This window comes from Larus michahellis, chromosome 15, assembly GCF_964199755.1.
Source record: "Larus michahellis chromosome 15, bLarMic1.1, whole genome shotgun sequence".
In the NCBI taxonomy this organism is placed as follows: Eukaryota; Metazoa; Chordata; class Aves; order Charadriiformes; family Laridae; genus Larus; species Larus michahellis.
The window spans coordinates 6169897-6314075 of NC_133910.1; the positions used below are offsets into that span (position 1 = coordinate 6169897).

At 46.2% G+C, this 144179-nt stretch overlaps 1 protein-coding gene and 1 long non-coding RNA gene across 4 annotated transcripts in view; one reads left to right on the top strand and one right to left on the bottom strand.

The window, feature by feature from the left end:
- LOC141751484 (uncharacterized) overlaps positions 1-5722 on the top strand; it is a 15091-nt gene extending 9369 nt beyond the window's left edge. Inside the window, exon 4 of the long non-coding RNA XR_012590001.1 lies at positions 1-5722. This exon is cut by the window's left edge and continues 717 nt beyond it. This is a non-coding gene — a long non-coding RNA (uncharacterized LOC141751484).
- An 11611-nt stretch (positions 5723-17333) lies between these two features.
- BRINP1 (BMP/retinoic acid inducible neural specific 1) lies at positions 17334-107558 on the bottom strand. 3 transcript variants are annotated; one of them, XM_074608363.1, is made up of 9 exons: positions 107041-107411; positions 81380-81424; positions 77983-78250; positions 45322-45512; positions 39973-40142; positions 38547-38652; positions 31095-31331; positions 25348-25570; positions 17334-19020 (listed from the first exon to the last, which is right to left on the bottom strand). In XM_074608363.1, exons 3-9 carry the CDS (start codon positions 78198-78200, stop codon positions 17880-17882), a joined length of 2286 nt encoding a protein of 761 aa, XP_074464464.1. In that variant the 5' UTR covers positions 78201-78250; positions 81380-81424; positions 107041-107411; the 3' UTR covers positions 17334-17879. The 3 variants fall into 3 exon arrangements, with proteins under 3 accessions (XP_074464464.1, XP_074464463.1, XP_074464465.1); XM_074608362.1 differs by lacking the exon at positions 81380-81424 and having other exon boundaries at positions 107041-107558; XM_074608364.1 differs by lacking the exons at positions 77983-78250; positions 81380-81424; positions 107041-107411 and adding an exon at positions 57672-60663.
- Positions 107559-144179: the final 36621 nt, after the last annotated feature.

The following is a 144179-nucleotide window of genomic DNA, read 5'->3' on the forward strand; positions in this document are numbered from 1 at the left end:
GTTGCTGCTCCTGACCTCAAAGGGACGATCTCGATGCGGCCCCCTCAGAAAAACCGCCTTTTGTGTTCCCTCCTCCGCTTTCTTTTTTGTGGCTGATGTTATCTTGTGTTATCTTAATTACACGCTTTAAGGATGCCTGCTGCACAGATCATTGATGGAGTTTGATGTTTGTTAATATCACGTTGCGTTATGAAAATCTGGTACATTAAGACCTTGGTGTCTTTCCAAATTATTCTGAAGATATAAAAAACTTAATAAGCAATCCACTTTAACTAATGCAGACTAATAGGTTGAGAAGGGAGGGGGGGGGAGTTTGGGAACGTGTTTGTTTGAGGGGCTGTAAGTAAAACGATTTAAAGAGCCCTTGATCAGGACTTGCTATTCAAGGTCAAGATTTAGTGTCAAAATTCGGGTTAGTACTGGGGGGGGGGGGTAGTAGGTATCAATTTGTGGTCAAATCAAGTCAACCTACACGCTTGTATTTAATTTTTCCCCAACCAGCAATTTGTCTTTAAACGCAAACACTTAGCTAAATCAGGTGCAGATGGTTGTTTTTATCAAATGAATGCTGTTTTATCACTTTAAAAGCTTTTGTTTTTAGTCAAGTGAAGGAAGTGGGCAGCACTCCCTTGTTTTTGAAAGAAGAAGAGCATATGCTTTTTAATTTGAAATGTAGCACTAATAGCATTATCCACAGGAGGATAGGCTGTGCTATTGTGGATTGTGGATAATGCATTTATGCTCAAATATCCTTTATTCCCTCCTGAGTGAAAGAATTTAACAGCATATTGTATTACCATGCCATGGAGAATATCGTTTACTCCAAGAGTGACTTTTTTGATGGTATCAACTCTGGTTTTGTTTTTGTTTTGTTAATTTTTAGGGAAATTCTTGATGAATTTGCAATGTTCCTATAACACTGTGTTGAAAAAAAACAAACCCCAACCTACCATGAACAACGAAAAAGTACTGTCGAGGGGAGATCTGGAGATAATGCAGACAAGAGCCAGAGACAGTTTCAAAAATAGCTTTACTGACACGTCCTTTTTTTTTTTTTTTCCCCCCCCCCCTGCATTTCTCAGTCTCTGCTCTCTTCTCACCAGAAGTTGGTGCTCATGCTACAACGGTGCCAAGCTGGGGATGCAACGAGAGAGAAGCAGGCTTGAGACAAGCCAACTCAGTCCACTTGTGACTTTCTGTAGCAGACTCCTTTTCCCCAGGGCGGTAAGACAAATGGTTTAATAACCCAGAATGCTGTGCTCTTTGCTTCAGCAAAGTTGACTCTCTGCATTCAACCTTATTCACAGGTATCTCCAACAACCTCCTGGGAAAATGCTGAACAAACGGAGATCACGGCTTGGAGGCCCGGGGCTGGCCTTGCATTGTTTGCTTTTTATTGTGAGGCTTATCTTGCTGTGTCATATGGTTAAAAACTGGAGCCTTGGCTCCAAGATAGCGGTGAGAAGGCAAGAAAAGCTCGTGCGCATTTGTCTTCAGGTCAGTTTTATAAATGAATGTACTGATGCCGCCCTCAACAAAAATGCAAGGGAGAAACTATGAGCAAGAGAGAACAAGTCCTAACTTCTTTTCTGTCGTGTGTTTTTCTGGAAATGAAAAAATTTGAACACTGCTTGCAAGCTCTCTCACCAGAGAACTGGCTGCACTCCAACAACCGTGTGAAGTGCTGGACTTCCACTCCGGGACGGCGAGCACGGCTGTAGCTAGCCTAGCTGGAGGTACATTCGGAAAACGAAACCAGGTTTTATACTCAGTTCCCATCTGTCCCAGGATCTTGGGATGTCCTAGTAGTGTCAGGGACAGAAAGCCAAGTCTGTTAGAGATATCGAAATAGAATCAGGTGACGAAGGATGAGAAGCTCAGGAGGCTCCACAGGGTGCAATGTCCAAGTGGGGTGGCAAAGGAGAGGGAAGAGGTTTTTGAAAGCAAGCTGGACTCTAAGCGCTTACCCACCACTTAGTAGGAAGAAACACGAAAAGAATTCCTGCTGTTTCCCAGGAGAATTCACTGAGGCCACAGCTTGAACCTGAGCTGACTCACCGATGGGCAGCAATTACTTCAGACCTGTTTCGGACAAGACAGAAGGTCCATCCTGCAGCTCCACTCACAGGATCACAGAGCAGCGGTGGTGTGGTGTTCATCGCAGTGCTTTATTGTGAAGCGTGGTAATATCTGGGTCTTCTTCAGCAACATGAAGATTACTTTTACTCAGTTTTAGCCATGTAAAAGTGTAGATGTCTAAGCCAGTGATCTAACCCTTCTCTACAGGCTGTGAAGAGAACGGGAGACATCTCCAGAGAGTGAGTCACTTCTTCCTATGTACAGTGTCTAAAGTGGGTGGGATGATTCATCCTCCAAAGGTAACAGTCTCTCTTTCTATGGCTTACATGACTAGTTTCAACTGAAAGCCTAACTTTTTGGTGTCAGAAATTAGCCATCTTCACTGTTACCCACATTTGTCTCAAGTTATTTTCAAAATGCAGAGCGAGGTGAGAAGGCTTACTTCTCAGTAGATGGCCCCTTCAAAGGAGCGTTTTGTGCTTTCTCCTGGGATCTGCACATCTTGGTCCTTCGGAAATGGCACTGAAATGGTTTGCTCAAGTTTCATGGAGTCAGAGAAAATAAAGTCTGTTGGAAACATAAAGAGAAGCCACTTGACCCATCCCAAATCCACAGGCAGAAGGCTGCGGTTAAGTTTTGTTTTCCTTAATGTTTCCTCCTTTCAACAATATCTTCCAAGTCAGTAAGAAAATTTCAGTTGTCTTCAATGGGCTTTCATCCAAGCCTGCAGAGAGAGCAATAGAGAAAATTCAGTTGCAGAGGCAAATCAAAAGAGGGGAAAGGTAATGACACGAGAGAGCTAAAAGACGTAATCGTGAGAGGGGGGAGAGAGGGAAACAAAGAGAGGTGCTTTAAAGATTGAGAACTGCAGGAACACAGAGACATCGCTCGGTGGAGAGGAGATCTGGGCAAGGGGAGAGGGACAAACTCATACCCTTGAAATACGCATCTCTCCAACACTGCGGCATCACTTCCATTTGAAAATGCCTAACTGCTCTTCAGTTTAATCATTGCTGCACTTCTGGGTATAAGACGAATAATTAAGCCTGGGAGTAGAATACAGCAAGTGTTAATAGGGCAGAAGGTACTGCAAAGTCCTTATGAAAAGCTGCGCTTGCAGCACAAAGTGGCTGCTGTTCTCTGCATCCCCAATCACAAAGTGAGGAGCGTGAAAGTACTAAATTAAATGAAGTGCGTCTGTATCCATTCCGCTGGACTTTTTTTCCCCTGCGTTTGATAACTGTTGCTTGCTAAATAATACCCCATCTCTAGCGAAGGAGGAAAAATATAATTCTAAATCTCCCTTCCAAATCAAACCAAGGACGGACATCCTGCACGGCCTTCCGAGCCTACCCCTGCGGACTCCCACAAGCTTAGTCTTCTCCCTTACATAAGTCAATATTTAAAGAAAATGTCTGGTGCCTTAGAGACGATTCAGTCTGAAGCGGCACTGTTGTGGAGCTCGTCCTCTTTGATGAGTTCAAGATTGCTTCCTGTTGCTTTCAGACAAAAAAAAAATGAAGAAATAAATACCCACTTCAGACCACGAGAGGCAACAATTAAACAATGTCTGAGACAACACTGGGCCAGCTACGCTGCCCAGACACCTTGAAGTGCTGGAGTTTGCACATAGCTAGCTATGCGAGAGAAGACGCAGCAAGGAAATGCTGGAACTGGAACAAGATGCAGCCGTTTATCCACGTACGACGCAAGTTACTGCAGTTTGCTGCTCTGTCTGCTGTTTCCCCCTCGATCTTAAGTGTCTCTCCTCCCCAGAGCACACTTCTTCCTCCGACTGTGGACCACCAGGACAAAACAGAAGCGGCTCAAAAGGGAGCAGTTCGCATTTGAAGCATCCGAAACCTGTTTGTGGACGGCGTGCAAGGAGCGGTGTTCATTCCTGCGGGAGATCAGACTGGGCGTCACGCTAAACAGCGAATGCAGAGCTCCTCTTTCAGGGCTTCGTTTTCCGCGTGCACCCAATTAAACAGAGCCGTATAAACTAATCAAATTAGGCTGGGGAGGAAGAAAGACAGATTGTTATTTTTAAATACTTGGGAGACCTTTGGGAATGGGAGGTCATAAAGGTAAAGAGGGAGGTCAATAAATAGAAAGGAGGAAATTATTTTTAACCATTGCAGATAAGGTATTTTTAGAGCAATCACCTGAAGGCTCCCTGAACTACACAGAATGATAAGCACCGCTCACCACGGCAGCAGTGATGGGAGCTGAGCTGCAGCCTGGCTCAGACCCACGTTCCCTTGCTTCTTTCAAGTGAGTTTTCAATGTAGTGATTATTTTTTTTTTCCTTTTTCTCCCACCTCCTGTCTTTACTGCCATCACTGAGGGTACCTCAGAGAGTCTGGCTCTCCTATGGACATTTGAGGAGGTTTTCAGTTGCTGCTAAGTGGGTATTTTTCCCCCTCTGTGGTTTGTTTTTCATCCTTTTCTTTCGCCTGCCCTCCTCTCACCTCCGCACTCCGTGGAAGAGATGAAGAGCCGAGCCTCCACAGGCAAGCCGGTGTGAAGAGAAACCAGAGGTTGACTTCCAAAAGGGCTGGGGGACCTGGGGGCCGGGGGGAGACATCTCTGGCTCAAACACTGTCGAGGGATGCCACAGGCAGGGCACGGGCCAGGGGTGCTGCCCCATCCGAGTCCTTTGCAACAAGGAGGCAGCAGACGCAGGCAGACCTGCCCGAGGAGTCTCCGTGCGTCTGTCTGCGGTGGGAGGGAGGGACGCCGCTGGATTTCTAATTTCCCTTTAGGCCCTTTTTGCACACTATCCCACACAGTTTCACCAATTATCTATATCACACTTTGTCAGCAAGGAGACAGGATCAACACCTTCGTTTTTCATAGCCTGGCCAATGGTCCAGGAAAATTTAGGCGAAGGAAAACACCTTCGGACCAGGATAAATTTAGGATATGCCTCCCACGGACATTCCCCACTAATGCTGCAGACAAAAGCATGGGATGCACTGACCATACTGTGTAGAAAAAAAATCTCTACTCTTCTTAGAAAGGGCTAGATCTTCAAGATGATTCAGCATAAATAAGGCTGTGCCATAATGCGTAAGCTGTGAATTTAAAACAGATGTTTTCAATGGTAAGAGAAGATGTCTGAGTGTCTTCCTAAACCTGAATTAGTATTTTTCCCACCTGGATGCCAAGCTTTTGAATGTGTCAGTATGTTGACACGTTGCCACAATTTGGGGAAAACAGCCGTTTTGGAGCCATCTTCCTATCTGCTGTCTTAAGTCGGTCGTCTTACTGCACCTTCCCTGGCCACTCCTCTGCCTTCCTGTTTTTCCAGAGCGAGGGCAACGAGAAGGGATTTTTTCTTTCTTTCAAGGATCAAAGCAAAACAGAGACGATGCCAAATGATAAATATTTGACTTTGAAACATGAAAAAGAGGAGGAAGAGCAGCATCAAAGGAATAAATCTCTTGGGATGTCCTGTAGTCTGAATGTACATTTTGTATTGCTAAGACAGGAGTTGTGGATGCAGCGTGTGAAGATGTGGGTTTTACAAGAAAATAGAATCAGCCAGGAGACCTCTGGGAAATCACAGAATGTGTGTACGCTTTATGGTTTGTATAAAATTAAATGGTTTTTTTTCTTAGAGATATTGATCCTTGTTCTTTTATTATTATTATTATTATTATTATTATTATTATTATTATTATTATTATTATTTATTTTCCACCCTTATTTCATTGTCCATATCCCTGTCTTTCAGGTCCCTTGTTTGAACTGGTCCTATTTATGTGAAACAGGTTGATAACTCTCAGCTCTTCTGTCTTTTGCTCTCAATAATTATAGGTCTCCTAGGAAAGCTGGCCTTCAGTAGAAATTTTGTAAAGGTTTTGAAACATTTTATTAGAAAAGATTTGGATCCTGCACAATTATCAGTTCTGAAAGGTGCTTTGCCCACCTCCTCCAGTGGAAGTGCTATTGATCATCTCACAAAAGGAAGGCATGTACTTACAGAGAGAAAAGTTGAGGTCTGGTTACTTTTTCAACATCAATGACAAAATTGCATCTAATGTTCACCTCATTCACCTTAACTCCACTGGTCTGCACTAATTAAGGTGGAGCAAGCAGTGCCGGTTAATAAAGAACACTGTAATTCAGCTTATGCTGGCCAGTGATTGCAACAAGAGAAAAAAACCCAATAACTGATTCAAAAGATGGGCTTTGATTAACAGAAATATCTGGGGCTTTTGTTCACTGATTGTACAGCACACCCTGTAAAACCCTGCCACTAGAAATGGCTTAGATGTAAGACTCAAAATACCTTCTCTCCCTTTTAAGTGGGGCTCTAACTTGCAAAGTCCTGCTTTAAAATATTGCAGATGGTCACCACAATTCTGCCTTCTATTTTGTAAAAACACTGTTCTACTTGGCCATATGTACCGCCGTATTGCTCCAAGGTCTTATACCCAGGGCAATCACGTCCCACCCGACAGCTGACTCCTTTTGGAACAATCACCTTGTTCCCCTGTAAGTCAAACACCAGTGCAGTTTACAGAATATTTTGATCCTGGGACTATTTTAGATACCCACGTGTATAACAAGTTTGGTTCTCTCTATCCAGGACAGTTCTTCACCACTATCAGAACAGACTTTGCTCCTTCACATCACTACCTGCCGTCCTCACAGCGTGTCCTGCAGTAGAAGCCTGTTCTCTGTGCCGTGCTAACAGAGCTGCAACACAACTCCTTTGCTACCTCTGGCACTTTGAGGTGAAAAAAATATACACATGGAATAATTTTCTGGGGAGGTGGGTAGCCACACAAGGGCAAGAGACAACCTGGGTGCTGCGTGATGCCTTGCCGTCACGGCTGATTCCCTCTATGGAGGGAGCCGCGGTAAGTGGGAGAGACGCCAGCTTTCGCAGACTGGCCTGAAGATCAGGGTGGGAGCTGCGTCACATGGAGCAAACCCACGGGCTTCTCACAGCCCAGCCCCGTCTGAGTCCTCGCATTACAGCCGTGCAGGCAGGAGACAGTGTAATCAGGGATCACTCCTTCCTCCGGGGCCTCTCAGGAGCAGTAAGAAAGGTCTACGTGTACTCAGTGAGGCCAAGTTTTCACACCCCATTAGCCCAGATGTGATGAACTTGACTTCCCATAACTAGCTCTGCTGATAGAGCTGACCAATTTTTTTTCCCCCCAGCTGAACAGTTTTCTCTTACAGAAATGTGAATTCAGCAAAATATAATTTTTGTTGACATTTTTAATGGGAAATTATTGAAACACTTCATTTCCATTTTAGCATTTGGCCAGTTCTGTCTCATCTGGCATGAAATCCGGGAGAGAAGCCCTTGCCTCTTTCAATCATTTACCAGTTTCCCTTCAAGAAGGCTGTCCTGAGATTCCTGAGCTGGAATATGATGGGATGCTGCCTTTCACTCTAAACTTTGAGAATGGCACTTTCCATTTAACTTCATAACTTTCCTTCTCAGAATGAAAACATTGTTCCAGAAAGCTGCATTTCCAGGGGGGAAAGGTGTCTCACACCAGCTGAATCATAGAAAGGATGGTTTGACTCAAGACTTTTAAAGAATTAACAGTTGCCGCAACAGGACTCCCTCTTATGCAGCCAAGGCGGTGCAGAGAGGAGTTGGTACAGGGAGCCCTGCGTGGTTTAGGCTTTTTATAGTGACAGATTTCTTTGCATAATGCATTTTGGGTGAAGCTTCAGGTTTATTTTGTACTTATCTGATGTCAGGAAAGTATATATTAAGTCTTCAAAAAAAAAAAAAAGCAGGTTTTTTAATCAGCTTATTACAGCCTTCTATGTATAATAAAGGAGTTATATGGCAGTAAACCTGGAATCCTGCAGGAGTTTGTTGTAAAGTGACAGATTCAGGTCAGAGCTGTTAATGAACAGCCAGATTGATGTGTGATGCATAACGATGGGAGAAATGGCATTATTGTTTTATAGGAGAGTGCAGAAAGGTAGGATATGCCAGGTTCATTAGAACAACTGGGTACCCTGGAGTTTAATACCATGCCTCTGGCCAATCCCTGATATTTCAGAGAAACTACAGCTATTCTACAACCGGTGAATAAAGTAGGCACACGTTAGACGTGGTTTTGGCTCCTTAGCTTCCTTCACACCAGCAGGAAACCCTAAATTTCCCTGTTGACTCTTGCTTTGTAGGTACAGACTTTGAAGACCACTGAAATGAGCTGGGTATGACCCAAACAGTGCTGTAAGAAGCCCGTTTTCTTTCTTCCTTTGTTTCTGCCACTGACTAACTATGTGACCACAGGGAACTCGTTCAACATCTATTTCTAGCGTCTTCCTTGTTTTAAACAAATACTTTTTGGAGTATGAGTTTCTCATGCCCATGTCATCTAGTTGGCTTTTATACCATTTCTTGTTCTAAATTTGCTGGTCTTTATTTTCATTAAGTGGATCCTATAATAAATGCGCAAGTAATGCTGACCTGAAGGAAATGGTGTTCACCTTATAAAGAATATCGGAGAGATAAAAAAACACTTTATGAGTGGGAATATATGCAGAGTGGCAAAAGAATCATAGAATCATAGAGTAGTTTGGGTGGGAAGGAACCTTTAAAGGTCATCTAGTCCAAACCCCCTGCAATGAACTGGGGCATCTTCAAATAGATCAGGTTGCTCAGAGCCCAGTCCAACCTGACCGTGAATGTTTCCAGGGATGGGGCATCTCCCACCTCTCTGGGCAGCCTGGGGCAGTGTTGCACTATCTTCATTGTAAAAAATTTCTTCCTCGTATCTAGTCTAAATCTACCCTCTTTTAGTTTAAAATCATCACCCCTTGTCCTGTCGCAAAAGGCTCTGCTAAAGAGTTTGTCCCCATCTTTCCTGTAGGCCCCCTTTAGGTATTGAAAGGCCACCATTAGGCCTCCCCAGACCCTTCTCTTCTCCAGGCTGAAAAAGCAATGGCTCCTGTTCAACATTTCCTGGGAAGAGAGGGCAGCAAAAAACCACCCTAAAAAAACAGATGAAGGACTGGTCCACCTTCATGGGACTGACCCTTGAAAACCCCCTGGGAACTTCAGCGGGTGCCACATGCATCTTCCTCTTAATTAGTGCTCTTCTGAGAAGCTATTTGAAACCAGATCTCCTTTTTACTATGTCTCAGTAAAATGCCAGCTCCTCTGGGGTCTTGGTGCATGACTGAGGTCCCCCAGTGCTTCATCAGGGATATTAATTCTCATTAAGCAGTGATGCAATTGGTGTGCATGTGGACACACGTTGTGCACTTCACTGGCTGCTCCAGAGGGCAATGTAAGTGTTCATCTGGGTCTAAAAGGCTCCGCATGTGCTCCATCGCAGCTGCCTAGGCTTACCGAACCCAACCCAGCCACTGAGAGTAAAAAAGGAACTCAGGCTAAAAAGTTGGGTTTTGATCTTAGGACTCCTGGGCCTTGACAGTCCTGAGATCTGGGATTCCCCCAGAGCCCAACACGCATTACCAGTTATTGAGAACTCTCAAGTCGAGCCAGAAAAATATATGGACGTGATCTTAACTCATATGGTTTTGAATAGTCCCTTTGACTTTCATGCACCTGCCCGCACACATGCAGACACAGTATTGCGATCCACCGTGCTCAGCACCTTGCAGGACTGAGCCCTTCGCTAATCCTTCTAAACCCAAGTCTATTGACTTTCAAAGCAGCCCGCGAGGGTTTCTTATCTACATTCCCTGAACAAGCTGCTAGCTTAGGCTGAGCCTTTTTGCATTAGTCTTCAACCAGAGTTGATTTTGAGCAATGAACACGATTAGATTTTCATATCAAGAGAGACTGAAATTATGGAGATAGTTCCCATGTATCAGGAGTGAACTCCCTCCATGGAGTAGCTTGTAAAAACACAAAAAGATCAGAATTAGTGCCTAAATCCAGTCCAGCCAATATCCAGGTTTTGCTTTCTCATCCTGGAATGAATCTTAACAGAACCCTGAGTCTAAATGTCTTAGGGAAGTTTGAAAACCAGATCTCAGTAGTTAGATGCGTGACATTTGTATAATATGATCCTGTCATCACATTGCAGAACAAGATTCAGTCCTAAATTACACCACAGCCCAACTCAGGAAGATGCTGCACGCTGTCAAGAAGCCTGCCCCAGAAAACAGACTGAAATAAGAATTGCTTCATCTTTAGAAAATTTCTTTTACGGGCTTCTCTGCACCAAAACCAGGCAAAGGCAGTTCTTTCGGGCTTGACCTAAGCATTTGGGATGTCACAAGTCTGAAAGAAAATCCACATTGTGGTAGCACATCATTATACGTCTTTCTCAAAGTCCCTATCAATGCATGTAAGAGTGGGACACTCAGACACCAGGGACTGCCGGTGGGAATAAAAGCACACCTGGAATAACCCTTCCTGCCCTGTCATCTCTCCTCCTCTTCATAGAATGGTCAGTCTTAAGACCGAGACTTGAGACAGACTCTGGTCCCGGTTCGGTGCAGGTTTTGCCATAGCAAGCCAGTCTCCGACCGTCTTGGGCTTCCCTTTCCCACCTGTAAAAGTCAGGCCAGCCCTAAACTGCTCATGTCCATGGGAGTGACAAGCTTCTATCAGTTCTGTGTATGCCCAGGACCAAACACGACGAGACCTGGCTTGCAATCAAGACTTCAGAATATAGATTGATAGATATCTATTAAGGAGTTAAAAGATATCTAATATAAATGTATCAAAACTTAACTAAATACATACCCATACGTAGAAATACAAAAGGTATAAGTTGTGTTTCTCTCTTCCCGATGTCACATGAACTCTCCTGGCTTCCTCACTTGAATTTAGCAGCATCATAATCCAGGCGCTCTATCCTCTTCCTGGCAGCGGCTTTGAGAACTCTTGACCTTCAGCTCCCCTCGGCACACCCTGTTCAAGGAGATCTGTGAGCGCCTTGGAAAACCATCCCAGTTGAATTTCTTTTTCCTGTTTAGACACATCGATGTTCTCGACAACGTGACTGACTATTAAAAAACAGGGCCAGCTCAGATACTCAAAAACTACTATCTATCCCACGCGTTTCAATTGGAAAATCTAGACTTTAAATTTCTCTTTTTTAGACCTTTTCTTAGAATTTTAACCTTTTCTTAGAATTTTAGACCTAAATTTCAGTCAAAATAAGTCAGTTAGTTAGACATTTTCTACCGGAAGCTGTTATGTTGTTGAAAACTAAGGCATCTCACAGCAATTTATCACTGGCAAAAGCATCCCTAATAAACAGAACAAGTCTGCTTGCTTTTCCCGTTCCATTTTGCTTCTTTGGTTGGTTCAATTTGGTTGACTTTTTCTGTGGCATTAAAATATTATTTTAAGCTGCACTTACATGATGTGTGTTATGTATAATATCTAACAGGCTGGTTTTGTTCGTTACTGAGCCAAAACTGAAAAGAGGAGATGATGAGATACAAGGTGGGTTTGGGGAGAGAAGGGAGTCCTCCCTGAGCCGTGAGGTCAGTAATGCAATTTCTTTTGTGCCTGCCTATATCTGTTCAGGGTCACCTAAGCAGATCTCGCTCCTCCACAGGTTCTACTGCCGTGATTATTTTTTCTAGCAATACCTTTTGCAGTTCTCCTGGGGAGGGACCCATGGCTTGTTTTTTCGAGGTCTCTACGCAAGGTCAAATTTGCTTCTTGTCTGAAAAGCGAGTACTGGAGGCCAACAGGAACCACGCAGTGATTGCGCTGCTGTACAGATAAACAATAAGGACGCGGACACAAAATAGTGGACCTGGGGCTGTTCCTGTAGATGTCTTTAATAACCCTAAAAGCCATTAAGATGTTTAGCTAGCTACATCCCACCTCACGTGTCCTGCAAAACGTAATCTAGCTCAGACCGGGAAGATACTCCCCTTGGGAGACCCAGTCTCACCACAGTGTCCGGTGGTATCTGTTCGTGTTTATCCGAGCAGCCGCAGAGTCAGTAGGCTGGGGAGTACCGCTGCTCGCCTCTTTTCTTGTGGTCAGGATTCACATGGACAGTCCTGTATTTGGGAAGGTTTGTTTTGCAAGGGTTATAGACCGGTACCGTTTGTTTGTGTGTTTTTTTCTTGCTACACAAAAGGAAAGTCCTATTTGTACCAAGCACCCGTCTTTTGTCAGTTGAAAATTCAGGAGGAAGGACTGAAATTTCCAACAAGGTTTTTATAGAGCTATTAGTACTCGCTGTTTTCCATCGTTATTTCATTTACAGAAGAAGAATAATCCTGATGACGTTAAGAGAAGGTAGTTTTAGATTATGGAAAAAAAAGATTACTGGAAGAAGTCACAAAGAAAATATGAAGGGGTGTTAATTGAAATGTGGATTAGAAAAAGTATCTTGGACAAGAAGGTCTATAATCTGACTGGGTCCAGCATGTCTAATGTGCAATTTCAAACTTTCCAGGATAGAAAGAACATGGAAATATCTCCCTCGTGACCTCCTTATGCCTTATCTCATCTATATCCTTTCTGCCTCTCCCCTGACACACACCACTGGCCAACCTCCTCTTCTTCAGATAAGAAACCTAGTCCTTGGGCCATGTTTTCCTTTCAACAAGCACCTGGGTAGACTCGTCAAGGAAGGCCCTTTAGCTGGAGGCAGGAGCACACAGTCTGGATTGCCACTCAGCATTTCTCCTCCAGCACTGGAAAATGAGCAGCCAGGCTGAGGATCTTGCTACACCCTGGTGCAGGAGATGCCATCTGCCAAATGTCCTCCTGAGTGGTGTTTTAGCAAGTGGGCTAAAAAGAACATCCTGTACGTGGCAGCTGAAGTCCGTCACAGCTGTCACAGGAACATACGCACGCAGCCTGGGCTGGAGGTGGATTCTGGCTCTGGAGGGAGGCTGGGCAAGTGGCCAATAAGCCTCCCTTACTTGCCCATGTTTCCCTTTGGAGAAAGGGATTCCTGGCTTAGTGTGGTCAGCAATGGCTCTGGGGAGCAGGACAGCTCCAGAGAGCATTGGCATTCACTCATCCCAGGTGCAGCTCAGTCACAGAGATGCTAACTCCATTAATTGAGTTTGCCAGGGCCTTGTGGCCAGCGTTGATTTCTTTGAGGTCGCTGGCATGAGTCCCACTGGCTCAAAAAGCAGCAGATCTCTTGGGTTCTTTTATGCAAAAGCAAACAAGCTTCCTGGGAAGAGGGAAATAAGTGTGGAAATTGTCTCCATCCTTTATTTACTTCCCTGCCTTCTGCCCTTGTCGCCCCCTTCCCCTAACTTGGCCACGCACCGCCCATGCCTCCAAGAAGACATTTCAGCTCCAGGATGGTGGTGGTTGGAGCTGTGGAGGGGTCACTGGGCCTGTGCCCTTTGCCTCTGAGGAGGGCAAAGCTGCTGAGGTCCAGATTCTTCCTGATGATTTCATGTGATAGCTAATTAATGGCCTCCCCACGTTTCCATGGCAACTCCATGCTGTGCTCTTAGCCCTGATCCAAATGGGCATTCTGTACACTTCTGAAGCTGTAGCATCAGCATATTAATAAGACTTGCTGACGTCCTTTGCTTTCTGCCACATCGGCTGGTTAAGTCTAAATTAGAATAACTTAAAAAAAGCACATTTCTTAGTAAGCTCCCAGTGCATTCTCTCATGTGACTTGAAGTAACTGATCCCAGAAGTCTTCTGCATTTGAAGGGAAGAAGCAGGTAGATTCTGCTCTACCTGTCGCTTTTTGCCGTGCATTGCCTTTGGGACACCTGGCATCTGGTTTTTCTTTTTTTTTCTCTGGGTTATTTGGAAGCTCCAGCTTTCATGCAGTCCCCAGTTTAATTGCAACAAGTATCTACGATGCTTTGGTAGGACCTTCTCTGCGTTAGCTGAGCTGGGCAATCTTATGGATTGCTCCCTAACTCCTTCTTCTACAGGGGAAGATGAGCTTCATTCTCATACAGTTGGAGAATGATTACTTATATTTCAAAGTAGGAAGGTCCCTTTTATCATTAAACTCTATAACAATACCTACTGATCATGCAATTTAGTGAATGTAGTTTTATGGGTGAAAGGATTCTCTGGGCCCTGCCTAATTCTCCTCTATTAATTACCCTCCGTTCTACTCATTGTCTTGTTAAACAGCTTTTTCTGACCAAGTAGAAGACTTGGACTTAATTTCCTCAGAAGCCCATTAACACCACTGTAGGACTGGGGTGGCCTCTCTGGGGTGGTATGAACTACTTTCTCTTATCCAGACAGAAGTTTCCCAGATGCCTCCACATTTTCTATTGCCTGCAGAACAAATACCCTAAAACAAACCTGTGGGATTTGGTTCTGAATCTGGGTGTTTCAGGCTGACCCCTTACCTGCGGAAGGGCCTATGGGACTGAGCAGTGAAAGCAGAGCATGTGCCCTGTCTGTGGCAGACGTTTGTTTTCCAGCATCAACAGCAGAGTGTAGCACGGTCCAGGCCGCATTTGGTTGAGTTGTTTGGTTTGTTTTTTTCCTTTTTCTCTCTGACATAAACTTTGAGCCCAAAATGCTGTCTGAGCTGCCCAGATAGCTTCATTTTCCCCTACCCTGAAGGACAAGGAAATTTATTCTTCACATTTTGGCTTCATTCCATCACAAAATTTTACCTAGCCATGTTGCAACATGACGGCAGATGGTTGCGTCGATGTGCCATCATAGCCTGGTGCCACGTTGCACCACCAGGTACTCCCAAGGTAAGTTCCATACACTGACAGCATATCTATGCCAAACTTCCTTCCAGCTCCCTACGCTGGTTTTCTACATTCCAGCTTCACCGCTCCCAGCCACGGTGGAAATGCTAGCTCACGTTGGACAATGCCTCTCTAACTCCGTGGCCGTCTCCCATTGCTTGGGTCTGAACCGGACAGCAGTGATTTAATGTTCTCTTGGCGCCCAATGTCTTGCTTAAGGTTTGTGGTGTTGCCCCCCTTGCTGAAGCCCAGTAATACGGGGGGCTGACCATCCCAAGGCATCGTCGAAGATACATGAGAGCAATTGATTTGATCCCTAACAGTCCCACAAATACAGGTCAAGATTTGGCTAACGTGTTGCTAGTTACCCACGAGATCTGAGATCTAATTGCAGCTTCTTTGGCTTCTGGTCACTAGAGCTGGATACTTATCTCATAGGAAAGCAATTTATCGAATTAATTTCACTTTGTGTTAGCACATTCACTACTCCCGGCCATGAACAAATCCCACCATTGAATGCAGACTGCATCTCAGGCTGTAGGTTGCTCATAAGCAGTATTCAGTATTTTTAGAGCAATAACTATCGTTCTTTTCAGTGTCAGCTCTTTGGGTCATACATGTAAATTAAATAGTACATTTCTATTCCCTGCTTGGATGGATGTAACTGTCAGGAACATTATTTCTAGTCATAATTACAAATCTGACATTCATTTCCCATGAATACTCTCTACTATTTGCTTAAAACTAACTTCCATGCATACTATTGCTGGTGAATTTTCTCTTATCAGAAAGCTGACACAGGAATGTCACAACTGTAAAGAAACCTCTTTGAATGGTGGGGCCGGACCTCTACTACACAAAGCAAAGACCAATCAAATGAAAAATAAACACATGATCAAACTGGGAAAAGTAGGTAACCTTGCACCATCTTGCATGGGCTGACCAGTAAAGATAGAGAGAGATCTTAATGCAAGTTAAGGAAGACACAAAGTTACTACTAACAGAAATTGATGGACGTCCCTAGGAACATCTTTGTCATTTAATTTACCGAGCTCTTGTTCAGCTGCATGCACTTCCCCACCTTTTGGTAGGCAGACAGGAATGGACGCGTGTTTTTGTAGCTAGGACTCCTTTTTGTTTTCTTACTAACTCCCCAGAGAGTTTCTCTTAGGCCATCAATTGCCAGTTCAGCAGGAGAGTTCAGTGAATGCATATTTTCCTTAAGGTATCTAATTCCTTCTCAACCAAATCCACACAAATTAAGCTAAACCTGAAGCCAGGCTTAATTGTCTAAGTCCCTGGTGTCACATGAATAACACCACGATGCATTTAGCTCTTTCCAGCAGAACTGGTATTATTCTCAGAATCTGAGTCAAAGTCTCCCAATAAGAAATTCAAAATTTCTACAAGAACTATTTTGAACTTGATTGAATCAACACGTTAAATCTTGAGCCAGGTATGAGTCTCGGACTTTGGGTCAGGACTGTCCCTCCTGCTCAGGCCCATTTTTCCCCAGGATACTCCTCCAGCTCTAGAAGCCGGCAGGATTAGATTTATTTCTCCTATCTAGGAAGGCAGAAACTCTAGTTTCTCACTAGCACTTCTCACAATCAACTTCAGCTAAAAACCAACGAGATTAAGAGAAACACCCCAGTACTCACCTCCCGCTGTGTTCAGGCCTCATCACCCAGCTCAGCTGATCCTACCTCCACACATTCCATTCAATGTATTTTTTTTTAAATCCAGACACACATGAACACACACACACACACACGCTCCACAAAATTCTACCCACCTTTTAGTTATTTTTTTGATAATTCAAACTCAGGGCAGATTTCGTTACGGTGCTTTTCCCTCCCACCTCTCCCTTTTACTACTTTTGTGGGTATTTTAATAAAATTTTCTCATCTGTTTTCTGTAATTATTTTTTTTTTTGCGGACAAAGCAAGTGTAAGTGAAACAAGGATATTATTCACAGCCACAGAAACATACAAAAGTAAAAGGATTTTTTCCTTCCCCAAAGAACAAAATGGGCATGTGTACCCCTCAGTGTTTCGGGTTTCCTTGGAAACGTGTTTTCTTGCATCATGCTTTGGTTTTTGTGGTGACGAGGGTTCGCCAGTGTTACCGGGAAACCCAGAACCTGAGGCAAAAAGCCAAACTCAGGTTTGCCTTTAAGTCTAGGTTTATCAAAGTGGCATATGATTTTGGCTTTCTCTGTGTTAGGGACTCTGGTGAAGTACCTTAAAGATGAGCGACGCTGGATCTACAGGTGCTGATCCTCAAGGCGTTAACCTCTGACATGGCTGAAGGCAACAGCAGTCTGATGCAGGGCATGGACTCCAGCTCAGGAAAGCCACCAAAGGGACCTGACACGTCCCATTCTTCAGCAAGTGCTGAGACTCTACCTCTGGTGAAAAGTCTTCCAAGGTGGAAATCCCAAAGTGAAGACACCTGAGACCTGCACCCACCCCCTCACCCCCCCCCCCGCCTCTTACGTGTCTTCTCACCAAAAGGGAATTGGTTTCACTCTCAAAGGAGACTGCCATCACCTTCTGTCCTCCAGCAAAGCTCAGCACAGGCTGCGTGAATAACTCAACATAAAGCTGGCATAAATCTCAACAGAAGAAATATCTTTTATCTTTAACCATTTACTCCCACTATAGGAATAATGGCGGTTCTTTTACATTTACAGATAACTCTTATTTGTTTGTTTGCTTTGATTTTTTTTTTTTTTGTCTCTTTGTCTTGGCACCTGCATAGCAGAAAACTTTACAGTTCATTACAGAAGTTTGCCCCTCTCTCTGCTCCTCCCTTTATTTACTCCACTGCCCCTGAGGACTAGCAAGCGACACCCCCAAGGTCAAGAGAGAGTAAGGTGTTACCCTTTTATGACGGATTATAGAAATAACAAACATGCCTGACAGTTTTATACAGCTGCTAGAACGGGTTTAGTTTTCAACAAATGAAGAATTTCCTCTTTTTTTTCTCTTTTGTATATTAATTACATTTTACAAATCTTGTTTTTCCCCCCTTTCTTTACTTTCCCCCCACTTTTCTTTCTTTCTTTTTATTTTTTTTCTCTTTTTTTTTTTTTCTCTTTTATTTTTTTTACAGCAAAAGGATCAATCACCAACATGTCCACTGAAAAGTCCGGGTTAGCAGAGTTTGGCTGTCATCTGGTCCGACTGTTTGAGGATCTCGGTGTTGTACAGGTCTAGAGCGTGGTTCACGCGGATGATCTCGCTGTTGGTGAGTTTCAGGCGGTGCTTGAGCATACAAGAGAACAGATCCAGCTGGGGCTTCCCTGGGGCCACGGGAGGCGCCAGTCTATTGATTCGGTCCCGAATATCCAGCAGCAAGAGCATGACGGAGGAGGAAGAATAGAACTGCCCACCTTGCGTGTACGACTGGTTGACCTGCTGCACAGCACTGCGCAGTAGGTCAGCATTAAAACGCAGGCTGTAGCCGTACACCTGCACGTCTGAGATCTTGATGTAGAACTGACGCTTGGTGGGGTCAGAAAGGTCCACGGGCCCTTGGCCAGTCTCATTACGCAGCAGGGAGGGCAGCCGAGTCCGGCTGCGTAGGTAGATGTGGACAGTCTCGAAAAAGGTTTTCCACCGGTTGCCCAGTAGCAGGGTCCAGTTGTAGCACTGGCTGTTTTGGAGGCGGATTTTCTCCCAGCGCGGGTAGCCGTACTCCCCAAAGGGCATGTTCCAGCCCTCAGAGTGACTCCCGCTGAACGGGTTGACGTAGACAAAGAACATAGGGTCCAGGCTGCTGTTGCGCATCTGGCAGATTCGCATGGAGATCCCGATCACCATGTGGATGAAGTCCATCCGGTTCTTGTTGCTCTTCAAGGTGAGGGACATGCGTTTGCGCCACCTGGGATCAAAGAAGGTGTCCAGGCGGATCTCGTTGCTGATGAAGGTGGTGTGCACATACAGGCGAGAGTCCATTTTCTGCAGCAGGTACTTCAGCTCTAGGTCCTGGAAGTCCAAGTCCGTCTCAAAGCTGATGAACTGCTCGCTCCGCTCCGAGTCTACGTTCTGAGGCTCGCAGCGACCCCGGTAAAGCTTATAGCCCTTGTTGCATGAGCCGCAGAGAGAGATGTTGGCCAGGCTGCACATGGCACAGCTGTTGTTGCCCCCGATGATGCAGGGGATGGGGCGCTGGCACAGGCTGGTGCCACCATGGCAAACGCAGCTCCGTTGGCTTTCCAGAAAGGTCCCCCAGAACCCGTTCTCATTGCAGTAGAGCAGGGACTGGACCCGAGTAAGCCATTCCTGTATTGTCCTGTGGGTAGGAAGAAGAAAGCATTAGCATTGTAGAGCCTCAAAGTGTCTTTGGTGTTGGCATCTTACTGGAGCCACAGCGCTTTCAGGGATATATCTGAGACAGAGCTCTCAGAACACTTGTGCCCTGCCGTGGCACCTGGGAGCTATTCCAGTCTATTTCTAGACTGAATCTTTCTTATGCTGTTTACTCCTTTGGTGGAGAACAAAAGCCCTCTAAGAAATAGCTAGATGGTAGGATTGATCGTCTGAAGCCTCTCTCCACACTGTTCTAGGAGCTGAGACTGGCACAGTCTCCTGCCAAGGATCCCATCAGTGCCACAGTGACAAAGTTCAACCATGGGAATGGAGCTGATAAAGCCACGCCAGCGGCGGGGGTGCTATCAGACATCGCGGGTCGGCATAACTTCTAGGCTAGCAGGAGAAAACTCTTTTCCATGTCACTGGCAATTCCCCCCCACTCTCCAAAACCAGACCTGTAATGGGATGGGGCAAAGCCAGTAGTAACCTCTGCTTATGGTGCAGAGCACAATAACAGCAGAAAAGAGGGTGGAAGTCAGGGTGCATAGAGGCGAACCTGCTAGAACAGCTTCTCCTTTAAAAAATCTGCGGCTAATTAACCTCCTTTTACAGCCTTTCCCCTTAACAAGCAGCCACACTTGCCCATTCCCAAGCCCCACCACTCTCATAATTGCTATATCAGCACCCTCACCTCCACGTCCTGCAGCCCTGGAACGACTCCTAATGAATGACACCGTAACCCATGTTTGCTTTTCGGATAACCCACTTTTGCAATGTTGCCCTGCTGCCCCCTCTTCCCCCCCCCGCCCCGGGGAAATCTCAGCACAGCGACTCCTTTCTCAGCGGCCTTCGGCAGAACGCCTTGTTCAGCCGCCTGCTCCCTCCCCTCCGCCTCCCCCCCCAGCTAATGAATACTTCATTGTCTCCTCTGGGCAAAAAGTTCTCGGTAGCGCTGCAGCGAGAGGACTGGCTAATGACAAATTAGGATTCAGTCCCTGTAGAACGGGAGGAGTGATTATGGACAGAGGCTCTCAGAGCTGGATTAGTGAAATTCATGGCACCTGCATCGCCTGACCTCCGAATAATCATTAAGCTGTAGGCTGTATCAAAGAAGGCATTAAATGATACAGCAGCAAAGAACAGCAAGATGATTAGGGGGAGGGAGAGAGTGGAGGGATGAGAGTACGAAACAGAGGAAAGCGCTGGAAGGAAAGAAATAATCAAGGAGCAGAAGCAGAAAGGCTAGAGGAGGAAAGAAGGGGAAAATGTGCAGGTAAAAGGAAAAATGAGAGAGAAATGCAGTGGGCAGGAAGAATAGGGATGGAGAAAAGGGAAAACTGAAACAGCAGCGACAACCGAAAGACAGAGGACAGGCAGGAATGAAAAGAAGTAGGAAGAAACTGAGTGAAAGGAGGAGAGAAAAAAAAAAGAGACAGAGCGAGGCAAAAGGAAGTGCATTAGCAGGAAAATTCTGAAGTCTTGGATGTGGGAAGAGAAAATTTTCACGTTCCTCCTGTGGTATGGGGCGACAGCGTCTCTTTGCCCTGTTCACAGCTACCAGCAGCTCTCCTGCCAGTGGAAATGACAAGGTTGGCTTGGGAGCAAGGCAGTGACCTCTATAAATATGTGCCATAGAGGGAGATGGTGACAGCCCTGGTCTCTAGAAAAAGTGCACCGGGCTCCTCCTGGTTTCCAGGACAGCTCTGTTTGGGAGGGAGGGGACAGCACAGCACAGCACAGCGTGACTCGTGACTGCAAAACATGTTGCTGACAGCAACAAGCACTCTCAAAACCATCCCCTGGGGACCGAGTCTGCCTTCTGCTCAGAAGTGAATTTTTCCTGGCTTTTTCAGCAAGACGTATTATTTTTTTACCCCATCTGAAGCCTTGGGATTCCTGTTTAGAAAGCCAGCCAAGTGCACTTGAATTTAGCAAGGCTCCCAGATTCCGGGTTTCAATCTCCCTCAGGGGCTGTGAGTCCACCTTCATTCCTCCATGCACCTCCTTGAAAGCTTCTTTCTTTACTTCTAACCACGAACCTAAGCATGAAGCCGAGGGATGATGAGCAAGTGGAGGATGAGCTAAAACGGAAGCATCCCCCCAGTATACGGCCACTGGCTGCTGGGTTCACTGGGCTGGGGGAACTGCTGACGGGAAGCACAAGGCTCCTGCAGGCTGCCTCTTCCCGCGACTGGGCTTGATGACAGCGATGAAAATCAGAGGTTGCTTTGGAGGGAGTTATCTCCTGCAGCCCCAAGCTTTGTCCCTGGCTCCCGCTGTAATTTCTACCAAGACACGGACAGGGAGAAGCCCCGTGGCACAAAGAAAATGAAGGGCTGAGGCAGCAGGCTGGTTGGCAGATAGGTGGGAAATGTCCAGCTCCACCACGTATCGTCTCAGCATCCCTACCCCTGTCCATGAGGTGAGGACGTTATTTCCCTGATTTCCACAGCTCTCTCCATGGTCACGTTTGTAGCTTTTTGCGGGACTGGGCTTCCAGATGAGGTGGTAACGGTTGCCCGTAGGACTAAAGGTGGTTTCTGGGGTGGTTTCCTCATGCACAGAATTCCCAGCGTATTTGTGCAGTGCTGGCTCGATGCTTTACACGGGTTTGACACACTGAGAATGCCATTGAGTTCACGGGATAAAGACTGCCAGGCTACACAGCAGGGGACATGATAAAAATTAGCCAGATGACCATATCCTGGCTGTCTTAGGTGTGATCTGTCTTAGGAAAAAAAAAAATAATAAAAATGCAATCCTTCCATTCTTCTCTTTTACTAACAGTCGGCAGAGCAAAACGAGAAAGGCGTCTCATCTGATATCTTGCAATCGAAACTAGTAATTTTCCCATTCTGCGGATCAACCTTGTAGAGGAAGGGTGGGAGATCAGGAGAAAGAGGGTTGGTTTTCTGGGGGGGGGGGGGGGGTGCGCGTATATGTCTTAGCATTCAGCAGAGACACAAGTAGGACCAAAAAAAAAAAAAAAAAAAAAAAAGGAAAAAAAGAAGGCTACCCACCATCTGCTGATGGCAGCAATAAAGGACGTAATTAAATGAAAATGCAGAATCCGGGGCAGAGCTGGGCATCGGCTACAAACGTGACAATGGGAAGTGTGATAGAGAGGGGAAATGCGGTATAAATTACCCCATTTTGTCTCGCAACTGGGCCAGGATGAGAATATACGCAGGACCAGTCACAGCCCTTCAGCTGACGGGAGGCAACTTCTTAAAACACCCCCCCTGTGATGGCTCAGGCTCAGGCGAATGGAACCCAGAGATGTCAGGGCCCAAGGAGGCTGAAAAAACCCATTGTTTAAAAGCTGAAAGCCAGTAGCAGAGCAGCCATTAGTTTCCATTTTAATTATTTTTCTCTTTCATTAAGGAGTCATAGTTTATCTTTCTCCCTCTTAATATCACCGCAGAAGTTATTTTGCCTGGTGTTTGCTACCTCTGCCAGTTCAAAGTATTAAGTACCAGAGCATGTGAAATTAAAAAAAGGAAAACTATGTCTCCAAAGGTCACTGTCAAGCAATTTTGCATGCAACTTTAATATCTTCCACTCCAAACTAAAATGAGAATAAAAATGACAGCCAGGCAAGGCTGTGAGTGAGAGAGATTTCGCGGGGTTTTCCTGCTGTCGTGACGGGGGGCGCGCAGTCCCCTGGCGGCGCTGGGAGCTGGGCGCCAGGTGATCAGGCAGAGCTGTTTCGCCACTTCAGACCCATCTCTTGTGACAAAAATACCCCATGTTTTACAGGACGGCGTTGGGCGTTCAGATCAGAAACGGAGGTCAGGTTATACAGAAAGGTGATGAATAATTTTTTCCTCCTGACTTGTCATCTTTTCAGGATTAATCAGCGCGGGGGAGGGGAAGAGGCTGATGGGTGTCCCTTGAGACAAAGACACAGCCTTGTTGTGGATGGTGTCTGAGATGATTAGAGAGCCATACCAAAGCAAAAACCAACCAAACCAAACAAAAACACCCAAAAAATCAAACCCACAATCCAGCAGGGCAGATTTTTTTTTTTTTTTTTTTTTTAATTGCAAGAGAAGAGGTAGGGAATTAACAAGGTCTCCTTTGCAAACTCGTCTTTCACTTTCCAACCAGCCCTAGCTGCTGTGGAGGTACTTTTGGGCTTTTGGTATGCAACAGCAAAGTAAAAAATGCTATTTTTATTCTCAGCAGCTGCAAGATGTATTCTTAACTAATGACAATTTGGCTGGAGCCCAGAACATGTATTCCCCCCCGCTCCTCCTTTGGATGTTATTTATATTTTCCATCCAGAGGTTTAAAATGCAACTATAGGTACTCATTCAACGTTGAAGCTTTAACAACCGAGGAGTGCTTTCTTTTTCAAACCAATGAACCTGCCTGCAAAGAGGTGGTTTTTAAGCAAAAGCAGTGCAGAGCAAATATATATATAAAAATATATATATATTTTTTTTTTCCTTCTTAGCAATTGCAAAAAGTCATGGAGAATCACCCTAATTGCCAAAATCCCTACTCTTTCTTTCTTTTGGAAACACCACCTCTTCCTTTCCCTGAGGACAATCAACAGCAGCCCTATTTCTTTTTTTTTTTTTTTTACATTGCTTTGGAATATATAAAGTAGGCTTACTATTACGTGTATTAAAGAGAGAGGCTTGCTCTTAATAGAACCTTTCCATCCTTTCAAAGCCACTGGCATGCTTGATAAGCGTCTGTCGTTCTGTACAGTAACAATTAGAAAATTAGAGTATTTCCGAGCCCCGTAAAAGCAGGATGAAATGCATACCTTCTTCCACTGCACATCTGTCTACCCAGCCCCTCCCCTGCCTCGCTACAAACGCGGAATGACAAATAAGAAAAGAAATGATAATATGCCTGGTGGTGTTGACTTAAACAAATCAAGCACATCAGTCAGTTAAAAACCCAGCTGCCATCATCCCATTTTGCCCTCCTTCCCCCAGATTTTATAGTATTAGTCGGAGGCTTCCTTTCTGCGTGGCTGACTTTTTAAAATAGACGAGAAATGCTAAAGATGTATTTCTCGCAGTGCTTTGCAGCAACATGGTTGGCTGGGTATTTGCTCGCTGCTGCTTCACTTCGTTGTTGTGGTGGTTGTGGCACAACTCAAACTAATGCCTGGACACGCTTGTGACTCCTCCACCAGTTGGCTTCTTCGTAGCAGCTCAGCCAATTGGCAGGAACGGGCCAATTTTTGGAAGTTCTCCAGACTTTTTTTTTCATAATCTCTTAAACTTAATAGATATTTCGCCTCATCCCTACTAAGGCCATCAAGTCTTTGTCCAGAAACATGAGATTTCTTGGTAATTAAAGAGATGTTAAGCCCTGGAAGAGTTTGCTGAGCTGCAGAGTAGCGAAATGAAAACTCAGTGTGCTCTCAAGGGGCTGGATGATAACAGGAGACAGCAGCCAATCAGTTTATTTCCTCTTGAGACTAAATATTTAGGTAATGAAGGAGGTGAAAAAAACAGTTCCTCTACAAATATTAACTTGGTCTGACCCTTCCATGAGGAGCAGGGAAGAAAAGGCACTTGGACTCATTTTTTCAGTGCTACTTCACCCCAGACAAAGTAGAAAGAAACGGCAAGAAATGTTTATTAAATTCGATGGATGCAAGCCTCCAAAAATGATTGGAAGCTAACTTAAACTCAGCCGTAGGTCAGGGCTGAAAGGAGCCAGCAGGAGGTGACTATTGGATATCAATAGCTGCTGTAGCTGTAATGGAAAATCTGCTCTCCCCATCCGTAATACTACTGCTGGGCTTCTGGTCAGTGCGGGTGTGCAGGTTCACTCCGCGTCTCGTAGAAGAGATGTGGTCTATTCCAAGGGAAACTAAAGCTTCTCTCTCTCACTCTGGCTTTATTCATTGAGGAGCACAACTCAAAAATGGGCTGAAGCATCTTGTGCTCCATATGGCCACTTTAACAGCAAATAGAAGCTTAAAGCTAGCCTCTGGTACGCGATGCAGGATCGTTTAAAAAGCAGCTTAGTCTGCTTGGCTGTCTGATGCCAGCCCTGCCATAGTCTTGCAGAACACTCCAGAATAAGTTGGGTGCCCTTCACCTGGGTAGGTAAGACCACACAGAAAGGATGGGAACGTGCTTAGGTATGGTATAAGGGTTACTTACGCCTCCAGAAATTTCAGCCCACTCCCAAACTTCACCATTTTCCCCCAAACCTCCATGTTAGCACGCCCTATACCCAAACACTCAGGCTGCTGGGTTTAGGTCCAAGGCCAGGCTCAGCTCCACCAGCCACCCATCCCAACACACCCAGCCCCAACGAAGGATGAAGGTACCTTTCTCTAGGCAGCTGGTGGTTAGGATTGTGCCGACACCGGACACTGAGGCCAAAGAGTTTGCGGGCAGTGCGCTGGATCTTCTGGCGCTGGGCTTCCAGGGAGCTCTGCAGCAGCTTGTAGCGGTTCTGCAGATCCCAGTCGTTCCCCCAGTGCTGGTGGATGCTCCCAATGGTCAGGAAGTGGTTGCTAGGTAGCCTTTTCATGAAGGATTTAAACTCATCTGGAACACAGAAAAAACATGGAGAAATACAGACGTTTCTAAACTATAACAAAGTTACGAAGCTTTTCATTAGGAGGATGGAGAAACGGCGGTGATGTACGAGGCCATCAGTGCGCTGCTAAAGGAAGGTGATGTCCATTAATTCACTGGTCTGTCATTCTGCCCCGGGAAGCTCAGTAATTCCATGGCTGTTGCTGCTCCCATATGGGAAATGAAACCCGGAGAGTATTGGGGTGAAACAATCCAGTTAATGTGTACAGGGTAGAGAAAAAAAGAGAGCAAATTCCCTGCAGCATGGGTTATGAACAAAAAGCGGGGAGTTGTAATCATTGTCTGCTAAAGAGTTCTCATTTAAATTGTTTTTCAGCTGCTCCTAAAATGCCTTTTGTTGTTGAACTCAAATCACTTTGGCTGTGTTGTTAAAAAAAAAAAAAAAAGATTAAAAAAAAGCTTTAAAAAAATCCCCAGAGGAAGGGTTTGGATTGCGTTAAAATGCCCTGCTTTCTCATTTTTTAAAAAGAGCATTCTGATTCTTTTTTTCTCATTTAACTTCATTTGAAGTTAAATGAGTTGCTTTATGTAACTATGAAAATAAAGTAAAATAGTTTGCAGGGCTAAAGTCAGAACAAAATGTGTCAATTTTAGCCAAAGGAAAAAAATCTAATTGATCCAAAAATATGTTGTTAAATGTTGTTTTGCGATCACTTTATTTCCATTTGATTTTGTTTGATAATGAAAAAAACATTATGTAGGGTTTGAGGTTTTTTCATCACAAAACAGAAAATCTGGTACTGTTTCTGTTTATGACCACCCCTTTCCTCCTCACTGAGAAGTAGAGTTTGCTTAGACTCTGATTGCCGGGCTGGGACATCCTCATATGGAAAAAACAGATGGTTCCAACTTTCTCAGTAGAAAATAACCCAATTTTTGATAACAGAAAAACCGCGTTTGACACGCTGAGACCTTCAGAAATGCGAGGAGTGAGCCAACAAAACCCCCATAAAGTGCAATAAAGACAAGAACAAAGCTCTGTACCAGGGCAAGAACAACCCCAACAACAACATCAGTGTAGACTTGGAAAGAACCAGTTGAATAACAGCTGCTAGAAAGGCCCTGGGGGTTACGGTGGGCACCATGCTGAAGGTGGGTCAACACTATGTTCTCACTGGAAACAAGACCAACTGCATATTGGGCTAAATCTGGTAGGTCGGGGAAGTTAACGTTCACCTCTTCTTGGCACTATTGGGGCTGCACCTGCATTTCTCTGCCCAGCTTTAGGGACACCCAATTAAAGATGAGTGTTGGGGAGGGCGCAGCTGAGGGCTACCAAGGTGGTCAAGTGCCTGGAGCCCAAGACCTGCAAGGTCAGGTGGAGGGAGCTGCATTTGTTTAATCTGGTGGAGAAGGGGCCAAGGGGCAATCTAATTACAGCCTACAACTGCTTAAAAGGTACTTACAAATTCGAAGGAGAGAAACTCTTCTTATTAGAGACAGATGATATAACAAGGAGTAATGGACAGTTTGCAGCTTGAGAAGTTCAAATGATTTATTGAAAAGCTTCTTCACTTGGAGGTAATGCAGCACTGGAACACGCTGCCCGGAGACGCAGAAGAATCTCTCCTTTTAGACTCTGCTAAACAAAACCACGGCCGACCTGATCTAGGGTTGGTGGTAGTCCTGCTTCTAGAGGGAGCTGGACGAAAGCCCTGCCATAAACCCCACAAGGTATCCAACAAGAAATGCAGACATCCTTTCCTGTAAGTTATCTACATTATTTTTCTTCCTTTCCTTATTTTTTTTTTAATTCCTTCACCCCATTTTCAGAAGGAAGAGGACAATAGGGAAAAAAAAAAAAAGGCAAAAAATGAAATCTTGTAAAGGCTGATATCTTTTCAAATAAAAGAAGTAATCCATAGAACCATTGGAGAAAATCAGACCAGATAATTTACAACCTATTCTACAAAGCTTATATATATTTGCATAACAGATTTCCTATTATTCAGCAACTTGCAGTTCATGCTTAACTGCCTAACAAAGAATATCTGTGCATTAGTCAGTACCATCATTACATAGACGATAAATGGATGTTCATGTCCTACTCATCACATGGTGAAACCGAGCACCTAATAAAAATAATTATCACCATTGCACTACCAAGATCCACGGGACATCTGCTTGTTTCCTTTCTTCCCCAAAGATAACGGAGAGATTTTTTTTTTTTTTTAATCATCTCTCAGGTTTTCACTCCATTTGTAATGCTGCTTTCAGCGCCCTTCTCCTCCCCAAAAATGATTCTCTCCTGTTCAGTGGTCCTCTGAAACTATCATCATGTATAATTGCTTCTGTTGACCATGCTGATTACTCCTGGTACCTTTCAGCAGTAAAAGCCTTGCATTTGCTTCCCGCCCCTTATAAATCAATTTCCTCAAAAGCCTGTTTGTGCAAAAGACCAAGCTTTTTTTTTTTTTTTCTTTTTCCCCCCTCTGATGATGAATGTGCTACATTTTTCATAGAGACGGGCAAGGGAGACATTTCAGTGCAGTGTGCACATTTTGATACTGCAGTGCAACGTTGGGGGAAAAACAAATGAGCAAAATAAAAGCTGGATGGGTTTGGGTTTGGGTTTTGGGGTTTTTTTGTTGTTGGTTTTTTTTTTTTTTTTTTTTTAAAAAAGGGGGTGAAAAAATACTTTGCAAAAAGAATAGCTGCTTCATTATTTATTTATAACTATCCCTGGAGGCCCCAACTTAGACTATGGCTGCGTGGCGCTAAGCCTTGTATCTTCCTGGGAATGGTTCGTTCTTAACCCCGAGAACTTCCAAGCGACTAATGAGGCTGTCTGCGTTTGGTTTTATTTTATTTATCTGCAGAGAAAATGTTGATGGGGGCTAGGACTACATCTCCCATAATGCAATGTGCCCCCCCCCCGCCTTTTTTGCAGAGTCACCCCGTCCCTGCAGGCTGTCCCCTGGCAATGACTCGTCACCGCAGGTGGGCGCTGGGCAGAGGGTCCAGCCTCTGGAGAAGAGTGGTGGCATCCCAGCGACACGGCCATGTCAAACAAGCTCTTTTCAAAGATGAAATATTCACTTTTCCGGTGCTCGTCTTTGCAGTTAAAAAGAAATACCACATTTTCATCAGAAAGCGATAGTACTGAAAAAAAAAACCCAACCAAAAAACAACCCACCCACCCACCCCCCCCATGACTTTTAATCAAAAGGCTGTTCTAAGATCCAGAATCACAGTCCGGACACAGAATTTTTTGGCCAGCCAGACTAAAACGCCAAGAACCAGGCAGCATTATTTTTCTCAATTTACACATGAGCAATGGAGCACAGGACTACGAGAGCGCTCCTGAGCTGAATTAAAGCAGCATCGGCTCACCGCGGCCTCCTTGACTTTGAAGATGCTCTCCCAAATCACACCAACTCTTGATTTGCCCCAAGTGATTTTTTATTTTTTTTTTCAAATTGACCTAGGAATCCAACCCAGATCAGAAACAGAATATAGATCTTTTAGGCTATCAGCAGCTTCCTGTGCAAATGGTATTTGCTTTCAGAGCACTCGTGCGCCTTTCAGCCCACTTTATTGGAAAAACCTTCAGATGTCATTAGAGATTTCCTTCCTGCTGTTCATTATGGAGAAAATCCTCTAGTTATTGGGGATATTTATTAAAACAAAGCAGCAAAATACTAATACTACACGCTTTTGTGATAGCAACTTTCATTTCAAAGGATAAGTTCACGCATGATGCAACAAAGTGATGAATGAGATGCAGCAGCTTCAAACATAAAGATAATCACTCCATCTAGCCCCGAAAAGCCTCCAGGCCTGGGTGGAATATGGCTACAGCACAGCCGAGAACTGCGCTGCAATGTGTCACTTTAACACGGCAAATGAAAAACACCTTCCTCTGTCGAAATCTCAAGGGAAGGGAGACTGAATATAATTATCTACCACAGTCTTTGCTTAGATCAAGCGCAACAAGTACAGAACAGTAACAGTAAAACAATCACTGTGGGACTGTAATTCTTCTCTCTCCACAGGGCTCTCACCTTCTAAGTGCCTGGGTTAGATCCCCTGGGAATGTACGGGGGTTTGATGAGTGGTGGCCAACATGTGGCTCTTGAGCATCTTGTGTGAAGATCCTCTGCCAGAACTAGCAACTAGTAACACTTAACTAGCGGCAGAGGTGTGCCGGCAGGCCCTGCCAGTAATCCTAGTTTGAGTAGTGCTGAGCTAGCAGAAGCCTCTGAAACCCATGTTTCAGGTTTGCCCCGGTGTGCCCACCTCATCCATGAATCTATAGAAACTTCCAGAAAGCCACTGACCTTTTCAGCTACTGACCTGCTTCTGGAACTGCCCCAGCCTTGTGGCTCCCCACAGTATATGGGGGGGTTCTCATCAAGGTGGTCATCAGCCTTGGGCCATTAACTACCATCTGACCTCGCTCAGCTGAGCACCAAGTTGACAGGGTGAGTTGGACATAAGAACCTGTGCAACAGGAGACACACCAGCAGGGTCCACATACTGAAGCAAGCAGCAGTCCTCAACAGCCCATTGAGGAAACATCGTAGGCTGCTTCGTTTCAATCATTAAGGGGATCTTCAACATGAAGAAAAGAATTGATGCTGGGAAGACTTCTGAAGAAGAATTCTTCAGTGCCTTGAATGAAGCTAGACGGTCCTTTCCTCATGTTTTTCTTTCCTAACATGGAGACCTGGACAGTTATGACAATAATCATTAAAGAAAACGTGTTGGAAAGCAACTGGCTAACACTAAGAGAGGAGAGGCAGCGCAGGGATGAGTTCTTGCTTAAGTTCTGCTTCGTGCCCGTGGGGCTGCAGGGTAGGCAGACCACTTCCTAAAGGCAAGGATGTAATTGCACTGATAATATTGCTCTCTTTCCTACCTCAAGCCCTTGAGAGTGATGTTGCACACCTACTATGGGTGTTACCAGCATCAGTGTGGAACAAACTCTGCTGGCACCTCCAGCGTCACACTGGGAGAAAGTGAAGGGAGAAGAGAAATATTCACACCAGCAGACATCGGCACTGTAGGAGAAAAGTCATTTTCCCTCCTCCTCTCTATCTCAAATGAGGTGTCATCTGGCCTGGGCTCTCTCTCTGTGAATTGCCTTTCACCAAAGCAGAATAAATCATTCATGCAAATCTGAAAAGCAATTTCTGCATCATTCATATTGTGGAAGTTTCTCTGTAGAACTATTAAAGACAGCTTCTGAGCTGGTTTAGTATGAAAAATCAGATTTTTAATCAAACAAACTCTTCCATGGAAAATATTCCCTTATACACAGAATTACGTGTGGTGTATGCTTTTGTCTGTATGTACATAGAGAAAAAAAGGCACTCCCTTAAGACTAAGATCACATTTTTGGATTCAATACCCTCTATTGTTTAATCCAAACTGGAACGTTATATTCAGGGAAGAAAGGATTCTTAACTGGTATAATCTGACACATTTTGTTTGAAATAAATCAATCGGAAAATACGTTTTGCTCAGTTACCTGAATTCTCCAGATCTTTATAGGCTTCTGTCCAGGTCTTGGCCATGTTCGCTAGTGTGTACTCCATGATCTGGATGTCGGTGATGGGGCAGTTGCACTGCGGGAACTCCTCGGCACACTGGCAGCCGCACTGGCTGTTCCGGCAGATGTACTCCCCCTCCCCATTGCACATGATGTAACTCAAGGCAGACTGGACAAACTTCTCTTGTAAATACTGAGGGAAGATGATCTGGAGACCTGGCGGGGAAACAAGAGACAGGGATGTAGCGGGGGGAGGAGGAAAAAAAAAAAAAAAAAAAAAAAAGAAAAGAAGTAATTTCAGGTATCTCTTCTTCTTTTCAAAACCTGTTTCATTAACAGCTTGGGAAAGTGATGCTGAGGAATTAAGAGCTGCTGGGAGATTTCTCTCGGAGCTGTCATGAGTCAGGAAGGTGGGGTATAAATTTCATGCCTCCAGTGCAAGTGGCGAGTTACCTGAGAGCATCTGCTCTATGAGAGAAGGGTGACAAGTTAATCCCCCTTCCCAACACCCAGTGCATCCCCTTCATCCCAGACCTGGATCCCAATACAGCAGACAGCACCTGAAACCAAAGCCTCCCTTATTCCCAGGTGTGAGGTTTTGATTTGGGGGTTATTGGGTTGTTTGGGGGTTTTTTGATACTCTGCAACAAAGTGCTAGTTCAGAGGTGATGAGCATTAACCTGTTCTGAGCTGTTTTGAGAGAAAATAAATAGGTTTGGTGCCACAGAAGCAAGGAAACCACACACTGCAAGAGAAAAGAAGAGAGGAAAGAAAACAGAAGAAAGGAAAATAACGCGAGGAAGAATTTATAAAAGAGCCTTGCAGAGTTAAGTGCCCAGTTCCCACAGTATAAATACAGGAGCTGGGTACCTGAGTCTTTTCAGCTCGCTCCCTGCTAGGAAGGCTACTTGCCAAATCCTATAAAAGTGCAAATGGATTTAGTGCCAATGATTTCAGTGGTGCTCTGAAGATTTACATTAGCTGAGAGATCTAGCCCCGTGTCTCTTTCTCCGTAGCAGGCGTTTGTGTACCCATCCTTCGGCGCAGGCATTAGCGTTGGTGTACGCTTGCTCGGGTACCAGAGGACATCCCAACAGTTAGCATTTGCCCTGTGTACAGTGTACATGTTTTTCCATCCTGTCCTGGGTGGAACCTGTCTCCGGGCTCCCTACTGATGTCCCTGAGGATTCACAGCTGTTTTCTTCTACCTGGCGAGTCCTGCTTGTCAGACTGGGTCAGCATCAGCGGCGCGGGAGGCAGAGAGGACAGTAACTCTGAGCCAGGCTGTCGCGGGAAGCCCGGCCCGCTCGCTTTGCTCATAAACGGCCCAGGGATTTCGGAGCGGCAGATAAAGGAGTTTATGGCTTGAACAGCAGCGCTGAACTCCAGTGTAATGAAGGCGCGCGGGTCAATTACCCATCTGTTTGTGTTTCTATTGTGCTGAATTACTGTATCCGCGGCTGACAGCTCATTGGAGTGGAATGAAAATAAGACAATAATTCAGAGGATGGGAGCGTGCAGGAAGGGCAGGAAGGGCTGTGACTCCTTTCAGGAGTTCAGGCCCATCTCCGCCATGGGTCATGTTCACCTCAGGCAAGAGAAAAGCGGCAGGCAGTGCCCCAGGGACCCCCATTACCCTTTTGCTTTTGGTTCCACAGAGACACCTCCAGCCTTGACAAGGTCCCTCTGGAAGACCAAGTCTGGGGGCGATGAGGAGGGTGTTGAAGGCACGGGGGCCTCTGTCTCCTCTCCCCTCCTGCCATTGCCAGGGCACAGTCTGAGAGCACCATGCCCGGTGGCAGCGAGCTGCCCCCTCGTCTGCCCTAATTCACAGCCGAGCGAGAGCAGGGGCAGCCTCCAGGCAGGATGAACGCAGAGCAACCTTCAGCTGGAAAAGATGCTTGTGACCCTTGCGCAAGGCAGGATTTCAAGCCCAGCGTTTGGAGGCACTATGCCTGCACAGATCCTGCTGCCTTTTCTGCAGTGCTGCTGTGGGGAAGGCAGGGAACGTGCAAGGAGCTGAACACAGTCTACAGCATCCCTGGAACAGCTCAAAACTACTCTGATGAGGATCAGCATTTTGAGGTCCCTTTGGTCTTTCCTGAGATGTTTCTTGATAAGAAGCTCAGCTTTCCTCCTGTTGTCTTCAGGAAGGACCGAAGTTCAGTCTCTTGTAGGGATTTATCTGAAACAACTATCACAGAGGAATGGTCCCTTTTCAGGCCTTCACACTGACATTAGGGATGGTCCCACCTGCCAGACTCCAAGACTTTCCTTCAGGATGGAAAGAAAGTGCAGCGTTACTGCAGGACTGAGATCCCCAAAACGGGCTTGGAGAGCCTGAAGGCTGCTGTACTCACTGAGCTTGTGAGCACACAGGAGAAGCGGGCTGGACTTCTTGATGTGCACTGACCCTGTTTATTCATGGTCCAAGTCCCATGAATAAATCTTTCCACTCTCTGCTTCGCGGAGGAGCAGCCTGCCCTGGTTGCTCCTCCAACCTTTGAATATGAGGCCCAAATACCTGCAGGCTCTTCAGCTCACCATATTTTCTCTTTGAATTTTAACTTGGATAACAGCACCGACACGCTGTCTGGTCCCAGATACTGGCTTTGGAGACTTTTTTCTGGAGGGGAGAGGGGTTAAAAAGGCAACTAAAGTTTCAGGGAAAACACTTCTGATCACAAGGAACATCCATTGTGTACCTCAGCACATGCAGAAACAGGAATACCCTGCCATCCCCAACACTTAACCCGGTCCCGTCCTGCACTACAGACTGCCTCATGTGCACGTTTGCTTTTTGTCTGTAAAACTCATGGTTTCTAAAAACATTTACAGGATAACCTTCTCTTGTAAGAAATAATCTCATGTTTAGGAGGTAATCAGATCCCCTGTACACTTAGCACCAATTCAACAAAACACTTTTATAAATACTTAACTGCAGTCAGGTAAGCGGTTCTGCTGGAATCCAAGCAGTTAATTGCAGCATTTAACAAGCAGCACATACTCAAGTAAGTGCTTAGACTAAGAAGAAGTGACACTCAAATCCAGCTACTCATTGAAACACGAGTGTGCGTACACCAAATGCAAAGCCCTAACTTTAAAACTGCAGACACGCTGTAGGGATTACATGTGACTTCCTCGTGGAAGAAATCTGTTTTAGGGTTACTGAAATACAACCATGCCGGCTTTCACATCTGTACTTTGGCATACATACATATAAACACCCACACGTTTATCATCATACCCAGACACGGGCAGATTGATATCGATATTTTTGGTTTTGTATTGAGCATCCTGGTGACCAGATCCCACCAAGTACTGGGCCAGTAGCATCTCACTCAGTCCTGGTACCCTCCTCCATCAATCATATAGTAGTTCTGTATCATGCCCAGTCACTAAATATTGCTGAAATTGAATCCATTACAGCTGTCAGTAAAGCACAGGTGGGATCAATCATTTTTAAGGTAAGCTTTATAAGCACGAAATTGTAAGAAGGCCATTCTGGTTGGGGCAGCTGTTCTGGGCGTTTCGGTTGCCACCTTTAAAGCAGGAAAGTTGCAGTCCCAAGGACCGTAAGAGCACACCGGCCCCACAGAGCAGCTTGCAGCCGGCCGCGCTGGCTGGGAAAGCCCTGCTGCCAGCCGTGACCTTCACAAAACATCCCAAGATGCTCTTTTGTTGTCTAAGAATTTTCTTTGAATACTGCAAACATCATAAAAAAAAAAAATTAAAAAAAAATTGATCTTTCAGTGTTGTCTACTGATAAAGCAACCTCATGTCAGCAGCCAAGCAAGGGGGCAACCTGCTCTTAAAAACCGAGATATTGGATAATTTTCATGGGGTGAACAACTCAATCCAAGGCAGGGTAGAGCAAGGAATGGGTTCATCCTCCACAGCAGCCTCAGAAGCGGATAATACATGCAGGAGGTAAGTTTGCTGGTGACAAGCACTAGGGAGAATATCTTAGTTTTGGAGGTACCTTATTGATCAGAAGGAGGAATTCTGCCACTCCGTAAAGCATAAAGCTCCTCTTTAAAAATGAAGAGCAGCATAGATTCGGTGTAAGTTTGTCTTAGATAACTACAGGCAGAATATGAAGAGTCTGACATGGGAACATGTCCTTAATTCACCTAGAAAAACTATTAGAGAGAGATGTTTGGATTTGGACCGTATATAAAAGGCTTCCCGCATTAAAAGAGGTAAATTTCCCCAGCTCTAAATTAGAGCTATTTGAAACATTTTCCGCAGAAGAGTTCTCTGTTGAAAATGCAGTTTCATTGAAGCATTTTGTGAGAGCATGTTGACTCCAAAAGCACTTCTTACAGGGAAAGGTCTAAATGCATATTTTGTACTTCCTCATTTTGTTTCACTGGAAAGCTGAAATGTTCTGTGCTGTCATTACTGCTCTGCCCATCTCGGCAGAGGCTTTAATATTAATTGTAATGTAAATGTGAATATTCTATTGCCATATTTGAGGTAACAAACTACCTACTATGCAATATTTCCTGTTTAATGTCACAATGTTTAGAATAGCACAGAAGGATTTTACCTTATTGAAATAGTGCCATGTTGCAATATTGACATATACTGTCACACTGCCCAAGAGGATATGTCTCTGGAATTTTAATTTCCCGAAACTTTTCAAAATGTTGGGGTTTTCCACTCAAATTTTCCAATTACAGCCTAGGACACTTTTCCAGGGAACACAAATTCCCATTGCCCACTAGACTGCTGTAGAGCTGTTAGCATCTTCCCCTCTCGTCCTCTGGTTTACTCCTTTTCCAGGCAGCTCAAGCATTAGACGCGCTGGAGACGGAGGCAGGGAAAGGGATGGTTTTGTGCTGGTGGAAGGGACAGGAGGATATGAAATACAAATAAGTGCGGTCACCCATGAGATCCTGGCCCACAACAGGATCTCCCCAGTCCCATGAGGGGAGGCTGCATCACCACACAGCCCTCCCCAGGCACAGGACAGGGAACCTGCCCCCAGGTCGTGCAAGGAAAAAGGGAAACCTTCTGAGCTGCTGTTATAAATGTACCTGTACAGGTACCCCAGTGCAGGCGTCTGACACAGATACACACGCTGGGTCCACAGGGATACTGGTTAGTGATGCTTTTCTCACCACAGAAGACATTGAGGGGCTGGAGCACGTCCAGAGAAAGGCAACGGGAGCTGGTGAGGGGTCTGGAGCACAAGCCTTGCGAGGAGCGGCTGAGGGAGCTGGGGGTGTTCAGCCTGGAGAAGAGGAGGCTGAGGGGAGACCTTCTCGCTCTCTGCAACTCCCTGAAAGGAGGGGGTAGCCAGGGGGGGTCGGTCTCTGCTCCCAAGGAACAGGCGATGGGACAAGAGGAAACAGCCTCAAGTTGCACCAGGGGAGGTTTAGATTGGATTTTAGGAAAAATTTTTACACTGAAAGGGTTATTAAAGCATTGGAACAGGCTGCCCAGGGCAGTGGTGGAATCACCATCCCTGGAGGTGTTTAACAGACGGGCAGACACAGAGCTCAGAGATATGGTTTAGTGACAGTTTTTGTCAGAGTTAGGTTGATGGTTGGACTGGATGATCTGAAGGGTCCCTTCCAACCTGGGCGATTCTGTGTTTCTACGGACACCCAGCACTGTGCATGCATCCAGGTCCTCCCCTAAATCTCCGGACTGGCTGACCTTCCCAAAACCTACATGCAGGCATGAAGGTAGCTTAAGCTCTGGGTCCAGCCATTGCATCTCCTTATGGGCACGTCTTTGAAACCATGACTCTCAGGGCTGGGCAGCAACAAGCAAGTTCAGACACAGAAATTCTCCCTGTCACAAAGATGCTGCTCTTTTATTGAGCCGGCCTCGGAGCCAGAGTGACACGAAGGTAGTAACATGGATTTCTGTCAGCAGCTCATGCTCGGCTGCTAATCAGATCAGAGGAGACTCGGTCACGATCCATTACCTGCAGCCCTGTGACTAATTCCTAATGAGGTCTCTCAGAGCACAGGAAGGATCCTGGGTAATTATCCCAAGAACCACACTCCAGATTAGGCAGAAAACACTCAGGTGTAACTTTAAAGGTCACTTTGTTCTGTTAGGAGGAGCTCTTACCTTCCTCCCTTCCCTCACTGTCGCCCTTGGCTTGGGTCTGGCTTCTCCCTGCACTGGGTTATGCCATGAACCTCCATGAAACCCACGTGTGGTTGATCCCTGAGGTCCTATGTCTGCTCCCATCAGAAGTCACAGCCCCGTCCACCTTACATCCCCTCTCTTTCCTAATTTTTCCCTCTTCCTCCACCTCCTTCCCCCTCCCAAGCATCTTGCTTTTTCTCTTCTCTTGTAGGATCAGATCTCCAGTAGAGATCTGTTGATTTACCTACTTACCAGTTTGTCCGCCTATAAACTGAGCTGTGTGCTTATTTAGCTCTTTACCTAGTTATCTGATGTGTCATCCTTGGGTTTTCATTACCAGCAGTCATCATCACAATATATAAAAAGCCTCAAATTGTTTATTGTTAATTAGTTAAGAACCAGAACTGAGTGACTTAGATAATCACTGGAATAGTGAAAACAACCTGCCTATTATTTTTAAAGGCAAATAATAACAATAATAATATATCCACAACATGACTCAGTAAATGAAACCCAGTTTCCGTGAAACCAAGATTAAAACAGCACATGCCAAATTATACTCAAAGCGGAAGATGTAACGTAGCCCATTCATCTGAAAAATTAAAATTTGTGCAAGTACAAGGATTCCAGAAATAAAACCATCTGGGCAAATGAGCAATTAAATCCCACATTTCCTTATTTTGTCAAAAACTTGGGAATAACCTTAGTAAATTACACACCCAGTGAATTTCCTCCTTCTACTGAAGCTGACTTCTTGCTAACCAGCATGTATTTATTTATTAATTCAGTCATGACCTCTATCTGTTGACTTCTGGACTAGTTCCCCATCTGGGACTGAAGCCATGGCTTCCAGCATCCAAATAAAACCTCTGTGACTTTTCCCAAAGATTACGGTCATTAGAGAGTCCCAAAAGATGATCTGCAAACCTCTTAACGCATATCAGCAATTTGGGAGGGACCGAGAGACGTGGACAGAATGCCTCTTCAATATTAATGGAAAAGGTCACGTTTATATCAGTGTATGTATAATACACAGAAGGCCATCAAAATTCAATGGTAGGGTGCGCCCAGACACTTCACTGGTGTCCAGTCTGCAGTGCCTTGCACCTTTAGCTCGGTCCCTGTCAAGCCCTGGCTCTGCTGCGCATCATATGAAGCCACCAGAAGCCACCGGTCCTGCTCCAGGGAACTAACAGCGAAGAAGGCAATCACAGCAAACAGAGGAGGGTAAAAGGCTAGAAAAAAGGCCACCCCTCTCTCATTTCATCCCCGCCCCCCTCCATTCCCTCTATTACCACCTCCCCCATTCCTGTGCCCTACCTTGCAGGTGGAGTTTGCTCTCAGTGCTTTGCAGAAGGACAGAACTCACAGAGTCCAGATTGTCGTAGCTGTTACAGCCCAGGGGGCCAGTCCGAGTTTCTGTTACCTGTGGAGGATGTAGAAAAGAGAGAGTGTTGCCGTCGATGGCAGCATCACATCTTCCCCAGGCACGTTCAGACTTTGTAATATAATAACCCCTTGTCACCAGCTGATGCAATCCAAAATAGCTGATGCAATCCAAAACGCATCTTCCCTAATTGGGCAAAAATGCCCCACACTGGACAGACACGGCTAATGTTTGGCACACTCACAAGCCAAAAAGAGAGAGTGAACCGTATCTGCTTTCTTTATGGCACTGCATGTTATTTCGGGCTTGGCAATGAGGTCCTGCAGATTGATGTTTCTCATAGAGGATCTCCATTGGAGAACATCAGAAGCCAGTAGAGAAATTATTCCCTGGCTTCTCTTATTGGAAAGCAAGATACAGAGATGGATTGCCAGCCCACAATGGTGCCTAGCGCTCCCACAACATATGTGCACGCCATCCTTGTGCTGAGGATAGATGGAGGCACAGATGACCTGCAGTGCTGTTGCTGCGGTTGTTGCTGTTGGTTTCCAGCCATGGAGGAGAGCTGCCCTTCCTGAATTCACAAAGGGTGATTATCTGCTGTCACTGTTTCAATATCTCAATTCGATTTCCCATCCAGAAGGGAACAGACTCAGCCATGAGACACCACAGAACAATAACAAGAGCTGAAACCTTTCAGAAATGGCTAACAATGACGACTCCATCCACATCGCCTTCCCTGGAGTGAACTCTGCAACAATAAAATCCCTCCCCAGTATATGATGATTGCTTTCAGAGAAGGCAGCCTTTGTCTGCAGAGCCATTTTCCCCTATTTTGTATGCTCTGAGCAGCTCCCCTTCCTTCCTGCTGCAACCCCCAAGCTGCCTCTCAGCCTGTTTCATTCCAGATGCCACACTGAGTTTTTCACCTTTTCTTGTAGTAAATTCAGCTGAGAGATGTTTAACAGTCTTACACCCAACAAGAGGCAAATACTTCTGGGATGCACGGGGTTGTCCACCTCCTTCCTGCCTTCCCCTTCCAAACTCCATTGCTGATCTGGATTTATCTGTTCCCTCTCTCCCTTCCAGAGGTCACTGCCACACATTGGGGAAGTCTCCTATCCGACCTAGCCATCACACTGAATGCCCACCTCTTTTCAGATTTCACTGGCCCTGGGGAAATCAATTCTTCAGTAAGGTCTGCAAGAGAACAATTTACCCTGGGAAATCAGTGCAGAAACAAAACAACTTGTGATGAAAACAGACATCGCCCTGGACTGGCAAAGTCCTGCCCCAAGTCCCTAAGGCGTTGGTATGGACACGCAATCTTCTTTCTCTTCCCAAGGCAAGATACAGTACCTTGATTGCTCCGGTAGAGATCTGGATCTCATGGAGTCTCCTCATGGTGCCATCACGGTCTACAAAGTAGGAGGAAGCGAGCTGGTGCAATGCTTCTACGCTCTGGGTAGCGTTTCCTGACTTTCTGTCGAGGCGGCTTTTGTCCATATACATGGTCAAGGCCTCCTCTCCTGCATCAGAAAAAAAAAAAAAGGAGATTTCAGTAAGGCCCAGGAGGCTACCACAGAGGGTCATCTTAACAGGAACACACGATGTCACATGTCGTACCTAAGGAAAGAAAAGTCCGACACCTAAAATACTCTTAAATGAACCCACCCTTCCTCACCGGTGCCAGAATCCCAGTGCAGTGTACGTGACCCTCCTTCTCTATTCATCCAGAAGGGCCAGCTCCACCGCACTTGTAGATCAGCTCCGCTGAATTGAGCAGATAACATTTCGGACATTTATTAGCCAGCATAGCTTTACCACAACTGTTGGAAAGGATTCAGACCATTTGCCCCACTTGAGGAATGCTTTTCTCTCCGTGGGCAGTACCTCTGGAACGACGCATACCTGACAGAGAAGCTGCCACTTTCATGCAGTCGTGCCTGACTTGATTTCTAGAAGGAACAAATGACGATTTAAGCTGCAAATAGGTGGGTACAGAGGACAAACAAATGCCAGTTGTACCTCTTTAGCTTCCAGTGACCATGGGAATGAGTAAGGGCAGGGGGGCGAGTGAAGGAGAGCAATCAGAGGAAAAAGCGAATGCAAAAGTGAAGTTAAACCAACCACCCTTTCTGCCTTCCCCCCCGTCCCCCCAGAGTCTCATTCAGGGAAAATCTTTCATCAGAAAATATTGTGCAAGGTAAAGGACGAGAGGTGATTTTGAGCCAGTAATCACAGAGAATCTGGGAGCGAAGCAGTTAAAACCCGGTAGCAGCAAACATCCTAGCACTAGCAGAAACCTGACTCTAACAAAAGAGATACAAAAAGGACATGAAACTAAGAATTAATATTTACCTAAAAAGTTCAATTTGTGCTCTACGAACCAGCTTAAAATCCAGTTCCTTTCTGAACACAAGGCTGGCATTGCAGGAGGAGTAAAAAGGTAGAATACTCTCCTGCATGCTTAACATCTGAAATTCTGATTTTAATAAATGAAGAGAAGAGACGCCTAGGAATGCGCCATTCCTACATAGCTCTCTTAATGAGAAGAATAGTACTTGTTCTGATTTGATAGATGAACCTCTGATGAATACATTGCCTCCAGCAATGATAGCATGGTCCAGAAAAATGCACCACCACTTTTTACGCCAAGAAATATTTTGCTCTCCAGCATTTTTGCCTTTTTTTTTTTTGTGAGAACAAGCACTTATTTTTGTTTAAAATTTGTATTAGCTGACATCGTTTGATTTGTCCAAATAATTTCTTTTATTGCATACATGCATAAAAGAAAACAAACCTCAGTAAGCCCTCCCCCTTGCTTTCCCTGGAAATTTTCCAGCTTTTATCTGGAAGCCAAAATGCCTGAAAACAAAACAAAAATATTCTGGCCGAAAATCAAAATATTTTTATTAGATTTCAGTGTTTCAAGCGATTGGTATGTTGACGATTGAGCTTTTGGCTTTCAGATGAAAAACTGAAGTGTTGTAGTGGAAAGAAGATACTTTTCATCAAAAGAATTGATCAGTTGAAATCTTTTAATTGGCTTCATGGGAGCTAAGTGGAGAAGTTCGGCATGTAAAACTTTCTCTCTTTAACATTTTGTTAAAAATAACATACTACCCGTTGACCACGATCAAAGTTGCAGTGCTAACAGTACCGTCATTGTTACTTCTCACAAAAACTCCTTCCCTGGAAAGTGACCAGCTTTGATTTCCTTTATCACCATTAACATTATTATGCGTTGAGCGGCATGAGGAGACCTTGGCAGGGATCAAGGCTCTGTCACATCAGGCTCTATCCACACAAACAGCAGAAAGATGGTTCCTGTCCCAGAGGATTTAAACCCCACGTATCTGATGAGACACAACAGTTGTATACAGCAAACAGCCGGCGAAGCACAAGGTAACGAGATGACTGTGATTAGTGCGAGAAACAGCGGTCACCGCACACCAGATGCCTGGCTGCTGTCAATGCATTTTCAGGTTTCAGCTTTGAGGCAAGTTTTACAGGGGGGTTTGAAGGAAGGTCAGGCTTTGTGAATTTTCATGAGGTGACTTGTTTGCCACCAAAAGGACGTCTGCATGGGAGTTAGCCAAGAGGCTTGGAGGAAGATAGGCTGGATCGGCCTGAAAAACTTGTATTTTGAGCCAAAAGTTTAGCATCTCTCATGTAATGGCAGTATTTATCTGCACGGAGATGCCGCAGACATAAGCGATGCTTTGCCTCCATTTCACAAGGCTGTGAAAGGAGAGAGAAGACCTGGGATTGTTCTTCCCTTAGCTACAATTCTCAGAGCAACCTGTGGGATCCAACTATCAACTCTTCCTCAATTCCACCAGTAACTGGAAAAAACACTTATTTTCTGGGAAAAGAATATCATGCCTTCTTTCAATACCCAAGGCACAAAAATCAGGACTTTTTCAGTCCAGACCAGTTCATTTTAGTAGAGGAACACTGAAACTGGAGATCCCTTGGACAGAGAGCAAGCAGGAAGCGTGGGCTGAACTGCATCAGACAATAACACTGGTTTCAGATCACCGGGAGATCCACCATTAGCTTTTGGTCCCCAGACAACACGAAGGAGGCAACGAGCAGCTCCCAGACATCAGAAACCTGTGCTGTAAGGGCAGTAAGGACCAGTGATTTCCCCACAAAAGCTGTCATTTCTTCCTCCCTGAGGCGTTTGGACCTCTCCATTGGGAAGAAGAGGAAGAAAACAGGAAAGTAAAGCCCAAGATATTTGATACTTCCCCCGAGGGACAAATACTGTCCCTAGGAGCGAAGGATGCTGAGCAGAAATAGTGTTGCTGGAAACCTGTTCTGTGTACATGTGTGCAGACCTGGAAAAGCACAGCATCCCCACGGAGAGTGCGCATGAGAAAGCAACCCTTAGATCAAGAGAGGTTAATAGACTTTTGCTGCATTATTAAGTCTTAATTTCTCGTTTATTAAGCGGATGCTATGTTCAAAGTTGCCTTTCCTTCAGGGCTTTGCCTGCAAATTGGCTCTCAGCTCTGTGTGCTCCATCCCGCAGCGTGGATGCCCTCAAAATGACCCTTCGCCAATCCCTTTGTCAGGACTAAACTGGAGCAGAGCTGGTTTTTTTTTTTTTTATTAGGCTCCAGGGGGACCCGGCTGCTCTGTAGGTTGAAAGGCACCAGAGCTGTTCCCCATGTGGCCAGGTGTGAAAATAGCTGCTGCATTCAGGTGGGCTGGCCCGATCCATCACCCAGCCTCCCGGGGTCCGTGCGACAGCTGGCCTTTAAAAGCAAAACAATTTCCTGTGTGTTTGTCACTTGTTTGCAACCTAATAAGACAGCAGGCTAAGTCCACAAACCGCTGTAATGCAAAGCGGAATTCTTGTAACTTTTCTGAGGAGACCCGAGGCCTCGGGAGAGCCAGGGTGCCAGGACATGTGTGCTTTTACATCCCAGTGGTCTTGTTTAGCCCACAGACTGTGATCAGAGCGCGTCCTACTTGCATAATGCATGCTCAGCTTCATCGGCATTTTCTCGGGGACTGCCATTGCCAAGATAAATCCTTCTTTTCTCCCCCACCATTGCTCACCATGCTCGGGGCTGATGGAGCATTTAGCACTCCTCTCCAACACCAGTTCTTCTTATAAGAGCCTCTGCATATTTAAAATTGTTGCGTTGTAAAAATCAGGAGAAGAAACAAGCCCCTGTGAATAATTCACAACCTCACCCAGGCAAAATTAAAAACATATTTTGCCATCAAAGGTCTTATTTTGAATTTCCACAGATCTAAGTAGCAAGAAGCAAAAAAAGCCTATCAATGGAACTTAAAGTAAACCCACAAAAAAACAACCTCTCAACATTTTACTGGATTCTTACTTGGCTGGCTTAGGCTCTGTAAAATATGGTTCTGAAAAGCAATTTCTTCAACAAAAAGGAGCGTATCTTTACACAGGTTTCATTAAGGCCTGATGCAGGCAGTCGCTCGCACTCTTCAGTGCATGGAAACCTGCTTTCTCTCACATTTCTTGCGGACGGAGCAGACGGTTTGAATGCCTGGACTGGAAGCGCAGCCCGAGGTTCTTTGAAGGACATTTGCCACACGAGAGGCCATTTGACTTCACTGGAATCACGCCAATTTACCTACCACCTCATTTGTGCATGAATCATATGCACACATCTAATCTCATCTACGTCTCATCCAAGTGTCTGCAGAACGCTTTGGGAACAGACAGATGGCCAGAAATTCCTCAAAGTTCAGTACAAACTTCACAATGTGGCAAGGCTGGAGGTCAGATACATTAGAAGAAGCAACAGCAACAAACTCTGTACTCAAATTAAGACCCTTTACCACTGCAGAATCTCTTACAGATAGCAGTTCTTGAAAGAAAAGTATTTAAATGCACACCCGAAGGGTAGAAAGAGTACAGAGATGGAAAAAAAAAAAAAAAAAAGATCAGCAGCAGATATCAAGAGGAGCTGCTGATTTTCACTGCTCCTGTTTTCAATACTGAGTACTTGAATTGTTTAAGCAGCACCAACAGCAGTGCACGCACATGGATTAATGGCCCTACAATACTCTGTCTTATGCCATCACTGACATATTCTTCTTGCACACGCAAACCTCTCTGCAGTCCTTGCGTGTACATTTTGAATTTTACTTAACTATTGTTTTTTTTCCAAAAGCCTACTCCACGTTACTGCTTTCACTTAAGCATTCAGCACAGGCCTTTCTGGCCGCCTCTTTGCTGCTCTAACTCCTTGAACTCCCTTTCCCTGAAGCTCTTTAAAATTCCTCTAGTTCCAGAAAGAGAGGACGTCTTTTTCCTCCTGCATTTGGTTTCATTCTGAAAAAAAAAAAAGAGGGATCAACACACTCTATTGTCAAATTAAGGACAGAGGCGCAGGAATGATAGACAGGCTCCCCAGCTAAATGAAGCATGTTTATCTTGACGCACACGGGTAGACACATGCGGTTGTCAGAGGAGCACAGGTACCACAGATGCCGAGCTCGCACGCATTGCGCCGTGAATTCATTTCCAAAGGCTATTCGTACTCTGGGGATTTTCACACCATCTGATGACGAGACGGGCTGTAGCTGGGGCAAGCTGCAGCCTGGCTCTACGCGACCGGCCAGCCTCCAACACAACGTGGCCAAGGTTTGGAGGTGCCATCACCACCCCACCACTGCCACCCGCAGAAAAAAACAGCCCCGGTTGCCACCTACCTCCCAGGGTGGCAGAGATGAGGATGTGGGTGCCGTACTTTTTGATGATGGTATCAATGAACTGCTGCGTGGTGGGTCTCCTGCCCAGGAGGCGGATGCTCCTCTGAAACTCAGGCATCAGGGGCAGTGGATTGTGGAGCAGGTCCCTCCGCTCGATGGCTGTGTTCCTCACCTTCCAACGGGCAAACTCCCTATGCGACAACACAGGAACACAACAGGGGTGAGGCTTGAAATCCGGAGGGGCAGGGAGAGCCACCAAGGGCAGGGAAGGAGGATGGAGAAGGGGACAATCCTGTTGGACACCCCCACATGGATGCAGACGTGAGGCCACAAGGCTGGACAGAAGGGGAGGGGGAGGAGAAGAGGAAAAGCGAGACGTTACTGCACAATAACAACACACTTTGAGGATCAGGGTCTGGGCTGACGAGGAGGCAGTGTCAGAGTCTCCAGAGGTGCCTGGCAGAGGGCTGCATTTCCCTACGGAGAAAGCAGCCCAGTCCTTTCACCCTCTCACGCTTTGGGATTTTACACTTCTCCATAAAGCAGGAAATTCTGGTTTCTGTCAGCAAAAGAGCTGGTCAGTCAGACCGACTATAGATGCAGACCAGCCTGGTCATTGCTATGTCCCCGTGTCCACAAGCCTTCCTTGTGGCTACTGCTTTTGCAAAGCAAGGCTGAAGGAAACACACTATCTCCAAACATCTTAATCTTTCAGCACCGGGGAATACAGAAAAGATCATTTTGAAAAACAATACGCTTGATAAGCCATCTAAAAGGATCGATTCAGATATAAGCAGAGGCCAGGATGAAAATGGAGGTTCTGTTTGTTTTCTTTCCTTTTTTTTTTCTTTTTTAAAAAAAAAAACCCAAACTATAAAGTGATTTTCAAATCCCTTCCTTTAAACTGATACCAACCGGGGAAAAAAATAAAGCTAATGTTTGCAAAAGCAGCGCTTGACTGCGGGTATCCATTTTGAAACAACGCAGAGGGAAATGTCTAGAGAAAACCCTGCACACCTGCGATCTAAACATCAGGCCTCTGAAATACATCACCAGCTGAGCACCTAAGATATGAGAAACCTATCAATGTCCTTTGAAACAATATTGAGCGAGGCCTTCTAAAAAGAAAGAATATTATTTATAACTACTCTCCTACGACGCACCTGCACTATCTTAAGCTATCTCCCAGCTAATCAAGTCACAAGTTTCTCTGTCACTTTTCATTCATTTATGCCTCTAACTCAGGTTTAAGACCAAAATTTCATTTAAATAATAGGAAAGACAATACCTGGCACCGAGACGGCACTTTCTATCAATGTGTGTCAGCCAGCACCAGCAATCCCACTTTGCCGGTAGAGAACCTGACGTGCAGGCAGATTTAGGAGATGCTGTACGTCAGTTGTAAAGCCAAGATCACAAACCAGGTTGATTCTATACCCGGTCCGCTTCATCTGTGTTAGGTTATTTTTATTTAATGCAATTATCCGTTTATTTATTTTGATTGCACCCCATCACAACACCCCAGGCTGCCTAACAGCAGTTGCGTTCATTAAAATAGCAAAGTACCAGCTTTTAACTTCGAAATATCTCATTACACCTGAGCTAGTGCCCCCTCTGTAGCTCCCAGGCTTTCACAGGCCAAGTAAAAGTGTCAAAACAAAACACCCCTCTTAACACACCCTAAGAGTCATTAGTGTCAAACCTTAAAATCCCCAGAAATATAGGTCTTTCTTAGAAAAAAAAAAAACTCTGCCAAAAGGCAGAAAAAAATAAATCCTAAACACAACCCCAAAAGACCTGTATACCAGGATCTTAATACCAGGAGTGGAAAAAACAGGCCACTGACTCCAAAGGTTGGATAACGAGTACATTACCAATATCCATATATTCACTGCATGGAACAGAATATAGATTTTGTTTTTCTTCTGTCCCAGACTAGCATAAAAGTGTAGTGTTTAGTATCTGTGGAAGAGATATGTTTGGGTGTCCCACAGTTGATTTTAATGATAGAAAAGCCCTTAAAAGTAAAGACAAATAGCTTCTCTCTGACGTACAGAGAGAGGTTGCTCTAATCATTCTCGATTAGAGTGGCAGTGCCAAACCTCGCTATAGAAAGAAATCCCCTTTGTGTGAAGAAGGAACGGTCCCTTCAGCAGTTACGCTACACGGGAAGATGCAGACCTGGATGCTGAAAGACAGGCAAAGGTTTATAATAAATAGGGATTCTCATGTTCCTATCATAAAGATCATAACTAGCGAGCATAGGAAAAATGCCATCTGTGCTTCCTCTCCAAAGAGACAATTATTACTTCCTGTAAAACTCAGGTACACTTTTGCTCTCAGATTACTGTTTCCTGCAACCATTATCAATAAAGTCAGGAGGGACTAGAGCCCTACAGCGCCAGCGTGTCCTCAGAAAGGGCTAGGGGAATGCCTGAAGTTCCCCAACAAAGTACAGAAAGTTCGCTTTTGTTACCGTCAGGTTACCTGTTCCAAAGCAAAGACCACGGGGTCGAAATGCACAACTGTTCAAGCAGGGCCCTATTGACATATCAACACCCACACCCTGGGAGCGCCTCCATTCACTGTGTGGAGATGGGCAGGGCAAACAGTTACGATTAGGACCACACGCTGGAAAGTGGTTGGCAATAAAGATGGGAGAAGGTAGGAACAGAAATCAAAAGTTCGGTAGAGTGTTCAAAGGGAAAGTGGATTCATTTTTTTTTTTTACATCAGGTCCAACATCATCTCGTGACACCACTGGCATGAGGCAAAAGGAGGAGTTTAAAAGAAATCATTGCTATATCTTCAACTTTGCTTGCTGCCACAGGACAGTTCCAGTCACAAATCATAGAATCAGTTGGGTTGAAAGGGACCTTCAAAGGCCATCTAGTCCCACCCCCTGCAGTGAGCAGGGACATCTTTAAGGAGGGACATCAGGTTGCTCAGAGCCTCATCCAGCCTGGCCTTGAATGTCTCCAGGGATGGGGCCTCCACCACCTCTCTGGGCAACCTGGGCCAGTGTCTCACCACCCTCAGTGTAAAGAACTTCTTCCTAATGTCTCATCTAACCCTGCCCTGCTCTAGTTTAAAACCACTGTCCCTCATCCCATCGCTACAATCATGCAGGTGACAAGACCTAAGCAGAATCCACATCTAAAACTTCATAGCCAAGGAGACTTTTTTCACTCAGTTCTCACCCATGCTACCCGTTCCCCAGGGCTTCCTACTCCCAGGGCATATCATCGATGTGGAAGCCCAGTTCTATTATACTCTCCAAATGCTTGGATGTGTGGCTTTCATAGCTGATGAGAAAAGCTGAGCAAATACGTTATGATGAATAATTTATGCAACTAACATAGATGTTTATCTTCTGCTCATAGAATATCCATGAGCCAGTTGCAATTCCCTCTAATTTATGCATTATTTGAATTTACTTAGTGACATTTTTCAAGCTTTTTTTCTTTTTTTTAAGGTTTTGCGTAGTATTTGGCTGTATTCTCTCTTTGTGTGCTGTTGATTGGCTGTGACTGGTCAAGCAAATGATACAGTATTGTTAAGCTGATAAATGACCACAAATACATTTTAAACTTGGCTTCTGCTGTTCCAGAATATTTTACATTGAAAGCAACCCCTTAAATGCTAGCAATCTTCCGTGCAACCTACAGAACTCTGTGCTGTAAGATACACCTAAGGCCAAGATTGTGGTACAGTTTTAGAAAATAGGCCTAATATTAATGGATAGGCGCTAGTGAGATCACTTAGAATTATTGAGGTGATTTAAAAAAAAAAAAAAAAAAAAAAAAGAGAGATTTGCAGGGAACAGTATAGCTCCGGCCTTAGGGAATGATCCAGCCTGTAACTCCTGAAGTCTGTGACAAAACACCTCTAAGAACAGGTTTTCAATTTGTTTTCAGTGTTAGACTTACTTGCATTTTCTGCAGAAGCCAAAACTGAATCCATGGCACTGGGCTAAGTAAGCATACTCTTGCCTGTTTGTCACCACTGAATCCTTGAATCTTTGGAGGATCTACCAAGGCCTTGCATTCATGGATGTGTGCAAAAGGACACCAAAATCTTTCCTCCCAGAAATCCTTCTTGGATGCCATTTCACTGATCATCGCTCCTCAGAACCACCAGTAACAGCACAGTGCCAGTGCCGCTGCCTGGAAAGCACAGGTGGGGCCTCTACAGGTCTCGAGGCACTTCATAAAAGAGAAATATTGCACTGTTACTTGCTTATTTTCCAGGTGAAAAAGTTGCAAAGACTTGACGAGGATTATGATGGCACCCCATGACAGGTTAAGGATTATTGCAGAGTCTTCTGACCCTCGGGGGAAATCCCTAACAAGGACCTGAACTTCTGCTGGTGGGGAAGCTTTTAAGGGCTTCGGAATGATGATAAACCTCTTAGCAAGGAGGAGGAAGAGTCTGTATCCCTGATGCAGAGACGGGATAAGGAGAAACTATGACCTAACGTCTGAGTAGCGCGGGAGAGGCACTTGTTTATGCTCTAATGTCTCGCCAGCGTAGACAGCCCATGCTAATGTGGAGCGTACCCAGGAAAATGCCTGCCAGGTCAGCGGAGAGGAGTCTGCTCCCTAATGCCTGGTGAAAGCACTGAAGAGCCCACTCTTCTAATGGCTGGAAGGGGTAGGAAGTGCTAATGCCTAAAGGGGGAAGGGAGGCAAGAGGAAACATAGGGATGAAGTACCACCGCAGGGAGGCAGAGAGGCATATTTCAGGCCTTCCTCCCTGTCACAGAAAGGGGATACATTTTATTTGTATACGTCTATATCTGAGAAAATACTTGGCCCTTCAGAGTTTGCGTTAATGAGCTTGCTCTCAAGGCCAGGCATGTCAGAGGCAGAGGGAGCCGCTAGGGATGTCTCAGTGCTCATTAGCACTATGACCCCTCCAGGGAAACAGAAAAAAGGGGGGAAAAAATGCTGAAGAGGGAGAAAAAGTCAAAAGCCTGGAATGGGTACATCACCCAGACCCCCCACTGCACCAGCAGAGAGACTAGGAGAATCCAAGGGCGTGAGATCTCTACCCAGGGAGAGAAGTCTGAAAGAGAGAGGCCGTCGGAGCAAATTAAATCCCCCATCTTCAAATGGCCAAGACAACCAAAGGATGTGAGTGAAGAAACAAGTTCAGCACAGACCTCGGGGGCTGGCGCTTGAAACCAAAAAGAAATTAAATGCATTTAAACAACGATCAAGACAGAGTCTGTTTGAAAAAAAGAAAAGAAAAAAAAAAAAGCAGAGCAGGAAGACGCTGAACAAAAAGGCTTTAACTGTCATGCTAACTGGAATCCCAGCACCTCCTGCTGCTGGCTATATTGCCTTCAGGGCAGTTAGAGCATCCCGCTCGCAGGGCACGCTCAGCAAACAGGACCAGCCCCACCACTCCCTGGCAACTGGGCAAGGAGAGGGCAGCAGCTCCTTCTTCTTCAGCGGCTCTTTATCCGTTTTATAGATCACAGCTCAAAAGCCACCAACTGCTCCCACAGGTGATGAGCAGACAGAGCTTTTCCAAAGGCAACACCCTCTTCGGTAACAGCAAGACACAAGCATTGCTTAATGTCCTCTACCTGGCATATTGCACACATTATCGACTCTGGTGTCGGTAGGATCCCCAGTCAGGGACAGAGAGCTCCTAGAGACTTCTTGCTCTCTTGGATTTTGGTGTTTATACAACGGCATCTGCCTAGACACGTCTCTGCCCCTTGTTTTCATCCAAGCACCTCACAATCGTTAAGAGACATTTTTGGACACCCCTAATGTATGCTGCAGACATTAGGGGACATTAGATTTTAGCTGCCAAAATGAGTATGAAGTGAAACAGCAGATTTGAGGCCTTGCCTAGGTAAAAAACAAGTTTTGTATTAGCATCAGGAACTCAGCCCAAAGTCCTCCAGAATCCTCCCAGATGCTCCTACAGCAGAGATGTTGGTTTAGGGTTTTTTTTTTTTTGTCTTTCCTTTTCTCAGCCTAATTGTCCCAGTCACGGGCTGCACAAAGTAATAGTTATCTTCAGTCCTCAGGGTGATAGCTCGTCCAGGTTGCTGTGTGCCCTTGACTCTGCAAACAATGCCACGAGGGCAGGACACGAGCATGACAACAGCACTATAATGCTTATCTTTTACTGCCAGATCTGGCTTAATGCGAGTCTGGACAGGCTATCTGTGATTACGGTGGGGTCAGGGATGTTTTATTTCTAGTCTGTGCCCTCAAAATGCCAGACAGCCCCAGGCTGAGCAGCGCAATATTCCTTTAGCAGTTTCCTCTGCAGCTTGGTCTCTTCTCTATCTAGGCCAGCATGAAGAAGTCAGTCTTCAAAGCGGAGCTTTTCAAAGGACCTACAAGAATTAGTTCCCTGTGAGGGTTTGGCACTCATCCCCCCTAATCTATTTAAGAAAACTCTAGTCTATAGATTCAAACTAGTTCCAAATTAGGCAGAGGATGAAGCTCTGCCATAAGAAAGAGAGGAAGAAAATACACAAAAATCTAATTCCAGAGAAGTATGAAAGAGAAATGGCTTAAACTGAAAGTCTGACAGCCTTTTGCATAACAACCAGGCAAGCAGACAGGCTGACATGTGACAGCTGGCAGGTGAATAAGATACATAAATTGACTATTGATCTATTGATAAATGGTGTGCTGCCTGCAGCAGTTTTATTCCCATAGAGGCATCTACCTGGATAGGACTGAACCCAAGGAGAAGACCATCAGTATGTGTGGATCATTCAACAGAATCGTACGGCAGAAATAAGCAGCGCTGTTGGACTACTTACTCCTTCACCTGTCTCCACAGGACAATGGAAAAATCTTCTGTTGCTTTTTCCTTGGTCTGTACTTTGGCCACGTGCTTGGTGTTGGCTGAGGTGTCTGAGGCCTCAACTACTTCCCCTTTTCTGGGCAATCATTTCAGCCTGGTGGATTTTCCCCATTACAAATAGAGTTTTGTTTTCATCGCTCTGATATTTTTCTCAAAAAAATTAAATTGTGACAGGGTTGAAAACTTGGAGGCTTTCTTTGTGGAAGGAGAGGGAGGTAAACAATAGGTCCAGAATGACATGAAGCTTGCAAGAAGCAAAAAGAAAGAAAATTACTTCAAAGTCAGGTGGATTTCATGTGACCTTGAAAGTGCCTTGGTAAACAGATTGTTCCAGCACTGAATTAAAAACCAATCAGACAGACATGACTCTGAGTCTTGTGTTCTCTCTTAGGATGGGACTACACTTGGGTCTCTTAGGAGGCAACATGTAATTGTTGGGTGCTGAAAAGATCGATTTGTTTGAAAAAAAGATGAAGCCGGAATGCATTCATTACTAGACAGTCAAAGCAGACTGATTCAGCATAGGTAAGCACAAGTTAAAAGGCAGGTCATTAAATTTGGTTGTTACTACGTTTGCTTATTATTAAATTTGATCGTGGCCAGGACACGGCTATGATTCCTAGCTCTGACTTCAAATCTAACCACAGCTACCACTGCAATCAGACAATCACGAGCAAACATGGCAGAGCAGGTTACTACCACCTCAGCTGAATGGGGTGACCTCCAGGTTACATGTTTGTGCATCCTCAGATATCACATTAGTAACTTCTAAACTTCTTCAACACAGAGTAAACTCACCAGCAACCTTCATCTGTCATCTATTGCTCTGATCCCACATCTCACCCCAGTCAGCTGCTACAATTCCCTTTCATCACGCCCATCCGGTTACGCTGCAAACCGCTTGTGGGACATTTATTCCACTCAACTTTCCCCATAAAGTTATTTGTGCAGGTTTCATTGCAAACAGCGTGCACCTCGGGCACTAGAGATACCCTTTCCAACGCCAGCCTACTTAAGCCTTGTCCACCCTGCAGACTTGCTCGTAAGTAGTTCCCATTACTGTTAACACCATTTCAGCTGTTTTCAGCATTGGGCTGACGGCGCTTCTTCTAAGCCACTACAATTTACACAGTGGTTGATACTAGCTGCTAGAAGCCGGAGTGACATCTCTACAAGGGCTCCCAGCATTGTTAGCACTGCTGCAGCTTAACAAACATTACCAACAATAGGAAAGTGTTCTGTTCTGTTGCTGTGTTCTTCCTAAAAGGTTACCTAAACCAGACATGGTTTATTAAGCTACTGAGGAAGCTATTCTAATAGGCTGCAGGGTCCTGTGCTCCAAGCACTGGAACGGACAATGTAGACACCCATTCCTTCACTATGAATTACGATAAAAATCACAAGAGATGCAGGCAGACCAACTCTCCAGCAGAAAACCTGAGGTAGCCTAGAGAAACTCATCTACAAAACAGGCATTTTGAGTTCTACAGTTATGATTACAATATTATTTTTCATAGCATGGTCTGCCAGATTTATGTTTCTATGAGTTTGACCTCAAATTCAGGCTCAAGCAGATCCTGGGAAGTCAAGAAGCTTTCAAGAAGATGCTTTCAAAGAAGAGCACTTTTCAAGCAACAGATGGAAACATCCGAGTCACTGAAGGAATTTTAGATAGTCTTGAGGAAACCTGGGATATTGAGGACAATTTTAGGTTCTCTTCTCCACAATTCTTCCAATTCTCTTCTTGTATGCTCCTTTACTCAACACGTAATCCTTCTCCAGACAGCTGCTGGCATACATCAGCCAATTAGACTTAGCCAGTAACAGGTTGGAAGGGAAGCTAAGACACAGGATGGTGAGACAATTAACTAAGGCTGTATAGGAACACGGGGTAGAGACAGGAAAAGGCCCCAGATTGTTCAGTCCTGTGCTGTAGCAACTGAAAAAAACCCACAACTAACAACAAAACACACCTTTTCACACTGAAGCATTTGTGAATGCTCTAGTAGGTTAGAGGATTAAACTCTTGATGAAGTCCCTCATAGAGTACATGAAAGTATTTAAATCTGTTACTTTTGAAAGCAAGCTTGAAATGGAAGACAGGCAGACAGATTTTAATTTATGAGCAGATAACAAACGGCCCAGGGGAAGACTGGCCCACGCTAAGCCATGGTGAGCACTCTTCACTCCATGGAGCTCCTCAGCAAGCTAGGCCTGCCCTGCCCCAAAATTCACCCTCTAGACTGGGTCACAGTTGCCTACCAGTGCTCATACGAGCACAACAGCATGAATCAAAGGCTGTAACAAGAACATAGCTTGGAACAAGTCATTTCATTAAATTGCACTTGCTTCATTTCCTGAAGATATAGGTATGTGGACTACAGGGTTTTTTTTCCTAATTTTAGCTGTAGCAAGCTGATAACCTCAGCCTGTGACACCACAGCCCCAAGCTTTGCTCTTTACTTATCATGATTCACAGTTAACTCAGATGAAAAAACTGTGAGAAATGTGGACTTGAACCTTAATTTCCCATGTTACGGGCAAGGGTACCTGGCTGCTGCACTACTGGCAACTTAACCATGGTATCTGCCAGTGCTGGGAAAGCAAGTACTGGAAATTTAGCCTTGATTGCCCGTTTTTTGAGAAAAAAAAAGCACAAAATTTTCTCCAACCCAGCATGCAACCATCTTTCAAAACTTGAACTGTTAGAAAATGGAGCCATCACCCACCCCCACCTGGTCAGTTGTGCCACTTAATTGGCAAAGGCTCCAATTCACCATTGCAGGAGGGAAAAAAAAAAAGCGATGTTCAAATGCAAAGCTCCTCCTGCCTCCTACACCCAGCTGTGCCCTCAAGGCAGCCCTGGCAGAGCCACCTGGGCACAGCCACCACACTTGTGGGCTTGGCAAGAACAGGCAGTGATGGGCAACCTGTCCCCTCTCACCCACCCCCTCGCCCCTGAGTCATTCTCAGCTGATGGGGACACTAGCAATCATGTAAGGTGGGTGTGGGTTGGCAGCTTGGATGCCTAAAGACAGCCAGTTGGCAAAGCCACCTGCTTACATCAGGGATCTCTTGCCACAGGCCTGGCTTTTGTCTGGGTTAAGTGAAGTGAAGGGGGTCCATACCCCTCCCCACCAGGGAACAGCCTTCAGATGGAAGAGGGTGCTCCAGGCTTGCATGTAGGGAATATGTAGGGAAACAGGACGGAGGGACCAATCGCTGTCTGCTCCTAAAAGCATACCCAGACCCAAGACATGGCCACCAACCTCAGAATAATCCTGGAGGTGTGATGAGGACTGGCATCCTTCACTACCCAAGCCATTGCAGGACGCATTCACGAGTACGTGGAGGAGGTATGAGAGTACAAGTGAACAAAGTATGTTTTGTCATCATAAAAATAAAACCACCCTCCCCTCCCATACTGGTCCTTGCTACTTTATTCCTATAGCGTTATGTGACATTATTTCCTCCAAGTCGGTTTAGGAGAAAACGGTGGTTCCTCCTCACGGCTCCTCAGGACACCCATTTCTGCGCCTTCACCCCAAGAGCTGTGGCTCAACACCCCTTTGGTTTCCAAGCTCTGCTGTTAGGTTCAGGCCACTCGCCGAGGTTTGCCATTTTAACAGTGACATCCAGCAGGCAGGGATCTACACGGTGGCTGTATGCAGAGACCATCCCCTCTCAGCACAGGATTCAGAGGGTATCTGGGCCTGAAATCACTAGCAAAAGGCAAAAAAAGTGAGAGGTGAAGGGCTAAGAAAAATTAGGCTGCAGAGTAGAGCTGCAGCAAAATTCAAGCCATCCATAATCAGAGACATTTGTGCTTTGTTCAAGATTAAGGGGAAAAAAAAACCAAAACCTGTCCCAAAAAGCCTGTGACATTTCAGAATTATGGTAAAATTGAAGAAATTTTCTCTAGGAAAAAGGTGACCCATTTCCTCAGACTACATCCCTCTTTAGTAAAAAAAACACTGAACACAAGCAGTGAGAAAACCTTGAACATTCCCTGTTTGCTCCAAAATCTCATTTCAACAAAAATCAGTTTTGATGTATTTAATTTTCATTCCTAGTCATGCCATTTAAAACTCAGACATGTTTTGATGGAGGAAATAAAAAGACTACAATAAAATAAAAATTCACAAACCCTTGAAGAAAGGCAATGTTTTCTGCATGCTGCAAAGTGGGCCTGGAATAAAGAGACAGCCATGCTTTTCATGCAACATTTCATAAAGGAAAAGCTTATTTTTGTCCTGTCCTATCCAGGGAACAGAGACTCGTGAATGCAAGTGCTTTTGTTTTCTGGGATCTGTTTGCGAAGCTTTGAAGCACTGGGTTATTCAGGCATGTGCTTCGCAATTTCCCAATCATGAGTCATGTTTCCTTTAGCTGTTATTTGTGACTTTGATACATGGATCTCAAAGCACTTTTAAACAAATGTCTCACTGTAAGAGAGCGAAGCTACAGTAGCAAGAGATGAACAACTTTTCCAAGGAAGAGGTCTAGCATGCAGCACAGCCATGAACAAAACTAACCCAGAGCTGGAGCCAGGACAAAACATTTCTCCATCAGGGACTAAAGTTGGTAAATTCATAGAATGATTTATGTTGGAGAAGACCCTTAAGATCATCAAGTCCAACCATTAACATAACACTATCAGATGGGGGGGTCATGGCCAAACTTACTGCCGATTTTGCCAGCGCCAATAAACTGTCCTGCCCAGGGCACACTGCTCCCAGCATCGTACTCCATCGTGCTTTGGGTGGCAGTGGCAACGTGCAAACACAACCCCACATCGACCACAGAGAAGAGAAGCAAGGGCAGAAGTACATGTCTCCAAATCACCACTGCACGTAAATTCCCAAATCCCAGCCCTTCAGGGAGGACACAAGAGCCCCAAGCTTCCAAACATGGAGCGGAGTGAGCTGGAGTCACACCGCAAGGAGGGGGTTGGACCTGTTTTATAGCAAGAGTGAGAGGGATCAAATGCACACCCGTAGCATTTATCTTCTACGAAGTAATAGGGCCCCAAAGGCTGTGAAATTAATCTAATGAAACGCAAACCACTTCCTTCGGGAAGGTTACGTTGACTGCCAACTCTGTTGTGTTCAGATCAGCAAAGAAGAACGTGCTTGATGGTCTGGGAGAGAAGGCTGAAGACCTCTAAGGCCTCCAGCAATGCTAGCTGTACCGCTTCAGGTGGTGTCTGTCTGAATTCTTGCAATTTTATGAATATACCATAGCCAGATGATACAGGAGACTGTTTTAGTGTAAAAAGGACCACCAGAGCACTTCCTTAGCTCACCAAGCTTCAAGCACACCTAATATAGCTGAGAGGGGTTGTTTTACACATGCTGTGGGCATAAGATCTGCAGAGTGTGGTGGAGGGAGGGAGTTCAGCAGAAGGGCAGGACATGCAAACTGCTAATTGCCCCGCAATGCGCACAGAGCCCCCAAAACACCCGTCTGCATGAATCGCTTAGTTCAGCTACAAAGAAAAACCCACTCACGTGCTAAGGTCCAGATGTAAAACTCAGGTCCTGGAGAACTTAAATGCAAAACCTCCTCGACTCCAGTGCAGGCAGCATCCAGCCCCAACACCCTGCAGGTCTCTGAGCATCGAAATCCAGGGTTTGGGACAGAGGGCTGGAGCCAAGCCCTGCTGCTGAGCAAAGGGCACAATCCTCTTCCCCAAACACAGGGGTCCTGCTTCTGGGGCAGCTGCAAAGATTTATACCCTCACCTTTCAAGGCCTATTTAGGGGAAAAGAGAAGTCAGCTGTGTGGGGAGGGTTGGCTTTTTTTTTTGTTTATTTTGGTGTTTTGTTTGTTTGGGTTTTGTTTTTGGTTTTTGTTTGGTTTTTTTGTTTCTTTCTTTTTCTTTTTTTCTTTTTTTTCTTTTTTCCTCTTCTTCCTTACAAGGGTGTTTGTTTTGGTTTGGTTTTTTATTTGTTTGTTTGTTTTTTGAGAGGGGGGGGTTCTTTTTTTTTAAGTTTAGTAGGGAGTGAAATAGAGGGTGAAGGGCTTGCTCTTCCGTAAGGGCTCTTATGTCTTTGCTTTGTGCTTTTATTGTGTCTCAGGAATCCTTTGCTGAGTCTGGGTGGGACCTTCCATGGGGTTGGCTCTTCCCCTTTCGTCTGCGCCGCTTTCTCTCAGGAGAGGCTTTTTTGTTTGTGCTAAGTTTAAAGCCAGGATCTCTCTGAGGCAAGGAACGGGAAACTGAGTCTGGGGGGATCAGATGCGGCAGAAAAGCTAAGGAGAAAACCTCCCCTCATGGCCGTTTCACTGGGCAAAGTAAAATCACCAGCTAAACCCATACACATGGCTGAGTAAGGGATTATGTGCTATTGCACATCTGAGCCTCTGCTGAGAAATAATGAACTGGACCCCAGAATTTCGAAGCACATGCATATGTATATATTTATCTACTGAACAAAACAACAATATCTGCAATGCTTTTTATTTGCCTTCTGGGTTTTGAGATTTACAGACTCACATTTTCTGGCTTTTCTGTGCAATCCTAAAAGGCAGCCTATTCTTATTTTTTAAATGGAAGTTGTGAGTTATACAATAATATGACTCGAGCCTGGAGTACTTAAAGAAGACATGAAAAAAGCCAGTACGAATCCCCCAAACTCTTACAAATAATGGGGGGGGGGGATAAATAAATAAATAAGTCTGTGCAGCCTGGTAGAGAGGTGGTCCCAATGTTTCCTACCACTGACGAGAAATCTCTCAACTCCCAGTGCCCGAGCAAGCGTCAGGAAGACGGGTCCAGGTCAAAGCCTGCCCCGTTGCCATGGGTAGTCATCCCTTGGGGTACAGCCTCTCCTGGACGTGGGTACGCTGCCGGATTAGCTGAGCTGCTGCTCAGCCCCGCAGGATGCTTTTTTAGCACTCCCCGCCATGCCCAGGCACTCCTTCTTCTTCTCTCTCCTGCTCTTTGCTGGAGTCGCTTCCCCTCCTCGTGCTTCCCAGCCCTCCTTTCTCTTTTCCTCTCTCCCCCAGCTGTTGCGTTGTGCTGAGCAGCACAGATTTAGGGTCCTGCACACCCTATTCTTGTGGCAGGAGGCAGAACCTGACATAAACTACAACTTGTCCAGGGCAGGGGCTGTTACAAACCTTGTGGTGGGGGGGAGAGGAGTCCTAAAACTGCCTGCAGTGGGAGGAATCGATTATACGGCCCAGTGCAAGAGCATCACCCAGAGGCCCGCACAATAAGTGCATGTTTATCGGACTCCAATACCGTCTCTGCAGCAGACCTGTTTGTCCCTGCCCCTCGCACTGTTGCTCTCAAAGCCCAGCTGCTGGCGAATTTGCCGATCCCCAGTTATAAGAAGCAGCGACTCCATGCTAAGGCGTCTTTTTGCAGCTCTGATGTTGCTCCTGGTTGAACTTACTCCCCCCCAGGAGATGTACTGGGTATTCCCGCGGCCCCCAGCCTCGTCCCCCCGCTGCCCGTCTCCCCTCGCCCCGCTTCTCCCCGTCTTCGGAAGGGCAGGTGGTGGCTGTATTTAAAGCCTCAATCTTCCTGGGCACCGAACCGTTACAGGCAGCGCGCTCATCAGCAGCGCCGAGTTTCACTGACTGATTGTTTTCTGATTCTGTTTGGCATTTTATCCTGGTGGCATAGAAAACTTATTATAAAATCATGTTTGTGTTCCATAGATTATATCTGTGGCTGACTGCGGCGGGAGTGCGAAGCATGACAGAGGGAGTCGGAGGGACACGGCTGACGAAAGCCCCTGCCAAGGTGACAGGGGCCAAGCTGCAGCGCAGTCACGGTGTCTGCAGAGATGAAAATAGGAGCCCCTTGATCAGCCCCAGGGTTATCCTGGGGGTAAGTTTAGCCGTCGCAATTCTCCCGATCAGATCCGTGCCACACGCCACAAATAAATGTTCAAAGCACAGATTAGTTTTCTATTAGATGACTGCAACAGTCCCTGCTGCTATTAAAAAATCTGTTAGTCTTTCCCCCGGATAGCCCCAGGCTAGAGCCTGCCATCCGGTCACACCTGTATCCATTCCAACAGCCTGTGGTAGAACTAGGGAGAATTATTATTTAGGTTTTCAGTTGTCGCTTGGGCTCTGGGAGCAGCCCCGGCCTGGGAGATGCAGTCTGCAAAGAGACCGCCCCTACTGTCCTGGAGGTTTAGGACTGTAATTCTTCAAATAGCGAAGTGCCGTGCCTGGCGGAGCGGGAGATGGGACACTGTGACCCTGGAGGATTCCTTGGGTTGTGATACCAGATGCTGAAGCCTCTCCGTCCTTTCACCGTTCCTCCATGTCAGCCCAAAAAAATGGTGTCCTGCGAGATCAGCTGGGCATGGCAGCAGAAGAGACACTCTTGAGTTGCGTACGCCACAAAAATAAAGCCAACCCTTTTCTAACCATGCTTTTTTTCCACCTTCCTCCTAGCTACATTTCCTGAACGCCTCCCAGCAGTGCCCAGAGCAGTATGATTAGGATCAGATGGGTGGCATTCAACCCTTCTTCCCCTGGCCTCCCCTGGAGAGAGCTAAACACGTGGACTTGTGTTTTGTCGGCTGCTTGACGCAAACATCCCAAAACCAGAAAGGTGTCCACAGGAAAAGGTCAAGTAGGAAAACACAGTAACACCTTTGAGAAACAACTAGACACGGCTTGTTGGAGAGGTGGAAAAATGTTCCAGCCTCCCTCTCTCCAGAGTTGTTTCTGGTCTCTAAAACATGCATTTCAGGAGGGGGCTCCTCTATTTTCCCCATCCCTGAGCACAGACAGATCTGCCGGATTCTCCTGCCCACTTCCGCTGCTCGGCTAAGAGCCATCGGTCCCCCCTCCTTCACACGTTGTGGATGCTGGTGGTGCAAGAGGCTTCACATCAGTGGGGCTGGCCATCTGGAACAACCGTCATGTATCTCTCCATCTCACTGACTCTGTTCCGTTTCAGTCTCAGCTGAAGTTGTGTCTTTTTTCTCTCCTCCCTTGCCTGTGACTTTCTTATTTTCTCCCTCATACTGTCTCTGCTGCTATTTATGATTTATTCTCTGTAACTGTCCTACTTAATGCTGCAGAATGGTTGGGAAGGTGGTTTCTGTGGATAATGTTGTAGAAAGCAAAGGGGTCCTGTCCCTTACCCATCCCAATGGAGCTGACTAAATGCATCCCAGCATTGTGGGAGATGGAAATCTCACACCAGCACCCTGGACTCTTTGCTGCCCAATACAGTCAGGAGCGCAGCGTGACATGGCCACAGTGCCTTGGAGAAACTGGAGATGCTTACGGGGACTTTTGGCTAAAGCAAACAGCTTTCAGGATCAGACCGGGGGCTCCTCCCCTCGCAGTGAGCTCAGGGCATCACCTTACTCCTAAAGGACCGAATTCCCTTTTCCTGGAGGAGCAGCATGGGATGTTACCCATGCCATCGTACAGTCTTCATCCAGGGTGGAGGAGCACGCTCTCAAGAGCCCATGGGTCCTACGGTCTCACCATTTCTGGAAACCCTGGCATCTGCAGGAGTCAGAGCAGCAAAACACGATGAGTCTGTGAGGCTTCTTCCTACATTGGGATTTTTTATCACGCGAACGCCACGCTGCAGCTGGTTCTGGGAAGGCCTCTGCCCACACACTAAATAAATTCTGGTGCGGTGCGCTGCTTCTCTATGGAAACCGTACCCTGCATTTCTCTCTATAGGATTTTTCTCATTTCAGGCTCCATAATAAATTAACGAGAAGATGTTTTCTTTACACCAACCATAGGAGAGACTCTTTTCTGTACTCGATTAATCTTTAGTGATCTATATTAAATATTTATCTGAAGAAACGAGGCCTGTATTGCAGCAACATTTTCTATTATGAGACTTTATCATATCAAAAGATATTTTCCTGGCGCTGACTCCTTCGCATATACCCAGCCAGAATTTCCGATGGAAGGGCAACCTTTTTTTTTTTTTTCTTTCTCTCCCAGTGACCTTTTCCCTCCATAACAAGCTGCTGATATGTTAGAATTTACTGGGTTATAAACATTTTTTATCGAGTAGGAGGAAGCTGGGTGATTTGGCACCAGCTTCCCTAATAAAACCCAGGGGAGAGGCTGTGATGTTTGACACCAATAAAGGCATGGAAGAAGCTGCAGCCTTCTGGGATGCTGGTCACGAATGACAAGGGGAGTCAGCGAGTGTCAGTCACGTAGCTTCGCTCTGCTGAGGCGCTTTTGGGAGGAGGCCAGCTTGCTGGCATGGCAGAGAGAGCTGGGAGGGACCTGGTAAAGGGCTCCTCTGTTCTTCCCCAGCGTTACCGAAATTGTGGGATCTATCACATGGAGCAGGGAGCTGGGACTCCTAAACCCTCTTTTTCCGCAACTGGGGAGGTGGAGAGACACTAAACAGTTGAGATGTCTAAGAAGGGATGAGGACCTGCGCTGATCCTGCAAGAACATGGAGAACTCCGACCATAGTTTGATCTTGAGTCAGTGATCGAATTTCCCCACCTGAGACAGGCATTGGCTATAGATAAACAGAATTAAAACTGGTTTTATTGAGGTGGTGTCAAAAAGAAGCCCAGGCGCAGGACTCTGCTTGTGGTGCCAGGTGCTGCACAACAATGCGGCAAAAAAGATGGTGAGGGTTCCCCAAGCGCTCACAACCTCAAACGTCTCTGCCTCCCAAGGGAGCAGTGATTTAAACTGGTCAATAACTAACTCATTCCACAAAAGCCTGAATAAATCATCTGATGACTAGATATACACACATTATAAATGTTTAGTTCGGATAATATATGACTGAGCTGTTATTTTGACAAATAGCTAGTGAATAATATATTTGATGAACTGCATAATATTTTACTAATGATTAATTTATTCATTCGAAACAAACAAACAAAACCCAGCCTTTTCCTCAGCTATTATAAGGAATCCTACGTAATGGCTGCAAAGTGCTTTGAGATCCCTGGATGAGCTGTGTGTGTTATTCCTCCTTTTATCATTGCGTATTTCTAGTGATTTATTACCGGGGATAATAAATCCATGGCTTCTGTTATGGATGGCCTCATTTAAGATTGTGACAGATCCTGCTCAAAAGCTCCTGGTTTTATAATGCCTGCTACAGAAATTTGGCACTTAGATAGTTAAGTACCCACACAAAGTGCTTAAATACCTTTCTTAAGCCTGGACCAAGCTTATCTGAAATTTCATCTGCCTCTTCTGGCTGGAGACAGAATCGTGGTGCTTGGGGACGGTTTCGGTGGTTGGGGACGGTTTTGGTAGGGCTAGTTACTGCAAGACGGCAGTCTATGAGATTCAGTCGAGGATGGCCCTGGCTGTAGTTCTCCCTTTCCCTCACTCCTAATCCCATTCAGAAATATAATTTCTGTGAGTTCACAGAGAAGATAAAGGACTAAAGAGCAAGAGCGCTTCCTCAGAGCTTTTCTGCAAAGGCGGACTGATTGATTACAGATCGGACGCTGCTCCAACTTCTTTTCCTAAATGAAAAATTGAGAGCTCTTAAAAACTGAATAAAATATGCCGTTCTAAGAAGGATTTCCACTGGCATGAGCACAATAAGAGGCAGTAGTGAGTTGCTCAATATTTCTGTGTGCACTGGCTAATCCTTTACTACTCAGTCCCTTTGCACTGTCCCCGTGGCACCTGATGATAACTCATCTGTAATTGGTAAGGGCTTCAGTTTTGTGTCTCCAGACAAAGCTGAAATCGCTCACGTTTGGGAGAGCTCTGACTTCAGTTGCAGCTCGAGCTGTCCAGGAGATTATTCCTTTTTGTAACTACTTTCAGGGCTGCAGAATCTGGCTTTGTTCCATGCTGGAAGAATCTGGAACAGCTTGTAATGTTTTCACTAGACAAAATTTTGTCAAAATAGCTCATTTCTTAGATCACTCTCTTTCGCCACAGTCACTAGTGACCAGAGAGGCCAGGACTTCAAAAATGCTTTGTATCCAATTCATCAGCCCGAAACGCTATGTTACTAACAAAACAAAGCATTTTGGCAAAACCTTACTTTGGAGAAAATATTTTTCTAGCTCACTGAGACAATTTTATTGCATCTAAAATGCAAAGACTTTGCCATCCTGCCATTTGCCTTCCACCATCCTTGTAGAAGTACCCAGACCTGCTCCCCTTGGTGTGCACAATCCCCACCACTACGAGTGAAAATCCCACCCCCGTGGTACAAACACTAGCAAGACTGTGACAGAGAGCTGGGCTACCTCTAGTCCAGCAGCAGAGAGCAGCTCTGCATATAAAGTCTTCACCTTCGGGTGCTCACCCACAATCGTACAGGAGACAATCACCAGTGGAGTTCATATGCTCATGGAGGTTTGGAGCCTCTTCCAAACTCTTGGTTCCTCCTTTTTATATGCTAGAAGAGCTGGTAGGACTTTTTCTGTCCCCTATTATAGAGCCATTTCATAGGAAAGTGTTCTCAGATTTCCTTTAATCCACTATAGACCATGCAAGATGCTTCAGCCATCCCAATATCTACATGCACCTCAAACATCAGTGTCATGTCAGAGGCAGGTATGAGGCTCTGGAACAGCTACAAGCATGACGTGCTCTGCTTGCTCCCGACCTCTTCAGCGTGCATGACTTGTACACGGAATGTGGACAGCCCGAGTCAACGCGTATGTGGAAGGCAAGGCCACCACTTAAGGGTGACAGTGGCAATTCCCCTTCATCTTACCACAGGAGCATCCCTGTTTTGGTGTGTGTGCAACTGTTCCGGGAATAAAGTTCCCCTGGGTGGTGCATATACCTCACAGAAACATTGGAACAACATCCGAAGGCTTTTTTCCCCTTTCAGATTAATTGAATTCATCTGAGATTATCAAACGATTAGCAAAACGTCCCTTCTGCCATTGCTGACTTATTCACACGTGCCTGTTCGTTTTGCAGCCTTGTGCTAGGATGGAAGACTCCAGAATATATTTCTCTTCGGGTTTGCAATGCTATTGCTCTGTGGCTTGTTTTCCCTGCTTATGCATGCTGACGAGATTTACTATTATGAATTGCCCCACAAAACTACCTTCAAACTCAAATTTAATAACCTAAGTATTATGAAGATCAATATTATGGCTATTCTCATTCATATGATTAGCACTAATATAATTTGGGGAAATATTTATGCTGCAGTAGTGACTAGAGACCTGGATTAAGAGGAGATCCTCAGCATCTATACAGAAGAAAAGACACTATTCTCTCCAGCTGTGTACTGAAGTGCAATACTCAATCTCTGAGTCTCCACGGGTTTGGATATTTTATGTAAGTTATCTAATAAGATAACAAACCAGCCTTACAATCCCTACAGCCATATTGCTAACTGTTTGAAAATCATGAGTCAGGCTCCAAAAAAGAATTAAGAGATTGGTTTTAAAATTCATGAGACTTTTAAAATCTGATAAACTTCAGGGTTTTTTTCCTCTTCCTTTTTGCCTTCTGCTTTCTGAGTGTGTAGGAGTCGTATTATCAAGTTTTCCTCTGCAATTATGAGGGCCGTAAACTTACTTTAAAAATTGAGTTGAGACTCTTACATAATCAGAGGACTCTCAAAGTGGGGGCTTTGAAGAGACACTAAATAGTCTTGAGATACAGTTCGTCATGCGAGTCGGCAACACTCGCCTGCTGAATCGGTACGGCACGGATTTCAAATACCAAATACTCCCAAGAAACAGTCGGCAGTCTTTTATGGGTGGGAGGGGGGGAATTTGAGACTTTCCCAGTCTGCATATGAATGGGGGGGGGGGGGGGTAAGGGGAGGAAAAGAGGGGGAAGGAAGACAAAACGCAAGGAGAACGTATTAGTCTGGTGGGGATTATTCATTTAGCTTTAACCAGAGACGGAGCTAACAACCTTCTTTTCTTATTCCTGCCTCTCCTGCTTGCTCTTCACCATGCAACAGGCGGTTCTGCCTGTGTACCACACTCTCTTATTAGCCTTACCCGGGCTGTGCGCCTGCACTCCCCAGGGACAGCCCCAGACATTTGGAGGGGAGTAAAAAGTAATGCTCTTTCTGGGTTTTTGCTCAAGAGCTGGAAGCTAACACCGAAATATTTAACGCTGAATACTCAATAGGCAGGTTTTCCTTTGCTGAGCGGGAAAGGACCAGACTGAAAGAAAGGGGAGGAAAAGCCAAATGAGGTTGGGCGGCGACACAGGGATAATGAAAACGCCATTGCACTCCCAACACAGTGCTCGGTTTCACCATGTCCTCTCTTCCACCTCCAGGTAGGTGTGGGGTGGCATGGTCCCTCACTGGTCAGCGTTCGCATCCTCATCCAAGCTGAATCCCCTGAGGGCGCTGCGACAGTCAGCTACGGAAATCCGTGCTCAAGCCCAGTCTGCACTCCAGCAGACCTGCCAGTCCCCGCCAGCCCGTGAAACCGCAGCTTGCAAAGGGGCGCTTCCGTCGCAGAAACAACAAGATCTCTAGCCACATCAGCAGGGGCTGATGAATCAGCGTGTCAGGATGAATGCAAGAGCTATTACTAAGTCAATCAGAGCATATTTGAGCCTCCAGACCCTGGTATGCTTGCTGAGAGATATCAAATAAGGTTCTTCTGCAATGAACTTTGCCAAAGGTCTGTCCCTGGAAGATGGAGGGCATCCAGAGACTTCTCCTTAACTGGTCTCTAAAGTGTCTAGTTGCTCCCTGCCCTTGCTAAAACTGACGGCAGGAGAAAGCACAGCGTGGGTTTTCGGGCCAGCAGGTGTTGCGGGCTTGCAGGCCACACGGGCGTAACAAAGGAGTCCCTTCAGTGTGAGCTAAGGAGCTCCAGGAGGCAAACATAATCCCAGAGCAGAGAATTTCCATGGTGCTGCTTAGCAAGTGCTGCGCACCATCGGCACAACTCAGCCTGCAGGGACACAGTGGCAGTTGGCTGGCTCTTCCCACCTCCAGACGATGGCTGTGCACACGCAGAGGCTGCGTGAGTGTAAAATTTGGCCCTGCAAGGCTGCACGAGAGCCACGTACAGCAAGGGAGGGCATCTTGGTGTAATCTGCCATGGCACAGCTTTTATGGAAACTCCCTTCTCCAAGCAAATGCGTTCATTGCAAGCAGAAGCACAAGCGGGCCTGACCTGATTGGGAATTTGATGTAATGTCTTCCTCTCCCGGCTGCTTACCCCTCTGCTGGGAGCCGTCTGCACATTAAAGCAGATGTTGGTTGCACTCGGGTCATGTTTCCAAGCTTTCTTTTGCAGTCATAAGGGCTAGAGCCGCTTCCCTCCCTCCCTGCACTCGTTTCTTAATTAAAGCTTAAATTCTGATGTCGTCACATGACTGTAGGAGCAGAGCCCCAGGCAGGCATTTAGTGCTCTGTGTTGTCAGCGGGGCTTTGATTTAGAAGCATAGCAGACACTTTAGAGAATCCCATCCCTCCGCTGCGCCCCAGCCTGGCCCCGCTCGCAGCTGCCGCTGTCAGACCTCAAGGCTTGTCCTTCAGGTCAGAGGCTTTCCCACGCCGCAGAGGATGGAGAGGATGAGGAGGATCTCCGTCCTGTTGAAACGGCGTGGTTGGAGAGCCAGGAAGCTGCGAGGAGTCTGGCAGGGAGGAAGAGGAGGAGGAGGAGGAAGCCCCTGCAGAGTGCCTCCAGTCCAGGCAGCTCGGTGGATGCAGCTCCTGTCCCTACCCCTCTTCTCCCCTCCCTCTCAGCATTTCTCACCTGATGGGATGTGTTTAACCAGCAAAAATGACTGCCTGGGGCAGGGAACCTCGCTGCAGGTTCCTGTAAATACTTCGTGGCCACTGGGTTAGTGGCAGAAAGCTGCAGGTGTGAAATCAGGTCTGATCACACAGAGCTTCCAGGCTTGGTCACCAGAGAAGGGCAACGGAGCTGGTGAGGGGTCTGGAGCACAAGCCTTGTGAGGAGCGGCTGAGGGAGCTGGGGGTGTTCAGCCTGGAGAAGAGGAGGCTGAGGGGAGACCTTCTCGCTCTCTACAACCCCCTGAAAGGAGGGGGTAGCCAGGGGACGTCGGTCTCTGCTCCCAAGGAACAGGCGATGGGACAAGAGGAAATGGCCTCAAGTTGCGCCAGAGGAGGCTTAGGATGGATATTAGGAAAAATTTCTTCACCGAAAGGGTCATCAAGCACTGGAACAGGCTGCCCAGGGAGGTGGTGGAGTCACTATCGCTGCAGGTATTTAAAAGACGAGCAGACGTGGTGCTGAGGGACATGAGTTAGTGGTAACTTGGCAGTGCTGGGTTAACGGTTGGACCGGATGATCTTAAAGGTCTCTTCCAACCAAAACGATTCTATGAACAGCATCCCGAGTGCACAGACCTGCCAGCAGAACACTCCCTAAATGCTGCCATTCCCCAGGAGCAGCCCAGGTACCACCTCCCAGGCTCTCCGGAGGAGAAGCCGAGGCTGCGCCACGCTGCCGTTTTGCTGCGTCAGCTCCTTCGCCGGGTGCACGTGTGCTGCAGCACACGGAGGAACCGCCGGCTCCACACGAGCATATTTGATTTCACGCTGCCTGGAGAAGAGATCCTGGCACAAAGGGCTGACCCAAACTCTTCTCCCTCCCCGCTGCAGGCAAAGCTGATGCCTGGGTTTCTTTTCAGATGTGTCCTGGGGTTCTGTACCTGCACTTAGTAGTTAAACACGGGAAACCAGCCTGGATGTCTCCGACTGCCCCAGTGGGACTCATCTTGTTCCATTTACAGCGGCTGGTGGGTGGCAATCAGCAAAAAAGAAGGGAAAAAAAAATACTTTCTAGAACCCAAGGGAAACATTAGAAGGATCCAGAAATAGAAAAACCCCTATAATAGGTACAGTCATGCCATCTCCCAGTGCTACTGGTGCCAGAACAAAATTATTCTGTGCATCTAACTTTTTTTTTTTTTTAAATGTAACAGCTTCTCTGCTGAAATAAGCATCTGCCTGATTTAAAAGCAGAATTAATAGTCTGCTCACCAAAAAAAAAAAAAACACAAAAAAAAACCCCATGAAGAGCGAAGGCTTCTCCTTGGCCTGTTAGTTTTTAAAATATGCTCCCAAGCCACTGGACCGTAGTCTGCTGGTCTGAAGAAATCTGAGAGGAACGTGCAGAGTCACTGCAGCTGCGGCGTGCTGGGGAGCATCCCTGGGATTGCTGCCGGGCACAGCCCGCCACTCTTCATGCCGAGGGGAAAGGAACACCCCCCACCGAGGAAGGTCTCCGAGGGGACTGCGTAGACAGCCCCCTCCTGGCCCAGCAGGATGCGGATCTCTTCGGAAAGGTTCAGTGACTAAAAATATTAGCCCATGCTGCTTTCTGGGATGCGTTGGCTAAAATATTTCGTTCCGGCTTCGGAAAGGGAATTTTTGCGCTTGGGCGTGCGATTCTGCAGAGCTGGGCTGACGCTCAGCCGCTCCAGCGCAGAGCTTAGCCGGGTCAGCAGACAGGGCAACCAGTTAGCGATATGCCTTGCCAGGCACACAGCTCACGCGCAGCGCCTCCCTCCAGAGGAACTGGCCTGCCCTAACCACAAGCACGCTATCAGAAGCTGAACTTATCAACTGCGCTGCTTCCACGCCGTTCCCTACGGCCTGGGCACCCCGAGATGAGGGTTTGCCCTTCCCCAAAGCTTGGCCAGGTGTTCTATTCCCCTGTCTCTGAGCGCATCAAAGGCTGGCGCCATTTATCCTTCCAGTTGCCCTCCGTTCTCAAGGATATCAAAGAGAAGGAGAGGTGTGTCCTTCTGTCAAGCCCTGCAGCTGCCAGGGATGTTCGCAAGCCCTCGCCATCTGAATCCGAACGCAGCCAGAGCAGCTGCTCCTCCGGCCCCAACGAGGGCCAAGCTCAGCCCAGCGCTCCCAGGACTAAGCGCTGCACAGCTCGGCCAGAGCCGTTCCCCGCCATCCCCCTCTCCTGCCTTCATTCTGCTTATGCAAATACATTAAAAGCTTCCCATATGCAGGGAGACGCATTATGCAGGGAATGTAACAACACTGGTCCCTGAACTGCATGAAGAATGAGGGTTGTGGCTAAAGGAGAGGCTACGTGATGGAATCGGCTGGTTTACGCCCATCGCTGGATGGCTCCTGTTTGCCAGGCGGCTGCGTTAGGGCTGGTGAGACAGGAATGTAAATTGTGGCTCTCTTGTAAAGTTGCAGAAACTCGTAGTAATGTCATTTCCAGATTAACATTTACATTGAAGAGAACACTAGAAGGCTTCATTGTTTACATGCACTATGGAAATAGATTTAAATTTTTGGTTTACACACATTTATTTACAAGGCATTTACTGATTACAAACCAATGTACATCACTCGTTTACATGCATAATGTAAACTATGGAGATTTCGTATTTTTTGCCGTGCAATGCTGCACGGATTTCCATTGCTCATTCCACGCAGAGGCAAGAGCCTCCTTTCATCTCAGCTCCCTCTGTCCTTCAACTGCTGCGTTGCCTCTCCTAAAAAAGCCTTGCCTCTGCCTGGAAAACATAAAAGTTGATGTCCCCTTTAAACAGATAGCATAAAAACCTAATAGGAAAACCTTGTCAGCAGAACTTCAGCACGACTAAAGAAGCCAAAGCAAAGATTAAAAAGCCTAACGGTGCCTATCAATTTGTACCAGTGCAAAGCATCACCTTAATGCTGTTTGAGAAGAACCTTCACGGTGCCGTTTTGGATGCTTGAGGCATCCAAACAAGTAGAACAGGACTGAAAACTTGCCAGGATGTGAGAGAGGAGCCAGGACCGCACCCGGGTTGTGCAGTTTGTCTCTAGTCAGTAGCACCCAGGTCTCGGCATCCAGCTTCGATTTGAGCAAGCGTGAGCCTGCCCACGGCGAAGCCGCCATCCTGCTGCTCCTCTTGGCTGCGCCTCCCTTGCCCAGTGGTGCTGGGGAAATCATTGTTATTTTTATTAATCCTAAAATGCTAAAAGCTGAACCCAAGGAAAGTCAAAGGCTGAACCCTGGGGAATTTTAAGATTTCAAAGTCTCAGAGTGAAAAATAAGGACAGTCCGTCTTTGGTTTTTTTTCTCCTTCCCTATTTCAAGGACATAAAAACTACTTGCAAATTCAACATAAATTGAATGAGCAAGCTGAAGAGCAAACAGCTAGACAAAATACACTCAAAATAAAAATGTTTCCCTTTTGACATCTTTTAAGTGTCATTGGTTGACCTCGTCTTTTGAGATAAACTGTTACGCCTTAAACATTGAAGAGAAAAAAGTTTTTCACTGGATTAATAAAATGAAAACAAACAGCAAAGCTTAAGCCTTTCATTGAGCCTAAAATGAAATGTTTTGATCTTTTTCCTTTTTACTGAAAAGTTGAACAAACATCCATTTCAGATCAGCCCATTTTGAATGTTATTTTTTTGTTCCAGACAACCAGTGAACCACAAAATCAATTATTTGTACAGCTCTAGTGACCAGTAGATTAAATTCAATGCAGTAGAGAGACAGCAAAAGGAGTCAATGAGGAGTGGAGAGATGGGAGTAGAATAAGGAACTGAAAAAAATGGTAGAAGCCGCTCTAATAGATCTTGTCTCTGCCAAAACTTAGCATGCGTTTTCACAACCACTTTAATACAACTTTAATCCACATTGCTGCTGAAAACAGCCGTCTCGCCAGTCCCCTTAGTCCCCTTCCTGCCTCCATCCGCACGGTCCTGTCCCTTTACTATCACCTGAACGTACAACGAACGAGACCGGAAAAGTGATCTTCTTGAAAATTAATTTTTTTTTTCATTATTTTTTTTTTTTTTTTGCCAGATTAGTTTTCTGCCACATCAGTTCCTCAGTTTTGGAAATCACGGGTTTGCGTGAAACCTGCCTGGAAGGTCTGGTCAGGAAAGGCAAAAACTTCTGTAAGAGAAGCTGCTAAAAAACAGTCATAGAAACTTCACATTCACTAGCCGGATTGTCCAAGTCCGGTGCCTGAAGGTAGGAGTTACATCCTGCTTTTCCTTAGAAATAATAACAGCTCACAATGGTCCCGGCCAGCCAGCCCGGGCAAGCAGCCGTATAAGCCCTGGTGCTGCGTCTGCAGGTCCTGGGGCAGTGGGCAATGCTGGATATACTAGAATAGGTTCTCCGCCCAATAAATCAGTGAATTTTCCTTGAGGTCAACAGCTTCACATATTTATGCCACGGAGAATCTGGCTCATTGTTTTTAATTTGTGGTGCCATAAAACTTTTGAAAGTTTTGTTGAGAACAATTTTTTTTTCTCAAATTTTTATATATATATATTTTTTTTTTTCCTCTAAGGGAAAATTTGAGCAGCAGAACAGCATATGCACTTCTAAGTCAGTTGTAGCTCGTGCTACGTGCACAGCCAAGATCTTCGCTTCTTGATAATTTTCTTCTTTGCCGAGGGAATGACACGTTTAGAGAGCACATAGCTGCTCAGATTTGTGGGTTTTCTAGGACTAAATAAAAACCTCTAGCGTGGCCAAATGTATTCAGCAGTGCAAATCCCTTTATGAGCACCCAGTTTAGTGTCCACTCTGAATGGGAGAAACAGGGAAATCACAGAAATGTTCGTTAGACGGGACCCTGGGGGTCCCTAATCCAACCTCCCACCCGAAGGAGGACAATCACCAGCTCTGAGCACATCAGCTGTGGCTTTGTACAGCCTTGGAAACCACCAAGGGTGGAGATACCCCTCGCCTCTCCATTGACCTGTCCCAGACGGGCACTGCCCTCCTGAAAAAATGACTTTTGGAGGGGGCGAGGGGAAAATCAGCTTTTTTTCCCCAGGCGCCATCCCAACCATTTTACAGCTAGCTTGTGCAGCCAGTTACTCACAACCTTTCCTGTCTCAGGAGCTGTATTTCCTTTTTATACATCCAGGGACCTTACTGTAACGAGTGTACGTAAGCAATCAGTTTTGTCCTGTCACTCTGCAGGCGGAGGGATGCTGCTTTGTTGTCGCATCCCCCATTACGTTTTGAATCTGTCGGTGCATTTTAACCAGAGTTGGCAGAGGTCTCAGAAGTATTCTGTACTTGCAGGTTTCATGAAATTAGGCAGCCTCTAAACGGTCCCGCTGCAGGAGAAGTTGCAAGGCGAGCAGATCTCTCTTCTATACCCCAGGGTTTCCCCACTCTCTTACACAGAGAGCCAGATTTCCCTGTCCTTACTGTCATTTCAGAAAATGGAATTAAACTCCCACACGTGGAAGATCCACATTTCTTCTTGTACATGCACGTTCCCCTTCCAGCCCTCTGTGACCATCCACTTTACATTGCTGCCGTCCCTTACGTCCAAACGCCTTGCAGCTTTTAATGAAGTCTGCCCAGCAACGCAGAGCAGACAGACGCTGTCGCCTCCCATCCTCGGGGGCGTGGGGAGGGAACCGAGGTATGGCGAAGCGAGCTTACCCACAGCCATACCATGAGCCCAGGGCAAAAATACAGCTGCTGCCTGCGTTACCTCTCTGCCGGTCTAACCGAGAGTGTCCCTCTTCCCAAGGCAGGGTGTCCTGTCCCTCCTTTGCTGTGGGAAAACTGGCAGTGCCAGCCTGTCTACCCGGCCGGACGAGACCCTCTTTGCCTCCCGTGTCTCACTTCTGGCATCGAACAACAAAGCCTCGTTGTCTTTTTTTCTAGAAAAGATTCCTTTTTCTAGAACTTGCTTAAGCTGCGCAGCATCGTTAGCGAAATGCCGCTGTTTCAGGGCTTCTGCCTGGCTATTTGCATAGTGTATTCCAGTGCTCAGTCTACTGTTTCTTTTGCTTTGCCTGGTAGCTAAATAATCAGTTTCTGGGAGAAAAAAAAAGAAAAAGAAAAAAAAAGGACAACACAACAATATACTTCAAAGAAGTGGACTGAAGCTGTTAACTCCTGAATTCTGGTAACAGGAAGGTTTTCTGGTCTGAGCAGTGCCCTAGTCCCAAAGCCAAGCTGAGCTTCATCTGTTTTCCAGCCTTCGTGCAGAACCTCGTACCCAAGGCTCTCATGGCTAGGAACGACAACAAGGATAGTGATAATGAATATTCAGACATCCCACAAACCACTCTCAGCATCTGCTATCCTATCTGCATTAGCATCAGAGTGCACAGATAATGATCAAAGCAGCATTTTCCTGCCAGAGGCCCCCCTAAACCAGCCTTATTAGTATGAATCGATGCTGATTAATGTGCTTCCTTAACGCAATTGTATCTACCCCTACTGTCCATGATTTAATAGAAAACATCTCCCCCTTCGCTTGCCTTCCTACTAATATCGTGTGCAAGGTGCAAACCTTGACTGAGGGTACCGGGAAAATCAGTGGTTCAAGTTTCGCAAGAAAGAGGCCTAAAATCTGCTAAAATGCAATATACAGAAGGAGGGAATGAGCCTTTGGAGACTGGAACAGCGAACTGCCGTTCCATGCTAGGATGGTAGGCTGGGATTCAGGCATCCTAGGAAGAGATATCGGCAGCTCTGCTGTTGTACAGCGATTCTGCTTATGCAGTGTATAAAATAGCCTTGCTCACTAAAACAGGCTCTTTGCTTGCTGCTGACAGACTTCTGGCCGCTCTGATGGAAAGAGGAGCGTTGCATGTTTTATTTTGGTGGTGCTTCCTTTTTAGCATCACCTGTAAAAAGGAGAAAATGCTGCATTTTGCCTTACGCTGCTGCGTTGCTTTGGCAGTGGCTTTATCTCGGTGGGTTTTCAATGTAAATGACACGGTCCTAACGCGCTGTGTCCATGCTCCTGCACAGCAAGACACTGGGGAAATCACCACTAAAGAGGCGACAGCGTTTCAATTAGGGACGGGTGAGGTCCTCTCGCCCGATTTCACATCCACTCCAAATCCTTGGTCGCTGTGGCTGGTTTGAGGTCTGCTGCTACTGGCCTTAGGAGAAGAGCAGTTGTCGGGTCAAACCTCACCCAACAAAGTCACAAGTACCCCAAGGAACTGTCTGACCGAGGGACAAAGAACAAACCAGCCAACCAAAAAAAGTGTGAGAGAAAAGGAACACTGGAAGAGAAGACTACACAGAAAACTCCCATGCTCCAAATCAGCTGCTTTTCTAAGGAAAGGAGCAATATCCTTAATGTAGAATATGTGCCTCCCTTGGGCTAGTCTAGTGCAAAGAGCAATTGAGAGACATCATTTGGGAGGAAAGAGGCTTCTGTGTTGGAATTAAACAGCTGACAAAATCCCAACAGCTTCACAGATTCTCGAAGTCAATTTAAGGAGCCCACAAAATGAGATTTTACCCCTGTGGGTTTCAGTAAAATGATATGTTCTGGAGGATGTGTGTGCTCGGAGTCCAGCTCTTAACTGCGAGAATTGGTTGTGGCTCCGCTAATTCACCAGAGCTAGGCTGGTTTTGATACTCCTTAAAAAATGCATGGGCCCAATTTTTAAGTGACCGGTTCTGCCAACGGGGCCAGATATTAAAAGCAAACAACCCTCCAACATCTAGCCAGCCTCCCACCTAATGGCTCCATCTGCTCTGCCGAAGCACATGGGGTTTCCTCTCCTCCTCAGCTGACCGCAGGTGGAGCAGAAGTCACTCCCAGAGCCTGTGTTTCCAAAGCGCTGAGCTCCCAGCAGCTCAAACCATGACACACACGGCTGAGACATCCTCACCCCAGCTTTTCCTTCATTTCCCCAAGCCCTCAGCTCCCTCCTCCAGCTTAGTGCGCGGTATTTGGCCATGAGATGCCTCCCTAGGTGCCCTCGCAGCCTTCCCATGTCTCTCTAAACTCTCTCCTTAACAACTTCTACTGGACTTTGTCTCATCTCCATTTTCTTTTGTGAATAATGACTTCTCCAGCGTCATGACCATCTGCAAGACCCTTCTCAGACACCTCCCATGCACGCAGAATTCTGCTGCCCATTTTCTCCCACGTTGGAAGAAGGAGGACATAGTGTCCTCCCCATGCTACCAGTGGCTTTCCTAAGTGCTTTGGCAATAGCCAGCAAAAATTGAGAAAAACAGATCCATTTCCGCTTCCCATATGTAAAGTTCATCCTGAACCAAGATAAGCCTTCAAATTCTTACCAGTCTCCTACAAAACAAAGGGGAGTTTGTTCCTCGCCCCATAGCAGATAAAACTAGAAATCACAGGCTTCACATACAAACAAGATTTTAGCTCCTTTATAAAAGCGGGGACAGCAAAGTCGTGGCGCAGGCTGCCGGCTCTGGGTGTGAATTCTCCGTCACGGGAAACCTTTCAGGAGAGGTTGCCCACGAACCTCTGTCAGATGTGACACAGGTACGTCTGAGTCTGCCTTGGGGAAGGGGCATGGATTAAATGACCTCTCAAGGTCCTTCCAGACCCGTTTCTCCGTGATTCTTAGAGACAGGATCCCAGGCTTGATGGATCTCTGGCCTGACCTACAGTGACAGTTCTTAGATGTGTCTGAACACATACATCGCATGCATTTCTCTCCCACTAGGGCCCCTGTAGACTGCTGCGGTGGCGTTCAGGGCTGAATAGGTCTTTAGCAAAGGGCAGAGCCACTGCCAGGGGCGTTGCGTGGGGCAGAGATTTGCAGTCTCCACGAGGGCAGGAGGCGAGCTGGGGATATCCACAACCAGGAAGAAAGTCTTTTTGAAAAAGGCATGTTTTCTCTGCTCCTCTGTGCAAGCAAAGACAGTGAGACATCCTCAGTGGAAGCGTGGCAGCGTAATTTCTAGGTTTTGGGGCTGTCTTCCCCCTGAGCCATTTCGAATGAAGAGGACAAGCCAGGGCAATACCTTCAACCCATGCTAACCTGCCCTTGCTCTGCGGGCTGCTGCGAGGGGAGGGGACGCTGCACTCCCTGGAGGCCCCCGGACGGGCACAACTCATTTTTCTTCCCCGCACACAGGTGATGTCTTGCACGTCGCTGTGACTCTGCAAGTGCTTTTGGCTCTCTGCCCACGGGCGCACGCTGCCTGCGCGCACGTGGTTTCCCTGCTCCCCCCGCCCCCCGGTCACCGTGTGCGTGCATCCGCGTGCGTGTTGCCAGTAGGATCTTCACCAGTACTTCCCTACCCACCAGTTTGCATGGTTGTGTTTGCAAGTGTCTCTCCGAAACACAACCGGACCATATAATTACGTAAATGCGCACATGCCTAGGAGAGTTTTGCAGTCTCTTTGGGGTTTAGTGCAAATCTCATGACACTCGCTGGCTTATTCCCCTTCACTCCAAAGCGCTTGCTGCTTTAATGGGAGGCTCGTATGAGCACCCCAGCTTTTCATGTTAAAACGAAAAGAGAGACGGGTGTTTCTGAATATCACAGCTGGCAAGAAGAGCTTGAAACAAGCCAGAACAAAGGCTTCAAAACCTAGAAGGTAAAGGAAAATCCGAATTCTGCCTATTCTCTGTCGTTTTTTAATTGGAAGACTTTTAAACCAAGATCACAGTTCTGGGGGGCAAGTTCAACTCATACACGGGAGACAATCTGCAAGGTCTGTGGTAGGCAGTACACAGCTAAGACTCATGCACAGCAGTGTGAGAACTGCCGTACTGATGCGTGTCTTGCCATCTTTATGTCTCTTCTTGCCTGCGTGAACCTTGCGCTACTGGCAGTTCAGCTTGCTACAGAGGCCTGGTCTGCCCAAAGGTACACTGATTTGAAAAACATACCCGTGAACCCGCCTGTGAACTTCTCTGTCACCACAAATGAAGTCCACCCACACCCTTGGTCCCTTTTTATCTCCATCTATGTCGTGCACATTGCCGTGGTACCGCAGTGCCTTCATCTCACTATCAGAGCACTACACGAGTCTTTGAAGCAATTTGTGTTGCCAGCTGAGGACCACGAAGAACCAAAGAAGCGTTTCCAGGTGGAATGGGGACAATGATGCGTCTCCCATTGACTACAAGCCTTGAGCCCACGGGAACTGGCTGAGTTCCCACCACCTAACAACTTAGCCAAGCTACAGGTGCTGTAGGAAACCAACATACCTGTATATTTTATATCTGGTTGTAAATCCTTGACGATGTCTTTCCACAAAGGATAAGTAGCTCCGTGAGTGGTGGAAAGGCCCCCTGTCTGAAATAAGCCAATCAAATTCCTTGGAGACATGTTGGTTGGTAGCAGCTGGGTCCTGGTGGGAGGGCTGTACTAGTATATGGTCCCATATAAACAGGAGGTAGAGGAACTCAACAAGCCTCCAGTTCATGCTTTTCTGTCTGCCTTTTTCCTCTCATTCTTGCTCCATTCTGTGGAGTCCTGTTGAAAAAGAGAGGGAAGAGGAGGAAGGAAGGAGAGAGAGAGAGAGAGAAATGGAGGGGAGGAGAGGGAGGAGGGAGAGAAAGAGAGAGTTTAAAAATGGGAATTGCTTTGATCCTTTGACAACTGTCTCTCAGGGTGAAAACAGACGTGAAAAATCAAGTTTTAAAAGACTTCAGTCTGCCTGTGTTACAACTTAGAGTATTTGGCAGCGTTTTATTCATGTACCTAAGTGGTGCCTTTAACCTCCTGAGCATATACCACCTTTGAAATAACCAGGTCCTGACCTGAGACATCCTCACCCCAGCTTTTCCATCATTTCCCTCGTGAAGTTCTCCGCAGTGCCGCAAAGGCGAGTGAAGGCTGGGCGCAGAAGGTGGCCGCACCCTAGGCTACAATTACCCCTTTATTGTCCCTTTAATGCTGTGCCAGAGAAACGTGTCTTCTGCTTTCATGTCTCTCTGATGATCTGTGATCCATACTCCATGCAACCTGAGCAATCTATAAAGACCCAGCTCTTACTTTAAAGTGTTGCCAAAAAAGAAATAAAACAAAATAATTACCCGGGCTTCAGTGACGAGCACATGCGGACACACAGACGCACATGCGCACACACACGCGCACGCACACACACGACTATGAAATCCTGCCAAACTTTGCAAGATAAAAATCACCTCAACCTGCTTTCCTGCCTGGGTGTTTGGGAGGTGTGTGTCTGGTGGGGGGGGGACACGACAGGGTCTGTTGCTGTTTCCATTACAGTAGGACCTGGAGGCTCGTCCCAAGATCAAGGCTCTGCAGGGCGACACACTGAACATGCATATTCAGCGGAGGAGATTTACTAGGGAGCTTAAGGGGATGCTTCACGCCACCTGGTGCAGGGCACGCTGTCGCTCGCGTGATGGGAGAGCGGCTGTCCTGCTGCACCCCCCACCACCCCCATCAAACCATGGCTGGGGACAGCCCTGCTACCAGCCAGCTCCTCTCCCCGATGCGTTTAACGGCTAAACAGGCAAGACATATGATGAGTGGGAAGGGAAACAGAGGGGTGAAACGCCTTGCCAAAGGTTACGCAGCAAGCCGCGGATACAGCTGGAAGAGAGCCCTCGTCTCCTGACTCCCATTTCCAGCGTTTCAGCCATTAGATCATCCGCCTCCGCAGTCATGCTGTTGGCGCGATGCCCCTCTCCGAACGAAGCCGCGTGCTCCGTTGGTGGCAGGTGAGCAGCTTGCTTAGCTGGCACCCTGCGCCTGGCGTGGACCCCCCTCCCCTTCTGCTTCCTACCCGCAACGTGGCTGCAGCAGCAGCCCGGCATGTTGGGTTGTGTTCCTCATCCCTGGGACCTGCTGATGCTGCTCAGAAAAAGTCCTCTCCATAGGCGGGATGCGTTCCTCCTCCTGCCCACCTCCTGTCCATCTGGCTGCCTTGCTGAGTTTTGGGGAAGACGTGCCAACACGGCGGGCATGCCTGGGCCGGCAGAGCGATCTTGAGGATGCATCTTCCCCCTCCCCACTCTGGGAGCACAAGCCTGGCCAAAAAGTTGTCCTCAGGACAGGTGATACCCACCTATTTTTGCAGAATATAGGGTGTGTGTATATATATAGAATATATATTATTTTTGCAGAATATAGTGCAAATATATATATATAGTATATATATTATACATATAATGTATATCATATATACAAAATATATATATCAAATATATATAAATATATATAAAATATATATAAAAATATATGTAGAAAAATACATATATAATATATATAGTTGCAGAATATAGTGCAGAGAAACTGTAGCGAATCTTTAAAGGAAGAGAAATTAGGCTATGCAGAGCTCAGCAAAGTGAGATTTAGTGTCAGGCTTCTTTGTACATCTCCAAAACCCCTTCTGCTTTTGGGTCTGAGTCCACCACGAGCACTTTAAAAGTCTGTAATTCCCAGAGAGACAAGGTCCCACTAACAGTATAGGAGAGGCCAAACCAAGGTGTGCCGGAGGTGCCGCGCACGGTCGCAGCGCTGCGTGTGAACGTGAGACCTTGGCTGGTGCGAGCAGCGTAGCAGAGACCAGAGGGCGCCAGCATTGGCGCTCCGCGTGGTCTCCTCGGCTCCAGGAGCTCTCACGGGGAGCACGGCCGGGCTGCAGCCCATGGCAGGGAGCGCGGGTGTCTCCTGCGCGGGTGGGTCGAAGGGGGGAGTGCGACGGGGAGCGCGCAAGTGCCGGGTGCGTGTGCGCGGCGCAGCGCGTGGGCGTCCGCACGTGTGCGCAGCATGTGTTCGTGGAGCGGCAGTCAGCTCCGCAGCACTTGACAAAACCGAGTTGTGTAAGTCTGGTTAAAAATGACAGTCAGCTGTTGCATTACACCAAGAAATGAAAGGGGAAAAAAAAATAAAAAAAAAAATAAGCATGGGAAAGTCAACCAATGTTCGCCTTTTCTGTTGGGCACATATAAACTTCTTTGCCATTGAAGATAGAATATTACTGTTATTAAACATAATGGTACCTGCAGCTGCTGACTGAGGAGGTTGTTCCTGGAGGCTTGTATTTAATATTAGCCTTCACCACTGACTCCTACTTCACCCATCAACGTGGCAGTTCTCGGTGCTTTAGTCCCTCGCCTCTCAGAAAGGACTGGTTCTACTTTACCTTAAAAAACTGGGGTTTGGGGAGTTCCTAGTCCCACACTGAGAGGAACAGAGCATATTCCAAGTGGGCTACAGCACATCTCTGCTTCCACTCATGGTGGTCATGAACCTGAGCTGAATACTGGGAAATGCTCCCAGCTATGTCCCTCCCTCAACGTTTCCAGACTCCAGTGCAGGGGCTTGTTTCTCTCCTGCTCCTCCATCCAGGCTGCTTCTCCGCGTTCCTGCTCTTTGCAGCCCTGCGGTGTCCCAGCACAGCAAGCAGCTGCAAACTCAGCGTATTTGCCATCAGACGGGCATGCAGATTTGCTGCTGATAACAATCGGTCGTTCTGTACACATTGTTCAAGCTCGCTTGGTTGTCTGTTCATTAAACTCATCCATAACTAATTCCTTCATCAGCCAGCCTGGATCAGTTTCCCTTTAAACATTGCACTTTCTATTGAATTTCTATTGCAAAGAGAGGACGGGAACTTTTACATACCAAAGCGGAGCGACGGCTCGCCTCCCGTTCCCAGCACAGTGCGAACTGAAACATGAGAAGAGCCAAATGAAATGGGTTTCAGAGAAATCCCAGTGTGTCCTCGCACACGCGAGCCTCGTACATCGGGGAAATATCAGCTTATAAAAGAGAGGAGATATTCAATAATTCCCCCCACGCACCTCCTCATCCTCCCTTCCTTTGCTTTTAGCTCAGAGGTAGAGTCAGGATGGTTAGAGTTGTGATGGCTCTTAACCAAGGGTTAAGACACGGGGAGAAGATGCCTGGAGATGACTAGAAGGAATGGACACATCTCCACTCGAAGCTGGCTGGATCAGTGCTGAGAGCAGGGAATGGTGCCCGAGGCAACGCAGGATGGTAGAGCGCAATTGGGTCTAGACAACTATCACACCATCAACTTTAATTTTTTAGTAGTATCTTTTTCCCCCCTGTAGCTGCTGTAGAGATGTTGTTTCGCATTAAAGATTAATACGCACCACGGGGCTGGTCCCCATGGAAGCTATAAAGCTTACTAAAGTGGGATTATTTTGTGTCTAAGGCAATATTGTGAGGTGCATTCAATCTAACTCCTAACAAGTCTGAATCTGAAATTAATTTGTTAGGTGTCTTTACGGGGCTTCACTGATGTAAGATATGTTCTGGGGATTTTGCTAAAGGGATGGGGGAAGAAGGGGCAGGGAGGCAATATCTCCAAGAATATAGCCCTTGGATAGGAGACCCAAGACCAACTAAAAGCTAAATCTGGCACAGAAGAAACCTCCGCACTAAAGGGGAGGCTTGGGGCAATGGGTTTTGATCCAGGAATCCAGCATTCTGCTCAATTCTGCCCCAGATTTCCTCTATGATCTTGGGCGGTGCCCTTACATGCTTTTTTGCCTCACTTTCCAGTTATCAGCACGGAGACACTATACTGTTTATTTGACTTATCTGTTTGACTACTTGGACCGTGAACTTGTTGGAGAGGCCATTTTCTGGTTATAGCACCTGGGAAAACACAGTCCTGCTGCCCACATGGCTCAATAGGTGTCCCTATCCTATAAGCAACGAATGGCAACCACCTCAAGGTGTCGGCGAGCTTTGTAACGCAGCCATTAAAAAAATCCAAGCTACAAAGCCCATTTCCACTCAGGAGCGCTACAGAGCACTGCAGTTCTCTGGGTCCTTCTGATTCACGTCAGCAAACGTGATCGTGCAATTGTCACATCTGTTAATAAACGTAATCGGTGGGTGAGCCACGACGTAGGCTGGAGGTCACAGTAAATAAGTACTGGGAGAAGGAAAACGTTAGATATACCGATTTTGAGACACGTTACGGTCAGCTTCCAGCATTGTCCATCACGAAGGCACATCCATCAGTGCAAATGGAGATTTCTGTCACAAGCCCTTCTAGTCTGTTAGGTGGTTTAAGACGGCCTTATTCTAATCTGAATTCAGCCTGGAACATTAAATGTTCCTTGTCTTACGAGTCTTCAGGATTCTTGGAGGAAAAATAGGCAAGTGCTTTCTGTAAAGTGCAAGTTGTATTTGAATGTACACTTAATTTCATCGTGATTGATATCTGTGTGTTAATTATATTCTATTTTAGGCAATACCTCTGCTGTCACAAGGCAGCGCCTTTTATCCAAGGAGTTCAAATTGAATTAGAGACATTAATTAAAGCTCTCAGCACTCTAGTAAGGCAGGTAAGTGCTGTTACTCCCATTGTTTCTTGAAATAAGAAGAAAGGAATAAAGCTGGGTGTCTACTTAGCCACTTAAAAGGTAATTTTTATACAGTGGGATAGCTCAGAGTGACAGATTTTGCACAAAATTATATTGCGAGGCCTGTTTCGTACGAGGGCGGCCGAGTAGCCCTGGATCCCTGCTATAAACGGGAAAGCAGAATGTGGGAGCTCTGCCTCTCCGTTGCTTGCTGTAAACATTCCACTACTCCTCTGCCTCCCGGGATTTTTCTACCTCTCTTCTAACCGCTGTACCTTTCATTTATCCCTTCTATTAGATTCAAATTGATCTCGCACACATCCCTTCTGTTTTCTCACGCTCATTGTTGTAAACTATTTCCATCAGAAATGCAGACTCAGGAAAGAGAAATTACTGAACACATTATTTGCAGCAAAGAAATAAGTCCCCTATCTCTTTAAGCTTCATGCACCAATAATTCTTTCTTGTGTCCCACATTTGGTTCTTGGCAGGTGGAGAGAGGTTTCTGCCTGCTGCCATTTACCAGAGGGAAGAGGCTAACAATTGCTATTTGTATCTGAAACACTTCTCTTCTGCAGCAACTTCACACGCTGCTTTAGGATGCTGATAAATTAGTAAAAGTCTGAAGTGTCAAGGGAGAGATGAAACAGCTTATGTTAGTTTAGAGCTCGACCCTGTAAAGCGACGAACGTCTGACCTCATTTCAGCAAACAGCTTAAGTGTATCCTTAATTTTAAGTATGGGAGACACTCTGCTAGGTTGTACTCAACTATCCCCGCTTTGAGCGAGCTGCGCGCTCCCATTCCTGTGCACAGGTAACTACTGCCCTGCGCCGTTAGGATTTAACTCGTGTTAAGTCTCCGGGTGCAACTGGAGCAATAACGTTTACGTCCTGCACCTAATTCAGAGCTGGCCCATGAAAGCGCTGGAAGGCGGTTACCGCCCTGAAGCAGCTTTAGCTGTCCTTTGGAAACGCTGGCCGCCACTCCAGCCGAGCCGAGGACGTCTTCTGTGTGTCAGGGCCAGGGGAAAACAGGGAACGTGGCTGGAAGGGGACGGGGAATCCAATTTGTCCGGGTTTCTTAAGTCATATGAACTTCTGTGAATAAAGCCGACCCCTGGGAAACCAGAATTTGGCCATTTCTACCCTAGATGTCTTTATAGCTCAAACTGCAGAGGCTGTTGTCTGACTAGACTCAGGGATGGAGCTGCAGTTCAGCAGTGGCTCTGACTATCTGGATGACCGTGGCATGCAACATCCTAAAATCCCAACTGATTGCAAAGCTATTTCTTTATGCAAGCGGGATTTCTCCATTTCAGACAGGGATGGGCGAACTCCTCACCAAACTTTTGTAATTCTGCACTGATCAGTGTCTAAATTTGCACTTATTCGTTAACCATTTCAGTTTAAAATATGCACGAGTGGTTAGACCTGAGGGATATTCATCAGCTGAAGCATTTTTGGGAGAGGAAAGGCAAGGAGGGAGGGTGAGAAATACCTCTCCAAGAATACCAGCACAGTCCACAAATTCTTTTGCCAAATTGTTCATGCTGAAAAAAATAATGATTGGGAGATGTCAGTGTTTTGGTTGTGAGAGCACCAAGGGGAAATATTTCCAAATCTCCATTTGAAACTACGAGAGCTTTTTCTTTTCCTCCTTTTGATTTGTCTTCCCAGCCTCTTAAAAGAGAACAGTGATAAAAATATTTCTTTTGACCCCAAATGACTTAGAGGAGAAAAGGTTTTTTTTTCCTTTTGGGTTTGTCAACACTTTGCTTACAACTTGTCAGAATATTCGGTGAACCAAAACCACCCTACAAATCCTTCGTTATTAATGCAGTTCAACCAGCAGCCTAAAGGGAGCAGGTCTTGTGCAGCAACTCTAATTACTCCCTGCCTATAGCGAGGCGAGAAGCACACTGCTAACAACGAGGTACCTGTTTTCAGCTCGTTTGTCCCCGCGCTTCAGCTAATTATAAACTCCTGGTGTTATTATGATAAGGATGAGAGGCGGCTTGAAACCGAAGAACTGTGGCAGGCGTGCTACCTCCATCGAGTCACAACATCAGGTGGCGCTGGACAGAATTAAACTCCATTAGCCCCCATCATAAACCTACTAGCCAAGGTGCCAAAGCCACCACTCTGAAATCCAGCATCCACAGACACTTGGTTCAGGGCTCTACTTAGAAAGGGGATCCATCTAACCGCGCTCAATAGATTGAGAACCGAATTAAAAGGACCTTCTGCAGATTCACATAGATACGTGGTGAAGTATCACATTTTGAGGACAGTCCTGCAGAATCTGAGACCGGAACGGTGTCGTGCTAGGTGCTGTACGGACAGAAACCAGAAAGGCGGTCCATGCCCCAAAAAGCTTACAATCTAATTAGAAGACCAAGGACACCAGATGGCCAGGGACAGATGGGGGAACGCAAGGGAACAGTGAGATAATACCGCTCAGCGGGCTGCGGAGCAGTGGTGTCAGCACACCAGCAGCCCTACTGTTGGCAAGATTTTGATAGCTATTGTCATAAATGAGAGTTATAAATAGGGAGGCTGGATAATGAGCTAGCTTTGTAGATGTTTGTGAGGAACTCCTCTCATTTGTGAAGTGGCAGAGATAGAATGAATATAGATGATAATAATAATGATAAATTGCACTTTTCTGAGTTGCTTATTAAAAAAAAATATGGTGGGTGGTGAGCAGTGATTTCTATTAAACACCGCCCTGAACTTGACATTATTCCTGGTATTATTAAATTATTGTCCAAGCTAGTCCACTTCCCCATAATTTCATTCTAAGTTACACAAAAATGCAGCTCTGTCTTCTCAGTATTTATACACCTCATATCAAAGTCCAGTAATCTCATAAGTGTTAATAGGTTTTTATCCTTGCAGTAGCTTTAGGAGATCGGGAAATGCTGTTTCTCCTATTCTGCAGAATGGGAACTGAGACACGGGGTTGATTAATGGCTTGTCCCAGATCATTTCATAACTGCTTCAGGAATTCAACCCAAATCTCTTAAGTCTCAGCTCAGTGCTACATCTCCTTGCCGTACCCTTCCTACGCACCTTCATGCTACTATTCCAGAATTAGCTAAGACTTGCCACAGAGCTGCTTAGAATTTTTTTGGATTGCTCATTTTATGTCAGAAAAATGCCAATTCATCAGAGGCAAAACGCTTTGTAGAAATTTGTTGATTTAAGGGGAAAAAAAAAAAAAGGCATTTTGATAAAGTCAGCTTTTCTTTGGAACAGAATGTGTCGAGTGTTCTGTTTGGAAAGGATCGGTTCAAGATTGTGTTTTGTTTTTCATTACATGTTGAGTAATATACATTAAAAATCAAAATGAAGTGTTTTCTTAAACAGCATGTTTTGACTGAGCCAAAATAAATTTTGTAATTTATGCACAAAAGAAAATGTCCAAATTCATTTAATACTTTTCTTGCCTTTTGGAACAACAAACACCTGCAAACCATGCGCAAGAGACTGAACAAAAATAATACTATTCCCTGCAATTTTTTACTGGGAATTTGAGAAAGACAGTAACCTGAAAATCAAGTTCAGAGAGGCCTGTGTGAGAGTCAAGAAACCCTGGTTTTTGCTTTCCTGCCGGTTCCATTCTGGGTGCCAATCTGGCCTTTCTAACGTATTCCATTGCAACAATTTGGACCTGGAAGCAACAAGCTTGAAGGAAAAAAAAAAATCAATGCCAAAACTGCCCCGAAGAGCAATAATGTAACTTTCAATCCAAAAGGTCAACTGTTATCCCACACCTGGCATTCTTTGCGATATTTTTTTTGTTGTTCGGAAGTTCATTCCTGGGCAGGGACTTTACCACCACAGTCACACGGAGCGATCCCGCTCCACGGGGTTTGGGAAATGCAAGTTAACACTGCTTATTTTGGTATGCTAGGAAGCTGAGGTTACCTGATGATCCTTGCAAATGATTTATTTTCCTGTTTTTCTTGTCCCTTGGAAAGGAGCTCAGCTTTTGACCTGGGTCTTTTGTGTTCCTCAGCCCTTACCGGAGGAGCAGAAGGGGTTAAAATCCACAGGCCGTTGCTTCTCCTGGTACAGCTCCTGCTGCTTGGATAATGACAGCCCTGCCTGCCAGGATAAAAAGCACCATTTAACTCAGCGCTTCTTATGGGCACCAGGTTCCGCCACCATTCGGGCTGGATGAAGCCAAGGGAGCCAGGGGCAGCTGAAGAGGGGAGGGAAAAGGGACCCCGAGTTGTCAGCGGCTGCCAATTCTGACCCAGGGCGGATCCGCCTCTCTTATCACGCTGAACGGATGAAGAATTTGCTGTGGCCGTAAAAATCTCCCCCTGCGTGCAGCCACACTGGCTCCTTGCAGCCACTGCCTTAGAGCAACAGTCCTGCCAGGCCCCTCCGGAGGTGGTGGGACCTCCCAAGGACACCACGGCTCAGCCTTCTGCGGAGGAGCAGAGCTGCAATTAGAACCAGGGTGGGGGTAACTGGTCACCGACATGGGCTTGATACCCCTGCGACTGCCTGAGAGATGATGCCCAGTGGCTGAGAGACGTGTTACACGAATCGCGTGCCGATGTTAAGTGTTTAGGGAGGATTCCTTTAGTGCATAGGACGCTGGTCTGAGGCTGAAAACGCCCAGGTTCAGCTCCTTTTACCACCCTGACTCCCCATACAGGGGAAATTATATACACGCTAATGCACAGGCGCTTAAGTTCAGGCTAGAAATGCGAGACAGAATGTGTAATAGCCCCAAATAACACCATTTTATCAGCAGATTGTGAAAGAGAAGCCAGAAATCTTGAGTGGAGGTCTCCCGCTCTAAGCATGCATCTACGCAGGCTCTGCAGTCGCAGGTTCTGCTGGAAGGTCTATTGAAGTCAATGAGCCTTGGGTTGGATCTCATTGCAAAAAGATAATCAAATATCATATTAACTCTTAACTCGGAACAGCATATTAAATTAGAAGCTCAAATTAACCTGAAACTGCATTTATATAATGAGAAAATTTAAAATCTGTGTATCGTGAAGGTGGGCGCACTCCTAGCCAAAGCTGTTCTCACCAGCCTTGAATCTCAGAGCCAACCAACCTGCAGCGCTGCATTTCAGCCTATTCCCTAAGCCCTAAGCCTGGGATTTCCACCGAGACAGAAGGATGTGTGGAAAATAAAGCCATCTCCTACTTACAAGTATTAATCTGTCAAACACAGAGGGCTGTTACTAGCTAGACCCCAACCAATGCCAAGAACTGAAAAATCCCAGAGGATATTATGAGTCTGCACTGGCATCTGACCATCACAAATAGCCTCTTCCATCAGCCACACAGATTTCCAAAAATATGAAGGAATCTAGTCCTTGCTGGGATTAGCGTCCAAAGCCACTCGGCTCTGAGCATCTTGAACATTAAAGCAGGTTGGTACCCAAGTTTAAGGCCACCTCTAGCTGTGAGTTTTATTTATTTCCTTCTTTGAGACTGTTCTGCTCTGTGCTAAATCCATCTCCTGACCACCTGGAGCGTTTGCGAGTCTTGGCTGTGATGCTTGTCTGTTTAGATAGACTGTAAGTAGAGCTGGTCAAAAAATTTTGACAGAACAGTTTTTCGCAGGAAAACGCAGTTCTCTTGAAATCGAAACGTTGCATGAGAACATGTCAATTCTGACAAACTTTTTTATGTTTAAAGTGTCAAAACAAATCAGTTTGATTTTCTCTCTTCATTTCAGTTATGCTGAAATGTTTCATTTTGAGGAGATAAACACATTATTTTAATGTTGTTTCAATTAATTTGTTTTGACATTTTTACATATTCTGTATTGTATTGATATAAGTTTAAAATATACTATATATTGCATAAAATATTTGATGGTGTTTTATTTATTATATGTATTATCATCATACGATGCTAAATATTTCCCATAGCATTTGAGTGCCTCAGCACCACAGAAACAGAAGATATTGGTGGTCTCAAATTGTTATTGCTTTTGAATTTTTAGGCCATAAGAGCTTTGTGGGAGCGTGGTTCTCATTCGAACTGGAGCTTAAAAAAAAACAATCACAAATCAAAAGGCGAGAATTTCCCAAGGAAATAGCACGTCCATTTTCCAAGCAGCTCTGGCAGCTCAGTGACTGCGTAGCGCAGCTCCACTCCGCTCTGCACATCAGAAAACCAACTTCTCTGCTTGTTTAAAAAAAAAAAAATGGAAAAAAAAAGAGAGAGAAAAAAAGAAAATGCAGATTTTCCAGGGTGAAATTTATGTGGAATGTTTTCATGAGCATCAGGGATTTAAAAGTCTGAATACCATTGACCTCCTGGGGCCTTTGACTTCCAAACCACTTATGTACTTTTAAAAGATATATTCCACCTCCTTCTTGGAAGTCTACCTGAATTATTATTTTTTTTTTTTTTAACTTCTTTTAAACCATATTTTCGCTCCTCCGTGCAGAGCGGAGGGGAACTGCTACCCGTGAATTTGCGCCGTGAAGTCTGTGTAGGTGGTGGTAAAAGTAGGTTGAAAGAAAGGGCAAGGCAAGTGGCAAGAGGGAAGGAGAGACCGGCAGCGCGGAGCAGAGCTTGTAATGAGGCAACTCTATTGATTCTTCATTTCATGGATGAAAATGTCCCCAATGGCTCCCGTGCGTTCGCTGCAGTTCGATAAGAGACGGAGGGCAGCGGGTGTCGGTGGCGGGGTCTGCGCGGCGAGAGGACGGAGAGCCCATTTCCCATGAAATGCCCATTTCGGCGTGACGGTGGAGGGAGCAGGAGGCAGAGCATGGCCATGCATGACCACCCTCCTTTCCCTTCTCCTCCCTTCCATCGGGCCAAAAAAAAGGCGTAAAGAGGTGGCAAGGGCTGCTCCGTCCCATTGCAAGGCCGCCAGCATCCCTCGGAGAGAGGGCTGAGTCTTCGCAGGGGGGAGCACGATGTTTTGTGCAATGGGAATAAAAAGGAGAAGCATCCCCAATCTTTGGAGGTTTATTTAAAATAAGGGGGGGGGGACACGGGATGGGACTTTTCCGTCTGCTTTTCCTCTTACAGGGACGTGTCTCTACCGCCCGGCGCTGCAGGTTGAAATCTGCATTCCCCCACGCAGCTGCTCCAAGCGCACCTCTGCATGCAGATCCGCCTGGTGATCCGCTGTTGCTCCAGCTGGCCTGTCACTACGGATTACAGCTCTTTGCTAATAGCGAGGACGGCTCTAGTCTGAGACCTCCATTAAAAGGCTGACGTTTCCACCTCCCCGCCCCACAAACGGCTCCATCCCCGCCGACGTTTCTGTACGCGCGGCCCCGTCTCTGGGGTGGGCAGGGAGCAAAGAGCCTCAATTTGTTCCTGTGTTAGGCAACAACGGAACAAGTTGAAGGCAGGAAAAGATGCCCGAGGATGATACATTTTGAAAACTCTGGATTATTTACTGGAAAGTTGATCTTCTCCCCTTGTCGTCAGCACATCCGTAATATTGGAGCCCCATCCCTCTGTCAGCAATGGTAAAACTGAGCACTGAATTACCCCCTGGAAGAGTCCGTGAGGAGAACGCTTCGTTACTCCGAGCCATACTGTGGAGTCTCTTTGGAAAGGAGGAATGCTCCTGCAGGGAGAGATTGCCCATCCATGCCAGACGCTGCAAATCATTAGCCCTTCATTGCCAGAGGATTTGAAGGCTCCTGACAGATCAAAAAGAACTGGCGTGGACACTTGACCTTTCTCCATTGCCGGGAGGAAAGCACTGACCAGGAAGACTAGCACACGCTCTACTAGGCTCTACAAAGGGAGGGAAGAGGGTCTGGAAGAATTCAGAGCTATTTGTAAAACAAACACTGCTGCTTCAGCACAACCTGTGCAGTTGGCCGGCGTTGCCATCACTCGTGGGCATGCTGAAGGGGCGACTTCCAGTTTGGCATGTGCCAGATGCCATCACAACTCCTCCTGCTCCAAAGGGGACATTCAGAATGAACGCCCAGAAGACTTTCTTGTGGATGCTGAAAGATTTACGCCTTTGCAGGCTGGGAACAGGACAGGACAGGCTGAAACGTAGTTTTTAGTTTCATTGGCACAGTGTCCCTCCGAAGGGAGCGGCAGTCCCCTCCACCAGCATGCACGCAGCTGACTCCTGCTGGATTGTCCCCACTGCACGATAGATCCCACATGCCTCTGCAGCCTCCCAAAGTGGCTCTGTCTGAAAGCAATCCGGAGCAGGCGTCACATTTGTTTCTTCAACAGCCTGACTCCCAGAAAGATCCCGTGCAATCAGCTGGCCAAATCCAAATCTGAAAAACACCTCCATCACTGGTCATGATTAATTAATACTGCTTTGACATTCCCCAGGGCACCTAGCAGCTAGTCGGAGCTGCTGGAGAAAGAGATGCTGTTGGGGAAAAGGAATAAACAGACTTTCCTCAACTGCAGCCATGGAATTAGATAATGAATAGCTAGCTAGCTAAATAATTTTCTCTGAGTGGTAGATCAAATGCAGAACAGGAATACAGCTAGCTGGCTTATCCCTCTGAAATCAAAGGTGTTTGGAAGGAGTTTCCAAAGAAAGAAGGGTATTAAGAGTCTACTGTGCTCATGAAGACATAGCCCGAAGTTATCTATCATGTCTAACGTGACTGTTTACAATGACAGGCAGCTATTCTTGGACATTTTATTCTTGGTATAATATTCTTGGACCAAAGCAGCTCAAGGAAGCTTCCTGCTAATTTACATGTCCCTCTTCTCCCTCCTCCTGCCTGGATTGCAGGCTAGACAACACCTCTGCTCCCACGGCATCAGCACGGTTTCCCCCCACCGGCTGTTGTGTGCTTGGCCTGTATTCCTTGGGGAGATACAGCTAGCAGCCCAAAGTATGGATTCTTCAGCCGCTTCTCCTATCTGACCCTTAAACGCCTCTTCTCTCTAAATCCATACGCTCTGTCCAGATTTGTCCATTAACCACACAGCAGAGGCTCCAGTGACAAAAATGTTATTCTGCAGGACTTGAGGAAGTCGGTGGGAGTTCCGGCAGCATCCCGGATTCAGGTACCAACCCTGTGATGTGCATTGTACCTAGCAGATGGCGGTCTAATCCCTGCCAGCACGCAATGCCCGGTGTGCAGAGAGCACCCGTAACCCCTGTCTGATTGAATATGCATATTCACATCTGATTTTACTGGAGCGTTAGAAGTCCCTGGGTACAAACTCATCCGGATGAATCAAGTGTGAGATGCCCAAGTTTGAGGTCCTGTCACAGCAAAGAGGAGAAATCTGCTGGTTCCTCTTTACCCACACATCTCCCAGTCGTGAAAGTCTTGGATCTCCTTTCGTCCCCTGCATCCCGGAGGATACAGGTCCCACCCTTCAGATACCCTCATGCCCTCCTCCTTAGACGTTCAGTTTGGACCCTGCTCCCGTTGCACTGAGGGTTTCTGAGCGTGGAGCTGGCTCCTCTGCCTTCCTGCACACCTTCACCCGGCGTCTGGAATCAGTTCCGATCACTCCCTTCCCTCCCTTTTTGCCACCCTTCCCCTTCACCCACCTTGCTCCTTTTCTTTACCGGTGGCAGCGGGCACAGCCAGGACGCGTTTTTAATACTTGCCACCTCGTTAGCAATCTTCTACAGGAGGAGCAGAGGAGGAGAAAAGAGGAAAGCGTGCAAAAATGGAGAGTAAGGGAAGTTGAATTAAAGGAAGAGTAACAAAGAATTGAAGGTGTGAATGAGAAAGTGCAGCAGTAGAAGTAGTATGAGAAAAATCCAATGGGTGAGAAAGAGATTTGTAATTAATCCAGAGCCTAGTGAGGGGGCAGGGGAATGGAAGTCAAGACCACACGCTTCCCATGTGCTTCTGCTACTGATTTACTGTGTGACTTCAGAGAAATCTTTTTATTTTCTCCTTTTATCTCCCACTGCTCTGTACCCTTTGAGTATCTGTTATTTGAGGTACGAATTGTCTTTATCCCTGTGTAGCATTAAAGGAAACTGCAGTCATAGGCACTAAAGATGCGAGACATTTTTAACACATACTAAAATTAGGCACAAAAAAGTGCTTGGGGATTGACTGACAATGTTTATTAATTCAGCTTGAATCCATTAGATCGTTACTGTCAAAAAATGTGATGAGAAAAATTTAAAAGAATCAAAGTACATGACTGCATTATTTCTTAACTTAAATGCTTCGTATTGAAATGTTTACAAAGTGGATCTAGCGGGAAATGAAAAAAAAACAAACAAAAGTGAAATAATACAGGTATGAAAAAAAGCTATGCATTTCTGCAAAATTTAAAGTTTTTAAGTGATTTTTTATTTTCCTTTCCTTCTAGTCCTATGTATAAAAAACGTCTTTTCATTCTTCCCCCCCATTATGTCTGAATTGCTGAAATTAATTTTTCCCCCTTCATTTTTTGTTTCAGAAGCAAACAGACAAAAAAAAAAAAAAAGAAAGAAAAGAAAAATCATTATTCCCTTATCCCTACGAGGAATTACAATAACTGTCTGTCAGATCTTCATAACAACATGAGGGATCTCAGCAAGGCTGAGTTTCTCTGAGTTTCGTAAGCTGATGACTTTCAGAGTCCTTTGCTCTCTTCTAGTCTAAACCTGCATTCAACAGAGAACTTGGAAGTAAAATAATTAGATTTACAGAAAAATAAATGAGCAAATCCTTGTATCAAAAATGAGAAAAAAAGTTCCCAGGAAATAATCTGAGAGAGACTGGATTTAACTTTTTCCATTAGAAATTGCCACCTACTGCTGGGTTTTTTTTAAGGCAGTCACAGCATCTCTTTTTGCCCTCTGTTTCTCTGAGTTCTTTCTTTTCGTTTCATGTGGTTCTCCTTTTTTTTTTCTTTTAAAGCACCACCATCTCTAACCTGTAGCCAAATAGCCATGAGGTCCCTACAGAAAATTGCAACGTATGATGTCCAAGCGCGTCTGACGTTAAGCAAAAAAAAATAATAATAAAAAATAAAAAAAAATAAGAAAAGCACAGCTCCCTGCGATCAGCCATCCCCGATTCAAACCACCGTGGTGGGCTCTGAACGAGACAGAGACACGCGGGGATGGGAACGGCGTGTAGCGGGGATCCTGCTCCTCGGGCACCGTCTGGCAGCCGTTCCTCTGTCTGATCTGGGGAGCACAGGGCCCTGCTCGCAGCCACCCGCTGGCAGTCTCAGTCCCAGCGGTATTTAGGGAAGCATCACCTGCTTAGCTTCCCGCATCCAGCGGATTCCAGGAAAATTAGGCACATATATAGGAGTTAAGCGTCTAAATATCTCTGGGTGCTTCCACATTGTCAAAGAACTTGGCTCCTGGGTTCCTTAGCTATAGAAACTGCATTTGTATTAGTTTGCTTCCACTAAGAAGAAACCCAGTTCTGGGTATGTTTTGCTTTAGTAACATCAGTCGTGGGCAACATGAGCAGGCACAAACCCTCCAACGGCTTCTTGTCATCTTCCACAGTCCTCCAGCTCTGTCCCAGAAACCACTGCATGATCAAACCCTACGTGTGCACACAAAACTCATCCTGAGCATTTTACTGCAAAAATACTGCAATATTGAGCTGGAAATCAGCCCTCATATCCTTTCAAGCGCCTAGAATTTTAAAATCGCACATAAAAATAAAACCCAGAGCGTATCCCAGCTCTCCTGTTGATTTTCCCCGGCTCCAAATCTTATTTATGGAGGACTGCAGACAAGCAGTAACGCTGTGCAAGGGCAGCAGGGTGTCTGTCTGTCCCCAGCCCTTCTGTCCAGGTCTATGATGGCACCTGAGGGAGGGTCATGCCCCCCAGCATCATGGAATCATAGAATTGCTGAGGTTGGAAGGGACCTTTAAGATCATCAAGTCCAACCATTAACTTACCCTGACAAAAACCACTTCTAAACCATGTCCCTAAGCACCACATCTACCTTCTTTTTAAACACCTCCAGGGATGGTGAATCCACCACCTCCCTGGGCAGCCTATTCCAATGTTTAATAACACTTTCAGTGAAAAAATGTTTCCTAATATCCAATCTAAACCTCCCCTGACATAACTTGAACCCGTTTCCTCTCGTCCTATCACTTGTCACCAGGGAGAAGAGGTCAGCCCCCATCTCTCTACAACCTCCTTTCAGGTAGCTGTAGAGGGTGATAAGGTCTCCCCTCAGCCTCCTCTTCTCCAGGCTAAACAACCCCAGCTCCCTCAGTCGTTCCTCATAAGGTTTGTCCTCCAGACCCCTCACCAGCTTTGTAGCCCTTCTCTGGACACGCTCCAACATCTCAATGTCCTTCAAATCAAAGGATCAAAGGAGTGTCCCCGTTATCTGGGACACGAAGGGTTTGGGGACTGGACTGCACTGGTCTCGAGGCTCTGCAGAAGAGCTCCCTTGGAGGAGCAGCAGTGAGGAAAAAAAATAAAATGCCATGGACAAAATTTCTGTCTTGCAACTTGAAAAAAAGCAGAGTAATGAGAAGCACTGCAGGAGAATCCACTGCCGGGACGGACTTATCAGCCTCTTTTGCTCTTCTTTTTAATGTAAGCAGCTTTATCATTAATTTACTGCAAATGCTGAAGTTGGTAAAAAGACTAATTTGCTGCACCAAAACAGCAAGTCGCGATTCAGGCTCCTTAAAGCACGATGCACGTGTGTGTGTGTGTGTGTGTGTTTGTATGTGTGTATATATGTGTGTGTATGTATGTATATATGTGTGTGTGCTGTGTAAGTAAAAGCCCCATCTCTCTATGCAAGGGAGGGAAAGAGATGCAATTAGCATATTCTTCCCTTGTATATTCCAGTAAAAGGCCAACTTCATTAGTGGTCTTAGGCAACGAGAAGAGAAATTAATTCAGGCCAGACTCCTAAACGCCGAGCCATTTTGCTGGGGTGGAGGGGAGTTAGATGCAAACCAGTGCTGCTTTTGCCCAACACTGGAAATGTAAAGACTCAGTGCTGCTGAATATCAGTTTTGGAGGGGCTACGTTTCCTGAGGACATGGGTTGCTGAATTCTTAAAAAAAAAAAAAAAAAAAAAAAAAAAAAAAAAAAAAAAGAGCTGATTTTTTTCCTCAAGCCAAACTTGGAGCCGAGTTCCCCGAGTGGTTCACATCCAGCGTGTGAGCTGGAGGGCTCAGAGCCGCAGCGCTGCCTGTAAGAAATTCAGCTTCTATGCATGGAAACACATGCATTTAAAAAGCTCTTCTGAAAGATATCAGCCTAAGTGACCTGCCCAAGGTCATATATAACACGTCGGTGACAGCGTCGGGATTGAACTATCTTGCTACGGTGCTGCTTTATTCACACAGCGCTCTTGCATCCCAAAACAGCCGCTGCTCCCGGTCCGCTGCTGCCTTCCACTCCTTATCACAGTCTCCTTAGAGACACATCTGTCCTGTGCTCCGCAAACCATAATGTACCTATAGTCTTTTATTCACTATCTGTCACCACGCAGTTTTATTACACATCCCTGAATTATCCAGCCTAGTCTACAATTTGCTTATTCCTGCCAGCCGTTCTCCCTTTCGACCCTCGCCTCACCTTTCAGCCTTGTCAGTGTTTTAAGGCTTCCAGGTACTTGAAATGCAGGGACAATTCTGATTCCCTGGGGAAAACCCAGCAGAATTTCACTGAGGCCAGTCTGCAGGTCTCTTTCTCTCGCTTCTCTCTTTTTTTTTTTAATGCAGATGGTTAGAAATCAGGAACTAGCACTGGTCTCTGCAGTCACATTTGAACCGATCCTTCAAGAATACTAACTCACCACTGCCATTTTAAGGCTCTGATCCCCATTCTTGCCGTCTATAAAATTTTATTCCCATCTCTTCTCCGCTCCCTTTCACCAGAAATCAATCTTCCAGTAACATAGGTAAACTGTAATCCTACCTCATAGCTATTTTTCTTTTTGCATGCATCTTTCTCATGCATTTTGCAGAACCAAAGCTCCCTTGTCCGTCCCTCCCCTTTCCAGCCAAGCCCGTAGGCACAGTAATCATCACACCCACACCCCACCTCATCTGCAAATTTGCACCTGCCCGTCACGTCTCTCCCTTGTTTGCAATCCAGGAAACGAAGGAACCCTTCGCCCCGATGTGGCAGTTTGTCTCAGCATTCGCACTTGCCTTGCCCGTGGACTTTGTGTTCCTACCTGCCAGCTCTCCCCCCCTCCCCAGTCCCCCATCTGTCTCAGCACTTTATTCCATCTAGAGCATATTCACAGAATCACAGAATGGTTTGGGTTGGAAGGGACCATAAAGCCCATCCAGTTCCAACCCCCCTGCCCTGGGCAGGGACACCTCCCACCAGCCCAGGTTGCTCCAAGCCCCGTCCAACCTGGCCTTGAACCCCTCCAGGGATGGGGCAGCCACAGCTTCTCTGGGCAACCTGGGACAGGGGCTCACCGCCCTCACAGTAAAGAAGTTTTTCCTGATATCCAATCTAAATCTACCCTCTGTCAATTTGAGGCCGTTACCCCGTGTCCTATCATTACACTCCCTTCTTTCCTCACAGCCATCAGCTTTTCATCCTTCCCACCTTTCTCAAGGAAACGCAGTTTTATTATCTGCCTCGGCCCTGGTGCAGCTGATGGTGGAAGGGAAGTGTCCTCTCTGCTCACCTGGTGATGCTTTTAGCCCCTGGACAAGTGGCCCTCAGAAAGTGTCACCTGCTGAAGCTGAACACCCCTCTCTGTAGACAACAGCCTGTTCTCTCTTCACCCAAACATCTGTCTATGGCAACAGGAAAAAAAAATGGCTGCTATGAGAGGAAGAGTGTGGAGAAAGGCAGGTTCCTCTTTCCTCCCACCAACGTGGTGCCAGTGATGGTGGAAGAACGCGGGCATGATGCAGGATTGTGCCCAGCGCGCAGCAGACAGGCTGGACCTCCATCTGGGGGGGAGCCTTGGGACCCTCTGGTGCTGTGGCACTGGAGAGAACACGTGGGGAGAGGAGATGGGACATGGACGCTAATGGGCTCCTTAAGTGACCTCTCTCCGCGCTGCCACTCCTGCCAGGCTAGTTCAGTTAAATCTCTAGGTGCACCCAGGCGTTCATCTCTGCTGCAGCCTTCCTGCGTAAGCTTGGGCAAATTCTTTAAGGTGACATTTTACAAACACCTGGGAGGCTGATTTCCCAACTGTTCAGCATATCCCACCGCGATATTTAGGGCCCTGTTTTCTGAAACGTTCCCTTGCCTTGCCACTGACTATTTTCAAAACCTGTCAAGGCCAACCCCGAGCTCCCATTCCTGCAAACTGAAATGCTTCCACTGCCTCTAATAGGATTTGGATTGATCCTCAAGCCTCGTGCTGCGCTCGCTCTGGTACAGAGCAGAGGTGACGGCATTCGCCGTGTCTTTTCCCCCTCCTCTGCCTAGACTGCGGGCCCTGGAGGGCAGGGAGCTTGTGTCTGTGGAGTACCCAGCCCCGGGAGGCTCCGGGCTGAGCTGAGCTCTGCTCCATCCTGCAGATAACGGCGGTGATAGAGGAAACCGAAATGTGCAGCTCAGGGTCATTGCTGCTGCTTATAACCACCCATTTTATGTCCTACTTCAATATCTACTGTAATCAGTGAAATTACTTTTGTGAGAGTTGACACAGAAGAAGAGATTGTTGGATTGATATTCTGTCTGGCATTGATGAAAACCTTTTTATAATACCTTAATCCAGCACCCACAGAAGCAATTTGCTAATCTCTTGCTGACTTAGCTTCTAGCGGGATCGACCATATCCAGTCATATTACCTGGCCGACCATATTATGTTCTTTCGATGCAGACGGAAAATGTCCTTCCTGACCCCAGAAGATGGTCAGCTTTTGCTTTGAAGCACGAGATCTGATTACCATTGTCCTAGATTGCAGGGCTGCAAATGCTGTTAATTGCTCCAAAGTTACGTAGCCTTTTACACTTCAAATCCATCCAGACTTTCATCTCCGCGACATCCTACAGCAGGGAATTGGGTAGCTTCACCATGCACTGAAGAAAGGACTATTTCCTTTTAATTTGCTTTAAAAGTTGTGCCCTTTAATTTTGATGTGCCCCCTTGTTCTTGTATCATCAAAGCATTAAAATGTTTCTGATCACTTTTCATTCTAACCTTCAGCTACTTTTGTACTGGAACCCAAACGTCCCTTCTTACTCCTAGCTTTCCCAGACTAAATAAACTATTATTTCTGAGCTTTCCGTATTTAACTTGTTAATATTTGTAAAGCAATTTAAAATATATTAATACGGTTCAATTATAATATCACTTCTATTTTCCATCCTTCCTTTTAATGTCTCAAGTATCCATCTAATTTGCCATCAATCTCCATTGATTCTCCCTCTGATGATATGTTAGGCTTTATAATATCCCGGGGAATATTTCTTCTGCCTTCCTGACCAGCATTTTGGAACTAAGCAGCTGAACTCCGGCGGATCATAAACATGATTCACTCGGCACTCGGCATGGGTATGGATTTGCCGCTGCTTAGGCTTTGATCCTGGAAATAGGTTTCATTATGTCCACGGGACTGTAATTAAAAATGTGTCAGTGTGATTGGGATTGCAGGATCGGGCCCGTTGCAGTCATGACTGCACTGGCTCAGCGACACTTGGGCCCACCTTTGAGAGCAAGCCCGTATTTGATAATTCTTTGAGCAATGTCTGAGCACTCGCTGACATCTCCTGCAGAAGCGGGGCCTGCGTGCCGTTTAGACCAGGGGTACGGACTGAAGTCTGTCCAGTCGCAAACAGGGCAGAGATGGGCCACGAGAAATGCTCATGCACTCCTCCTCATCCTCTGGAAAGTCGGGGACACGCAAGGAAATTATGTGGTAGCGGATCTAAAAAAATGCCCCCAAAAATCGCAGCCAAATCCCAAACTTTTGCACACAACTCATAACTAATTCCATTACTGCAGAATATTATGAAAACCAAAAGCACAAAGGGACTCAATAAAGCAATAGCCATACCCACCAGACCTAGGCGTCCCGGTGACACTGCACATGACAGCCCTGAGGCAACTGCTGACTTTGCATGTCCCCGAACAGCCGAAAGCTTATCCCAGTACTGATAGCGCGCATCCATGCCTTTCTGATCCTTCCAGTGTCCTACTGTTTTGGTTAGGCCACTTTTCAGTTTTTTCCCAGTCTTAACAAGGCCCGATCCGGCTCCATCACCAAACCATATCACTCCTTCCTCCATGTCATCAGCAAATACGCCCAGCAACGCATCCAGTTCTAATCACTGTATTTATCATTAACTCTTCTCCCCCAAGAAGCAAATAAGAAGATTGATACATGTGTATCTCTAAATGCACAAAAAAGAATATCAAAATACTGATGAGAACTTAAATTACCGCTATTAGGTTACTTTAAGCGGTCACCATATAAATATTTTGGGAGAATCCTAACTGGTGGTTTTTCGCTGGTTGATTAGATTTATCTATTCACTGGCCTAAAATATGGTACAGCAACCCACCATCATTTTCAAATACTTCACAGTTCTTTTTTTTCGGAGAGTGGAAATGGCAGATAAACACATTATCAGCATTCCCAGGCATAAAACAGCGAAGCCTGGAGTTGTTTTGCAGAAACAACTCTGAATTTGGACGACGTGACACAAGCAATTCTAGAAATAGCTGCTGGTCTTAAGGCTACGTTACATGTATCCTCGTTGCTGCTTTTTAATCTCTGTTCACCATTTTAGCACGAACATTACGCTGCCTTTGCTAGTCCTTTCCTTTGACTTTCTTGGTATCTCTCAAGCGTTCTTCAGTCTCACCTTGCACCTCCTAAAGCTCTCCCGGCGCCCTCAAAACCCACCTTTGATTTTTGCCTGCAAACCTCCCCCAGCACAGAGCGGTGCAAGAAACGCCTGGAATAACTCTGGCATCCTCCTATTCTAGGCAAGGAGGTGGCCTGAGCCAGGAGGGACCCGTAGCCACATATGTACCCCAGCATATGTCTGAGGGCTTCGCTTACCCGCTCGCCATCTGTACCTGCTTGAAGAGCAGTCACATGCTGAAAGCAGCCTGGCTGCTCCGGCACTCACTCATAGCCTGCCTCACTGCTGGTTATTCCACCGATCCCAGAAGTCCAGCAAAAGATTTGCACTTGCTCATCCCGGTTCTCCCGCCTGCCCTGAATCGCCAGCCTCCTCCCTAGGGTCACAGTTCCTTTCCCTCCATCCTTCATTGGGTAGTCTTAGCTTCTTCGTGCTTTTCTAATTATTGCTCTGAACTATTGAACAAACTTCTTTTATTTATTCTTCTGGTCCCGGCAGCCACACCTGGAACGCAGTGCCTGCACAAGGCAATGGTTTTAAAGCTCGCCCTCCCCGTCTTCCACCCTGCTTAGCAAGTCGGCATCCACGACTTGCAAGGATAAATTACCGCAAAGGTCTCCGGTGTTAGCAATGTGTCTGACAACCTCATACGCAGCTCCAGCAGGGTAAAGAGATGGCTAAATGGGATCGGTTGTGCCGACTCAGGACTTCTGGCTGAAACTGCATCCAAAATCGTGATGGACACAGCAGAGTCCAGAGCGCAGGGCCAGGCTCTAAATCACGCTCTAAATCAAACCCTAAGAAAGAGATCCTCACTCACCGTGAAGCCAGTTTACTCCCCTGACTTCGACAGGCTGTGATGATTTACAGCAAGATGTTCCAAGCTTTTCACAGGTACGCGCTGTGCAACGTAGTTGGGCTGTAGTATGCATAGATATAAAAATCCAAGCTGTAAGAAGACCTATCCTAAGGCTCCAGGCTTTATCTTCTATAAACACCAGGTGAAAGAATGTGCTTTCTATCAGGACAGCCATGAGACAGGTGCCACGCATGAAGAAACTGCAAGAACCAGAGCTACTCTGCTGGAAATGGGGCACTACAGGAGAATGGATGGGAGTGGGAGAGCTCCCTCTGCTCCTATATTCTGATTTCCAACAAAAAGCCCCAGAGAAAATTGTTTTTTTTTCTGGAGCTTCTCTTATGCTCGAGAACCTCTCATAGCTTGGTTTGCAAGCTTTTGTGTCATTGCTTGGTATGTGTCAGCCCAGAGCTGACTTTGTCGTAATTTGTGAACCTGTGGGAGGAGAGATGTCACTGTGATGGCAACCCTCCGATGAACAGTGCCCGACGCTAACACACGGAGAGAATTCCTTCTAGGGCTTGAAAGCTGTACTGGTGCTCCTGGCACCTGAGTTTCCACCGCTGCCCAGCATTTCTATCACCAGTATAAACAGTGAACAACAACAGTATATGTCTGGCAAAGGCTATTCACTCCGTCCTCCTCTGGAGGCCACCATTTGAAGCTGTTTCAGATTGTTTGCTCCGATCAGTTGCTGCTGCTCTGACTTACTGTTATTTTGATTGCCAGCGTACGAGGCGATCCATCAGCAGTGCAACTAGTTGTTTTGGCTTTTTTTCTGAAATAGGAGCAGGGAATCGTGTGGAGGAGAGTTCAAGCATTAGGGAACGCTATGTCAAGGCCTAGGGAGATGCCATCACGGGAGGCGCAGGGGCACTGGTGCTGCCGTGGGTACCGCTCGCACCCGGCACCGTGCTCCGAACGGGCCTGTCAGCAGGCACAGCAACAGCCTTGTGCATAGCTGAGCTCTGTCAGCTGCGCCTTGTAGGCAACAATAAAATGGATGTAGAGCACATGACTTCAGAAGAACAAACAGCAAAAATAAATAAGCGTCTTTCTCTCCCCTGACGCTGCTTGCAGGTCCTGCCTCAAGGCTGCGAGAAAACAGCTCGCTGAGCGGGGGGCTGCAAAGGCTGAGACATGTTGTATTACACTCCCAAACCCACCACAGAGGGAATCCTGGGCCTGACTCTTCGCTCCTTTTCAAAATGACACGTTTATGCCCAAGTTATGCCACCTTCACTTACGATCCGATCCAGCATCCCTGAAGTAAACTTGAGCCCCTTCAGTTGTCTTCAGCTCAGCCTAAATCAGCTGCTCCTCTGATTTCTGCTCTTTCTCCCGTTCCTCCTCCCACTAGTCCTAGCGCTTTTTCTTCCCTAAAACAGTACAGCTTAGCTTGGCAAGTCAGCAACAGCCTACGCCTACTCTCAAACCCTGGTGAATGTCACCTCATTTGTCTAGTCCTGCTCTGCCCATGTTTGACTCTCTCCAGACAGAAGAACCCAGTAGATATATCCAAGTTTCTCCCCCAGGCCTTTCTGCTTGATGATATTTCCCTTTTTCCACACCGATTACAAGCCGCAGCCTGCTGCAGCCCTGGCCAGCCGAGCTCTGGTCCCAGCAGGTCGGCAGGACGTGGCAGCGCAGAGGCGCAGCGAGCAGGGAAAAAACCTCCTCTGGCATCCGAGAACCCCCTGGGGTATCACATAGAGCCGGGAGGAGATGCTCTGCCCTGACTCAGCTCAGCACCATGCGGTAGCTCAGCATCCTGCTCCGGGCGGCAGCCATCTTCCAGGCAAGAGGAAGAACCGCAGGATCAGGCCACGGTCCACGGGTTTATTTAGAAGCCAGGTCTCTCTGTGCATGGAAATCCTCTGTGTGGCCTGGAAGGAAACGGGCCAAGGTCCTTACGATTGTTAAAAATCTCGTGATACTTTTGCAAGAGGGATGGTGTAAATCAAAGCAGAGGGCACAAGCTACCTAACTCCGGGTAATTTATATTCTGCCTCACTAAGTTCATCTCTGCACTTTCAATGCATGAAGTGATTTTTCACTTCCCCTGTAGTATTTCCTGGCACGGAAAAGCTGCTGGGCTCTGTCCCAGAAGTAGCTGCATTTCATCACCGGCTAAAAGATTCCTGCATGTAGCGGGGCCAGATCCTCAGCAGAAACTCCCGCCCGCCCCAGCGGGTTTGCGGCGGGGAAGGATCCAACCCAAGCCCCCATTCAGCTGCACCTGGGCTCCTTGGAGAAGAGAGCCCTGTTGTTATTTATCGGCCGCCCCCCCTCCCGCCCCCGTATTATGATTCGCGCTCGGCTCCAGCTCCGCCAGGCCGGGGCAGGCGCGGGGGGGGACGGACGGGACGATGCGGGGGGAGGCGGGCGATCCCCCCCCCCCCCCCCGCCTCGCTCGGCTCCGCGCCGCTCCGCGCCCCGCCGCGCACGGCCGCTGCGTGGAGCCACAGCGCCCCCTCCTGGGGCAGGGCGGCGCCGCCGGCCCCGCGGCCGCGGAGGGGCTGCGCGCTGGCGCAGCGGGGCGCGGAGCGTGGGGGTGTCCCTCCCTGCTTTTCCATCTACTCGTGGCGTGCCTCGGGCTGCTTTTGGGGCCCTTCGCCCTCGTTTCTGCTGCTTAGCGATTTTTAAATTTTTCAATTATTTTTTTCCTGCCTTCTTAACGTCTCTGCATCAGCCGTAAACAGCGTGTGGACAGAGTGCCCTGGATACACTCTAGAAATGCCCATCCGTTCCGGGAGGTGGGCAAGGAGACGGGTACGGATGCGGTGGTTCTCGGCTGGAGTCTGTTCCTGCAGCGCTTCCCTGAGCCACACACTCCAGGCAGGCGGTGGGACTTCTGCCGGAGCAAAGATGGAAGGATTTGGCTTTGAACTATTTCTGTTACGCAGACAACAATGATTATTGTCTGCTGGCAGACCTATTCCCGTGTAGCATTCAGCATCAGCCTTACACATAGTCCCAGTGTAGTAAACAGTGGAGGTGAGGAGGGAACACGGATATACTCTGCGTCATCACTTTTGGGACACCTTTTACCTATATGCGAGCCAATTCACCATACACATTCCTGCTCTCCAAAGTTTTAACACAGACTTTAATCAGCCTCATTCTATTCCTGCTCTTGGAGGGCCGCACAGTCTCCTCACTAGGCCCTATGGAAAGAGGGGAAGGGGAGGAAGGTCAGAGGGGTATGTTGATTAAACACATCGACCACCAGTGACATCATCTCCCCTGCGCAAACTGTGCCGTTTGTGAGGGAAGGGGCTTGCAAAGGCACAGGAGTATTTGTACCCTAAGGATGGGAGGGTTTTGCTCTGAACCAGGGTAAGACTGAAGTGGAGCCTTGCACCGCGTGTATTTTAGCTCCAGAGGCATATATGGTGGTTTTGTTCACGTACACACTCACCCATGGAAAAAAAAGCAACGTAACTAGCAGAGCACTTCGCCTGCTCACAGGCTCCAGCTCTTGATCAGAGAGAGCATGATGGGTATGGGATTGCCACTGCTCCCCCCCAGCCGTTCCCCTGCTCCCCCGTCTGCTGCTCCTCTGCCTTTCCAGCAGTGAAATCATTACCGAGTCCTGAGAACATGCAAAGAGCAGTAAAACAAACGTAGACGCACAAAACGTAGTGAGCTTTTTCTGCTGAGTTGCAAAGGGCTTTGGAGTCAGACAAACCCCAAATCAATGCCTGGAACTAACTAAAAGGGAGAAGACTGCGCTGGAGGAACAAACCACCTACTGAGAGACCTGCAAAGAAGACAGCGTGTGTATGCTCCTGTGAGCATCTGAATGTTTGATTCGCATAATAAGAATATCAATGCAGTTATTTCTGCACGTTACGGTGTGTGTTCGTGTGTGGATGAAGTCTGCGTGTCTGAGTGCGGGGGAAATGCGGGGCTGCATAGCTTGACTAGGTGCTCGCATCCATGTGAGAGCGAGACCAAGATGCTGTATTTAAGCATGGGGTGGACTGTGCGAGTCCGACAGCATGTGTTTTGTGTGCTTAGCGTGTACATGCATGCGAGGGAGACCACGACTGCTTGTCTACGTGGTGTGTGGGAGGGAGAGAGCCTGGGTTTGTCTGTCTGTCACTCACAAGCAGATCTGATCAATCTTTTTCCTTTATAAGGAATTAAAAAAAAAACAACCAAATCCTTCCATATTTCTTACACCAGAGTCTCATCTCCTCTTTGCTCACTACCTCCTCCTCTCACCACCCCCCAAATACTTCTCTACAACTCTTGGGAAAGCAGCTTTGGTGCCATTAACAAATTATTATTATGCACCCAGATGAGCAGCCAGAGTAAAGCGTGAAGGACCCTTCTGTCCTACCTAGTGCAGATGTCAATCACCAGGCTAAATTCATATGTTAAGACTGCCAGCGTTTCATCTGCTGCTTGTTTCTCTCCACGAAGAGGAGACTGCACCTAAGAAGTGACACCCCCTCCCCTTCCCCACTCCCAAGTGAAAGCGCGCAGGGACTCCCCAAAGCCAAAACACGCAGTCACATCTCAGCCCTCCTCTCTTTGGATCATCGCTGGGTCTGTAGACCCAGGCTGTGCTGGACCTCGGGGATGATGTAATGGCGAGGAGATGCCCTCTGTCCCCCTATTCCCCACGGACCGCAAAAGGCGAAGTTATGCTCCACACCAGCCTCGCAAGCAGCGCTGAGACCCAAGCCGGAGAAAACCAACCTCCTTGCGCTGTGGGATGCAGCTGCCCCCCCCGCCCCCCGCCATCGCTGCCCTCCGCCGGCTCTGCCGCTGTCTCCCAGTCCCCACTAGAAGTAGAGGCAATCAGCCCAGTGTGGGATTCAAGGCGACAGACTTTCCTTTTCCTCCCCGATTTGCTTGTCACTTGCGAAAACGGAGCAGTGGATTAAGTGGAGATGACACCATCTCCTCGGGGACGGTCTGTCCGTCCGTCCGTCCCCCCCTGCTCTGGGATGTATCGATACTCCGGAATACAGATGGAGCCTGGCTGCCTCCCACCCCCACCCTCCACCCCCGCCACGCCGCCAGCCCAGCCGAGCCGGGGGCTGAACCCCAATTGCCGGGCATCCTCCAGGGGCTGCGTCTCTCCCCAGCAGGAGCCAGTGCTCCCAGTGCTCCCAGTACCAGCGAATCTCGGCCCCACGCTCACCACACACAACCGCTAACCGGGCTGCAGGACTCCTGCCATCCAACAAACCCCCCCTACCCACCCCCGCTAACTCCGTGCTGGGGTGCGAGGCGGAGGCAAACGCCGGGGCGGAGGGGGGCCGGGGGCGCGTTACACAACGCGGCCGAGGCAGGACGGGGGGAGCCCGGCGGGCGCCCGCAGCCGGCGCCGGGGCAGGAGCATCGCTGCAGCCGCAGCGCTCGCCTTACCTGATGCTAATGTCCCTCTCTGGCGGAGATCTGGTCGCCCGTGGGTTTTATTCGGCTCGGTAGGAACTTGTGGGAGAGCTTCTCTGTCCAGCTCGCATACTGGGTGCTGGGCTGATAATGCAGGCGTGAAAATCCTGGGGCTCTAGCAGTCCTTTTCATGCTCAGACAGAAAATCCCCTTCCTTGATCCAGATCGCGGGCATTAAGGGCAGAGGCAAAAAAAAAAAAAAATCCTTTTTTTTTTCCCCCCTCTTTCTTTTCCTTTTTCTTGCCTTTTCCCCCCCCCTTCCCTTATTCCTGTGCCCCCCCTTCTCTTCTGCTGCTCAGTTCGTAGCCATCGGGGGAAGGAGCAAAGGCAGCAGGGAGAATGGAGAGGGGGTTAGAAATAAAAATGAAAAGGGCTCCAGGAGGGAAGCGAGAGGCTGGGCTTACCACCGGGGGAGGGGCTTGGAGCGGTCTGGAGAGGATGAATGGGGAAGAGGAAAGCAGGGAGGAGCCCCAGCCTGGCCATTTTATTCTAAGAAGTGTTTTGTACATAATTAGGAAAAAGCGGGGTGGGTGGGGGGGTGGGGTGGGGAGGAGGGACTTAAGCTCCGGCCAGACGGAGCCTGGGCCGTGGGAAGGGAGGATGAGACAGGGAAGGGCCGCTGGACGGGGCTGTGGGGGGATCTAAACTAGTCCGCCCCTCGGATTTGGGGAGGAAACTGCAGCGGGACTGGTTGAGATTCCAGGCAGCACCCATCCATTTAATATATATATTTTTTTTTTCGCCTTCCACCCCCACTTCCTATTTTCTCCTCACCGGAGCCAGGCAGCAGCGGGGCTCGATCCGCCGAGTGGGGAGCTGATAGCGGGGGGGAGGGCGTGGGGGGGTGGCAGGCTGTCCCCCAGCCTGACTCCACCCTGGGGGGGGGGGTCATACCCCCCTCGGAGGGGGGAAGGAGAGCCGTGTGTCTCCCCCAAGCCCGGCCGTGCGGGCGCGGTTCAGCACCGCGGACAGCGGCGGGCGGGGGCGCACCGGGCCCGGAGCTCCGCGGGGGCTCCGCGCCGCTCCGCGCCGCAGCGGCTGCCTCCGCCGCCTCAGCCCGGCCTCCGAGGCTGGCAGCGGACGAGCCCAGCCCGGCCGCCCCGGGAGGCAGCGGGAAGCCGACTGAGCTCCCGGCGCCTCCCGGCCTGGCTGGGTCCGCTCGGCAGGGCGGGCCGAAGTCCCCCGCGCTGGGCTCGGGGATGGAGGTGGGGGGTGCCTCAAGGGCATGACCCACCCAGACACGTCGCAGCAGCTCAGCAAAGGCAACCCAGCGTAGGAAGAGCATTTGACAATTCCTGCCTTTGTGTGGGGTTTCTAGCCAGGGAGCCCAGACAAGTAAGTGACTGGCTGCGTTGTGCTGGCAGAAGGCAAAAAATCAGCCCCCTTGGGTAGGGTATATGGGGCAAGGAGGGCAATGGGAGATACCTGCCTTCCACCCCCCTTCTCTGGCCTACAAGGACACACTGTCCTTCTTTCACCCATCCCCTGTGGGCTACATAACATTGTCTTAAGCTAAATCTTCAGCAAATCTTTCCTAAGCAGAATTAGAAGCTGTTTGGTTAAACTCCAGGCTGTTCCGATAGGGCTGAAGCTTAGCTTATCTCAGTTACAGTGTACCCAAAGCTCCTGAGTCTTACTTTTTTCCAAGTGACTGTTCAGCTGCAAAGCACACTTCCTGGTAAGCCACCCCTGATTCTGTCACATTGGCTCAACTAAAAGGCTGAAATGATTCTCACAGATTCCCCTGATACAAGACCACAGACAAATGGCTTAGACCATGGCAGGGCAGAGTGAGGGATCCAGTCTTATACAGAACATATATCTGCAAAGCACTTGTCTAAACAAATAAATGATGTTTGGGGTTATCATTAGTGTGTTCTTTCATTGCTGCTCTTGGCATTTACCAGAAATAGAAAAGGAATCCTTCTGTCCTACATGAGGTTGTTTGAAATCAAAGCAAAGGCTGCATGAACAAGCGCTGTAGTCACATGGGATTTACTGATTCAACTAATGCAACAATACTGGGTGTCTTCCCTCACTACACCTGGGAAGGCTATTGGGTGAATGGGTCTAGCAGGACCTGGCACCACCCAGCCTGATATTTCATATTCCTGTGAAGAAGAAGTGAGAGAGAACAAGTGAGATGATACTCTTCAGGCACCCAAAGGTCTCACAGACCTAGAGAACAACTCAAATATTCTCTACAAGGTAACACCTTATTCCAGAAAGTCAGAGTCAACAAACTCTTGGGACTGGTGTCCTGCCTGGAAATAAGAATTGCTATCAATATCACAAAAATATAAGAGAAGGAAAACATAAAGCAAATAGTTTTGTTCATCATTTTCCTGTCCCAGAATATTTTCTCTCTTTTCCCCCCAATTGATACACTCACTATTGCCGCCTCTTTCCCAAAAGCTTTTACTTTCTCTGTATCAAAAGAGGATTATTTGGTGCATTGAGTATTCAACATGTTCTCTTACAGTATTGTTGTGTTCAATGAGCTTTGCTCATCTGAATGGACACTCACTGCATAGTCCACTGGTTTAATTTGCTGCTTTGGAAACCTAAGCAGGTTACAGCGTATTTAGCTATGTGTCTGTTCTTATGTGTCAAAGATAAGGTTTCTGGATGCCATTTTTAAAAACAAAATTATTTCACTTCAGTAGCTTTCTCTTTTCAGTGGTCTCTTCTTTTTAGTCTTGGATATTTCAACTCACCTTCTCCCTGCAATGAACAAAGCCTTTACCTTCACCCCAAATCAGCAAAGCTCCATTGAACAAGAATTTTTATTTCTCCTCTTTTTTTGGACTTTTTTTTTGGACTCTTTTTTTTTTTTTGAGTTATTAACCATTTTGCATGTCCGGTCCTCACTTTTTGCCCCCCCTCTTTCAACAGTCATCTTAAAAGTCATCTTAAAAGCAAAATTTGGATTTTTTTTTTTTTTAATTGGAATATTGTTCACATGAAGAAAATAGAAACTAGTCAATCGAGGGAGGATATGAAGGAGAATAGAAATTCACATCATACATGACGTAAAAAGAGAGTCTTCCATTTGCAAGCACTACCCAAAAAAATTATGGTAGTGGCAGGATGAGGAAACAGTAATTCGAACTATCTATTAGAAGTTTAGGAAGGCATTACATGAAACTGAGATCTAGGAAGCAGAGAAAAGTGCCCGTGTTATTCACATGTCAGCTGTCACAAAAACGGGCTAATGAGTTGGTGTGGGTTAACTGCAGTATGCAACTAAACACTACACAGCCCCTCGCTCACTCGCCTCCACCCCCCAGCCCAATGGGATGGAGGAAAGGACGAGTAAAAGCAAGAAAACTTGGGGGTCAAGAGAAAAATTGTTAATAACCGAAGTAGCAGTAGAAGATGAGAAAAAGAAAACAAAACAAGTGATGCAAAGGCAATCACTCACCACCTCCCACGGGCAGACCAGTACCGAGCTGGTTCCCAAGTAAAAGATGCCTAGCCTAAATAAAATCCCCCTTTTTTCCCTTTTTGTTGCTGAGCAGGATGTTATACGGCATGGAATATCTCTTTGGTTAGCTCAGGTCATCCACCTGGTTGTGTCTCCTCCCAACCTCTCACACAGCCCCTAATCTACGTTCTGGGGGAGCAGAGTGAGAAACAGAGAAGGCCTTGATGCTGCGCAAACACCGTTCAGCAACAGCTGAAACATCAGCCTGTAAACAGCATTGTTTTGGTCACAAATCTAAAACACAGAACCACATGAGCTACTATAAAGGAAATTAACTCCATCCCAGCCAGTCCAGTACAAAGTGCCATTATCTAGTGCAATAGGAGCTGCCAACTCCGTACGGTGAATATTTCATTTGTTTGTGATTCTATAGCAAAAGCTCACTTCAGGGTCCCATGAGCTGGTGAAGATAATCAGACCCTACTCTGAGTTCTTCTCATGCTACAGGCAAACTACTTCTTTCCACATATCCTGTTGTGCTGCTCTCCTTGAGGATGCAGAATGTATTCTTGTCAAGGTTTTGCAGACTTCATTGTTTATTACAGGCTAAAAATGGATTAAACTTGCTTTGTGAGCAGTGTATTGATATTCTGGTGCTCTCCTGGTCTCTTGTGAAATGTATTTCCTCTTTCTCCTCTGCAAACAATATCACAGCAAGTAGTGATCTTATTTAAACTGTGCTTTCTGTTGGTCGCGGAGATACCCAGCTCCTGAGCACCAACCACATTCATTTGCTGTTGGTATCCCTTAACACGTGGCTGGGTGCCTCCCTGTTCACAAAGCAGGATGGGTGATACGAAGGGCTGCGTGACCAGGCAAATACCAGGCTGTTTTGATGGACAGTGGGAAGAAGTCTGGGAGTGGGCTCAAGGGCCAGGGCTAAGAGGCAAGGAGCCAGCAGGGACTGTTTCCACCACCCCCAATGCAGAATTAAAGGTCTACAGTCAAGGCTTGAGCAGGGGCTGGGGGGAAGGCTGGAACCCCCTGCCAAGCTAAGCAAAAAAGTTGGCAGGTCCCAGCAGAGGTGGAAAGAAATTATTGGGAATTGTTTGGTTTTGGTTTGTTTTTTGTTTTGTTTTGTTTTGTTTTTTTTCTCAAAGGAGTTTCTGATAGTTGGTTCCTCTGCCTTAAACCGGATCATCCTCAGTGCAGCTCTAGAAGCCTGAAAGACACTGAACTCACTAAAATTTCCAAGCAGGTGCTTCGCCGTCTTTGCACTGCTCCTAAATTTACATATCCCAAATTTATCTTTTGACAAACCTCCCTTTCCAGCATCAAACTAACAAAGGAAGAAACGCCACAGCTTCAAAATTGCACTTCAGCTGTCCTAGGCACTCACCCTCTCAGGACACTTGTTCTGAGCACAGTGAGCTTCTGGGGGTTACGGAATGAGATTTTCAGTCTCCTGAGATCTAGCTTTCTGATTAGCTTTTTTTAGTATTTTTCCTGCTGGTCTTGGGTAGGAAGCAGATGTCTTGTGAAAAAGAAATAATAGTGGTTTGTCTCTCATTGAAGATTAAAATAAGACAGCAGTGACTATAAGGTCAGTTCTAGGAAAACATAGTGGGCAGAAAGAACGGTGAGAACTGTTTCCCAGCTCAGAAGGTTGTTTCCCAACTGTCATTGATATGAAGGTTCCTGGCGGAGTCTAACTGATGCAAAATTAATGATTTGATCCATTGAATTCACGGGGAATTAGAACAGGCCAGGCATTTGGCCTCAGGTATTTGTCTAAATATTCTCTCCAGTTAACAGAAAGGGGTAATTTTAACTCTACGGGTGTAATCTTCCTGTTAGCTTAGACGCTGTCTTTGACATGGGACGAATTTCCCTCTGAAATTAGCACTCTTCGCGTTGACTCGAAAGGGAACCAAATCAGCAGCTTAGAATGAGTTCCTAGATTTTAGAGGGATGAAGCTGGAGGAGTTGAATACTTTCCTCTAGAGCATGCTGAGGTGCACGGAAGAGCAAGCAAATGAACCCATATCTGCTGATTTTCCCATCTTAGTCACAAATCCATCCTCTTTATTAGCAGTCTTTCATATTCACTATTGTCACTATTGTCTGGTACCAAGTACAAGTCATCAGTATTCATCACCTGCAGCTTAGTTTCCTTCTGAACTTGGTCGAAGGCTTTCAAAAGGGAACTACTTGTAACTCCCAACCCATCATGAGCTGTACACTGCACAGAAGGCTTCAAGCCTCACTCTGCCTCTATCCGCAATCACTCAGCACTTCAGACCACTCAAAAAAATGTTGGTAGATGAAACCTGCACGCAGTCAAATGCAGGGACTAGAATGTTCAATTGAGCTTTTTTTCTTTATTCCTCACTCCAACGTATCTGTGTTCTTGCATCTGTTTCACATCTCTCAGAGCCCCAAAAACGTTCATTGCAAAGGAGATGGCAGAGACACTCATCTCTCTTGATGTTTATGCAGCAAAAAAAAAAAAAAAAAAGAGAAAGAGATATCTTATCTTGATTAACAGGAGTTGCTGGAGGAGGTGGACAGCCACTGCCATCTGTAGTCTTTCTAAGCGAATTTTGAAGTATGTCAATGAGAGCCAGAGGGTCAGTGCTTCTTTTCTGATTTACCCAAGAGAAGCCGGAGCACATCTAGCAGGGCTGTGCTGAGGTCGTACAATCAGATGTCAGCACAGAATAACGGTACCACCCACAGCGTGAAGTCAAGTCGTAACATGTATACGCATCCGATGGCATGACTCTTAAATTGATGCTGATATATTGTAGCTGTATGGGCATTTTTTTTTTTTTCACCTTCTGGCAGGGATGGCACAAGACTGTTTCATCTTTGCCTTTCTGGATTACAAATAATGACCAAGCCACCTGGCTACCTGCCACGCAACAAAGGGGGGAAATTCCATTTTACGGAGCCCAAAGATCCCTATCACCAGGGCAGGGAGTCCAGCACTTCCCAATAGATTCATGCAACCAAATTGCACTTTTTCATCAACGGTAATCTAGGTCAGAATGGACTATCACCATTATCTTTGCACAAACCAATATACCTGGCAAGAATTGAATATAGGAGGAGAAGTAAGAAGTAATTTATTTATTTTTTTTTTCCCCTGGGTATCATTTATTATTTATTTGGGAGAAAATTTGAATTTGAATCACTAAGGAATGACATGTTTTAGAGCATGCTGCTACTCTGAGATAACCGCGCTTTGCCTCAGGTATGCAGTGAGTCACAGGGTTGATAGCTGGTGCGTGCCAGCACCCTGAGAAGTGGGGTTATTGTTACCATACAGTAACCACATGCCTTGAGCAGGGTTATTTCTCATATACAACAAGGACTTTTCATCTTGTTAAGAAAAAGTTGATGCGATCGATTTTCAGGAGCTATGTTGAAAAGCCTATGCCTAAGTGCTATACACAGGGCATAAACACAGCCCTTCAGGCTGTTCTGATCAGTGGTCAGAGCAGGAAAGGACAAATCAAAATATTCACGACTCTGTTTTCAGAAACACGGTCAAGTAAACCAAGAACCTGTCCAGGTGTCTAGGACCAAGATCTTTGCGTTTTGTGTGAAACACAGATGCCAGACTGTTTCGGTGTAGTTTTTACGCCACTGTTTCCCAAGCAGCATGTTCAAGAGTGTGTATAAAAACTCCACTTTGTTTATTTTATTTGGATGCTTCCCAAAGCAAAGATTGCTACTTACTCTGTGTATGCACACCTCTCCCGAGCAGTCCTGAACTCAGCTGCTACCTTTCCCTGCTAATGGGATTATTACTGACAGGGAACTTTGCCTACATGCTTCTTCACCTCCTGCTGGCCACACACGCTCCGGTACCAGCATGTTCCAACTTTCCATACCAAACACTTCATTCACTGCATTTCTTCTGGAGCAGGTTGAACACTAGACAAATTCAGACTCGGGGACTCTACAGGTTCTTATTTCCTATCTTTTCCCCTCTTGGTATCCATTTGTCCATGGCAGCTCTGAACCAGCCCAGATGCCTCCTCTACAGCACTGTCATCCCCAACGTCCCAGTGCTGTTATGGTAGATTCATACCTGGGGTTCAGTCTTTAGAGCAGACACTGTTTCTTGGTTGCCAGCAATGAATTCTGCACACAGACACTCAAGGCAACTTAAAGAGCTGTGGCTGTCAGGTGTTTCTTTATGTAGTGTTCAATTCTTGTTTTCAAGCTTTTCTTTTGCTTGTGACACCTTCTCCAGAAATAAACATCTCTCTTCCTTGCTAGTTTTAGACCATTTCCCTCCAAGCCAGTCAACATTTAACTCTTCCCAAGTTTCTTGAGGAGAATCACCCAGTGGACCTCTGTGATCTATCGCATAAAACGTGCAGGACCAACTCAGACACCTGGTTTCTATGTTTGGCTCTGCTGCTGGATGGACACAGAATCTCAAAGGGATCACTTTACTCCACTTCTGCTTCTGTCCATGTAATACAACTCATAATACACCAATTTAACGCCCTCGTCATGTCAGGATTATCGTTGTTTGTATAACTTTCACCTAGAAGCCAAAAATGAGCTAACTGCCGTTACCCACCCCGTTTTTGTCTACACAAGAGCATGAACGTAGCAACGTATTAGGGTATTTGTGGGACATGTTAGTATTGAGGACATCATGGTTTGCACCTATGCCTCCGCTTCTGCATTTAGCCACACTAGCAAGACTAAGCCATCACAGGAACGTTATCACACTCTATCAAAGCCTCATTTGGCCTTGTAGATCATCCTGAGGGGAGTTATAAGGCTTGCCTCACAGACCCCACTATTGCAACAAGTGAAATCAAAAGGAAGCAGTAGTCACTCTGTTGTTCACCCTGTTGTTTATGAGGGGGATGTAGAAAGAGTATGTTTTACACAAAACCTAAGGCAGAACTGGGACAAACCCAGAAACTCCAAGCCTCAGTTATACACCTTTAATCTCCCAATCACCCATCCTTACACATGCACTGACAAGAAAACACTATATAGGGGCAAAGTACTTATTTTTATTCTCTTTCTTTGCTGCTTCACCAATAGTCGATCAATATTGTCATTAAAGCTCTGAAAATAGGTTCAGTTGGTTAATCTGCACCTTGAGTACAACACAGAGAGAAAGGAAAACAAAAACCCCTCAATCATGTTGCTCTTCCACAGCCATCACCAGTCCCTTTGTTTGGAAAAAAGGACACATCCATGGATGTCTCTCACAAACGAGAAGGCACATGGGCCTGGGTTTTCAATAGGTACTTGGAGCCCAGGAGATATTTCTTACCAGCGACAATTTGCAGGTAGGTCAGATTTAGAGGATGAACTGACTGAGGTATCCTTTAAATAGCTGGCTTATTGTATACTTAGTGTATTCCTTTAACAGGCTTATGCTATCATTAAGTCTTCTATGGAAGAAGGGAGCCATTGTGCCAGTGTAACACCGACCTAATTAGCTTTGCTGAGGATTTATTTAACAGGTTTATTCTAACAAGTTTATTCTTTAAACGTCTGATAACTGATTTGTTATAACTCTTTTTAATGAGTCTCTGTCCTCCTCTGTTGGGTTTAATTCTCTTTGCTGCTGCTCAGTACGGTTTTGCATCTACATAGAAGGCTGATTGTACTGTGTTTAGGCTTTGAAAACCTTTACTCTTATAGGGGATATTCATTTCAGTGTACCAGAGTAGGTGGATGTACCTATATTCATGTGAATAAGAATGTGTGGAAGAAGGAATTTTTTTTGTATTACATTTCAGTACAGTGCCTTTCATCCCAGTGAGGCCCAAACAGTCTTACAAACGGTCACGTTCAACTCCCCTTGCGGAAGGAAACATTGATTCCAAGCAGGTTTCTAATCAGACCCATAGACAGAGCTCCCAATTGGTGCATTCACCAATGAAATGGTAGGTGGAGAATCATGTACACGATAACCTCAAATATGGTGTGATCCCGCTTCACATCCACAGCACCCTGAGGTTCCCTTGGGTGACAGGGTAAGATGCTCCCTAGACTTTTACATGGGTAAAATGTTCAGACATAGGGTTATGCTGAAGGTGAGATAGATTCCAACACTCTGACTGGGCAAAGTATTCTATTACAGTCTCTTTTCCTGAGAAAGGGTAGCGTATGTCAGAATGTGCTTAAATGCACACTTAGCTGCTTTCTATAGTTCCAAACACCTCTCTTCTGAAGGTGCTTGAACATAAAATTAGCTTCACTCTAATGAGAGACAGCTTCTAACTAACTTCTTCAGGTAAGGAAACTTAAGCAAGAGCTGCCAGAGCATTAATCAGAATTGCCCCGTGGATCACTGGAGTAGACTTTAGCTTTCCCAGCCCAGTTCCGTGATCTCAGGCTTTGTGCTCTCCACACAAGAAGAGACATCAGTTTGTTACAGACTAAAAGGAGAGGGGGGAAAAAAAGCTCCTATTTTTAGGCCAAAATATATTATTGTTCTTCAGACTCAAATAATAGGAATTAATAATACATAATTTGATTAATATTTAAGCATTATTTATGTATTATACATAACTATAACTAGGAAATATGGTTAATGGGGTTTGACCCACGTTGTTATACTATGTACCACTTGATTCAGATCTTAGTGGACAAACTCCTCTTTTGACGAACTTATTCACAGTCACATTCAACTCGTATGTGCCTCAGCTACAGGGAGCAGCGTGACATTGATGTCTGGTGGCAGAATGTGGTGTCATCTTTAGAATGTTATTTTGCACAGCAAAGGGAAAAGAAGGTTCAGGGACAAGTCAACGCTTCTGCCTCATAGAAGCTGTGAATCTGCTGTAAGAATGAAGTAACATCTCTGCAGAAAGGGAGGCGGGAGTGTAGGTATATGTCTGTGTGCACACAGGGAGACAGAAAGCCTCAGTCTTCTAGATTTATTTCATAACGCATTTAGGATAAGGTGTAGATATTCTTATCATTTTTATAGATGAGAACCTGACAGATTGAGGGGACTTATCCGTAAAGTAACATAGAAAAGATGTGTCCAGACAGCAAATTGAACTGTTGCTTCCAAAATAGCAAGCCTGTTTCCTAACCCCTGGATCAACCTTCTTCTAATGGAAGCTTTCAGTCCACAGTGCCTCAAAATCCATGATATATCATCAGAAATAAGCGAAGAACTAACTAACATGGTTTGTGTATAAAGGAAGTGTAGAGGCCCTGGAGATAAGGGGTTGTTCCTCTCTTCACCACCTCATCTCTGCCAGTGTTTCTTTTGAAGGTCTACTAGCAAAGGTTTTACCATTTAAGTGAAAAGGAAAAAAAAATAAAAATCAAAATTATTCTCCACCAAAATTTTACTAGAGAGTTCTCGACATAGAGGGAAATATTTCCACCACATGATGATACCTCTGCTTCCTGCTACTAAAGATAAACTTTTCCACCCCTTGGAGTCCAAATGGGGAAACACCTCTAATAACAGAGGGCTCCAAGAGCAATCCATCAAAAACATGGTTTCCCCAAACAGGCCACATTCACAGGAGACAAAGCGTACCTTCTCAGCACTCATAGACATACAAACCAACCGACACCTACAGAATAGAGACAGATGTACATTCCCTGATGAAATGTTTTTTCATTCAAAAGTGTCAGTCTTTTGACACCAAACTTTGCAGGAAATAAGTTCTTGTTTCAACAAAACTTATTGGTCATGGGATTTTACTTACAGTAAAAACAAAGAGAAAGAAACTTTCAGTCTAGCACCATGGGATGTGCAGGTGAGCCCAGGAGGTCAGAGTCTGGGACTCTGGCTTGGGTCTGTCTTGGTCCTCACCTGATCTCCCCGGGGTCTTTGCCCAATACAGAGCAGAGCACTCCCTGAAGCGGAGTTTGTAGGAAAGGACGTTGTGGCCAGCCTTATGGGTTTCTCATTCCTCCCATCCCCCTGTGCTCAACCCTCTGTCCTACAGAGTGATACAGAGGGTAGGCATAGCAAAGAGGAAATAAAATGAATAAAAATAATCACAGTTCCGGAGCTCTTTGACACACAGAGGGAAATGCAGATGCTGGGAATGCAGCGTGACTTCTGACCGTCTCCTCTCTCTAAACCCCAGGCAGGGCCTGGCATTGAGGAACGACCACACTCTGCTTCTGGACCAACATCCATATCCACAGCCATAGCCCTTTCCCTTGCAGACAACATATTACAGAACTAACTTGAGACAGGACAAGGAGAAGGGCTCTGAAGACAATAGTCCCACCCCATCATCACCAGCTCACTCAGTGCTTTGCACTTCTGTGACTCAGCTGTGATAAAAATTGATTTCCATTTTAGCCAAAGCCTGACCTTAGTTAGTAACAGTACAGTTTGTGCAGACACCATGGACTGAGGATTTGGTTTAACATTTCTGATTAAGAGGGAAACCTCATCCCCATGGGTCTCCAGTTTCACTTGTAGTCTTTAAGACTAAATCACTACCATTAAAAAAAAAAAAAAGCCCCTTCCACCATTGTGGCTCCCCAAATGTCACCATTTATTTCCATCCTGCCACCTGCAGTTTTGCGTGGCTGCAGGACAGTGCCTTTGCGTAGTGAATGGTGACTGTCCGAGCTGACCTCCATAGGCTTAGATCTTATCTACCCATGGCAGCAAGGCAGGCTTCTACCAATCAGCTTCTGTTCTCTTTGCAGGGATAATAAAAAAAGATATACCTTCACTCCCCACCAGTTTAACACAGTTGTTTAATACAGTAATTCTGTGAGAATGTGCATGTTGTGAATGACTTACTGTTATTACATGCATTTAGGGCAGCCTGAAGATTCAAAAACAGAGATAAAAGTGCTATTATCCAAAGGACCCCTTTGCCCACAACAATGTTTATGAAAATCATTTCATTCTCTTGCAATTTGATTTTCCATTTTATTAAACTGTAAAGCATTTTTAAAAGGAGAGTGGAAATACATTTACTTGCTAGAGCCACCTCAATCAGATCAGGAGAGGGCATGGGATAACCTCACCAATTTCTCTGCTGCCTTCTGAGGAGAACCGTGGTCTTGGAAATAAAGCAGTAGGACTTAACCAATACAGCTATTTTCTGCCAACTGGTGGTAGGGTACCAGAGAGGCTTAGAAACCGGGCTGTAAAGGTGGAAAACTACTCTGGCAGGTGTTTGAACATGGGTACCAATTTCAATTATCACAGCTCCACCACTTGAGCAACACCCAGTGTGACTCAGAACAGTTACTTTCACTTTTGCACGGCAGGAGATGGGGAAAAACTCCTTTTTCCCATTTCCCCCCCCACACCTCTATTTCAGAGAAGGGCTTGTATTACGCTTCGAGTTGTCGTTATAAGCTCTGTGCATATGGAGCTTCAGCTTACTGAAGCTCCATGATGTCAAGGCTTTGTCCATTTGCTTCAGTTTGATTACATGAGAATTGCTTCCTTCATTTGGCTAAAAGTGAAATAGTTTATCCATACCTCCTCACACCAGTAGGAAAAAAAAAAATCTTACTTAGCAAAAGAGAGGGCGCACTCCACTCTTCCAAATCCTTTTGTTACTGTTGACTTTGAAAGCCCTGTATTCTTAAGTCATTGGTGTTACCTTGGAGAACAGACTCTTCATTTTAGAATGTTCTGGATTCCAAAAAAACTCTTCTGACTATTCAGACATGAAGATCCTCAGACCAGGTATGTCGCTACTTATGTGTCTGAGCATCCCCTAATACAACAGCCTCGATCTTTGCAAGAGTTCTGAATGGCTCTCATATTGTGGTTAATGGCAATGTTTTCCTGATTTTTCACTGGAGTAATTTCATCAGTTGCTACATGAAACAAGGAGAATGTTCCTAAGGCTTCTTAATGGATGTTCTTTCTGCCTTTTGAAGGTTAGTCAGAGCAGGCAAACACATCAATATCACCCCACCTGGCATACTCGATATTGTCAAGCTACCAGTTTTGGAAGGCTGAGCTGTGCAGAAATGCTTGCAAAAGTGTAGAAGTAACATTTTTTGCCATTATTTTTCTCATTAATGGTTGGTTAATGATGGACCCTAACTTCTGCATAATTTCTCTGACCGCTGCGTTTCCAGTGACAGAGTAAAGGAGTTGAAAGGGAAGTGCTGTTAGAAAATAGTATAGAAAAAATAGTATGGATAGATAGAAAATACTATATCCTGCTAGAAAAAGAACGGTGATACAGCAGGTCTGTTCAGCCTTCAGAAGGGAAAGCTCCAGGAGGAAATCCATTCATTGACACCACTTCCATGTTGCTCAGTACTGATAAGTTTACACATTAAAAAAATTACAACGTTTTTCTCTACAATCTGTATAAGGTACTTTCTGTAAAACACAAACTTAACTTAAACAGAACACGGTGTTTTATTTGAGTCCTATTTTCTGATCCTTCACAATGGTCACAGAAAATATTTTATAATTTTTCTCCTATGAAAACTTGATTCTTAAAGTAAGTAGCTGAAAGATGAACTATCCAAATTATAATGACACCTGGATCTGCATCTTTCAGAAAGTAATTGATATTATGAGATTTATAATAACCCAGTTAAAATAATATCAGTGCACATTACTGAGGAATTCCATTTTTTCCGTATTTTGTCAGCATGTCTTTTGGTAAACCTTGCACCTTTCAACACTCTGTAAATAATGCAAGTTCTCAGATTTTCCCTTTTAGGTGGTCCATTCTCCTTTCTGACTCCATTCTCAGGCTCCAGCAAGCACTGCTGAGCATTCCTAGGGGTTGCCTTGGTTCAGAGGTGGTGGCTTCCTTTTCTGCAAAGTTTAAGAATTACTGTTGCGGGATAAACTTTGCACTGCTTTCTTGGGGATACGGGATTGCCAATATCCAGAGACCTTTAATTACTTTAAAATGTTGCCAGAGACTCCTTTTGTGATATGCAAACCTTTCACCCAGAGCCAAAGCCAAGTGAGTATATTTGTAACACTAATATGTTCACAATCCTATGTAATTTCAGTAGTGGGTGAGAAAGTCTGTGCTCTTTGCCTCAGAATTAAAAGAAAAAAGATAAATTACAAAAGGATAGGATGACCTGTCAGCTAAGAAATAAGGTGTCCAATAGTAAAGGTTGTCCTCCCACTAAGCCGTAAAAGGGAAAGTGGCATTAACCCCTGTCCCAGGAAGCCACACGGTTCCTGGAGAGACCCCTCCCATGGAGACAGCTGTAGAAGAACAATCCAGCCCAACTGGCTTTTCCACCCGCTGTATTTCCTAAGCGTTGATTAGATTCTGCAATCACAGATCAATTGATAATTTCATAAAACTAAGTGAATGGTTGTCAACACTGTAATCAGCCCAGTATGATATGTACGCATTGACCTTCAATCCCCTGCCCAGGAGTGTGTGTCAAAGATAAAATGCCTCTTCGAAATGCCTCTCCCTCCCACAGTCCCCAGGCTATTGCTCTTTATGGAATGAATAAGCATTTGCTTAATTGGTTACAACAAACAGAAATAAATAATAACAATACTCAGCCTGCCTCTAGTGACTCTGAGATGGCTGCACTGAGGAGGCTTTGCTCTACAGGTGGCCCTCAGGAAAGTTTATAAGCCTGATAGAAGGGAAAGCACGCACAGACTTTTAGATCCGCAACTGAGGACTGTATTTTTCCCGTGCCTTAGTCAAGGGAGTGAAATGAAAAATCACAGAAAAGAGTTCCTCCATGCCTTTTCCACCTATACTCTGGAGCTGGCTGTCCTCTCTACTCCAGTTCCTCAGCGTGCTCTATGATGACACGACACAAGGCTATTTCCCTTCTCTGTTCTTCCTCTCCCCCCCCCCCCACCATCTGCCTGGACCTATGTCTGTCCTTGATTTGAGTATCGATATTAGCCCAAGCATGAGAAGTGAGGCAGAGAAGTAAATTACTAACAGCTGCTCAGAAAAACAAACATGAAGTCTTTCGAAAACACCGGCGTATTTCTTATCTGCTTCCATTTGTTCACTATTTCACCCCAAATAAATGCAGTGATTCCTGTTTACTCATGTTTCTATGCATGCATATTTTTTTCCTGCAAGCAGTTTGCTACTCTTAAAGCTTGGTGAAGAATTTACAAGCCATATATAAACCCTCTTGCTGCTGCCAGAGTATTCCATGAACAGATTTTCATTTTCTGAAGCATCTTTCTTGGGGAAAACTGCTAGTACCACAACCCAGACTCCTCTAACAGATGCTCAGAAATGTTCACAAGCTGATCTGTACTGTGCAGAGTCTGGTCACTTAAATCATAAGGTCCCATTGAACCTATTTCCATATCAGATGGTGGCTCCCAAACACTTGCAACTAGAGGCTCATAGAAAGTTTATACAAGTCCTCCTGAACCTTGAACTCAGCAAAACATGACTGTTTACCTTCACGTAGCCTGGGAGCAAGCGAAAAGAGAGCTGGCTACTTAGCAATTCCATCTGAGCTTCCCAGGAACCTTGTGTTGAACAGCTGTTCCACAATTGCCTCTCTAATCGTGGAAAAAAAAAAATAGAAACCTTTTGGACTTTGGCATAAACATGGCATGAAGTGTGAAATTAACCCATGTTGTACATCATTTGAAATGACCAGTCACATGCAGAATCAAAATAAATAGCAAAATAATTAATAACCTGCTAAATAATTAGCACACAAAATTAGGTACAGACAAAAATGAGAGCCTAAGTAAGTGTGTTCCTTGAGTTTGGGTTGGAGTAAACGAGATCAGAATGTAAACTCCGTTTTAGCCCATCATTGCATGACCTGGCTGCTGTGGCTCTGGGGTAACAGCTGTAGTGATGTAATGTGGGTCTTGATATTCTGTTGATTATATGCATCATGCCCCCCTGTTGATTAATATTGGGGGCAATTTCCTCTAACTTCTTTTCATAGCATCTCTGCCCCTAATGACTTCTTCAGAAAAGGTAGAGTTTACTGTTCTTTAAACCCACCTCCAGAGACCAATGGTGGGCAGCCAGCACCATGCGTACAGAGGACATGTCCCATTGCTTTCATCATAACATTCTCACATACACCTTTAGAATCACATATTCAGGCCTGGATTTCCCCAACCAAGTTGTCTTTCTCTAGATAGATCATCAAACTACTTTGAGTGACACTTTTCACCTTAAGGTTGCTGTGGGAGGGGACAGAAGCAGCTAGATGACTTGGGACTTTCTACAGGAGGAAGGAACATACTCCCTGAAGAAAAATTTTTGTTCGACTGACTTCCACTGCTGAGAGTTGCACAAGAAAATGCTCGTTTGCCAAAAATCAGAGGACACCGTTCATCTGCATGATCAAGACCAGCAGTACTAGCTATGCTACATAAAGCCATAAGAATCCAGAGGCCTTCTTCAAAAAGTCAGTTGATGACCACCTGGTAGAAGGACATTTGCTCTGCATGCCTCACCTCAAAAATTGCAATAGACAAACAGCAGCCTTGCACGATTCCTTCGAGCCTCCGAACGAACCATTCATCACGGCCGGCATGGCAGCAGACAGGCTGGCTAAGTAGCACAATAAGCAAACACCGTCTCTCCCTCTCGGGGCGTCCTGTGCAGATCCTAGCGCACAGGCAGGTCTCCATCTGTGGTTGTGCTGAGCCAGGCCTCCCCTGGGTGGGTGCGGGGAGAGAAGCTTTGGCTGCATTTTTTCCCCCCCGAGGCTGATGTGATATATTAGGTGCAGGTGACACCCGGGTCAAGTGAGCACCTGTTCTCCTGAGGCCTCGGGGGAGTCTTACTAACATGGGAAGAATTTATTTTAACAGCTAGAAACTGGGGGAGATTATCACAGTACATTCTCTCCCTGGGAGTTGTAAACTGCTGGAATTCACTTCTCCCCTTTGGGACTCTGCAAAGAAAAGAGGAAGAATCTCTCTACCAGGACAGGAGGAAGGGCTTTATACTATAAAACTGGTCTCTGTGTTAGCTTTCTGTTTGGACTGTGACAGTCAATGGATATCCTTCATCTGTTAACAATAGCAACCCCATCTCTCCACCAGGAAGCTGCAGTGAGCCCATTTTATTTTGTCCAAAAGGGTCTGTGAAATTTGTTAAGACAAGGGATGACTTCCATACAAACACCTTTTGGGAAGCAGGGGCTAAAACCATGGTCACACCTATACATATTGAACACCTAATCTCAGTACATTTGTCTGATGCAAGATTAAAATAAAGGATTATTATCCTTGGCAGGCAACTGCAAAGGTTAGGCCCATTTACCTATTTCATCTGAGCGTACTAAGTCAAGATCTCTGCACCATTACCTACCCAGTCAGTCAAAAAAAATACCCCACATTATATGGGGAGATCTAGGAAAGAGTCCTACAGGTCATCAGTCTGGGTTCTAAGGAAAGCTGTGGCCTGTGTTTGTGACCAGCTGATGGTGTTTTAATAGCTCATGTAAAATGAATTTTTTGGTCTTAGCCCAGGTTCCAGTGGCGGGACGTGTAGTGCACAAACCCAGACCGGGGTTAGCATCCTTAGAGAGACCATCAGGTCTAGGCTTAAGTAGTCCTGGGAGAAGTGTCTTGGACATAAGTCCCAGGGAGGAGGCTAAAATGGTGTATTTGGTCACATCAGAACACTGAACAGAATTTCTGATCTCTTTGTAGAAAGACAGAGCAGCAGGAAAAGGAAGCAAGAGGAAAAAATTTACTTTTTCCCCCCTAACTTTTTTGTCTTTAAATTGTTGATTTTTAGCTCTATTTTGAAAATTACTTTCTTTTGAAATTTCCTTTGATGTTGTCTTACTCAGAATAGTTTTAGTGGTAAAAAAACCAAAGCACAATACTTTCTGTGACCGTAAAAGGAAGTAGTTTTGTTGTTCTGGTTTGGTTTTTTTTGCTTTTCAATTTGCTAAAAAAGCTGTTATTCACCAGCCCTGCTGGAATCGCCGCTCTTCTCTCACTCCTAGTGCTGGTACTACTGACATCAATTCAGTAGATGAACAGAGGATTTCAGTCTTCTAAAGCTGCCAATCCTGCACCTTTCAAAAACACCAACTGCACTTTCTATGATAGCGACGAATTACAGTGCTAGCGCCGACGAAGCCTGCAAGCCCACAGACAGAGCCAGAAGCAGAATCCAGGGTGAGAAGCCTGAGCAGCTCCATGGAAATCAATCATGTACGTCTTGTTTTCCACAGGGGTCATTCAAACACATCCCAGTCTCTCCTGATCCCTAGATGTATGCATGAACCAGAAAAACAGCTCTTCCTCCTCAACAAGAAAACTCGGGATTTGGCCAAAGGACTTTGCTAAAAAGGCGGCAGTTACTAAAGCAAGCTTGCAGCAGCACGCCCCTCCTCTGTGCGCACAAAGACAGGGAGAGGGAAGGAGCAACGTTTCTCACAGTGTGACTTCTACCAGGTGAACCTCTGCCTTTCTTGCCAAATGTGTCCGGTTCGACGGAGCAGCACCCTTCTGTCACCTGTGGCTGCCACTTCTTCAGCTGACTGACACTGTCTTGAAAGTGGCTGGCTTCCACTATGGAAAATAAATCACTTCCAGTGACAGAGGCTCCTCCAGGAGGAGTCACTGTAAACAGAGGAAAGACTTTTATCCCCAGGATTCCTCACCAGCCAGCCAGCACTGGTCCTCTCATCTCGTGTGGTCCTGGCTGCTCAGAAAAGAGATAATCCCCACGTACACCCAAAGACTTTCCTTAAGGCCATATTATCCCCCCACATTCCCATCCGCGCATCCAACCATTCCATTGATGCTGGGAAGGGATAGCCGTGGTAATTAAAAGGTAGCAAAGCTCCACGTCTGCATGAATAGGGGACAAGTCAATACAGTTCAATCTGCTGCTGAATTGACTGCAATCAATTTCTCTTTCTGCCCATCCAAGGCTGCAGCTGTAAAGTACTCACAATCTGATCAATGGTGACCTTGAGAGCAATGAAGAGAGACAAAGCCACACTGCAAACAGAGGCAGAGATGGAGAGGAACCTTCAGAGCAAGCAGAAACAAAAGGGAAGGCAGAGCTTAACCCTCCTCTGGAGGAAGGCAGAGGTGCAGTTTGGACAGCTGGTGTCAGCCAGCAGGAGGGTGCCACAGGTGGGCGTGTGTCCTCTTTCATCAGCCTTCCAGAAAGGGCAGCAATCATCCATCCCACTGATTGGCTCTGTCATGAAGAAGACAGGGATAAGCCAAGGAGGAGGATGGTTCTTGCCCAAAAGATTTTAGAAGTGATACTGATGAGATATTACTACTCCCTATCTACCATCTCCATCCTGCAGGGAGGTCAGGGTGAGGAAATACTCAGAAGCTGGCGGTGCCGGGCATCCAAGGGAGCCCAGCATCTCTGCTTGGCTTTAGGATGAGCCTGTCCCCCTCAGATAGCTCCTGCAAAGTTGTCCAAAGAAATAAAACAAGACTGCACCTTAGCACTTTCCCTCCTCTCTCTCACACTTCTGGCCAGCTCTAACCTAACCCAATCACCAGTAATGAATTAATAATTAATCAATCACTACCTGATTTCATTTTCAGCTTGCAAGATGAGAAAAAAGAAATGAGATTTTAAAATAATACTCTGCAATGGGTTGTGTCTGTCTCTGGCAAATGCAATTTAACTGCCTTAATGAAATGCTAATTGGTAGAAAATATATATAAAAAAACGTCCTGAATACTACTCTAATTAAATTTCCTTTTTCCAGATCTACAAGGCAAAATGCTTAGTGCAGGAAGAACAGTAAACAGACTCAAAGGCTGTCCTTTTCAAGACACGGTAAAATTACAAATAACTGCACAAGGGTTCAGTGGGAATAACACCATTGTTGTTCCTAATTGTGTGTGTGGTGTGTGTGCACGTGGCACAGCTAAGTAAAAAATTATGTTTATAGAGAGCTGCCTGCTCCTTTGCTGATGGACTGGAGGCGCTGATCCAACAATTAAAGCATCATCTCAGTAATAGCCATAAATAAACAGGCAGCATCAGAACAGACTTGCAATAAAGATGATATTAAAAGCAGAACAAAATGAGAGGCAGCACTGAATGGGAAAGGGTGAAGTGTAAGTCACATTGATCTGCTCTTTCTTGCCAAGGATAAGGAAACAAGGAAGTGGCCTTACTGCGGGTCCCCAATACTCGGCAAAGCTGTTACAAAGGGAGAGGAAGACAAGTCTCTTCCAAGGTGTGTAAGATCTGTGAATGGCTTTTAGCCAGAAAAAGTGAAAAAAGGGAGTAAAGTGGACAGACCCAGGGCTGATTAGAAGTTTTCCACAGGGACTTGTGCAGAGAAGCATTGATTTATCAAAATCCCAGCTTCTTGCAGGCCAGGGCCAGTTCTGACCCATCTTCTACCATTCATAAAAGTTTTGAATTATCAGAAGTGTGACACTGACAAAGTGCAAAGTTTCCAATTTCAAGTTGCAAGGGCTTTTCATGTAGAAATTGTAGTTCACTCCACTAAAAGAGTTTTAAAAAAACCAAACAACCAACCAACACCAAACCACAAAACAAGCACACAAGCGCAAACCACCCAATTACAAACACAAAGTGCCAGCTGACCTGACACAGATACTGGCCTCTCCCCACAAATTACTGACCTGGGAATGTCTCTGAAGTGAGAAGTCTTTGTGCTCTTTTGGAGAGAAAAAAAGCGCTGACACTCTGAAAACTCCCCTGAGCTGAGAGAGCAATGTCCTCTCCATAATGGACACGCTTCAGCACAAACTCATCCTTGACATTGCCATCGGCAAAGCATTGCCTGCCTCTCCTACGCAGCATCAGGTTTCTCAAGCAAGACCCTAGCAACGTTGGCCGCTCAAGTCCAGCAGTCCACCCAGGCAGTAGGCTTCACACACTCTATTACTATCTTTAAACCCAGCTTGTCAGCACAGCACCTTCCTAGAGACTTTAAATGCCTTTGCAAATAGCCTTTCCAGCTGAGTATAATTACCTTAATTAAAAGCCCACCTCATCCTTCTGACTGGAAAGGCTCATGTAATCGCTGTGTTTGTCTTAATGATCTCGTTAGCAGCAGGCTAGGAAAGTCCTGCAGCTCCTCTGCCAGTGGGTTGAGACCTGAATACTTACCATGGGGGAAGTCACGCAGGTGTCTCTGCTCTGCTGGTGGGGTGGGTATTTGGGATAAGGTCTTGAGGCGCAGGAGGGCTGGCAGAGGTATCTCCGTGTTCTCTTCACAGTAAGCACCACTAATTTCTAGCTGCTTCTTTCCTTGATGGGATAAGAATGTCCCAAACCTCCAAAGACTGGGGTTAGGTGTGTCCTGATGCCATGTCAGGGTGAGAGGACATCTTGGCTATTGTCTATGGCTGGCTGAGGAACAGATAGCAAGATAGCAATGGCCATAAGAGAGCAGAAAATAGCTTTTCTATGTGGTCTAGAGCAGCCAGGGATGTTTTTTCATCTCTGGTCTAAACACAGCAATTCAGTTTTGTCTCTGCTTCCCAAGGAGCCCCTTACGGTTCATAGAAAGCAGAGAACAACCACTTTTGATATGCATCGTACTTACCTTCTGTCCACTTCCCATGGCTACGTCTACGCAGAGCTAACCGCTCTCTCCCTCTAACCATTATCACCAGCCTCATGAAGTCCAGAAATAGGTTTGATCATTTATATTTCCTCTGTGTTAGCTAATGTGACTCCTGGGCAGGAGATTATTCTGAAAAGGCCATTTCTGATCCCCACTCCCTAATCCTTATTCCACTGTTGGAGAAAATTTAATTGTTGAATAGATAGGATACCTCAGGTTTTGGGTTGTAGGCTGTTGGAAGACAAAATGAAGTAGCAGCGTAGTCGGGCTGGGTCTGGGAGAGGAGATCCTGGCTGCTTCTTCCTCCTCACTGGGCGTGCAGACACCAACACTACTTCTTTTTCCTTGCTGCCATGAAAATTGCCTTATTGAATTTTTAAATAAACTGTGCTGGTTGGAATATCTAAAGAGCCTTTGCACAGACCCTGACGGGATTTTTTTTTTTTTTTTTTTAAATTAAAAATCTTGGCCTCAGGCAAAATGGAAATGTCTTCAGATTTGCAATCAGTGCTCATGTAACATATCTGAAATGCAGTTTATAAACTGGTGATTTGATGGGATTTGTTCCTGGGGGCCGTAATGAATGGATTTGCAGAATCTCAGAGCCCAGGACGGCATGACACAAATTGCTACCGATGATCGTTACAAGGCAAAAGGGGGGAATGGGAAAGAACAAGAAAAGAGCAATCCAGTTCTAATCGCTGAGTTGCGCATAGGAGTCACGTTGTCCTCTCCTTCCAACCTCCTCATCTTTGTGTTTAACCCACCAAAATGTCCAGTTTGTGCCAAGGGCAACACCTTAAAAAAAAATTGCTCCCAAATGGAAAACTTCTGAGCCCCAAGACCAGCCACCCCTGTGCACTAAATTAATAACTATTAATAACTAAATACCTGCTGCTAGAGGCCGAATGGGAACCGTCACAAAGAACCTGTTGAGGAGAAAAAGTCTTGAACTTTGTCCTAAGGCAGCTCTCCCCACTCACTGAACTGCATCATCTGATTAGCTCAGGCCAAAGGGAAATCCTCCTGGAGGAAGGCCTGGGGAAGGAGGGAAAGTGGTGAGAAAAAATACCTTGCATGCTCTTTCCTCTCTCAAGAATACAACTCCAATGACCTTAACTAAGGATTAAATAGATGACCAAGTCACTAATGTGCTTGGGTTAAGTAGGGAGAGAATACTGGAGGAAGGAGCCAGTGAGTGGTGGAAGAGGTGACTGGAGAGATGCAGTGGGGCCAGAGCTGTGTGTAGGAGAAGCGAATGATTGAGGTAATTTGATGAGGTCTCATCCAGAGCATGCAAAGACAAGTGGTGCAGAGATTCATCAGTCATTGCTAATGCAAGGCTAACGCAAGCTGGGAAAGCCATACATCATTGTGCAGAGCTGGGTCAGAATCAGACATTCGGGGATATTAGCTCTCGGATGGAGCCTTTTGAGTGCAGCTCCTCCTCCTCTGTACCTCCACACCAGACTCAGTTGTCTCCTTAACCTTGTGGGATCATCTCATGTGGAATAAGCATGGAGGGAACATTCACCGTCCCCCTGGGCCACATAGGTCTCAGGTCCTGAAGCACTTGGGAATCGCACCATGCTGCAAACAATGTGCTGCCCTCACAGCTCTGTAATTCACACACAGATATGTCCTAAACAATTCCCTTGGTGTTTTTTCCAACATGGCTAATCCAAAGGTACCACTGATCTCTCCCAGCCCACACTAGTTCAGTGTCAACCTTCTTTCCTCATCCCACCACGTTATGATGGTTTAACATATCACCTTGTGACACACAGCAGCATCCAGCAGAATGTGCGCTAGGAACTCTGCAGAAGGAATGCATCACACCTGAAACCAGGAAGAGCAAAAGAAGTGGAGCAAGCGGGTAGAAGTGCCTGTTGGAGCTGGTAGAGCCTGCATGCGTATCTCAAAAGGTTTGGAGCCTCAAGGCGTAGTCATTTCTTCACAGCTGAGTTCGCCTAAGGCTGATGCTGCATCACGGAGATGAAGCAGAAGGAGGAACAGGCTCACGGGCAGATTGTGCAATGCTTGTGGGGTCAAAAGTATAGGGGCTGCTGGGGTATCAGAGCTGAGCTGTAGGGCAGGGAGAGGAATGTGCTGTCGGGCTGAGAAGCTGCGTGCTGCTCTGGGAACGGGGGCAGGTCGGTGCAGAGCCGGGCTCCATAGTTTGGCCTGGGAAACATTGTTTTTGCTCTGCCTCTCCCCCCAAAACGGTAAATGATTCTTATCCATCATTATTATGTCACTGTGCATGGAAATGGCCTGAGGGCCCCGCGGAGGTCAGTGGGCTGATCCATAACAAGGCACCCAAAGATGAGCTGACTTCTTTCACACAGAAAAGGAGTGGGTGAGATCTTTTAATCTCTGGAGTCAGAATGAGTTTGAAGTCTTGGTAGCCTGAAACTGCAGTTTCCAGTATCCATCATTCTTCTAAATGCTTCTTAGGTTCTATTTGAAGTGAGTGTCTCAGGGCTCTCTCAACCCAAACTGCAAATTCATTGAAAACTCTTTTAGATGGAGATAGGGCCAGCATTAATATCTTCTTCACTTAAAAATATGGGGGGGAGGGGGTATGGCGATAGGTGCCATCCAAAGGATATCTCCTGTGCAAGGCAGAAAATAGCAGTTCGCAACGTCTTTCTCGTTTTGCAGCTTAGCAAATTATGGGATCGAAAGGCTTTTTGTTTGCTTTGTCAACACATGGCAAAATGAAAGAAAAAGGTTTATAGCCTACTGAAAGACAAAGTTTCATTTGACCAAAAGAGATTGGGTTTATATATTTATTTTATTCATTTTGACTTTGCAGAGGACTTGAAATTTTAGTTTTGCGACTTGCTTCAGGATATGAACATTTTTTGAACTTAAAAAAGGTTTGCAGCCAGATAACCCAGCACAGCTGTACGACCCTAGAAAATCCAGGCCCCTTCTGTCGCCTTACCTCTCCCAAAAAATGTTGTGACAAACTGGCAAAAGGTCCCTACGGGCCCCTTGCCACTGCGTCTCAAAGCCTCTTTTGCTCTGGCTAAAGGGCTTGTGCCGTGGCCTGCTGTGGGAGCACCCAACTAGCTTCATCTCACGCTGCCAAGTGGCACTTCAGGGCAGTTCAATGCCTCCCTGTGACACGTCCTTAGGAAATATTTTTTCTCGTGGTTGAATCCAGGACCTGTTTGTGTCTGATTGGTAACCCAGTGGCAAAATCCCTCGTGACTCACTGAAAGAGAGTGTAAACTGAAGAATCCCTTTACCTCACGGTAAAATTACCTTAAAACCTCAACACCACTCACAGCTGGAGAAGATCCCACGACCCTGTGGCTGCGGGACCATCCTGAAGTTCAACCCCATGAGGTGCCGAATGGCAGCCACCTCTGACTTCCATGAGAAGGGAGGGTTCCCAGCACCAGCCTGGATAGGACTTTTTCTGGAGGGTGGAAGAGAGGAAAGGTAAATACATATGTGAGAGAGAGAGAGTGCAAATGAAAGGGAGAGAGACTATTGGAGGGCTTCGTCATTCCCCTGTCTAGAAGACATTTCTCCATTGACTCTATTTAAAGTCAGCCTCAGGCTTGTGGGCTTGGAGAGCTTTTAGCAGATGAAAGAACTCACTCATCAGGCAGAGGGTTTTTGATTTTTTTTTTCCCTCTCCCCAGCTCTCCCAGGTCTGTTTTAAAGCCATTTCAGCAATTGTTGAAAACTGTCAGATGCCTTTGACAGATCAGTACTTTACCGTGGAATTTGCATGGCCTGTTAGCCAATCAAAATGCAAATTGGGGATACATTTAAAACACAAGCCCCCAATTTGTCTTCGAAACGCTGCTGGAAAGTCATGAAAGCAATTTAGCTGTTCCTGGGACCGCACCTTGTCTTCAGTCTCAGATCTGGCAGAGCTGCTGGTTTTTGCCGGGCGGGAATGTGTGTGCGTGTAAGTGTGTGTGCACGCGCGCGCGCGCGTGTGTGTGTGTGTGTGTATGCTACAGGCGTTGTTTCCAAGCTGTGAGTATAAATCTTCCTCGCTGACTGAGTGAGATTTATGGCTCAGCCACGGGGCTCCTGGCACCTCCCAGCACAGCATCTCTCTTTCAGATCAGGGCAAGCTCGGGGACGGGGCGCGGGAAGAGGGACGGACGCTCGGGCTCTCCTTCTGCCCTGCTTCCCTTCTTCCCTTTTCCAGATGGCATCAGGGTTTAGTGACAGAGCAGAGGCTTGTGCCAACAGCTCACACTGCGGCAATAATGAGCACCATTTAATGAAGGTTGAGTCAACAAAAACATGCTTCCCTTTCAACAAATAAACACTTTTATTCCCCTCTCCTTGTTTTTCCCACTAGGAACTTTCTGCTAAGGGAAATTGCCAGATCAACATCGCAACAGATGAGCATCTGTGATTTACTTGCAGAAAAGGTTGTCAGCATCACGGTGACACAAGCCGTTGTGTCGCTGGCTGTACCTGTCCCTCAACCTGCCTCTGAGCACTTGCTCCCAGTCAGAGGTATTCCATCCGTCCCAGTCTGAGAACCCAGCCTGAGCCTGCCTTACTGGTTTTCTTTATTTTTCTAGTAGAAAACATTCCCCCCACACACACACCTTTTAAACTTTCTGAAAGAAAAGGTCTACTTTGTCTGAAAACAATTTATTGCCCCTGAAAATATCCCTTCCCCCCATAATAATCCTCCAGTTCTGATTTAAAGCCACCTCCCAATAGTGGTTTGGGGGGGGTTGTTTTTAATGAGAACTCTAAACCCTGTACACAAGACAAAAAGCCTGACCAGCCCCTTCTTTAGCTGGAAATGACGTTGTTGCATGCATGAAAATTTATCTATATTCTTTCTTAAATAGGTCTGGGGGTAAAAGGCCTTGTCATCTGTTACCTACCTGTGGAGTTACCTATTTATATCAGCTGTGCTGAACACTGGCATCCTGTTATGAACCATTTCTTACCCGCAGAGGCCCAGACCCGGGGATCTGCAGATTCTGCTGCACAGGACATTTCCTAGCATTACTCAAAGCACGAAGGTTTAGCTGGCAATGATCTTCCAGTGGACTGACTTCGCGCCAAAGAAAACTCTTTCACACCTTTCAGATTTGATTAATAAAATTAAATGGGTAAACCTTTACTGCAAGATTATTTGGAGTGATTTCTAAGTGTTCCCCCTCTGCAAATGGTTAGCTTTACGTTCCCCTCCTTCTTTTAACGCCTGGATTCTCCCTTTCCCTGCAGTCTGCCTCTTGTCTGGCTCACTGAGGCAGCCAGATGGTGTAATTTGCAGGTACCTCCACAGCACTTACTTGTCTGACATGCCTGAACTGATTGAAACATGCACAGAAACATTTGAAACCTCATTGAAGGGGTCCGGATAAAGTCCTGGAATGCGATAGATCGGGGAGACAGAGCAGGTACATTCACCCCTGAAGACTGCGCAGCACAAAAATCCAGGGGAAAGAGTCTGTGCCTGCCCGTCCGCACATGGAGATGGGATTGCCCGTATGCGATTACCGTAGCTCTTTACAGGACTACTTTCCGTTAAATGACCACAGTACGGGTGCTCACGTAGCGTGTCTCACTGCACTCGTAAGTGGGTGTGTGTTCTAGTAAGTGCCCACGACTCCCCCCGCTCTTGCGTGTCTCCACGCTATGTGTGCGTGTTTGACGTATACCCATTTCCTATAGAAAGGCCCGGCTGATGCAGCAGGTCCAGCAGGACGTGCCTGGCTGGCTGGTTCACAGACCACGCTTGGTTTTGAAGCCAGTGTGCCCGCAGAGAGCGTGTAAGCAGCAAAACGCAGATGTCCATGTGTGTAGAGGAGGTTTCTGCTTGCACGTACATCACTGCTCGCCACACACAGCCTATGGGTAACAGCAGGGAGCCGAGCTGCACGACCAGTGACCAAAATACCTGACGTTGGCTAGTTCCTGACAGTTTGAAGACAGTCACCTGCAAGAAAAGACACATTTCAGCCCTCTCGGAGAGTGCACGCAGATGCCCACGGGAGGAAGATGACTCGTACACCTTGAGGTCAACAGCACTCAAACACTGTGATTCAACGATTTCACCGTTTCCCTTATGCACCCATGGCCTCAGTGACAGCTGGGCACCGTGGAAGTGTATGGAGAAAGGTGTGCAGAGAAAACGCACCTCTACCAATGGAGGTTTGAAAATATTTTCTTTCTTCTTGGCCTCCACCTGCTTTTTTCTTCGGCAGTATGTTGTCAGACATCACACAACTCTGGTAAAGGGCTCAGTGTGCATGATGCTGGGTCAGCATCGAGGAGACTGGGACCAGCGGGTGATGAGGCTTCTGGGAAGAGCTGCAGCAGAAACTGGGAGTGGAGCTTGTGGAGCCGCTTATGAAGCGCAGGTTGTATGGAACTGGGCTAAATTGCCTCCCAACACACGAGGACAGTTGGCACTCAATATCTGCATCAATACTTTCCAGGGGAAGACGTCTGCTGCCACTGAATAAGATCTCCTCTGGAAATATGCCTGTGAACAACAATATCTTTGCAGTCAGGGATATGAGAAAATAAACAAACACCTGGCAAGAACAGAATTGAATCAAACACTGATTTAAATGTGATAAGAAGACAATCAGGAAAAAAAAAAATAAACCAAAAACAACAATTTGCATTTTATTGCCGGACAAAAAAAAAATACGAAAGAACAAAACAAAAAAAAACACTTTTCACCCTTCAGCTGGGGGCAGGAGGAGCTGAGCACAGGGACAAGACCCTTGTCGGGAAAGAGAAGTGTCTGGCTCGTGCGCAGCGCCCTGTTGTTGTGCGGGTACGAGGCGGCACCCTGTCAGCACTTTGCGAGAAGGAGCTCCATCTTTCTTTCTTACACGGCCTGACAGCATTTCAGAAGAGATTTATACAGGGACAGACCGGAATATCTGTCATAGCAAACCACCATGATCAAGAGAAATGAGGCACTGTGAGCCTCCGAGCTGGGACCTCACACTTCTTAGGGCAGAGGAGGTCTTGTTTCAGGAGAGGGGACGACCATGGTGTCACTCGACAGCCCAGAGCGGAGGGTCCCTGGGCCACAGCAGGGCGAGGATGCACTCTGGCATTTATCTGGCTGCGTACAGGCATCCAGAGCTTACGGGTCTGCATCCCTGCAGGTTGGCGAGCCTGCCTTTACGATCAAGGCAGAGAACCTGTCACTTCTAGGGCCCAATTCATCTCGTTCTGAGGCAGACGTCTAAAACAAGTCAGATGAATTGTGCTGCGGAATTGCTTATTTCTCTTTCCCAACTATAAGGGGGAGTTTAGACAGCGAGCTTGGCTGAAGACAACTGCGCTGGAGCTGCTGAAAGTCAGAAGAGACAAATCCCAGCCCTAGTGTGCAGATGGGCCATCCCACAGGGTGTTGCCCACAGCCCCATGAGCCCGTCGCTGGCTCCGTCCCCACCGCATCCCTCCCGCAGCTGAGGAGCAGCGGAGCATGCCTCTCCTGGGAAGCAGGCGGTAGAAAGGTCTGCAAGGAGCTGGGATACAGCCGTGTTATGAACAGCCTTAAAACGCGCTCGGAGCAACAACATTTTAGAATTTTTCCCTGATGGGTTTAAAGGAAAAAGTCAGGGGAACGTGTCGCCATTAGCATTAGGCAGCAAGTCCGCTTGGCTCGCCCCCTGAGCCGCTCTGCTGTGACAAAGCCATGGGAGCATTTTACAAGGACAAAGGTTGCTGGCTGGTGAACAGCAGCATATTAACATGGAAATGACAGCAATCCCTGTCAGAGCACGGTGCCCATGCAAATCTTTCTTAGGCTATTAGCAGTATGTGGAACGCGTCCTCAGACGCGGGACGCTTCTTTGCAGGCACCGACCGGGTGGCTGGTTCGCAGCCTCATCGTGCTGTATTGCCGGTCATGCTGGAGCATACCTACCATGCCGAATAACTGGGAGAAAAAAGAGGGGGGAAAAAAAGCAGATTGCAATTCAGACCCCTGCTTTCTTAGTGAAGCTCCTCCGGACCCCAGCTGTGGTGTAAATTGAGATTCCGCATGAATGCCGTTGCCTGCTTTCACTGCTCGTTGGGTGCAATTTACTTGTCTCGTCCGATTTACACTACGCACTCAGGTTTGGAGCATAAATATACAAGCTCATATAACTACGCGAGCATCTTCCTTCTGCCTCCCATCTCTCACACCGGCTCAGATCCATCAAATTCAGAGGAAGTGATTTTAATTTCAGTGATCTTCCTTTTCTCACCCAAAGACCCACTGATTCCTGCGCTGAGGTCTCCTAACCTCAGCACTAGAGTTTTCCATTGGATTTCATTTTATCCTCTGATTTGAAGGGTTTAAGCGTGAATTAAGTGATACCTAGGCTTTGAGCACAGCCCCCCCCTTCCTAGGGGTGAATTTCAGCCTAAATGAAAAGCGCGTGCATTTGCAATGCACTCCCCAAGCATGAATAATTGTTCTCAGGGAGCTCCTTAACAACATACAATCTTCCGAGCAACAGGTTGCTTTACTAGGATTAACAACCTGGAGGAGAAGGATTAATATAATTGCTACTCCTAGGCAGAGCTGCGGAAAATAATCGCAATGAAGTTAAATAAAACCTTTGAAACCTGTCAGGGTGTTTTTCGGGGGGCGGGGGGGGGCTTTTAAAAATTTATTTATTTATTTGTGCAAATCCTGCAGGAAGTGCCCTGACGTCAAACAGGATGTGCGAGCATTTGCCTTCTCCTCCCTATTTTTCAGAAAGGTTTTTAAGTTCAAGTCAAAACACGGGGTATTTTTAGAAAGCAACATCCTAACTGACCTTCCCCCAGCTCTGTTTCACGTTTCTTTCCATAAAAATAAAAGAAGAGCTTTGTCAGACGAAAGGAAAAGTCCACGTAGCCCAGTATCATATGTTCAATAGTGGCCAAAAATTGCCACTAGGAAAGACTATATAAAAAGGGCAAGTAAGTGGCAGTATTTCTCCCCTATTCTTTCTCAGCCTCCAGTGATCAGCAGCTCAGGGACTGCCTGAGTCAGGGGTGTTGTCTTTGGGTTTAATGCCCTTGAGGGATTTTTTTCTTCCATGAAGTATCTAACGGCTTCACAAAACGCACAGTTAAGCTGTAGAACTCTGCGTCTTGTGAATGCCAGAAGTTTACATGGGTTGAAAAAGTAAAGCGTGAAACCACATTACATTTCCACCTTCTGGATGTGCTATCAAACAAACACACCTTGACAACTCAGGAGACATCGTGACTTTGATACGTTCTTTTAATATTTTTTTTTTTTTGAATCCGTTTCTGGAATAAACACGTTCCACAGCAAATCTCGCAGGAACAGTGTTTTCCTGCAATCAGCGGCCCTGCTGAAAACAGCTTGTAGCCTCCTCCAACCCATCCGCGAGAGGACTGTTGTCAGGGCTGGTGCCTGATTAGAGCCAGATCAGATGTACTACAAGGTATTTGTTCTGCTGCCCAGAAGTGGAACATCAGGAGCCACTGGACTGTGACCAGTTGAATAATTTTCAACAAATACATGGAAATAAACATAATCATCTTTATCACATTAATCACAGCCTCACAGGAAACCTTCACCTGGATTTCAATGAATGCAGAGCCAGTTTGTTCATTATCCCCGGCTCCCTGGTGGCCCTGGGCAGCCAGAGCAGAATTCACCCTTGTGTAAGAGCCAGCACGAAGCCAAAGCATCACCTGAATGCCATTTCCATGGATCTGCAGGCTGAGCTCTTTGCATTTGTCCTCTGCAAGGTGATGGGGTGGTGAGGTCTTGTAGGATCTGAGGAGCCGGACACCACTAACGCCAAGAAGCAGAGCACCAAATCTGTGTTTCTTAAGCTTTTTCCACCCTGCAGGTATTTTTCTTCCCCGTCAGGCTGTCAAGACCCTCTGCGTGTTGCATAGGCGTTAATGAATAACCCCTTCACTTCTGTAGGGAGGTTATCAACTCCCACCAAACCTTCCCGCTCCAGGAAACTTGTTTTAAGACCTGCTTTTGCCACTACAGAAACAGCAGCGGAAAGTCAAGCCTGCTGGCTTCAAGAGGAACAGTGAGCCCCCACTTATGCAGCAAGCACCATGGGCTCTTTAAAGCCTTCCCAGTGCCAGGTTTAGTCTCTCTCTCTCTCTTCCCTCGCTCGCTTTTGTGCATGTTTTCCAAAGTCTGAACTTCTACTCTGAATTGCTTTTGATGCTGAACCTGTTACAAGTCTCTCCAGGTCAGATCCCCGTCCGTCTCCGCGGCTGTTGTTTTGAGCTCGCGCTGCTGACCGTGAGCACCGTCCCTCGGCAGCCCTTCCCTTCCAGCCCTGCCGCATATTTCAGATAACTTCAGATCCACGCAAACAGACCTCCTGCACAAGCAGCTGAAACCTTTTCAGCCTCAGCTTTGCCGAGAAGAGCCAGAGAGATGCCCCCTCGGGCGAAGTGAAAAGGGCCCAAGTAACGCTGTGATGACAGCACAGTAAAATTCCCTGGGCCCTAAATATTTTATCATCATAAAATAAACATAGATCTTCTCATCATGAAATATACATTAAAAAATGTTTAAACATGTTAATTATTAAACCAATATTGATTCATATTGGATGAAGCATTAACGGGTGGAGTTTGGAGGAGGAAAATTGGCAAATGTATTTAATGTCGAAAGAGCGCTTGCCACATATCAATATTCATCAGGCCTAACCACTAATAATCATAAAAGTGACAAGCCAGATTTATGGCTTCTGCGCGTGAAGGCAAGTCTGCACAATGGGACAAACTAAGATATTAAGATGGGAGGCACAAAAATTCAATTTTTTCTTTTTTTTTTTTCCCCCAGATCATCATTACGATTTTATGGATAACCTGGGGATTTGTGTGTGAGAGTCTGAGCAAACAGTGGGAAGACTTTTGTGAGTTTATTTCAGAGCGGGTTATCAGAAGGACGTAATCAGATGCTCGTGATCATGACTGGGGCAAGGCTGTCTTCTGATGCAGGTGCCGCCCCAGTGCACAAGGAGTTAACTGCTGCTCATGTGCCCTCTCTTTGGACGTTTATTCAAAGAATCTTAAATGGATTTTCTGAAAGTGGGAGAGTGGGGAATGCATCATGTGCCACCTTTAGCATTTGCGGGGTTGAAGGTGAAGCTTGAGTTGGGGAGTTTTATGGTGCAAGCCAGTTATTTTGATTGTGGGTTGTAAATATTCTCCCCAGAGGAGAATACCTTGCTCACTGTGTCTGCAGGAATTCTTTTGCAGCATTTTTTGCACTTTGTTAATATGTTGGGATCACAGTACAGGTAGAAAAGGAAGGTATGGGGGCCTGAAATTTCCGTTAATATGGGATACTTGATGGAGGTCTTTAATTTGGTTTAGTTTTAAGTGCAAATGTCCATACAAACCACTCAAGGAATCCTGATGTGAATACAGTCTGTTTCAGGATATTCCTGGCACTGTCGTCTGTGTATGTTGTTCGTTTCCCCCCTGACCTGGATTTTTTTTCCTTGATTTACCTCAAAGTGAATGGCTATACCAAGACTTTGCTCCTCAACCTACAGTACTGTCAGACTACGTGAATTCAATAGCATTTTTGCAATATGCTGGAGTCTGAAAGAACTGTAGAATTGCAGAGAGTTCATTGTATTTAAAACATTTTCTTGACAAGAGTGTCTCCTTTTCTGGTCTTTAAACAAAAAGCACAATGAGGTTCAGTGACTGTGTTCAAGGACTCCAGTTTAAATTTGTTCAGTCTACAAATCAAAAAAGAAATTTGTTTTCTTAACAGCCACCTCTGCAAACGCGGTATGGTACCAGAGAGTTAACAGGTGCTCTCTGTCTTGCATGCCAAATTAATTTAGTACTTCTTATCGCTGTGTTGCTTTGCAGGACTAATACAAGTTAGGGGCAGCAAAAGAATAGAAACTTTTTCTTCTGAGGTGGGGGGGGTGGGGGGGGACTCATATGACTACTGATGGACAGAGTCATGCCAAGGAAAGTTAAATAAATCGTTCCTCTCCTTGCTGCAACTTGGTCTCAATGTCAGGGCTGGTACCTGGCTGAGCTGCTGCGTAATTTACTGCAGATATATAAGTGCGTAAGCTGCGGCACAGAAGACAAGGGTGGGGAAAAAAAAGCACAGATGAACTGGACATTGTCACTCAATTGAGCAACTACAGGCCTGGAAATGGGCATCTTTTAGGTCTTTTAGGTCCCTTCCTTTACTCACCAGCCCTTATTGCCTTCAGAATAGAACTGGATTTTCTTTTTTCTCACTACAAAATATATGCCAATGCAACAGCAAATGTCAACCTTTTTCTCTGGGACGACACGTTCAAAGGCCAAAACCTTTAACATCTGGCAGCTGTAGTATTCTGTTGAACAACAGCTTTATTGTCAATGCTTATCCGCCGGAGAAATGCTTCTGAGCCTATGCATAGAGATGATACACTAAATTGTCCATTTAATTTCCACTTACTGTGAGATTCGGCATACATTAAATAATATTTGATCATTAAAAGCATGTTTATGGACTCTAATATTGCTATCAGTGATATGTGACTAATACGTAGTAAAGTGCATTTTGTCACGATCGGTTGATTTCAGAGTAATTTGTCATTGGAAATTGTTAATCTGGGGGTTCTCAACCACTCTCTCCTAATGCAGCTCCAAAAGATGTGTCTGGAGGGAGTCTTGCTATCGTTGTGTCCTTGTGCAATGTCCCCACATAAAACATGGAGTGGAGTGATCTACTCATGGAGAGATCCACAGTATGGGACAGTCTATGGCACTGATTTCCTGAGTGTCGCTGGGGTCACTGGAAGCATCTGGGCAAGAACGGAGACTTCTAGTGCGAAAACCATTCATGTCTCTAGTCTCCAGCTGGAAAACATGACCTATCTCAATCAAAGAGGAGCCAAAATTAAACTTTAAAAGGTGCACTATTAGCCTGATTTCCAAACACAATCATGGCCTGTGTTGGATATGAAAACGTAGAAGAACGCGTTCATCTACCTACTCCACTACACAGTCCCATCCAATAACTTTTGAACTAATTAAACAGCTTTAATCAAATGTGATATAGAGATTTACAGCCTCAAAACCATTAAGTTCTCACAAGTTTCATGAAAAAGCTGATTCTGTTGGAGTTCTTAATTAACTACACACCCAGGAATTCAATGACAGGATACATATGCATGGAAAACGATCTTCATTTCCACTACTGATCACAGAACTAGCTGGCATCTTGATGGGATGTTCTCCCACTGGAAAACATCAATTTGTCAAAATCAAAACACGCTACAGGAACAAACACTGATTTCAGTAAAATTTCAATTGAAGACAGCTGTTTAGTCTGTGGAAAGAGAATATTTTGATCTTTTTCAGTCTTAAAGCACTGTCCTTCCCCTCAATGTATGTCATCCTTCTCACACACAACAACGACAACACCAACAATAACAAAGTCTGTGTATGTTGGGGGGAAAACTGTTGGAGATTTGTAAAAAATGATTCTCTTCAGAATTTTCCCATCATAGGTCATGGGAAAATGTTGACTTTTCAGTACACCTTAGGAAAAAAGGTTGAAAACTGGAATGCGCGCTGAAAGATAAATTCCAAGTTTTGACCAGAGCATTGAAAATTCCTTCAGAGTGAAAGGACCAGCTAACCAGTAGCTTTATCAACAGAAACTCCCTCTCAAAAGACCTTTTCTGTACCCAACTGTGTTATCCAGAGCAACGAGCAACTAAGTCTCCATCAATTATTTACCCACTGGACCCATATGACACCAGCAGTAATGCTCACCTAACAGAAGTGGTCAGAACATTTGGCATTCAGGCAGAAAGCAGAGCCAGGTACTACACCTCTCCTTGCCTTTATCTTTGGCTACCTAATGCTCACATCCCACTGCCAAGCTGTTCGTCTCTTGGTAAGCAGCAGAAGCAACGTCCTTCTAGCTGATGGCTGGTGGCAAGGGAACGCAGACCACTCTTGCTCCACAGTGGTCCTCCTCAAATCCTTCCTATATGTCATTGCAATTACTTCAGCGTTTCCCCTCCCTTAGGTCAGGACCTTCTCTCATTCAAGAAAACCAAACTGGCTGTCTCTGTGACCTACACACCAGACTCACCCAGCACTGGTCCGGGTACATGGAAAATGATCAGAGTGGGTGTTCAATAGTGAGGAAGGCCAAACAATCCACCTTGGTCTATTGTTTGGGGAATCTGCAGTGAAACTGGTCAACGGTGTATAAAGAATCAAGAGGCAGGTTTGTTCAGATTGGGTTTATCCAGAGGATTGGGATCCCTGTGCCTCAGCTTCCTCTGGCTGTCCGGTTTGGTGGTGGTAACTCCTTTTCGTAGTCTCCCTGTTGAGACTGTGCATTTTAGGTACGGACTGTGCCAGGGTCCAGGCAGCAGTTAGTCTACTGACAGCTTGATCTCAGCTGGAATCGCTAGATATTGCAAATATAAACCCTAACAGGCACCATTCGGCATGGCATGCTCACTCGTGAGCTGGGATATAATGACATGGGACACACTTTGCAAATGCATCTGTCTTCTGGGCCTAACAGCAGCCACATTGTGTGGGGTGCAATTAGGAGGTCACAGAAATGCTGTCACTGATGGCTTTCTGGCTGCCTTTGGAAAATGTTCTCAACACATAGCTAATAAGTAGGTTTCTTTGATACCACTTTGATAGTTAGGGACAGCAGGAGGAAAACAAGCAGAAGACCTAGCTCGGCGCTATTATTCCTTTTAACTTTGCTTAGCAAATGATTCTGAAGTGCTCAACACAATAACTCCCCCTTTTAAGCACGGGTTTTCCACTCCTCTTCCTTTGCTAGGGTCTAATTTTAAGGGAGCACTTTGGGATTTTAATAACAGAATTATACACTTTGCCCACAGGTCTCTTTAATCTCTCGATGTTTATCCCATCAGTTGCGTCTCTGGCGAGCCTTTATCCTAGGATGTTTGTCTATTAAATTAACAGTATTTCAGAAGAAGAGAAGCCATTTGCAAGCAGTAAATCACAAGGCAGTAGCATTCACTTAGCTCTCTCGCTGTTACATCACTCAGTATATTATACACTGTTCTATATACTCCGTATATCACTGAGTTCTTCATCTTCCCTGCCACCCCCGCCCTCCGCCTCCATGCTGTCTGCAAAATGCAGAAACCTTTCAGAGGCAGGCGAATCAAAAGAGAAAGAGACAGATGAGATTCGCGCAAGC

What these genes read in the sequence shown, in the direction of transcription:
- BRINP1 (XM_074608362.1), bottom strand. Translation starts at nt 78,200, where the DNA reads ATGAACTGGAGGCTTGTTGAGTTCCTCTACCTCCTGTTTATATGGGAC. An exon ending in CATCTCTGCCACCCTGGGAG is followed by an intron (nt 40,143 to 45,321) that starts GTAGGTGGCAAC and finishes TTTCTGATGCAG; the next exon opens with GAGAGGAGGCCTTGACCATG. An exon ending in GAGCAAACTCCACCTGCAAG is followed by an intron (nt 31,332 to 38,546) that starts GTAGGGCACAGG and finishes TTTCCCCGCCAG; the next exon opens with GTCTCCAGATCATCTTCCCT.